This window comes from Rhinolophus hipposideros, assembly GCF_964194185.1.
Source record: "Rhinolophus hipposideros genome assembly, chromosome: 17".
Lineage (NCBI taxonomy): Eukaryota > Metazoa > Chordata > Mammalia > Chiroptera > Rhinolophidae > Rhinolophus > Rhinolophus hipposideros.
In genome coordinates this window covers 6,736,832-6,881,010 of record NC_138063.1, presented here as the reverse complement: position 1 = coordinate 6,881,010, position 144,179 = coordinate 6,736,832, and the positions used below count along the sequence as shown (strand labels likewise).

At 37.9% G+C, this 144,179-nt stretch overlaps 1 protein-coding gene and 1 pseudogene across 5 annotated transcripts; both read right to left on the bottom strand.

Annotated features, from left to right (window-relative positions):
- Positions 1–52,129: 52,129 nt before the first annotated feature.
- LOC308509743 (RNA transcription, translation and transport factor protein-like) lies at positions 52,130–95,491 on the bottom strand (annotated as a pseudogene). The gene is made up of 3 exons: positions 95,407–95,491; positions 92,094–92,152; positions 52,130–52,830 (listed from the first exon to the last, which is right to left on the bottom strand). The product of its transcript is annotated as an RNA transcription, translation and transport factor protein-like (transcript).
- TMX3 (thioredoxin related transmembrane protein 3) lies at positions 93,768–133,929 on the bottom strand. Of its 4 annotated transcripts, XR_013995251.1 has the most exons (17): positions 133,710–133,929; positions 132,619–132,673; positions 126,461–126,500; positions 125,140–125,263; positions 117,379–117,424; positions 115,990–116,070; positions 113,672–113,771; positions 112,947–113,024; positions 109,155–109,221; positions 108,073–108,171; positions 105,302–105,359; positions 105,064–105,117; positions 104,260–104,316; positions 100,306–100,435; positions 98,887–98,955; positions 95,163–97,419; positions 93,768–94,735 (listed from the first exon to the last, which is right to left on the bottom strand). XR_013995251.1 is itself a non-coding variant. In XM_081078266.1 (16 exons), exons 1-16 carry the CDS (start codon positions 133,753–133,755, stop codon positions 97,159–97,161), a joined length of 1,365 nt encoding a protein of 454 aa, XP_080934392.1. In that variant the 5' UTR covers positions 133,756–133,929; the 3' UTR covers positions 93,768–97,158. The 4 variants fall into 4 exon arrangements, 3 of the variants coding, with proteins under 3 accessions (XP_080934392.1, XP_080934393.1, XP_080934391.1); XM_081078266.1 differs by having other exon boundaries at positions 93,768–97,419; XM_081078267.1 differs by lacking the exon at positions 133,710–133,929 and adding an exon at positions 133,322–133,385 and having other exon boundaries at positions 93,768–97,419.
- Positions 133,930–144,179: the final 10,250 nt, after the last annotated feature.

Sequence of the window (144,179 nt, the reverse complement as noted above, 5' to 3'; positions counted from 1 at the left end):
ACAACTTCAACTCATTGTCACAAGTTCTCTTGTTTCATATTCGTATGTGCATTCTGAGCATATAGTTAGTTAAATGAAAAATAGCATGCCCTTATTAAACATGTAAAATGAAAAATCAAATTGAGGTCAAGAAATCTCCTCCTGTTCTTTTATAAAAAGTTTTAACATGGTGGGTCATTAAAATGCTGCACGGAGTGGTATGCTGGTTAATGTCTCTTTTTTTTTTGCATTTTTTTGTATCGCCTTCTCTCAGAGGAGGAGCTTATAGTCCACTAAGACTATTTACTTAATTATTGAAGCAATTATTCCTTGATTAAAAAGAAGGGGAGGAAAAGCAATTATCATTCAAGTATTAAGTGAGATGAAAGCTGAAAATGTGTTTTACTTTCTGGATTAGAGACTTAATATGATTATTTAACTAATTGCAGTTAACGAGGTTTGTTCTATATTATTACCCAAGACCAAATTAACAATAGAGTAATTTATAACAATAAAGTTTATATTAAGAGAGGTCATCACCTTCCAATATTCCAATATTTACTACGATTTCCATCCAGTGCCTGTATGATAAGTTTGGAACTTTTTGTTTCAAACAGAGCGACATAGAACAGAAGTGTTTTGTTACCTGCTGAGACATTACCACCATCTGGTAAGTTAGCAAGTTTTTCACTATCTGGAAAAGGCCGATATATATATGGAAATATTTTCTTTTCTAAAATAATTATGATCTAAAGCAATTCATTCAGGAATTGTATCTGTATAACACGCATCTGATGTTAATGGTGGAAATGGGTATTTCTGGCATTTTAAGTCTGGAGAAGCTAACGCAGAAATGCTAATGCAGAAATGCCTCCAGACCTTGCTCAGGGTCACAATGTAAATTTCAAACCCACAGTGTCATTCTGTTGCATATTGCACTCCTGGTTGTACCACTTTCTCATTAACCCCTCCTCCCCCCAAGAACACCACGACAGGAATTCTTAGAGCACACTGCTAGTTAGCTCCAGCTGTCTTCAGGCCACCAGCTCCCTGCTAGCTCCAAAGACACGCACGACACCTGTGGGGTCCCTCGTGGTGCACATGATCCTGGCCAACTCCCAGCGGTACCCACAGCCTCGCAGTTGTTTCAACCGCTTAGGAAGAACAGGCTGCACCGAGTTTGAATGGTCTGTAAGGTACGGATAACGGCTACCGTGGGGTTAATTTGCAGGCTCTCCCCAAAAAGCCCACCTTCTTCACACTGGGCTCCACTTTCCCACCCCAGATCACTTCTCCAGCCCACTGGCCTCCACTCTTTCTCCGGTGGGTTCCTGGGACTGCCCTGTGGGTACATTTTCTCTTCACCTGTCATTCTTTTGTCCTGTGATTTCTAATCTCTCAAAAATAACATGAAGGAACATGAAGCCAATTTCCTCACCGAGCTTGCTGCTAATTACGAAAGAGTCACACCTACATCTTTTGTTTAGTGTTTGAATTATTAATTATGTATTTATTTATCCCTTGACAATAACTAGAAGTAACAAAATTGATTTAAAAATATAATTCCACAACATCCCGACAAATCGGAAAAACCACATACGTGTTTTAGCAGATTATTCTTGCCCCTTCCCAAATTCAATACTTCTTTCCTTCTGTTTTATGTTTTTAACATCATTTTTTAAAATTGCACAAGCAGTTCTTGTTTATTGTAAATTGTCAAAAGTATAGGAATGCAGAAACTTGGAAAAGATGTGTTTCTATAATACAAACCCCTACATGTAATTGCCATTAACATTTTGAGGTTTAGCCTCCCAGGGATATTTCCACTCCCCACTGGTTTCTCTCCATGGTTGCGCCACTGAGCTGCTGCACACCCCCCAAGGCTGGCAGCTTTCAGGATATGTACCTACGCTTTATAGAGTCGCCTGGCTTTTCATCTATTCTCTCACAAATCTATTATTTATGGCAGAAACATTGCCTTCTTGCACAATATATCATGGCTCTCATAACACAGAGTCTTATTCTCCCAAATCCCCTCTATCTGCCATTGACGTCAAAAGTCAATTCTGATAGTCAAGGCTGAGCAATGATTCTTTCTCCATATTTTTAAGGTAACAACCCTAGACTGAGGTTAAAGTGTCAATAAAGACTTCCCCGGTACTATAGTGAGAGGACTTCAAAAGAAATATCATCTAGGCTTATGTCAAAGTAGAATATATATATATATATATATATATATATATGTAATCCCATATATATATATATTATATATATATATATATATATATATATATATATATATATATATGGGAACAGTGCATAACTATACATACTATGTCTATTTCATATATAGTTTTTTTTTTTTAACAAGAAAGACATTCCACTTGTTAAAAACACACCTGTCCATGTATTATGAACACACTTCAATGTCAGGAAATGTAAAATTATGCTTATTTTCCAATAGTCATGTGGTCTTCTATTGTTTGGACATATCAACTTTAAGTAATTATTCCCTTATTGATGAAAAATGCTATAGTGAACATCTCTACACATATATTACTGAATGTACCTGAAAGTAGAATTACTGGATCAAGGGTTAGTCATGTTTCAAATGTTATATTATTTTGCCAAATGCCATCCATAAAATAGCAAAACAATCAAGCCATTGTTATGCCTATTTCTAAAAATAGAATGTAAACATTCCTGCTTTATCAGACCATTCCAGCATACTGGTTTTATCATTCATTGAAAAATTCAACACAGAATTACTGATGTCACCAAAAAAATTCTCTTTGTAAAAAAAAATATTATTTCTTGTGAGTCTTTCTTTAAAAAAAGAATTATCTTTAATTAAAAGGTGACCATGAAAAAAAAAAAAAGGTGACCATGAAACAAAACATTTACAAATAAAAGTACTCTGTTTTTTAAAATGCTTTATCCTGAATGTTTTATAATGTGTTGATAAGGAAACTAATTTAAGGCCCTTTGAGTTAAGCAAAGAGCTTTGTTGATTGACTATTCAGATTAAGTCATATGTTTCAAGAAAGATTTTATATGACTATGCTTTTGTGTTACATCATGACTGGTGTTTCTGCTTTTTTTCAACTAAATATATAGAGATAAATATTATTAAAAATTAGTGGCAGCTTAAGTAAAGATCACTGATTTGGAAGAAAGACTTGAAATATTTGGATTGTTTGTTTGCAGTAGAGGGAGATGAAACAGATACAATAAAGAGACAGACAGAATATGACATAAAAAATGAAAATAGAGGTTAAGAGACTTGGAGGAAAAGAAAGTCAAATATTTATTAGAGCCCCATAGAAGAAGAGTTAGAATGGAATCGAATCGTATATGAATCTATAATAAAATTTAAATTTCCAAAATATCTAAAACATGAATCAACAGAGACAAGAAAAACAATATATCAGATATTTTTTAAAAAATCAATAGATAAAAATAAAAACACATCTAGATATATCACAATAAAACTCTACAATATCAAAGCCAAAGAACAGAACTAAAAAGCAGCCACAAAACAAATTATCACCTACAGTGACATAATTAGTCTAAAAACAGACTTTATGACATAAATATCATATAAAAATATCACTCAAAATATTTTAGAAAAAGACCATTATCCTTGAATTGTGTATTTGCCTAACAAATCTGACTTTTAGAAATGAGATGGATATAAAGGTACTTTCAGATAAATGCAAAAGTGATAGCGTTTGCCACCAATAGACATCCACTATAGGAACTTCTAATGAATATCCTTCAAGAAGAAGAAAAATGATCCCAGAACGAAGGTCTGAGATGCAAGAATAAATGAGGAACATAGAAAATGTTAAAGGTAACTTATATTTATATAAATATAAATAATTTATAATTTATATTACAAATAAATCTAAACAAATATTTTATAATAATAACAATAACAACAATGTCTTATTTGTGGGGTTAAATCATGCAGAATTAAAATACTGAATTACTCAACAGAATGAGAAGACAAGTCAGAGACTGGGAGAAAATATTTGCAAAAGACATTAGCTGATAAAGGACTAATACTAAAATGCAAAGAACTCTTATAATTCAACAATGAGAAAACAAACAACCCAATTTAAATAATGGGCTAAAGACCAGAAGAGAAGGTCTTCAGGTCTCAGCTAGGAAGATACACAAATGGGCTACAAATTCAAAGCACTGATAACACCAAATGCTGACAAGGATGTAGTCAGAGGAACTCTCATTCACTACTAGTGGGAATGTAAAATGGAAGAGACACTTTGGTAAACAGTTTGGCAGTTTCTTACAAAACTGAACATAATCTTATCATGGGATCCAGCAATCACACTCATTGATATTTACCAAAATGAGCTGAAAACTTAGATTCACATAAAACCCTGCACAGTAAAGTTTATAGCAGCTTTCTTTAGAATTGCTCATACTTGGCAGCAACAAAAGTGTCCTTCAGTAGGTGAGCAGACAAACGGTAGCACATCCAGGGAGTGGGATATTCTTTAGTGCTTAAAAGAAATGAGCTAGCAATTCATGAAAGGACATGAGGAACCGTAAGTGTATATCACTAAGAGAAAGAAGCCAATCTGAAAAGGCTATATGATTTCAACTATATAATAGTCTGATGTACTTCAATAGATTGCCAATCATTGAAATGTCACTACATCCAATTCTGGACAAAGTGTGGAGCAATGGAAACTTGAAAAAAGTACTAGGGGAGTTATAACTTACTCCAATCTTTTTTAGTATCTCTAAAAAGCAATAATGTTTGTTTTGTGTTTTTTTTTGAAGTAGATATATAATTGCAATGAACGTGTATACTATATTTTATATTCGTCTATGAAGTTATGTTTACTGGTGGTCTCTATTTCGGCATATGGATTTGATTTACTGTTTAGTGTCCTTTCATTTCAGCCTGAATGACTCCCTTTTGTAAGTCTTGTAGGACAGATCTGCTAGGAAAACACTAATTTGGGGGGGTTCTTTGATACTGTCTTATTTTTTTCCATTTTTGAAGGTCAGTTTTCTTGGTTATAAAATTCTTGTCTGAAAGTCTTTTTTATTTCAGCAATTTTAATATGTCATCCACTGTCTTGTGGCCTGCTATTAATCTAATTGAGAATCCTTAGTACATAAATAGTCATTTCTTTCTTTCCGCTATTAAGAGTATCTCTTTGGCTTTTTATAGCTTGATTATAATGTGTTTAGATATGCATTTTTTTTTCATTTATCCTACTTGGACTTCGTAAAGCTTATTAGATCTGTAGATTCACGTTTTTCATCAAATTTGATTATTTGTCAGCTTTAATTTCTAAAGATTCTTTCTGCTTCTTTCTCTCTCCTCTTATTATGCCTATGTCGATATGCTCTATGGTACCCCACTGGTCTCTGAGGCTCTGTTCGTTTTTTTTTTTCTTTTTTCTTCTTCCTGTTCTTCAGAATGGATAATCTAAATTGACTTATCTTCAGTTTCACTGATTCTTTCTTCTCCCTGCTAGAATATGCTTGTGATGTCCACTAGTGATTTTTTTTTTTTTTTAATTTCAGTACCTATGTTTTTCAACTTCGGAATTCCTATTTGGTTCTCTTTTTATAATATTTATCTATTGATAGTCTCTGTTTTAGAGAATCACACTCATAATTTCTTTTAGTTCCTTAGACATGGTTTTCTTTAGTTCTTTGAAACTAAAATAGCAGATTTTAAGTTATTGTCCAGTAAATCCAATGTCTGGGCTTCCTCTGGGACAGTTGCTAGTGACTGTTTTTCTCCCCTTCACATGGGACACAGTTTCCTGGTTTTGCATGTCATACTTCTTTTGTTCTTGTTGAAAACTAAACATGTTAAATAATATTATATGACAAACCTGGGAAGATCCTCTCCTGTGCCCTGGGTTTGCTGTTGCTAGTGATGTGTGTGTGGTTGCTGTTGGTTTTGTTAGTGATTTTCTGAAATAACTGTGGAAAGTCTGTATTCTTCATCATTTGTGGCCACTGAAATATCAGTTTGATTTGTTTGGCAATCTAATTATCAACAGTGATTTCTTTAAATGTCTGTAACTAATAAGTACCTGAATCTTTACCAAGGGGCTGTGTGTGTGTGTGTGTGTGTGTGTGTGTGTGTGTGTGTGTGTTGGGAACGTGCCTCTAACACTCAGCCAGGCAGCTGATACTCTGCCTTCCCTTTCACTTCCTCCCCATGCAAAGCCTCAGGGCAGCCAGAGACGAGAGTATGAGGCGCACACAAGTATTTCCTCAACGAGCACACAGTCTAGGGCAAGAGTATAGCCCTACACATATGTGTGGCCTAGATTCCCAGAACTATGTCAGAGGTTTACAAGGCCCATACAGTGATCTCACCCACAAGATTTTTCGTTTCAAACTTTTGGTTAGTTTATTATTTGTCCCAACTGTTATCCACTGCTCTAAGTAGCTCTGATGCAAGCAGTTGGTGCTGATGGCTTTTGACAAATGCCCCATGGGAAACGATTCCTCCCACTAGTAGATCTGAGTTAGGTCACGTAAAAAAGAGGGTTGCAAGTATGCTTCCAGGGAACATCCAACAGACCCAATAATGGCAATTTTCTGGGAATGGGGCCTTGAATTAGCTCCAAATCCATCCTGCCCCTTCCAGTGGAGGTCAGGCTGTTGAGTTTTACTCTAATTGTGGACTGTTGGTTTTCAAATCTACTCTGTATCTGGGGAGAAAGGGAAGGGTAGAGAGCAAGTTAAAAGATCAAAACACTCACTGTCTTACACTCCACTTTTTTTCTTAAATCAGTGCTCCCGAGATTCCTACAAGTCATTGGTTAATTTCCAGAGTTCTGAAAACAGCAGAGTGAGATATTTTTGCCAGTATTCTCAGTGATTTCGTGGAGGAGAGGATTTTCGGAGGTCCTCCATTCCTGCTGCTGCTACCACCAATGAGTTTTAAAAGAATGAAGCACATTCACGTTCTAAATGATCATTTCAGTGCTATGTGGTTATGGGTTACAGGGTACAACTAACTCTCCCTACCATATGCTTTATTTGAATAAACTTAATTGACTTATCTTAAACACTAATGTTTCTTTAAATAAACAAATGTCTATTAAAAAACACAAGATTTATGTTTCTCTCAAAGAGTTTATAGATACAGAGCAGTAAACAAAATGCTAACATTAAATCGCAGTGCCTCCTTGCCTAAGTAATATCTTTTGTTTTTTAGTTGATGTTAATTATCATGAAAAAATATAAACTACCTCTCTGCTAGCCTACTAAAATGACACTCAACCCTGGTTGTATATTACAATCCATACCAGTTACCTCACTTCTTCTGTTTCTTGCACAGCACTTAAGACAATCAATAAATATTTCAGTAATGTCAGTCTTCTCTCACATACACTAGAATATAAGTTCCACGAGGGAAGGAAAACTATCTGCTGTGTTCATAGTTACATTCCCAGCATCCCATTCATTCAGCCAGAGTACTGACATATAGTAGTACCTCAATAAAGGTGTGGCAAATGAACCAGTGAATGGCTACATGAATGAATAAGAGGATTGATTCTCTAAGCTAAAAATAAAAATTACTTAAGTGGAAATAATGGTGGTTGCCTGATTTAAAGAGAAAAGGAGCTACATAAATGCATTTATTATTAATATAAATTTCTTGTTTTCCTATCTAGCAAATGAACTGAAATTGTGAACGTTATTAGGTGTATAATTTTTATTGAGTTATGAAAATTAAATATCAGCTTTTAGGCAATGAAAACTCAGTATGAACTTACACTCTCCTGTTGATTTTCTGAAGGCTGAGGAGCGCTGGGCTACACTGATATAAGCAGACTGTTCTCATGAAGGGGCTATTAGTCTGGAGTATTCTCTTTGATCAGACATCCTTTGAAGTGTTGTGTGTGGTTCACTCCTAGACTTGTTCACTCCACTGTGCCTGTTTCCATCTACTGTGAGGAAAATCAGTAACACTACTTGTGAATTTTGGTCATAACATTTAAAAAAAAATAAGCTTGTGTTCTGAGATGGGTAATCATGATGATAAAAGAGTTAGACAACTTGTTATATGAGGAAAGGTTTAATTAAGTGAAATGTTCAGCTAGAACAGAAATGTCTCATGGAAAGAATTATTCACAAATGTTTGAAGGACTGTTATGGGGGAAAGGATGAATTGTATCCTGTGAGGTTCCAGGGAATAGAACTACCATGTTTCCCTGAAAATAAGCCAGACAATCAGCTCTACTGTGTATTTTGGAGCAAAAATTAACATAAGACCCAGTATTATATTATATTACATTGTATTATATTATATTATATTATATTATATTATATTATATTATATTATATTCCCAGTCTTATTTTACTATAAGAATGGGTCATATACTATACTATACTATACTATACTATACTATACTATACTATACTATACTATACTACTGGGTCTTATGTTAATTTTTGCTCCAAAAGATGCATTAGAGCTGATTGTCCGGCTAGGTCTTATTTTCGGGAAAACAGGGTGGGACCAATGTGTGGAAGTGAACCCAACTTTCGCAGAGTAAAACAAAAACTTTCTAACACTTTTTAAACTTCCTGAAATTGGAATTGGCTGCTGTGTAAAGACTGTCTCTAAAAATAATCAAGCAGAAATAAATACTGTAGAAAAAAATTCTGCTTTCAATGAGGGTCATTAGACTTGAAGATTTTAATGTAACTTGGAATTCTTAAATTCGATAAATCCTGAAACTTCATTTCATGTATCACTTTGAAAATAAAATTGGATATTGATTTTTTTCATATATTTGTGAACATGAAACATAGTCTTCATTATAAAAAGTTGTAAAATTGTACTCATGAGTTATTATGTAAACTTGTATAAAAACAGGGAACTCTTAAATGCATTTATTGTAAATTTGATTTGTTTCTATATAAAGTGGAGAAAAACAGTATATTGATAACTTAGGAAGTTAAAACTTTGAAATGTTTGCATCAGTATTTTGGCATGTAAAAAAGATACTTATCTCCAAACATATACTTGAACTTCTAATAATGTAATAATGTAAATATACCAGATTTAAAAAACTTTTCCTTTGTTGTATCTCTCATGAAACCACCAGTAAGAGTATTTTGACCCATGTCAGTAATTGATGATACCACCAGGTAGATGAAGATGGAACAACTTCAAACTGATACCTTTATGGTCTCACAAGTAAGTACCTCCTGAACTGCAATTGATAACGATAAAGGAATTAAGACAAAGAGAAGTGCTTTTAACCTTAGGTAGTTACTCCTAGAATAACCTGCATTTCACATTTATGTAAGTAATTTTTTCACAATAAAATAGTCTATATCAGAAAATTACACTTAAAGCATACACAGTAAAACCCATCTTTGTAACACGAGCAAGGATGAAACATCTAGGTGAGCTAAATTGTCTCACATCTAGAGAAAGTAGCAGAAGGACCACTCCTTGAGTTACCAACCCATAGAGAGAACCTTGTGTGTACAAAATGTCTTCACACGAACTGGAACTTGATGTAACATTTTTCAAACCTATGTGTCAGGCCTTGGCATCAGGAAAACAATACTCTTCCAGCCTATTTCTACTGTCACTAACTCTATCGACAAAAAGCTGTTTGAATTTACAAATACCCTGCAAGTGTAGCCCTGAAGGGCAGGAGATACTTGCTCCAACATTCTGCCAAGGGTGTCAGAGCACGAGCTGACCAAGTGAAAAGTGATCGAGTCAGTTTTAACTGCACACAGAACAGCAACATCCAATGTTGAGTCAGCCTTTCCCAGACACCAGAATTAAGACGAGAATCTGTACCCATGATGGAGAATGGGGTTCAGGGGAAGGAAGAAGGGGCACAGTCCTCAAAGGCACTGCTCTTATAGAAAGAGGAAATGGAATAAATTATGGTTCCTTATTTGGACAAGAAAAATGTGAAGAAAGAACAGGATTTTGAGCCAAAACAATCACAGGTAGCTGAGGTTAACAGTTGTTTAGAAACAGAAAGAGCAACTATTAAAAAATGAAACAAAACTGCCCAACTCCTAAGTAATTTATCACCTTTAGCTAGTCAGTCAGCCTCTCTGAGCTTTGGTGCCATCATTCATAAGTGTGTATAATAAATCTGCTGACGTACCTGATCAGATTGCCAGCCATTGAAACATCGTTACGGCCAATGCTGGACAAAGTATGGAGAAATGGAAAGTCACATAAAGTGCTGGTGGAGGTATAACTTGCTACAATCTTTTTTAGCATCTCTGAAAAGCAATAATGTTTATGTCTTTTGATGCAGACGTAACTGTAATGAATCTTCCTTACAAAAATAAAACATTTGCACAAAGATAAATATATCTATATAAATATAAATATAAATATATTTATATTTATCTTATATATTATATATAAGATAAATAATATATTATATATTATAAATATATATATTTATAATATATATTATAAATATATATATTTATCTTTGTCATTCCTCCATATGTGATATAATATATATGTATGTATTCCCATATATATAGGATACATATATAAAAACCAATGTTTATTATTCCACATATGCATGCACATACACATATATAAACATATACATACATATATGTATACACACAGATTTGGAAAGCTTTGAGACATATGTATAATATGTTATACTGCATATATATTTATTGCTATAATATATATCATATATATGTAGATCTTTGTTTATATTATATAGACAATAGCAAAGAAAAAGTGGCAATGTGTCAGATATAATCCCATTTCTATCGTTAATAATATTTAATATATGTGTATAATGTATAGAAGTGTGTGCATGTGTGTGTGGGTGTGTGTGTGTGTGTGTGTGTTTCATATACAGATGAAAGCAGAGGGCTACAAACCAAAGGATTATACCAGGAGAGCAGGACTAAAGGAAAGTCACTCCTCAGTGGCCTTTCCCCGCCTCCTTTTGTTCTACTGGCTGAAAACTCAGGTATTCACTTACCCAGCTGGCCTTGCCATTATATATGCCCATGCCATCAAGCTAGGCAACGAGACAAAGGGAAGTCAGCTAGAGGAAATCTGAGAAGTTTTTTGCCTTCTGAATACAAGTTGCAGAGGCCGCTGACGCTGCTTCCCCCTCCTTGCTTCCCTGCCTTAAACTTGGAAGGGTAGCAGAATAGGTCACCCCAAAACATGCCTCTTTGGCCTAAGAAGTATTTGAAAACCAGCAGACACAGGAGATGCTCTGGAAACAGTAATGTAGAACTTACCTTTCTGTAAGGGAAATTTAAATTTATAACAGAAAGCTCCATTTATAAGCATGTCATCCTTTCTGTCCCAGGGACAGTAGAATGACTGAATCACAAACATGGTCATCAATGGAGAAGCTCTTACTTAAGTCTGCACGACACACTCGGCTTCTCCTGGTCAACTCCCCACATCTTTCTTTCTCTCGTCTTCAGCTGAACATGGTATGTAAACCAGTGGTTTAGGTCACGCCGTGGAACCACTCAGTTCCCTGCTGGGTATCTCCTAGATACACATGAGGTATACATGTTCATAAACCTGTGTACTTTTATACTGTTAATCTGTCTTTTATTACAGGGGTTTCAGCCAAGAACTCAGAAGAGCAGACGGAAAATTGTTTTTTCCTCCCCTACAAACTCAACCATGATTCTTGGAGCTTCAGTAATCACATTGCAACCATGAGACACATCTCAGACAAAGTGCAGAGAAATGAGAAGACCAGCCACTGCTTACATAAAGGCTTCTGTTTATATAAGAAAACTATAATGTCATCTCTCATAGTTGGACTTCCTGTTATTTGCATTCCAAAGCATGCCTAACTGATAAAGGAGAGACTATTAACTGCCTTCATTGCTTAAATTGCTGTAATAAGCATGCATTATCATTGCAATTTTAAAATGACTTTTTAAAGCAGAAAAATTAAAGGTAAAAGAAAATGAGGCAATTAAAGACAGAAAACTGTAGCAAGATCTATCCTGTGTTGTTGTATTCTATGCACTGCACTTATTTCAAACTGAAATATATTTTATACTAGTTTATTTGTTTGTTATGCCCTAAATAACCCTGAGAAGTATTTAAGATATACTTCACTTATTCAGTAATCAATCATAAATCCTTTGCTAAATTACTGAAAAAGATATCAAGGTTAGTGTGAACAAAAACAGGTCTTTAATAAGTGTCCAGTATATCTAAAAGTGCTCTATAATTATTATTCTTTCAACAACTCTGAAAATCTTTTTTTAAATGTAAATATTAAAGCTATTCAAGAAACTTCACTACATAGATTTGGAAAACATTTTTCTCCCATCCGAAGGGTACATGACTCTACAGAATTATTATTTTTTATTTAAATTTGAGGCTATTGCCAATCAAATACTTATTACAATATCTGTTTAAAATGTTTAGACAATTGGGAAGGATAATCTTTCAGGGTCTATGTAAGAAATCAGAATAGGGCATTTAGCAAGAAACCGTAATAGTACAATGAGGGTAGATGGGGGTGGGAAAGTAGGGGAAGGAGAAGGATAAGGAATATCTGGAAAAATCACAAATACAGAAGCAGTTAGCACAGCCCCTAACAGCAGGGAAGAATGACAGAGTTAAAGGCAACAAAGGTTTGAGGTTGTTTGCAAAGATACTCAATGGGAATGGCAGGACGCAAAATGTGTCATTTCCATATCCAGCCTGCTTTTCGTTGGTATTACTGAGAACACTGTCACCGAGACCTGGAAGTCACACCTCCAAAATGTAACCGTCAATAAAGATAGCTCCCCTATCTGATCGTATTGACCAACCTCCCTTTTAATGTCCTCCAGTACTTTTCCAGCACTTTTTCTTTTTTAGCTAAACAAAACAAAACAAAAAAAAAAAAAAAAGAAAACCTTTGCTCAAGAGAATGTGTAGACTGTCCCATAAATAAAAGGAAAGTGTCAGAGATCATGGGAAAGCTGGGGTTCAGTCCAGCTCCCTCATCTCAGGGTTCTGAGATGAACACTGAAGGCATTTCAGGGGAGCTCCTGTGATTGACTCCATATGAAAGTGTGGACAAAAAGGGGTGCTGTAATAAGTGATAAATTCCTAACTGGGCAGGTCATGGTAGGTGGTCAACCCAGGCCTGTAACCTTTTGTGAAAGGATTTTTGAGCCAGCTCTGTCCATAGTTTCTGTGCTTCTAGGTTAAGACACCTTTGAAATGCCAGCTGTAATATCCCCTGGAAGCTGTAGCCACCGTCCAGAGAGCACAGACTCTTAACTATCCTGTAATAGGATCCCACCTTGCCTTCACCCACCTCATGTCATTTTCCTTACCTTCCCTCCTTAATTTCAAATATGGAAAAAGAAAACTGCAAAATTATTATTCTTGGAAACGTTTGAGATCTTGCTTCCTGCAACTGTCATCAGTTTTGGCCCAAACTCTTATAAAAACTCTCCAAAGTTTTGGCCATTCCTTACACTGACAAATGGCATGTATGAAAGGAGTTGTCAAACTCCACGTTCTCAGAGGCTGAGGAATGAGGACCCCCACCCACCAGTGGTGATAGTATAAATGCTACTTTTTTTCTGTCAGGCATTTCAAACCAGATCTTAAAGTGAATCATCTTTGGTCCACATCTGTTATGGACTGAATGTGTCCCCAAAACTCCTATGTTGAAGGCTCAGAACTTTGAATAGATGCTAATTCTGGAAAATATGGTTCCAGTTTAGTTAAGCTGACACAGGACCAATCTCAACCAACCAAGGTTGTATTAACCAGAAAACAAAAAATCCCCACTTATTCCTAAATACTCATAGTTAAATTACTGTATCTTCTCTAGTTGAGAAGCATTTGCCCCATCTGAAATGTTCACTGCAGCTGGTCCCAATAAACTATGTTCGGGAGAAGTTCAGATGCCCTATTCTAAAGCAGCAAACCACTTGATCAAGCTGCCTTAGATCTTTGCTGAAGTGGGCAAGTTATAAATAAATAAACATGCAAGCAGACAGACACATATATTTTCACTATACATTGATGGAAGCGTCCATTTCTTATTATTTCTTCATCTGGTGCTTGTGGAAGCTGGAGCATTTTTGTGAAAGTGCATCATTTATTTCAAAGCTAATCAAGAAAATTCCCAATTTGGCAGACTTTCAAAATGGTATGCATTTCAGGATAAATACAATCATTCTCACAACTACAAAAAAAATAAAAAAATTAAAATTAAAAAACCAACATACTCATAGTGCCTCGAGTTTGGCTTCACTCACATCTGCTTGTAAAATTTTTGCATCTTTTTGAGATTAATAATGGTATAGATACTAATTCTGTTTATAATGTTCTTAAAGTAATGAACAAAATAAGCTAAAAAGGATGAAATTTGGAGGAGAATTGAAGTTAAATAAAACAAATGGATTTCAAAATATTATTTAAACAGGGAAAAGTACTAGTAAATAAGTTATTGTGCATTGTGTTGTTTATGCAAATGTTATAACAACAACTGGGTGGTATCATATTAAATGAGTCCCTGGATTATTGCAGTGAAATTCAGGAGAAGGAAAAAACGGTAAAAGAGAGGCAAGTAGAAAGAAGAGAAAACCAATTTCAGATATGCCGAAATGGGACGTATGTGAAAATACTGTCTACAGGTGACATTCATTTTCCATGTCAAATTCTATGTGACTCTACTGATTATTCTCTCAGCCTTTTTCAGACTCATGTCTATCAATATGAAACATTTTTTCAATAAAGTGATTTTCCAACAGGTCATTATTTGCCCCCAAATAACATGCCATGTCAACAAACACAACAAATAAAAACAAACTATTAACAAAATACCGTTTGTGGTCACCAACACAGATATATATCAAATTTTTTAAGGAAAAGTTTTTTTTTTTCTTTTCTTTAAGCTTAAGTTCCTATTTCCACTTAAAAGACTCTTCAAGACATTTCTTTTCTTTATTGTATCCCTATGCTTGCACTACAGCGTAATGAACATATATGACATGGTTATACATTTCTCTTCCAGCTTCGTCAGGTAGCTAATAGATCAATGACATTAGTCAAAAGGAAAATGAGCAAAAAAAGCACATCACTTTTCTGAAACAAATAATTTTCTTTCCATTTTGAGGTAATTTTGTCTTGGCTGCTGCCTTTTAGTACTTAAGTATTGGAAAATAAAACACAGTCCTTTACATTTTAGAAAATGGATTGGGGTTGATTGGTGAAGGCTCCAGCAACAAACGAACTTGAGGTTTTACGTATTTAAATTAAATCTGGTAAGCTGTCTCACCTTCTCAAAGCATTTCCCTTCACCAGTACCAAGGGTGAGCCCTGCAGCCCCTTGAAGGCTCTGATGCTGAACTCAGAGTTTTTAAGAATCCCTGGCATTTGTGATGGCTTTCTTAGGCCCACTGTAACTGGCACCACATCCTTCTCTCTTCCTTGTGCCAGTGTCCTGATTTACTACACACATAATGAACTTTGACCAAAATCAAGTACAAATGCCAGCTCAGGGGAAGCTCCAGTTACCACTTAGTCTCCATGGCACTGCGTTGCTCTCATTAGTCCCAGATTTTTAAACCTACATGTAGATATACATGTAGATAAATTTCGATATGCTTGGACATTTCAGTTAAAGCACTACATATTATGTGAGCTGACAGGACTGAGCATATTCAAGACACTGCCTTGTGGAATAACCAGCTGAACTTAAGTTTACCCTAGCCTCAACTGATACACAATTTCCTAAGAAACTGGAATCTTTCCTAAGAGGAAGCATGGCTCTGATCAGATGTGCTTAGCTAGTTGAGGGGCCCCACCCTGCCCTCCCTGCTGAACCGGGATTCCCTGGAGACTGCACTGAGGTCTTGCTCTTGATCAGACTTTGGAGCAAGACTCACGTTGCCTTTCCTACTCTGGGTTCCAGTCAAATCTAGCTACCTCTGTGTACCCACTAAATAGACTGGAGCAGACTGTCTACATGCCAGACGTACTGCAGCAGCTAAAACTCAAAGAGCTTTGTCACGCCCTGTGCTCATGTTTTTGGTTTGGAGCACTGTGAGCTGCAATAATCTGCTCTTATCTGGGAAGGAATGTCCAACATGTCCCAAATCCACTGAACTCTTACAAACAGTACTGTGATGGCAGGACCCTGAATTGTCACAGGGTTTATTTCCTACCCTCTGTAGTGCGTGTATCAAGACCTCCAACACACAGGCCACTTCTTGCCCATCCAGTCTGATTACTCTAGTATGATAGCACTCATGTAAAGAACCAGTAAGACAGCTACAGAGTATCCAGATGGTCCAGGTGCCTTTGCACTATACTGTGAAAGAGGCAAGGAGATTTAACATAATCCTGTATGAAACGTATGCTGTTAAAGGCTTTCTCTCACCTGCATCATCCAGGTTCCCCATTTCAAGTTTCAAGGTCATGACCTTGGTGTAGGCACTTGACTGGGGCTGAGATTTCAATCTCTTCTACAGTTCCACTACCCACCCAATTATATACTAAACCTCCCTCATAATTAGACTCTGAGCTTCCCTCTGCTCTGCCTGTCCTCTGGCTGCAGGATATTAGGGTTTTATTAAATGTTATCAAAAGGTTATCTGGCTTTCACATTTTGCCTTGAACTGCCAATTAGTCACTCTGAGCTTGTCATTATCTTTCTCCAACAGAGTCAGTGAGCTCAGCAGCAGTCACACAATTCCACACCCTGAATTACCATTTTTGTGACACTTCTTCAGTGCCAGAGATATTGCAGCAGACAGGGCACCCACCCCAATCCCACTCCCCACCACCCACCCATCCTCCCACCCCTCACCCCCATGCCTTGGTTTCCCATTCAAGTTCATCACCTGTAAACCTTTTAACAACCTCACTGCCATGGCAACCCATGGGCGATGAACACTTCATCTCCCACCAGCCACAGGCTCCTTGTCCTGTCATGGGGAAGTAACCTCTCTCCATTTTCCTGGGTTTGAGGCAACTACCTAGGACCACTTTTGACATTACCTGTCTAAGACTGAGCTCGCAGAAAACAGTGAGATGGAGAACTGCAGACAGGTTTCCTGGGAGGCACTTTTCTGGAAAATACCAGTAATTAATTGAAAAGGGTCATATTGGGAAGAGGGAGAAACCAACTTGCAATGAGATCACAACCGAAGCCTGAGAAGCTCCTACAAGGGACTCAGGAACTGGGATGGCACTTCAGAATTACCCGAAACTGAAGCAGAGGGCCGACTCTTTCCTTTCCCATGTGAACAGTCACTGGCCACAGACCACACCTGGGAGAAGGCATGGGTGTGAGGGAGGTAGCTGGCTCCGGCCAAGGGTGATTCCTAGTGAGGGGCTCAGTACTGAGTAGTCAGCAGTTGAGGATGGACGCATCATCCCTACAGATGGGATGTGGACAGAGGCCCCAGATCCACTACTTTGCAGGGAAGGCTACAGTTAAAAAGAACATCCTGCAAGACTCTGAAACAAGAGCAGAGGATTTTGAGTTGTGGTTAGACCCTGCTGCTGAAATGTAACAAGGCTGACAGGCCTGGGAGGAGGCAGAATGACAGACATTCATGGGAACTTCTGCAGGTCTTCAAATTAAGAATTATGTATGGTCACAAACCATCAGATTCCTTTGTCGGGATGAATGACTAGCAGGACTGGAACAGGCATTTGTTTATATGAGACGCTGCCAAGATTCTGAAGTCAAATTTCTCATCATACATCAACAGGAAGGAGAAAAGACCTCTTTGTGTGTGTTGAGATTTTTACGAGCTCTTTTGTGAGCTGTAAAACACAGCAGTGTGTGATAGAGCTTGGAAAAATTGGGCCCAGGGGGATGGAAGCTGCTACTGGATTGATGGAGAGTGAAGCCTTGCACAGGCAACCTGGACTTCACAGGAGACCAGAGAGACGTACCGACTGCGCACTGTTAGGGAAGCTAATTCAGGAGGATGAAGAGAAGGAGGTCACATTGACTGTCTCGGAGAATAAATCCAAAGAGAAGAGCTGGATCCGGAGACCTCTGCTAAGAGTTGGAAGCCAGCATGGCAGCCGTGAGTCAGCTCCCTTAAAGCAACTCTCTGAGAAGTAGACAGAAGCAGGTCTCCCATGTTTTGTGTAAAAGCTTCCCAGAACGAGCTCTGGTAGAAAATTTCACCCATTCGTTACTTCCGACGTGAGTGACCCTATTATCTAAAGGATGGATGTAACCTTCTGGGTACTGGGACCCCGGCTATGTGAGAAATGCCTGACTCTTTCTGCTCCAGGGAAGACTACACAGAATCTCCAGCACGTAGGACTGGGGAATGTGGAAAGGAATGGAGTAATGAATACATCTTGGTGAGAATGGTTCAATGGTCTGGATCCAAGAGAGGAAAAGCTTGGAAAAAACAACCCCACATTTTGCAGAAGACCAAGTCCCTGATAAGAGGGGCTCAAACGGGCAAGAAGCACAGCCAATGACACTCCCTCATGTCCTGTGGGCATCAGAGACCCAGGGCTGAGTCCTGGCTGTGAGGAGAGAGAAGCGGTCAGGAATCCAGATTGGAGAGGCTGCCCACTTGCCTAGTTTCTTCTGGTGTCAGAGTGTTCAAACTGACAGAGTCATATTACTATGCCATTCTCCCAGACACACAGAAGCGGGATAGGGAACCCTTGCCTGACAAAATTGTGGGATGGAAGAGGGCCCTGAGGGGGAAAGCTACCGCTGCATCTGAGTCAGGTGACGCATGAAAGAAATCCTGTTAACAACCTGATGCCACACGGCGTCGGACCAAAAGTGCCGATTGGTCCTCGCCTCGCACACCAGCAGGCTCTGGAGAGGTTGTGTTGTACCATGGCTTTTTCCAAGTCTCTATTTCTCTTCAACTTTTAAAATCTATTTATTTCTTGAACTTTTGTTTGACTGATATTAAAGCCTCTCCATCCACGACTCCTCTGTCTTAGAGCCTGTTCATTATTTTCATCTATCTTCACCACATTTTGTATAAATTTCACTCTAATTCCTTCAAATTCACTTCTTGTCTCTTCAACTCAGTAAGAGTGCATCTTGTGTATTGAAAGATTTATTTATAGACAAAAATATTTTTCCTAGGAGTTCCATTTGGCTCTTCTCACGCGTAGTAATCATTTCTCACATCTGTTCTTTTCTTTAACCTCTTCAAGGATACTCGCCATTCTTAAAGCCATATTTAGATGACTTTACGTAGTTCATCTTTTCAGAGGAAATTACGTCAGGCACTTACTTCCTTATGTTAGTTTTCTTTATGTCCTTTGCAGCACATCTTAAATGTGTATTGTTTTTTGTTTGTTAATTCGTTTTTGTCTCCCTCTCTGCCTGCCTTTACTCCACCTGTCCGGCCTCCTCTGAAAATCTAACCCCAAGCCAGAAACAGTTCTTGGAGCCCCCACCCAGAAATAACATTTCAGATGTTACATATCCCTTAGCTGAGCTGGAGTGGCTGGGTTCACGTCCTGGGCTGAGGTATTTTTGCTTATATTTTCTGGCTGTATAAAATAATTAGTTTTATATTAGCCATAGCCCTAGAAAGCAACACATCTCAGATTTTTTCAGGTCCTTCCCCAGACCCAGTTCAATCCACCTAGCTCAGATCATTTAAGTAACCACAGTCCTGTAGGACTCTAAGCTCTCATGAATAAAAAGAAAAACGTACAAAGCAGTAATCGGAATGAAAGCTGCAGGCCTGATAGACTCCACCTCTAAAATACAGCAGCAGTGTCCATGATTCATTCAGCTAACTCAGCGGGCTACCAGAATGAGAGGCCTATGTGCCTTGGAAGATCAGGAATACATCAGGGCACCAAAATGTTTACTTTCTCAAATCTAATACAAATGATATTAATACAAAGAAAATTGTATTGAAAGACAGTCCACAGTGGAATCTGAGACATAAGCCTGACACTGTTCTAAGAGCCGATATAATTATGTCACCAGAGAGCAATGTGCTTAGCATGTCACTTCCGGTGTTCGCAGGTGAGCTGCTGTTGAGTACAGTAACCGTAATCCAGTTGGGCAGGCGTGATGGGGTTCACTGTCAGTCTAGAACACTGCATGCAAATAAGGTTGCAGTTTGAACACAAAGTCTTACAGTCAGAAAGAGGTAGCCTGGGATTTAAACAGTGCGCAATACCCCGCATAACCAATATAAAGCTTCAACAGTTACCAATGTGGAAACGTGTGTTTTATTCCCGCCTTTTTAAAGGTAGTTTAAAGGAGTTCTCATATCATTTCAATACTTGCTCCACTATGCATCTCTGAAAACTGCAGACATCTTCATACATAACCACAATATCATTTTCGCACCAAACAAAATGAAGAATTCCTTGGTATCTCCTAAAATTCTGCCCATAATTAATTTCCCCAATTATATATATATATATATATATATATATATATATATATATATATATATATATATGTATATATATATGTATATATATATATGTATATATATATGTATATATTATATAATATGGATTCAATATATATTACATATATTAAATCTATATTATATATTATATATAATTATATTAAATCTATATTATATGTTATGTATAAATATCTTCTAACATTATACATTCATCTCCCCCCATTCCAGCCTTTTCTGTGTGTGTGTGTGTGTGTGTGTGTGTGTGTGTGTGTACACATATCAAACCCACCTTCCTTATCAACTATTGACTTATCTATTTGGGCTCTCCATGTCCTTACTAAATCTTTGTCCACTGACTTATTTAGGTCTGTGAGAAGTGTGTCAACATCTACTGTTATTAGTGAGGTTCAATCTCTTTGTCTCTCTGTGCAACCCGTAACTTACGTTGTACGAATATGCAAGTGGCTGTTGTGTTATTTCATGAATACGTACTGACAGCTGATTTATCTTCAATGTGAATTGTATTCTGTAGTACTAAACTGTACTTCTTTGTCATATATGTTTTTTCACCCAAATTCTATCCTGTCATCAAGACTGTGATCTATATTCTTCTTTTTATTGGCATTTACGTGATATATATTTACCCATCCTTCTATTTACAACCTCGCTGAATTATTCTGTCTAGTATGTCTTTTATATATAGCATAGAATTGAATTTTGCTCTATTAGGCAAATTGAGACTTTTCTTTCAACAAATGATTTACATTCATTTGTATTTTTCATAGGGACTATATGTTCGGTCTTAGTTCTGTAAACTTTTTAAAATTTTATTTACTTGATGTTACGTAGTCTGTTATCTTGACTCATTCTTATTTACTATTTCTTTTAATAATTAGGACTTTTTTTTAATGTTTCCTTTGTCTCTGGTTAGTTATGTAATATCCTTAGACAGCCCTCTCTTTTGGTGCCATAATTTGATTTCCATGTTGAAGTTAGCCGGATACAATTCTTCCCCTACCCTTGTCTTCACCAACCCCACGTTTCAATTCTAATCCTTTGTATTATACTTGGTGTTACTCTCTGTGACACTTGACTGGTCAGTGTTATGATCATCCTGAAGCTTTTCTACTTTCCTCTGATTCTTCTTTTTCCCATTTTGATTATAGGAATATAATCATTACCTGTATCTTTTCATTCTAACCTCATTTTAAAATTTTAGTTCTACATTTACAGAGATTCAATGATAATTCCAGACCTAATGCTGAAAGTTTCCAATCATGCTGTAGTGGTCTGAAGTTTCTAGGAGGTTCCTTTGGAAAGGCTCCTTGAAACAACAGTCCCTCAACTTCACAGATGTGTGAATGTGTGATTATCCTATTTACATAGGAACAATGATTTAGCTGGATATAACTTGTTTTTGTCCCCATGTTGTTTCCTTGACATCTTTTATATATTGGTCGTTTTTTTCTCCCCGCTCTGGCATAAAATTAATTGAGCAAAGTATGAAAATTATCTGATTTTCCTTCCCTTCGATGTCTTGTCTGGATGTCCAAGGGATTTCTTTTCCCCTTTCTTTAAAGACAAATAGCTTTACAAGGACATATATCAATGCTGTTTTTTCTAATTGTATTTTTTCAGACACGGTATTCTCCGTCAATATGTAGATTTCAAATGTTGATTTTTTTTTTCTGGAATTTTTAAATAAACCGACAGTCCTATTTTCTGGTGTCTATCATTATCTGTTGGAATGTTATCATGTTTATTTTCTTGTGTTCCTAATAACAAATTGATACATGTGTATATCTTCTCTTTTGGTGGCCATCTTAAAGAGGCCAGTCTCCCAAGTGGATTACGAAGTGTGTGTTTATGGAGGGTAGGGATGTGCTAGGATAGAGCTTTTACTTGAAGGGAGGGGTGCCTTCTTATTGCCAGGTGAGGTGGAGATCCAGGCTCCCCAAGCGGTCTCCACAACACCCTGAGGAGGGGGCCTCGTTACCAGCTGGTGGTGATGAAAGTCCCAGCTCCTCAGTTGGCCTCCTTGCTGGGCATGTTAGAATACCTTTCAGCTTCATGAAAGTCAAAGTCTCCTTACTCGACTTTTACCACCATGAATGAAGTATGGTTACAGTTTTTTTTGTGTTCTTTGGCTGAAATAGAGTGGTATTGTTTCAAAGTTAGCCATCTTGCTATTTTGTTGATTTTCTGGTGATTTTTTTGACTAGAGAAAGCAAGTTTTTGTTTGTTTGTTTTTTCTTCCATCTGCTGACTTTCCATGGTTGCCAGCTTCTTCAGTTCCAAGTCTAGGAAATACTTGGCAAGAGGAAAATCCAGACCACCCATCACCATGTCGTTACTCAGGTTCTAGAGTTTCTATCTAGCCTGCCTTCTCTCCACATTTCCAAGTCTTCTTATGTTTCTGTTTTTGTTTTACATATAACACCCACTGTGTTGAGTTGTATTTAGGAGGACTAGGAAAAAATACAAGTACTGCATCTCCCCAGAGGCAGAATTCTCACATCATGTTAAATAATTTTTAAATAAACAATTAAACTATTTTTCTGGATAAAAATAATTACATTAGTTTAATTAATAAATGTCATAAGCTTCCATCATGTAGTCTCCTCAAGATGAAATGAACAGGCAAAAGAGAACTAGAAAAATAAATAAGTATCAACAAAAAGTCAACCAAGAAATGAATGGGGTAGAAGCAAGTGATACTGGGAATAGTTTTTGAACATATTTTATATACCCTCAATATTTTTCCAAGAATTTATTTTACATATGACTCAGTGTACTTTCCTATTCTTAAAGGCAATATGGGACAGTAGCCAAGAATGACAAAGGTAGTGAAACAAACAAACAAAGAAAAAGAAAAGTTTCTATTTAGGATCAGAGAGAATTTTGTGAGACACGGTGAAAATGTGGGAATTCACAGGCAAATACTGGAAGACAAATCCTCATCCATACACATTGTAGCAGGGCCATTTTGAAATGCCTCTTCTTAAAAAAAAAAAAAAAATATATATATATATATATATATATATGTATATATATATATATATATACACATATATATATATGTATGCCTCTTATTGAGTCTCCAAGGGACGCCTTCTGTCATAAAGCATACATGATTCCTGACTGTTTGAAAAGCTAAAGAAAATCAGTTTTGCTAAATTCTTTGTCTCGTCAATTCCTAATACCTATTACCAAGACTGAATTTAAATTTCAACAGTATTTTTTCTTCTTTGAATGCCTCTTCTATTCATTAGTTATTAAAATTGCCTTAAATACTAATAAAATATGTTATTATTATATTTACTAACAATTATTAAATTATTATTTATATATCTCTTGCTACCAAAATTGGTATTACCATATTTTCTTCAATTATTTAATGAGAAAATTGCTGGTGTAGTCAGGATATATTCATGTTTAGTATGAAATAAATGTTATATCTAACTTACTTTTTGATTCATTATGTATTTGTTGTTCTTAAAACTAAGTTTTTTCTCTTCTTTCTGCTCTCACTAAACACTTATTTTCCCCGTTAAATAAATAGGTATTTGCTCAATACAACTTATGTTATAAAATATTTCATACTTTCATGTAATTAAATGAAGATTTTATTTCCCAAAAAGAACAGAAATATCACTTGAAGCATAAAATAAAATATTCACTAATATACTCATAATCCATATAAACTTTTAGGAGAGAAGTAGAATATGTTATCAAGTGACAGGAAAATAAAACTGTTCTCAAGAATATAAAAGAAGAGAAAAAATTAATCAGTGGGTTACTTTCAAAGAAAAATATCCTAAAACCAATTTCAATATCTTTTTTTTCCTAAATAATAAATCCATTAAAACCTGCATTTGTGAGGATTTAATCAGGATCACAGAGATCAGTACATTGGTCTCTCTCTCTCTCTCTCTCTCTCTCTCACACACACACACACACTAAACCGACAAGGCAGAAATGATAGAATGCAATCTTAGAGGATTCACAAAATTCTAATATCGTTTTAAGACACGGGATTCTAAATTAAAATGTAACACAGGAAAAGAAGCCTTAGGCTTCTGTCAAAAGAAAAGCATAGGTTGGAATTTTCAGAGTTCTATAAAATCTACTGCTGATTTCTCAAGAGAAATTTGACCAAGTACATAGGGATTGTGTTTTAAGCTGATTCTATTGGCTTATTGTTCTTAATTATATCACCAAATCGAAAGCTACAACTGCTGCCCGTGGGCATGGAGAAACTGGGTAAAAGCCACTGGGATTATTGCAAGCTCAGAGGTGCACAGTGAGAATTGGATTCAAATCACTGAAGTGAACACTGCTTGCTGAAATTTCAAGGACCATTTTTTTTAACTTTTATTCTTATTCTCCTTATCATTCAACAGCAGTGCAAGACACATACATGCACATACACACACATCCTGGTTTTGATTTCAAAGTAAATCTATCACTAAGATTGGAAAATCAATTACTGGAGATGGGCTATTGTGTTTTAACAACCAATGCTAGGAGCCACTTGTATATGTATGTTCTATTGAAAAGTGAGTATAATGCTTCACTGTCTTCACTGTCAGCGATACTGACATAAGTAACTTGTGACGTCTGTAAATTATCCATTCTGTAGAAGCTAATAGAAAATGGATAGCTTCAATTAATTTAAAATACCACTACTATTGTTGTATGTTGTTAATAATGCTAAGAGTAAAAATCTCCTAGGCTTGGTATCCTAGTAACATAAAATATATAAACCATGGCATTTCTTTGAGAGTGGCAACAGTTAATCCTAGTGAAATCCATCAGTCTTATTAGGGGAAATTATTTTTCTCAATAGAAGCATATATATTGTGTAAAAACAAATCTTTGCTCTCCTGCTACATAGACATTTAAAATGCTAACAGTGTTTAAATTATAAATGCTTTTTTTCAGTTTCATAACTATTGTAAACTCTATTTTCCTTCATCTTTTTTGATTTTTCACCTTCTTTCATAGTTATTTCTCTGCATGTCTTATCACCATCATGAAGAAAAGCATTCTGAGGACAAGATACATATATGATATGTTTGTATTTAATGAATATGTAGCTAAGTAAATGTGTTGAATGAATGAATGAATGACATTTTAATCCATCACTGTATTTTCAAAGTGGTTTTATAGACACCATGTCACTTGACCCTCACAAAACCATCTCATTTGACCATTTCATCAATTCATATACCATGTTTCCCCAAAAATAAGACCTAACCAGAAAATAAGCCCTAGCATGATTTTTCAGAATGACATCCCCTGAACATAAGCCCTAATGCATCTTTTGGAGCAAAAATTAATATAAGACCCGGTCTTATTTTCAGGGAAACACGGTACTATCCAGTCTGTAGAGGAGGAGCCTAAGAAACAGAGTTTGCAAGAAGCCAGATCAGTAAAGGACTCGCTCAGACTAATATTTAAACCCATGGCCTTGTCGTCCCTCTGTCTTTAACACACCCATATATAAAGAAATAGCATAAGCCACTTTCTGTCATGGAATGGACAGCTAAGTCTGAAGCAAAATCATCACACTTCACTTGCCAAGCAGGAACTTGTCCTCTGCAGATAAGCAGTGGTCAGTCTGCCATGGCAGACAGAGCAAAAGCTTGTATTGTCAAACCAAATAAGTTACCTCTTTTTTATTTAATTCAATGGGGAGAATTAAACACAAGTCCTCAATAATGCCAGACAACAGTGAGTTTAAATTTGTTTCAACCAGCTGCTAGATGTGATGTGTGACTTAGGCTCAGTGAGTTAACCTCCCCAAACCTCAGTTTTCCCATCTACAAAATGTGTACAGTGATACTCATTTCTCAGGGTTGGTGTAATGGTGTCCCTCTCCATTTTTTAGTCCTCCCCAGACATTCATGTTTGGCTATTTTCTTTCATGCAGATACAGATCTTCTAGATGCCAAGAAGTCTACCATTAGTTGGGCAGAAGTGGAGATATTTACTAATGTCTCAGACTATTGACAAAGTGGGAGTTCAATTCAGAATTGAGGATAACGTAGGGTGTGAATACATGGCATTGCTGTAGATGATACCAGGGAACAACTATTGATAACATGTGAAGAACTCACAGGGCTTATTGTATGGGTATAGCACTGGGACACTCAAGGAGCAAAGGAACTTCCATTGAACACCTCATCCACATCCATCCTTTCTATTTCCTCCTAGAGAAAGGTCATGGTCATCTTTCTTTACTCTTCATTCTAAAACTTATAATATGAACTGCATGGTTTACTATCCTGTGAGCCATCCCTTTTGAGTTTCAAAGTTATCAATTAGATGTGAGACAATTAAGGGAAACCAAAACAAAATCCTTAACTGTTTCTTCCTCTTGGCCCTCTTGCTCTAAAAATCCCAATTCTTTCCAGGTTTTGTGGCCCCTCTTATTTACCAGGAAAGGTTCTTTTTTCGAACATTTTTAGGGTATTAGCCCAGTGTTTAACTCTTTTCTGGGTGCTTGCCTCTTCTCAGGGTCAGAAAATTGGGAAAATTTTTCAGATTAAAATTTAAGGTATTATGCACCTTATGCATAACGCATATAATGCACATTCAATATTTTTAAAATATCATCAATTAAAAAAAATCACAACATTTTGAGTGCTGCTGTGAGCCCAACGCCATGCGAGACGCTGGTAATACAATGACAACTAGAACTTCCTCCTCCCTTTTAGCGATTCAAAGTTAGGCTGCAGAGGCAGTTATGCATACAGACACTTAGCACAGTGTGCTTAGTATTCAAGGAGGGGTTTCCACACAAGAACGGTCAAGAATGGGTAGTGGAAGACATACGTGAAGTAGAAATATGTGACTCTTGAAGTAGAAGTTTAGTATTAACTGAGGCAAAGTGCATTGCAGATGAAGGAACTGGTTGGCCCCAAGTAACAGAGATGGGAAACAGAATGGCAAAGCTTACCAACAGTTATTCATGGGAGGGTGACTGAAAACAATAACTAGACATGTTTGCAACACTTTAGTTTGGGCCTTATCTGGTAGACAATAAGCAGCCATTACTGGATATTAAGCAGAGGACAGTAATGCTGTCTTTGCGAGGACTTCCTGTACACACACACACACACACACACACACACACACATTCTTGCAAATGTGCACGAGAATAGAGGCGCAAGAATGTTCACAGCAATAATATTTCAGAGTACAAAACAAATGAACTATAGGTACTCAGAGCAAGATAAGGTTTTTCTAATACAATGTCCTAAAATTTCATCTATAACAGTTTGATACTATTTATCAATAAACATCAAAGCAACTAAAACGAACAGCATATTTTTCAGGCATAACTACACATGTGAGGAAACTGTTCATTACTGCAGGGAATGATAAACATGTGACTGCACCCCTTGATTCAACAATCCCAAACAAAGTGACAGAAGTAGAAAACAGCAAGGCCGTCATTGTGGCATTGTTTCCAAAAGCAAACCACTGGAAAAAACTAAAATGTCCCTCAGTAGGGAAATGGTTGAATAAAATAGGGAACACTGATACAATTGAATGCCATGTAGCCTCAAACAGAAGAAAATATCTGTGTACTGACACAAAGTGATCTTTAGACTAGACTTTTTTATTCACGAAAACATTTACTATTATTCTTATCCTTATTTAAACCACTTTAAAAAGTGTAAAATGCTGTACGCTTTTAATGTCTACAACTCAAATGAATCTGGGGTAAGTATATACCCATGAAACCAACCCCACCATCAAGGACATAAACACTGAGTGAGAAAAATATCAAACAATAACTAAACATGCTTTAAACAAAGTCCAGAGCAGTGTTTATAATATTCGCAAAAATAAATACTGGAAGGAAAAGCGACAAACGAAAATGGCTCCCTAGAGGAGGAGAGGAGTATAGCAGAGGACAATCTAGAACCAAGAATTCTCCTGTGGACAGAGTTTTGTTTTGCAAAATATGAAAGTTTGATATTCATAGGTAATAAAATAAAATGTAAATGAAAAAATAAATCATGAAACATTGAAAAAAATCTGAAATGGATAAAACTAACTGCATATGAAGCTGATAAATCAACAACCCAGACAAAAATGTAATTTCAAGCGAATTTCGCAAACAGTGTTTTGCAGGTCCTTAGAGGAATATTGTCTAAGCACTAACAAAGCATCCAAACAATCTTAAAGTGAACTCAGAAGCCTAACTGTTAGTCATAATATTGGGTTTTTGTTTTTGTTTTTTTTTAAAGCACAGGCCAAAGTTGCTCTTGGAGGAGGAAGCCATTTGACGAGTCACACAACTCGCCTTACACCTCCTGTTTTACTGTGTACACATTGCATTTTATTTCACAAAGTTTCCATCTGGTTTGAAATTTTAAAATGTATTTTAATATTTAACCTTTGTTTCTAAATTATTGAATAAAGTTGACCTTCAAAAAGGTGAAATACTTTCAGTCTATGATTTTTAAACACCGAGGCACGTAACCATAACGGCATTGCTATGAGTCGGCTCAGTAAAGCATGAAACCCTCAGGAGTCCTTCGTAAAAATTTTCTGATGAATGATCTGTTCTCTGTGTGTAACCACTTTTTATGCCAAGGGACTAGACCAAAAGTGTGAAGATGAGCCTAGAAAGGAGAATTCCATTTATAATCTTATTACAAATGCTCCTTTGACAAACATATCCAATCTAGAACAAACAGCAACCTTGCTGTGTTGTTCTTTAGTGATTTTTTAATGTAACAAATCCTATATCCGAATACAATGTAAAAGAAATATGTTAAAATATATTAAAAAGATAAAAGAAATCCCATCACAAAGTCAGAATATTAGATTGAGGAGAGACTTCACAGCTTATATAGCACACGTATTTTAGACACCCCTGCCACAAAAAAGGTTGTAGAAAGGATATTGTTAAGTTCATAATTATACCTTGGGTCTGAGATACTTTGAGGACTATAAATTATTTCATTTGATCCTCATTCCCTTCTTATGAGTCTGTTTAGTGTGGAAACTGAGGTAAGAGGTTACCGACTGTCACACAGCAGAGCTGAAGACAGAACTGAAGCCCTTGCTTTCAGACCTTTGGGTTTCAGTGTCACCACGGATTCTGTCACTTAGAAAGTTCTACACGACTAATAGTGCAACTCAGTTTTACTCAGCTTTTAGTTGATTTTTGCCAATATCTTGAATTGTCTGTCTGCCTTATCTTGCTTTTTAATTAGAATCAATGTTTCCTTTGTAAGATTAAACATATTGAATACTGATATATCTATTATAACCTAAATATCATATTTATTGTAAAAATAATCCAATGTCTATTTTAAAATTTAAAATATGGGCTCTTAAACCTATGTAAATAATGTTTCTTCCCTCCAAACCTCAATAAATTCATTCTGTTAAAATTTATACATAAAATGTCTTATAGAATTCTGTTTAAAAACAGCACCCCTGACTTACACAGTATGCTGAATAATTTTCTACTAAAGACAAGACCTATTGTACTTCAGAATGAAGACATGTTCATAAAATGCACACACCGCCTCCAGGAGAGCAAAAATTTCCCACATCCACGTTTGGTGGGAAATTCTGCAAACAAGTCCCTGAGGTAATGCAAGACAGGAGAATTTGACTGAGAAATGCTTTAGAAACACACATCCATATTTGACAAGTATTTATACACTTAGTAAATAATTAAAGTGGAAAGGCTGACGGAAGGCCACGCAATGATTAGAATGCAAAGACTCTTCTTGTGGAAAGTGTCATATTTTTAAAATTCTGTTGGTTTGCTCATACCTACCAGCTAGCCTAGGACAGGGGGAGAAACCCACAACTCTCCACTGCAGTCATCTCTTTCGATACCCTTTGTAGAATCCATCAGTTATGCAGCTGAATGGATTTACAAGGTATTGCAAATGTTCTATCCTGGGACCACTACAAATCCTATTAAACGCAACCTGCTGTAGAGCTCGTAGACTCTTCTCTAAACTCCAGGCTACCATTTCATCAACATCATTTCTGCTTATTTCCCCAATGCCTTCTTCTGAACAACTCAAGAAAATCTTGTCACGTACTCCAAATCTTGCTTTTCATCAATGCTGTCAGCTTTAACTTCTCATTTGACTTACTTGAGTCGATCAGTTCAATTTAATTCAACTCATCACACATTAGTGAGTAGCTGTTATATAGCAGACATGCTGCGAGGTTTCAATGATAAAACTAGCACACAGGCACACATCTGTATCTGAAGTTCAGACATATGAAAACAAAAAAATGCTCCAACCACCCCTTTACACTTAGTGCACTGCCTCCTTTTTCCCGCCCTAACCTTCCTCTCTTGGAGGTACATAGGACAACAGGCTTCTACTACTAAATGTCCCAACTCTTATCCCCGTCATCCACCTGCCACATCCTCTGCTACTCCCTAACTATCTCATTTTATTACTCTTCAAGGGTGCAGGTAGCTTAGCATACTCTTCCTAAGATCAGATGGCAAGAAATGTATAGGGCTGTGTTTATTCGCAACGGGAGATAAGGAAACCAGAAATGAACGAATCGTTCCTCACTGACTCCACTGGCGAGTGAAGAAAAAGACCAGTGTCTTTGTCCTTCCATTTCTCTACTCCCATTCTGGGTTTCCTAAGAACAGCGTTCGTGTCTTCCTCCCTGTCTGCTGGATTGTGCTTATCCCAGGATACGTAGCCAGGAAAATGCCTAAGTGCAACATAATCCAATGCACCTCATCAAATCAAGCACGTCCAGATGCCAAGGCACTGAAGGCTGCTCTTCCAGTGGCAGCATCTGGTAACTTGGCGGACTCAACTGGCAGAACCATGTACATAAATATATTTCCCAAGGCATATTCATAAGTACACACATAAATACGTAAAGTTTGAATATATATATATAGATATAGATATAGATAGATAGATAGATAGATAGATAGATAGATATATGTATATATATACACACACACACACATATGCATATTTGTTTTTATCTCTTAGTTAGGCTCCCAGTAAAAGCACAGCCCAAGACAAGGACTTGGGTGAAGGTTGCGTAAAGGTAATATATTTGAGATAAGGGACTCCATTTGTCCATTTAAATATGGAAACAATCATCTGCCTCATATGTGGTTTTCAATAGGTGTTATACCTAAGATACAGTCATATAAAGAAGGCAATTAATGAATAGAGTCCAGCAAGGAAAAAGGATTATTATTTGTTTACAAATCAAAAGTAGTAATGGTAACATTAACAAATTTAGGGTCAGGATTGTGCTTAGAGTGACAGCATGTATTGACTGATTCTGTGGTATGATAGCCTATGAGCTTCTAAAGTCAGACATTAAACAAACAAAAAAAAAAACCCTAGAGTCTTCAAATCTCTTAGAAAACTGGTTGTGCGATTCTCCGGCTATATGGCTTTTGATATTGATGCATTTCTCTGAAATATTAGGGAACTTTACTAAGTGAGCTCTAAGTTTCTTTGTGGATCAACAGTTTTATGTTTTAGGTAGGAAAACTGGATTGAGTACTTTAAGGAATAAGTCGATAAATGACATTGGTCATTGAAAATTTTCTTTTCATAATCATAAAACCTTATTTTGGAAAGACAAAAATAATGTACATCTGCCTCTAACAGCGTGATAATCTCATTTTCAGTGGCATATAAGACAAAAGTTTATATAAATTTCATATCATCAACATTTTCCCAAAATGTTTAATGTTTTTCAAGTATCACCCTAAAATCCTTGGGGATCCTTTTATCACTTCCAAAGTACAATCCCTATAATATTTGTAGTCACAGGTTTTCAACTATTGCTTTATATCTCATTTTCACTTAAATCAATGTTGTCTTTCTATTAAGCATTGATATTTGGATTTATTTAAGCTGCTAATATAAGAGTATTTCTAATCTTACTTTTGCACACACCACAAAAGTACACAGTCGGTGTTTTTTTTCTCCTTCCCCAAAACCCATAGTCAAAAATCAAAGTGAAGGTTAATGTAAAGCTTTGAAAATGAGAAAGGTAAAACTTTTAGCCTATGGAAAAGTACAATTATATAATTTTGTATATGTACAGAGAACCTCTGTATTTGGTACATTGTAAACTGCCAAGGAATTAAAATTATTTTCTTTTTTCAAAGTAAATAAATATGAAAGATACATTTAAAATTAACAGAAAAATCAATACTACTTTTGGTACTATGTTTTAGATATTCAACACAAATTAGGAAGCTTTTAATGGTAAACTGTCCACTTAGCCCTTTCCACCTGAAGTTCCAATAGAGAATGGGGAGGAAAAATGAAGAGAAAAATCAATCACGATCATTATCAACACGTGGATACATTTTTCCATGGAAAACTACCCCCAAAACACCGGAAAACAATCAGACAGTTGTTTACTATGAGCAACTCATCTCAAGAAGACAGTCTCAATTTAGAGTCAAATTGGAGAAGCATTACTAAATCTTTAAATTTATCATCACTTCTTTTTGAATTTTAAAGAGGAAAACAACAAATAAAAAGGGAAACAGGAAGACTTGTGACCATGAGGCATAATAATGCATAACATATCAACTCAAACATATTCTGCAATGTTATTTAATGATGTTTTAGTTAATATCATAAATCAAATGCAATATATACAATAATTTAAAAAGCACATTCTGCCAAAATATTACTTTCATTGCTTTTTATTGTAAATAAGTAATCTAGGATTTGATCTGTTTTACATTATTAAAACACAAGTTAACTATATGCTAACTTTACAACCGAAGTACGTTCCTATGAGTCAGTATAGGCTATACGAATCATCCGCTGCTAAGGAGATAACAGCATTATATGATACATGGCAATAGAAACTAATGTACTCAGGAGAGACTACATAAGCAAATAATCTTTGACCAGGCTAAGAAACAAACATATCAGAATCTACAAATTGATGAAAACTTTCTAATTCATTCTATAAGATTCACCAAACTCTGGCACAAACCAAGCAATAGTGGCTCACGGGCACACACACACACACTACCTAGATAAATCTCATTTATACAGATGCAGAAATTCTAAATATAACAGTAACACATCAAATCCAGAAACATATTAAAAGAAAAATACATCAGGATTGAATAGGATAAGGTAAAATGCAAAGATGTCTTAAAGGTTTAAAAATTTATTATTGTAATTTACTATATTGGCCCCTTTTAAGAAAAAAAGTATGATATTCTCACTAAATGGTAAGACAACATTTGGTAAAGTTTAAAAAAAAATTCACAACTCAAAAAACAAATGTATTTCCTTAATTTGATAAAAGTTATATAGCAAAACCCCATTATAAACAATCATAGTTACAGAGGGAAATTAGAAAGTTTCATTAAAGTCAAGGAAACAAACAAACAAAAAAAACCCTAGAGTCTAGAATTCCAGCAAATGCAATAAGAATACAAAAAGAAATAAGAGATAAGCTACTAAAAAGCAATAATCCAAACTGGCATTGCTAGTAAATAATTTAATTGTCTACATAAAAATCCAAGAGAATCAACTAAGGTAGTCATGACAAATAATAGCATTCAGTAATGTGACTAGAAACAAAATCAACTGGCAAAAATAAATAATTATCCTGTATTTAATTAAAAACAATGAAAAGGAACTCTCAATTAACAACAGTAGATACGTTAAATTATACATAGGAATAAAAACAGACATACCCACGACCTTGATGAGAAAAATTATAAAACTTCATTGGAAAATGTAAAAACACTAAAAATAAGGACAGACATATAATGTTTGTGGATGAAAAGACCTGATGAATATTTCAACCATCTCTGAATTTACTCATTTAATGAAAACCTCCATTGAATTTTTAAAACACGACTTGACAAGATGATCCCAAATTTCACTTGAAAAAATAAATGAGAGCTATTTATTGTATTTTGTAAAAACTATGAGGAATGATTTGTCTTACCATTTGTTAAAATATACTCAAATGTTATTGAAAAAAGTGTGATATTAGTACAACAACAAATATATCAATGCCACAGAATTTAAAGTACAGAAACATACCCAAGGATATATGAAATTTTATTGTAGATAAAAGTGTTACTTCAAATAAGTAGACTTCAATAAAGGGATTGGGACAATTTAAATATATACACTAAAGGGAGGAATTGGCACTAACAGACCCAGGCCAGCATAATTCTCCTTTGGCCCCCTCCCTTCCTACATGCCCACCTTATTTTCTCTTTGTTTTTTCACTGATTTTATTTCTAAGCACTCAGATTTTAAAATATCTTAAGTCTTGTTTTTAATTTCGTAAGAAGGATCTTGTATTAGCCCAACAGTGGTTTTTAACCACTGTTGGGCTAACACTACAGAACAGAATAATTTCAAATAGTCAGTTTAGATTATATCTGTAGGAAAACTTAAAGATCATTCAATGCAAGTAACCCTCTTCTTTTACAGATGAGGAAACTGAGGCATAGCTCTTGGTAAAATGATTAATAATGAAAATTAACAACCATATAGTTTGCCTTAGGTACAGCAAACAGGTCTTTAGTATTGTGTGGGAAAAAGTAGAGCTTTTTGTTTTAAAGGAATTCACTCTGAACTAAAGACAATAAATGAGTGTTGTGGATTACGTGGAGTTACTAAAATAAAATACAACTTTTGACAGGAGACTTGTTAAACTGCACTGAAATTGAACATCTTGCCCCAGTTGGGCTTATTTAGTACAAAATACATTACTTATTTTTGAAACTGACTACTTGAAATTCTCCCTTAAAGTTCAACCAAGCAGACAGTTTTGCACAAGGAAGAATAAAGATACATGGATTATTAATGGGTGAAAGAGATGAACTCTGATGGGGGGTTCAGTTTCCATTTGGGAGGGCAAGGAAAAGATAGTTAAAACTATTTCCTTCACTGAAAATCAAAGTATTTCATTCAAGGGAAATGGCTTTGTATTAGAATGGTAAAGAAACAAAAGATGAGAGGTAATATGTGGCAGTAGGTTTGAATGAGAATAAAAATTTCTCAGCTGGAACCATTAGGGAAGTTTTCCTTCTCTCAAAGGTCTTTGAAATCTTGAACTTGAAAGAATAATATAAGTTACAGTTTTTCTTGTTTAAACTATTCATCTTTATCCACATACCATATTCAGGATACTCCAGTAATTAAGCCCATAGAGGTAATGCAATAAGAAATCAAAGATTATGCAGAAAATGATTTTGGGAACTGAATATTCTATCAGACACAGTTTACCCTATTTCTCCCATTCCAAAGTTGAAAAACTACATTACCTAGCATGGACACAGAAAAGAAGGTCTGTATCCTGCCCACTTCTCTACATATAGTTGAAGCCATATTGCAATATATAAAAAAAGAAACTGACAACTCTGGCTGTCTTTGCCACAGACCAATACATATTTTGATAATCCTGGTGCATTTGGGTACTGATCTCCCCCCAAGATATAGAAGAACCTTGCAATTTTAGTCTTTAAAATAATATAATACTAATTGCCATTAAACTGATGGCAAAAATGGGTTCTTCTAAAAATCGTTCAATGTGCTTTATCACAAATACCTATTTATTTGTTAGAAATTAACCCACCGAATTTCAAATATTAGGCTGGTGTAAAAATAATTGTGGTTTTTGCAATTATTAAACTTTTAACCAAAATTACTTTTGCACCAACCTAAAAGAATTTGAAGTCATTTATGTATAATAACCATTATAAAAACCCATATAGGATAACATTCTCACAGATATGTACATAAACAAGTGATACAGTAACATATAATTAAACTATGTACATTAATAATCAGTAGTTCAAGTAAGTGGGAAATCATTAGCACCTAACACCGGGATAAATAGCTTAGCTTTCCAGAGACTTGGAGTTTCTCTCTATCCAAGAAGGGGTTAGACTCTAAAAGAATTCTAAAGGATTCTAAAGAAATTTACGTCTAAATGACCACTGTCATTTGGAAAGTTACACAGCATCAAAATTACTGATTTATGAAAACTTGCCCACACTTCAGAAAATGTTTTAGTATCTCTTCTATCGATATATTTTTTTTTGTAATGCTGTAATTTTTCAGGAAGTTTTTCTTGATATGAGCATTCATGATCAAAGTATTTACTGAGTAAGTGCTCTGTTAGCCAAGAGTTTTAACAGATGCTGGGCTAAAGAAACCATTTTCTGTTCTCTAGGAGGAGCCTATATGGTGGGAGAATAAAAAAGGAATTCAGACACGTATAAACAGCTCGCTTGTAAACACAACACCCGATATCAGTGCAGTCAATCATTATTTTTCCATCTGTGATACCCAAGGGACTCAGCAGAATAATACGGAAGGAAGTTAGATTTTAATAAACATATATTTAAAAAAAAAACAGAAAATGATGTATTTTAAGAATAATACATTTAAAAATTATTGTAAATGATGAAGGTTGTTTAAATCTTCATCTTGTCCTTACGTTTAATTTAATTTGTTCTTTTTCCTCCTTTCAAAGTTGTAGAAAGGAATTTTCCCCTTATCAGATTTCTATACAACTTTATTACCTCTGATGACATTTTACATTGCTTCACATTATTAAGCCACTAAAATTAGTTTAAAACTCTTATATTTTAAGATGCCTCAGGAGACTAACTCAAAATTGTCTTGTGAAAACACAACAAAAAGAGCCTCATGCTTAACTTTTACACAATAAAGAATGACATTTCTGCATGGAGCTATGGAGCACATAAAGAACTAAATATAGGAGGTCAGACAATTAAGTTCACTAACTTTCCGCCGTGTAAGCTCGTTGTACTTTCTGAAGAGTATAGACAAAAATATCTCAACAGGTGTCACATAATGACCACTGGCTTTGAGGTAACTTGATGTTAGAAGGGAATATCATGATACAAGAAGGGTCATTTTTGGTTTAACCTTAGATTAATGCAAAAAGTTTATTCTCCACAAAAATACAAGGATAATGCTGATTGAATTAGGGTTTCATGTGCAAGTTATCATTAAGTTACAGAAACAGTCTCTTTTGTCTTTTTTAGTTTCTGTTGATGTAGGATCTAAAACCTGCTGCTTCATTTATGCACTTTTGACCTATGACTGTTTATTAACAGTTGTGATATCCCTTAATTAAACAAGATAAAATGTCATACTAATAGGAAGTAGGCTTTCTGTAGTCTCTGAAATAAGATTAAATGGGTTTAATCATTGTAATGCATATAATGTCACATAATCCTGTTGTGTTTTAGTATCTTCATATTTTCAGATTAATTAATTATTGGCAGAAACATCCTTTTGTCAGTCTATGAGCAGTTAAGTGAAGGAGTTAGGAAGCAATGATATTTATTCTCTCGATTTCTATTGATTTAGCCCTTTTCAAGCAGAAAGAATTTTTCTTTAGATATTAAAAAAGGGATTAATACACAAAAAAACACTGATGCTCTTTCTATAAATCCCCATGAAAGCAATAAAACAGAGTACATAAGCCACCTTGATTAAAGGAGATTCATATCACAGTTGTTGGGTTTTTGTTTTTTTCACCTTTGTCTTTTTGTGGGGATGCCATTTTCTGGATGCAAAATTTAGTCCTTATTTTCAAGAGGTTTCCAGTTAATTGAGGGGACCACTGCACATCAAATCTCTTTATTCTTTCCTGTTATATTACACTTAGGGAAATTTTTCAGTGGAGTGCTGGGGTTGGCTTGTACTGGCTCATAAGAGCCAATTGGTTAATTTTCAGACACTGTAGTTGAAATGGCCATTGTGAGAGTATTTACACCACAGAAATCATCAAACCTACAAATCAGAGTCTTTTTCCCCTCTCTGGTGGTGATTAAACATTTACCCGCCCTGCACTGGCCATAAGATACTTGCAAATAGGATTTTTATGACTTAGTGATAGAAGGAGAACTGACTGAGTGGTAAACACAAATGTGATATATAGGTGATGTATTACAGAATTGTACACCTGGAACCTATGGAACTTTACTAACCATTGTCAGCCCAATAAATTTAATTAAAGAAATACATATGGTGAATGTTTCCATTAAAAATAATTATTACAGTAAAAGACACATTTCCATCAATCCCCCTCAAAATACTCCCCCTTACTTCAAATACACTTATCCCATTGTTCTTGCCACTTTCTGAAGCAGTTCTGGAAGTCCTCTTTCATGAGTGTCTTTAGTTGTGCTGTCGTGGCTGCTTTGATGTCCTGAATCAATTCAAAACATTTTCTTTTCACGGTCACTTTGACTTTGGGGAAGAACCAGAAGTCACACAGTGCCAGATCCAGTGACTAAGGTTGATGAGGACACAGCGTGATGTTTTTATTTGACAGAAACTGCTCTACCAGAAAAGATGTGTGACAGGGAGCATTGTCATGATGGAAGATGAAGTAAATACACTCACGAAAGAGGACTTCCAGAACTGCCTCAGGAAATGGCAAGAACAATGGACAAGTGTGTTCCAGGCAAGGGGGAGTGTTTTGAGGGGGACTCATGGCAATGTGTCTTTCGCTGTAATAATTGTTTGAAATTTAAATATTCACTGTATTCTTTGATCACACCTCATGTACATATGCTGTGTAACTCAATCAATCCTGCATGTGAGACATTTCACCCAAGCACAGCCCTGGAGTAAGAATCAGCACAGACTCTAGCAGAGGGGCCTGCACTCAGGTGAGCAGCACCACTGTCACCCTATGGGCCACTTCCATCCCCACTAAAACATTCTTCCCTGGAGCTTCGTTACCCTACTGGTCAGCTTCCTACAGTGATCAAGAAAAACAAGTGACTCAAAGAACCCTACAATCAACTCAAAGGGTGATTTGTGCCAAAATTAAAGTAGGGTTATCTGTTAATCTAACAGTCAAAATCTTTTAACCTTGTTTCTGCGACAAAGATTCAATACAAATTATTCTTCTTAATGATGACAACAAGGACCTAGATTACCACCAAATATCTTCTAACTCTCCAAAGGAAGAAGAAATCAAGTTCAATGTCATTTTACTATTTTCTACATTTTATGTTTTTACAAATCACTTATCCATGGACAGCTTGATATATTTGAACTTCATTAATCACAGATAATTATTGGTTGCGTTGGATAAAGAAAAACTTATTCTTTTTTTAAAAAATGTGTTACTACCTAGAAAAATGAAGAGAATGGTGGTTTTCCCATCTTTTTTTTTTCTTACAATATGATGTGAGAATAATAAATTATGCTTGAGAATTCTTTAGTGTAGTACCGCTTTTTCAAAGGTTAATAGTTGTTTCTGCCAGGTAGTAGAGGTGATTGAATTGATGTCAACACTTTCCTAGTTCCTGGAAGAAAGTATAAACTAGTATAAACACACACATACACACACACACACCTCGGGAGCTGGTAATATGTGTTGCTTGTTAGGAAGTCTATTTTAGGAGAAGTTTACATAAAAAGTCAAGATTTATTTTCCTATCGGTTTGCTGTAGGAGTCACTTGCTTAACTTGGTTGTAAAACTGAAATAACGGCTACTAACTAATCTCAAAGGTTCTTAAAGCCCCAAGTTATAAATACTTATAAAGGCCTGGGGATCTATTACTACAAGAAAGAGATTACTTAGTATTATTTTGTTATGCAAGGTGTACTTTGTGAACAAAGAAATGTGATATTCATTATTATTTACTCACATAAAATTACAAGAGATTACAAAGAATCATTCTCTTATAACTGAAATTATAACTCTGCTTAAATAAATAGGATCACTGTAAAAAGAGTAGTTCCAGTTTGAATTCTGTTGTCATTTTTTACTGAGATAGAAAAATAGCAACTTCTGACATTTGTGAACTGATTTGACTCTCACAACTAAGCTACATTGAAAAGTATTTTAAATTAAGTATGTTTAAAATATCTAGAGATACAAAAGGAATAATCAAACCATACACAAAAGTAGGAGAAAATGAAATAAGAAAGAGAATTTGTTGGACCAAGTAGAAATCCTAAAACTACAGTAATTGAAACAAAAGGGTCAACAGATGGATTATACATAGACTAGACACAGTTAAAGAGAGAATTAGGGTCTAAAAAAGGTAGATCAAAAAAAATTACCAGAATGCCACACATAGATATATGAAAAGATATGAAAATTTTCAAAGATTAGAGAAACTCAAGATAGATCAAAAAGCTTCAATATTTAGCTAAGAGGAATCTCCAAAAGAAAGAATAGAGAGGATAAAATAGAGTCAGTATTTGGCTAAGAACCTTCCAGAATTGAACAAAGATATGACACCTCAAGTTGGAAAAAAATATATATATTATATCATTCAATTCTCACAATCATTTGAATTAAGGATTATTTATGGGGAAGAAAATAAGCACAGAGAAGATAACTGGTTTAGTCCTCTCAGTGACCAAGTGGTAGACCAGCCATGTTGATTCCTAAGCCCTGTCCCTTGCCTGTGAGCTTCTAAATCTTGGTCAGGTACATTGCCACATGCCCCACGGTGGTGCCTGAGCCTAATCTGAATACCCCTCACCTTCCTGACTATCTGCTTGCTATGATCACCTAGGTAGGTCAAATAAATTCCACAGACACCACATTTGAGAAGATGGACACCACTGAGCACTGAGCTGGGCAAATAAAAAGCCACCAGTGTAAATACAACCATTTTCTTACCTAGAAAAGGGTCCATTTGGGGAGAACCCTGAGGCAATGCTAGGATGCTGGAATTCGACTTTGTACATTGAGCATGAAATATTTTCCCACCGTGACATAAATTCCTTGAGCCAAGAGCATGTCTTATTCATCTTAATTTTGCTACAGCACCAATAAATGCACAGAAGAGATCCTTCTTCGTTGTGTGCTGTTAGAGAACTAGACTCTACAGAACACTCACATTTAGGGAATGGAAACAGAAAAGGGAATGGATTAAAACAAAAAAGAGTTCAAAGAGATAAAAGGATAATATTCCACGTTTCCCAAAAAATAAGACCTAACAGGAAAATAAGCAAGCCCTCACATGATTTTTCAGGATGACATCTGAACATAAGCCCTAATGCATCTTTTGGAGCAAACCTTAATATAAGACTCAGTCTTACTTTCGGGGATACATGTTAATATTAGGGAAGTTAGAAGAGAGTCTAAAAAAGAGTAAACAGTAATCAACGTCCAATGTCTCCAAGAGGAAAAAATTACCACAAATTTTTAAAAGACACTGGATGTGGTAACTGAGAGGTGAGTAGTGAACTCTAGAGAGTATATTTTCAATAGAGTATAAAGGAGAGAAACCAAGTACAACCTATAATCTCTGCCCTCTAGAAATTTAAAATCCAATTGGAAGGACAAGTTGTCATCAACTGTAAATGACCAATAAGAGTTATGAGTCACAACATTTTTAGAATTTCAGCATTCTGTTTTTGTTGCTTGATTGTGTAAAATCATCTCCACTGACTCACAAAAACAAACATTAAAAAATAACAATCTACTTTGGAGAATATTTTTAGATAGTCAAAGACAATCAACACTAGAAAGATGGAATACTGTGATTAAGCTCATAGTGTCTGTTCCAGTAACTACAACAGTCAACTTTAATCATTATATAATCTTCCTAGATTTGAAGGCTCAAAGTTTAGAATCTATTTATTCCTTTCGAAAGTAGAAATAACATTCTTAACAGTCACTTTAGACATAGTATTTTTCTCTCTTCAAGCTTAAGAAGTACATTTAAAAAGGAAAATGTTATTTGCTGGTTATTTTAGAAGTTTAGATTTTAGAGCACGTTTCCCTTAAAAAATATTTTTTTCTATAAGACTTATAGCAGAGTTATCTTTTCTATTTCTTTCTTCAAAAGGCACAGTCTTTGCTCGTGATGCTAGTAATCATACGTATTCCTTGAAAAATTAACATTGACTAGTTTTACCTATATATATGTAAATATAAGGTATAAATACAGGGTGTACATACGCCCACTATGCACGGCCCACACAGAGTAGGAAGGACTTACCTCCTGGGGCCTGAGGAGGAAAACTGTAAATAATCTGCTAACCTTTTCAACCCAGGCCAAGAAGAAGAGAAAGCGAAATAAGTATGTATAATTGGTATTAGTGAAGAAGATTCTAATTAATTTTTCAGCAAGACAAATGGGTTTCATCAGCAGAAGCTTCTTATAAATAAGACCTGTTTACACTCCCACATGCTTGCTACCTTCTTTGAAAATCAAAAGCTCTCACGAGAGGAGCAGCTGACAGCTACATTCAAGTCCAACAGAACCACAGAAAATAAATCACAGACACAGAGTATGGAACCTGCTTTTACAGAGAAAAATAATTGCAATCTAATCTATGCAAATATATCACTCGACCAACTTACTTTTTTCCGCAATTTTCACTTCCATCAATTAAGGCTTTTATTTTTATGTTATTATATTTTTTTTTCCTTTTTATACCAAAATTGTCATGTTTAATAGTAACTTGTGAGAATAAAAGCCTTCAGTCCTGTGTAGAATCCCCAGTGTTATTCTGATATAAAATTCTGGGTCAGAACCGCTTGTAAAAATTATTTAGAAACTAACAGTATTGCAAATAACTATATCATGAGTCAATCAATAGCTTGCTTTAAGTTAATTGTTGGATTCTCAAAACTTTACTTTCACATGTGAACAATGTGAATTAGATGTCCAGGGTTCTTCTTTCTCTGCAACTGCTTTCTTTTCATCTACATTTTAACAACATTTAATCATTTCCATGTGAAAAACAAAAAGACATCCTGAACCCTCCTGGCCCCACCAGGCATCAGTCCGTGTTTCCTACCCTTTCAACAGGTCTTGAGAAAGCTGCCTACCAGGTGGTTTTTACTTCTCATTCCTCAAGACATTGAAAATGGCCTCTGACCTCACAACGTCAGCATTTACAACATCCGTGGATGTTCCCTCAGGAGATATAAGGGTGCCAAGTGAAAAATTGAAACCTAAAACCCAGAAGGCCATGCAGTGAGTGTGTGCTAGCCACTGCATTCAGGGCAGCTACTCCTAGGAGCAGGGCCGAGGATTTGAGAGGCTGGGTCGGTGACAAAGGAACAAGTTTATAAGAAGACCTGCTCGTACAAACCACTATGATGCTTCTAATTGCTTTGACCATTTTTCCTCTCTCTGTCCCAGTTCACATTTTGTCTTAAGTTTGATGGAGTTATCCCGGCATTAGCAGAGGCCACTTAACTGAACTGCAGCCCCCCTAGAATGACACTTCTGTCTTTCTGTGTGTGTGTGTTTGCTGATATTGCAAGCACAGCAAGTTTTCCCAGAGAGACATACCTGTGCAAGACCTTTGATTTTTACTTCGGGAGACAGACAGACAGAAAATTCAAGCTATGGAGGAAGGGAGTCACAGGACAGGGTCAGAGGCTAAATCCCTTTAGGAAAGATGTGGACACACAGCTAACCACCTGACAAGGGTAGAAATAACAGAGAAGGGAAGCTCCATTTCAGTACACAAACAAGTCCTTCCACCAGGACTGAAGATAACTTGTTAATTTGAAATGTAAATCGACTTTGCCTGTGGATGATCTGTGACTCCCAGTAAATCCTTTTACACTTTGTTAGCCAGTTTCTACACATAAAATAAAGGAGTAATCAGATTAACTTTGATCTTCTAGGGATGTTGGAATGATAAATGAGGTAATATTTCAGAATGTGTGAAGAACTTCCTTAGAAGCAAATTATTATATTAATCCAAGGTAGAAATGTAATTACAAGAGGGGTGGCCTTCGTGTTATGAATTGACCTCAGAATGGTATCAAGGTGGTATAAAGAAGTTTGGCATTGTTGATGTGAAGTTAGTGAAACCCAAGGGGGATCAAAACACTTACCGGACAGCATTTTATTCATTAACTCACCTTACATGTATGTAGACATACATGTAGACGTAGATGTAAATGAACACACAGATTTATACATACATAGACAACTACTCTTAGGGATGTAGCATTGTGCTAGGTACATAAACAGGTATTGCAGGATATTTAAAAAAACAATTATTATTTGCTATAATTGGAAATAGTATTAGCAAAACAAGGCAATTATATGGTCTCGTGTGTGATTATTTATACTTTTCAGATACTTTGAACATAGATGTCAAATACATCATGGTTTTAAATCTTCTGCCCCAAAATGATATTCCTGTACTAGCAAATGCTTTGTTCCTGATTTAACAGATTAAATTTTCATCGGTGTAAGACTGACTGCATGGAAATAGAAATTTTCAGAATATTACAAGGTGTTTTTAAAGAATGTGCAGCAGCTTCCAGAATTGTTAAATAAATGGATTCAAGCAAACAGAAGCAAATATCATTGTAGAGTTTTTATTATGTGAAGCTGGCAGTCAACATTTTATGAAATTTGTGTCTGCTCTAAAAACCCTTACCAAAAGAAAAGCTATCAAAGTACAAAACATATCATTATTTAATTTCATGATGTCACTGTCAGATGCTACAATAAAAAAAATCTGTGTGTATTATATATGTTATATATATGTATTATATATCATATATATATAAATCTGTGTGTATATATATTATATATATAAAACTGTATACACATATATACTCGTATAAATGTATATACACATATATACATTTGGAAAGAGGAGGAAAGAGGGAGAAAGATATAAAGCAAATATGGCACAATATCAATAACTGTTACGTTTAAGTACAGAGTACATGGATAGCAATTGTACTGCTTTTCCAAAGTTTTGAAAATTTGCAAAAGGAGTTGGGTTAAAAATTCATGGCATCCTAGAACGATACATGGAGTATTGCTAGACTTTTGCACACAGTAATCATATAATTGTTAAAACGTTCACCTGTCATGAACTGGGAGGGCAAACATGTAGGAAAGAATGCACAGGAGAAAGTCCCCTGTGAGGGGTGGGAATAGTAAGTAAGAGGATGATGAACTTGGATGGCTGTTGCTGGGAGGGATACATGCTTTGGGAAAAGACAATGGAAGCCTGAAGTTAGCAATTAAAGCTCAAGGTGAATGTTGGATGGCTTGGATAGCAGTATTTGAGAACAGAAAAGGCTGAGGCCCAGGACTTAAATCTTAAGAGTAGTAGAACCAAAGAAAATGTTGGATTCTCAGCTCTGAAATGTCTTCTAGACCAAGGTCAGAACCATGAATGAGTGGCCGCTTGAGTAAGAGCCATGGCATCGATGTGGATACACTGGAAAAGCATGAATTCCCAGCTACCCATGAACCCTGCAGGCCTGTGCAACTGGCCACTGCTTGAGAACAGCTGGACTCTGCCTGGCAGGGAAATACATGGTCTTGTAAGGGCAAATACAAATGAAATAATACTAAGAGGCTTAATTTTCTCTTTTAAAATAAAAGAGAAAGAGGCTTCTCTCACTGCCTTTTCTTAGAGCACTGACTTCAGGAAACTTGTAAATTCTTTCTCTATCACTTTGAAATGTATGTAAATCGTTGTTGTTTTTTTCCGTTTGTTTGCCTGTTTTTTATTTTAAGTGTGTTTTTCCAGGACCCATCAGCTCCAAGTCAAGTAGTTGTTTCAATCTAGTTGTGGAGGGAGCAGCTCACAGTGGCCCATGTGGGGAATCGAACTGGCAACGTTGTTAAGAGCACCAGGCTCTAACCAACTGTGCTAACTGGCCACCCCCTGTAATGTTTTAAAAGCTAAATAAGCCCCTGGCTGGCTCTACAACCCAGTAAGGTCTCTCTTAAGAACCTGAAAACCATCTCTTTGAAACGTAGCCTTTAAGGAAAATAGCTCCCTTATCTCCCAGTCTCTGTGGGAGGGTAGAAGCCTAACTTCAGAGGCCCCTCACACCAAGTTGCCAAACTGCCTCTTGTCATAATACAAGAGGCTTACTTATCCTTTGGAAGAAGCCAGTTAGCAAACACAGATGGATCGCTCTAATTACCAGGTGAATCTGGGATGAACAGTGTGTGAGCAATGGTCTGTGAAGTCCTCTGACTTGAACTAGTGATTGTTTATCTTGAGAACATGTGTGTAATGGGTTGTATCTGCTTGGCTTTGTAAAATGGTGAGATTTCTTTCTGTCTTGGCAACCTGTTAATGGACTTCCTGTGATGCACATCTCATTCAATTATAATGCTTATTCAATAGTGAAATTGTTTCTTTCTCATCTACCTTTGTGGAGAGGTTTTCTGGGTTGGAAAGAAATTTGGGTTTTGACTGTATGTTTCCAACTCCATCCTCAGTTCAGCCCCTACCCTCTCCTGGGCACCAGGTCAATAACTGATAAGAGAACTGCTGGGTCTGCTGAGGGAGAGGCAGGGCACGACACCAGAGGAGCTGAAGGGCACGGCTGAGACGAACCACAGAAACATGCGTGGTCCTGGTGTAAGTGCGAGCATGGCGGGTCAACGGGAGAAGAACACAGAGTTGGGAAAAAGAATTTTTCAATCTGGCAGCATTCCCAGGAGATGGAATTTAACCCCCTGGTAGAAGTCTCAGGAGACTTTTCTAATATTACTGCTAGATGACACTTAGAATGAAGCTTAGAAAAAGTAATGGCCCATATTAAGTGTATTTAAAATGGTAGAACTATAGTGGCAAACTCTGATGGAATCAAAAGATTTGTTGAAGGGGACTTGCTAAATTGGTTCTGCTACGTGAGACACAAATACCTACCCAATGACCTTGCTTGTCATAAGGATCTGCCTGACACTCTCCCATTCAATGAAATAAGAAATGTTTATCTCAGTTTATCAGAGAAATAAGATATATATATCTACAGCATCACTAAGAAGTGGTGGCTATCTTCTATAGACCAGATGTCAGAGAGGACAGTAGGAGTGGCTCTTACAGAACTGGACTTCCTGATAGCAATGGAAACAATAGTATCCCAAGATAGAGGACAGGTGTCATCTCCATGAGTGCAATTATCATAATGAGTGGCCAAAATGATGTGGCAGCCACCTGCGTGCATGAGTTAATGAAGTAGTTAACAGAAAATGACCTTACAGGTATCAGAAAAGGATATAGTCCAATCGACACAATCAAGAGAATTAAAGAATGGATGATCAGGACGCCCAGAGCAACCATTCCTAGGGAAAGTCAAAAACCCTTGCCTAGTTTCTGGACATGAACCAATTTTCAAGTCTGGAATCTATTTCCTAAAGAAGAGGCTGGGTCTTCAGCAGGATGGACCCTGAAACACCATGGTAAGTGCATGAGGTAATGATTTCCTCAGTTCATTCCCAAAAAGACCTGTGGTCATTAACTTGGTAATTAACTGTATTTTCCTAAAAGGGAAATACTCATACATTTTGAGGTCTATTGGGCACAGAGTCTCAGTGGTTGATACCTGGGAACACAGAGCAGCATCACGTCCCTGTATGGGACATTAGGTGTTATATGTAGGCCAGGTAATAAATGATCTCCTGGAGCAGGTCCAATTCACATTGGGTCCACTAGAACCATGGACTCTAGTAGTGCATTAGACATATTTAGTATTGGGCAGAACTTTCATAGGGGCCCTTGGTTTGGTGAGGTAACATTTCTCACAGCGGGAAAGGCCAAGTGGGAGCCTTTGAAATCACTCTGCCGTCAGGTAATAAATACTTTTGGCTTTGTAGGACATACAGTCTCTTATCATAATCACTGGACTCTGCTTCTGTAGCACAAATCAGCCATAGGCAATACCTAAATAAATCAGTGTGGCTGTATTTCAATAAAACTTTGTTTACAAAAATAGACAGAGAGACAGATTTGGCCCACAGGTTATAGCATGCTGACCTGCAATCTAGATAATATTAAGAAACAACTCATTTACTGATAATTTATCATATGCCAGATATGATCAAATCTATATATTTACTGTTATATATTCCTTAATACAGCCATATAATTTACTATTGTCCTCATTTTTAAAATAAAGCCTTTTGTCATGTATAAAATAGAAAAATATTTAGATGTTCAGTAAGAAAGTAAACCAATAAAAAAATAGGCAAATGAGAAGCCTATGAATTCACAGAAGACAAAACTATCATCCATTAAACACATGAAGACACCCAATGAGATACCACCTTATAAGCACGTATGTAACAGAGCAGATTATATTCCTGTCTAACAATATGCACCTCTCCTCCTGGAAGAGATGTATGTATACTCCGCTGTGCCACTGGGGTCAGCTTGGTGTGTGACTTGAAATCGCGTGTGACTTGCAGAGTCTTCCCCTGCCGTCAGACGTGGCCATGTGAAGGGTGCCCTACCCTGAGGGAAAGTCACGTGTGATTAACCTGTTGACTTCAGGAGGGGTCACATGACTTGCTTTGAAAAAGGAAATGTGGACAAATGTGCCATGTGTCACTTGTGAGCAGAAGCTTTAGAAACCAGCTCACACTGCAATGTCCCTTGCCCTTCGCCACAAGACTGCCAATGTTCCAGACAGGAGTTCCTTTAGCCTGGAATAAAGCAGCCGCTGACTGAGACAGGCTTGCACTGTGCGGGGTGTGGGGAGACAGGACTTCTTCCGTACTTGCAGAGGTCCTGTAAATTGGCTGTGTCCACTCACAGGGTCTGGACTCAGGCCGGCTCCTTGTTCGGCTCATCACCTGGCCCAAACTGCTAAACCTGACTCTGCCTTCACTGCCGAATGTGTCAATTGTAGATAATGACAGTATTTTTAGAGGTAAGTTTGGAGGTTTATGTGAATGAACACCTGCAGCATATGCAGAACAGAGCTGAGGGCTCAGTAGTCAATACTCTCTCCGTGATTCATTTAACAGGGAAATCAGTATTCGTTATGCTAAAAAGCTGATTGGGGGTTAAAGAATGGACAGCTCCTGATAAAATGTGTTGCTCCTCTTTATTCCCGAACTTTCTCCTGCCATTATTTTGCATCAGGATATGTGTTCTGAGTATGAGATCCCAGAGGAACAAAGAATCCCTTGGCAGGCCCAGAGGAAGCTCTATTAGCATTTCCATCAAGCTTGGCAGATGGCCCCACAGAGGGTACAAGGATGGGAATATGTTAAAGGCCCGGAGATTGGAAAGAGTACTACGGAGAATGTCCACTAAAAAGAAAAAGGAGAGATAGGATTGTCTACAGGAAAGAATAAAAGAAATCTGAAAGTCCTAGTAATTTTATCTAATCTTTAAATCTTCCTGTAGAAAAAAGAGTCATTCTTTTTGACACCCAGTGAAGTTTGGTATTGTAATTACTCTGATATTTACATATGAAAAGCGTCTCATTAATTATATGCTGACTGTTCCACCTGTGTGAAAAAGATGATAAAACAAAAATGCGTCCGGAAGAACATACAACATTCATAAGCCATCTAAAGCTGCTCAGCCTCTAGAGAAGAGGTGGGAAAGGCTATGGATAAACTCAAAGTGTCTTGGAAGTCGCTGTATCATCGAGTGTTAGGACTTAAAGGGACCGCAGCATTCAGTTCAGTTCAACCAGCATTTCCTGTACATCTCCTGTGTGCCAGGCTCTGCTGGTTCCTGAGTGACTGCTGGCGGCTCAGAAGAACCTCAGCCCTCCTGGGGAACAGAGAACACAACAGCATAGTCCCAGGGCCAAAGGAGATGCAGTTGTAAAGGCAGTAAGCGGTACAGAAATACTCAAAGGAGGAAGTGACTAAGTCGGCCTTCTTGACGCAGGAGAAAAAAAAAACAAAAACCTTCAGAGAAGTATAAAATCTCATTGTTATAAATTCAAATGAAAAAGAAAAAAGAAGTGAATTAGCAAAGGTTACTCAGTACTCACTTAGCTGGTGTGAGTAGGATTTGAACTACAGATTTGTTTTTGTTGTATAGAAGTCTGAAGATTTTTCCTTTTTTTTTTTTTTTATGGTTTTGTTCAGCCCAGGGCCATATTTCTCAAAATGTAAATTTAAAATATTCCTATTTTTAAAATATCATCAGATCTGAAATTTCATTAGGTTAGAGAATTCTCTGTCAATGCAAGGATTAGAAAATTGTTTCAAAATCAAACCTGGGGAAATTCAAACTACATTAGCAGAATTAAATATCCAACGTGGAAAGTATACAGTACAGAATTATTTGGTAACTCACGTGTATTGAAATATCCCTAAGAGTCAGAAAAATGCCATGATTCTAAAATATTATCTCCTCAAAAGAAAGAGAAAAAAAATAACATAAATTTGTGAATTCCCTTTTGACACTAGGGATAAATTTAAATTATTTTTGATTTTATATAATTCTTTTGAACTGCTTAGGATTCTAGCAATTGACGAGATGGCCAAATCCCAACAACTAACAGAAAGATGGGTGTATTATGCAGGCTTCTCCTGAGAAACAGAACCAATAGGACACACGTATACAGAGCGATGTATTGAAATTAACTGGTACACGGCAGCATGGAAGCAGGAAGTCCCCATATCGGCAGTCCACATGCAGGAGGCCTGGGAGAGCTGATGGTGTCCTTCCAGCACAAGAGCCAGCAGGCTTACGCCCCAAGGAAAGCTGATGTTTCCCTTTGTGTCTGAAGACAGGACCCAAACAACCGCCCCAGCTCAAGGTGTCAGGCAGGAGGAATTTCCTCTCACCCAGGGCAGGACACCTGCTCTGGGGAGGGCAATCTGCTTTACTCAGTCTACCAATTCGAATGTCATTCTCGTCCAGACACATACTACATAATGTTTGATCAACTGTCTGGGCACCTTGTGACCCCCGTCAAAATGACACATGAAATTAACCATCGCCTGGTAAAGCTAGTTAACAACACGCTGATGAAGGAAGAGAGCCATGAAAACAGACAAGACAAAAATGTGTAAAGACAAAGTTGTATTTAGGTACTGGATTGGAAAAAAAAAATGTATAATTGCTCTCTAATGCAAACTAAAGGATATTTAATTAAAGGAAATTAATGAAAAATAATTGAACCTTGACAGCCTGAGCTTCCTGATTCCACCAAAGGATGATCAAATGGCTTGGGAGGCCGACTGTGCCTCACAGAGCACATGGCGTGTGTGCCTCTCCGTTTGGTTGGTAGGTGGCCTGCCCTCCTAGTCCAGGAGCATGAAGCTAAGGTACCCAACTTCCGCTGAGGCAGTGAACACGACCAGAAGACTAGTCACCAGTATCTTCACGGGCAGCTGGCTGTCTTCCTCAGTCACAAGTCAAGAAACGGTTTAAGTCCAACTATTTTCAGTCTCTTTCCTCCTGCGAGCCTCGCCTCCCGTGGGATGCTGCTACAGCTACCCTTGGAATGGCTGACATTCCCACAAGCAGTACAGAATCTGGCTTATCTGCAAAACTTTAGGTTGTGTCCTCACACCCTGGTTATTTTAACGAACAGCTCCCCTCATTCTTCCTGTTCTTGGTTGCAGTAGTTTCTTTTCACAGCAGTGCCTGACCTAATCCCCCACTCTGTTTTGCAACATTTTCCAGTACACTTGGACAGATTTCATTCTACCTAAAACGTAAAAGAAACGTGTGTATATGTCTGCAACTTTCAGTTGTTGTTCCAGTTGCTGTAACTATTAATGAGTCCTTACTAGTCATTATTCCATTTGTCTCCTAGGCATTATTCTGTGAGCATTACATTACCATCAATAAAAAAAAAAAAATATGTTCTTCCCCATTTTATTAAAAGAAAAGCCATGATCATAAATCTCTAGAACAAAATCAACTTTCTGAGATCCATCCCTCAAAAATGTGACAGTTGATTTGCAAACACATGCCGGAGCTTACACGGTTCCCAACTGTCCTAAGTAGGTGACAGGCTAAGATCCTAGGATGCTCGTCTTCCAGAACCTTCCCATCTGTGATGGTCAGTGACTTCGTGCACAGAGACTGTGGCTTCACTCACTCCTGTCTGTAATTCTCTGAGCTCTTCTATGTGCAGCAGACGCAGAATTCAAGCACCTTCATTAAGAACTGCATCTCCTGTGTCAAAACCAAGAACATGCTTGTCTAAAGTAACAGTCGAGCTCTCTTTGGTGATTTGCTGTAGTCCCGCATTCTGCATCAGGCACTCCTGGACCAAAATGTGAGTTCTAGTTCTCCTTAAGCATCGCCAGGTAATCAGCATGATGCTGAATCTGAAGGTCAGTCAAGGCCATGACACCAGCCTTCAAAGCAGGATTATTGACGTCCAGGTTGATCATCAGCTCTGCATTTTATTTAGCTGGATGGTCAGCATTTCTTGTATTGTCAGGTCTCAAGTCCTTGTATTTTTTTTGCATCATCTCCATATTCAAGTCTAACGTCTAACAGATAAACCAGGAAGCCAGTCAGTTGCTTTTTGTTGGTCTTGAATCTTGAATCAAAGAACTTGGGCCAGTCACTGCTGTGGCTGTTTCTTACGTTACCTCTGCCTTCAGCCTCGCAGTGTCTGATTTTCTGGTCTTCAAGCCAAACAATAAAGCTTCTAAATTCTGTTTTGTCTTTGTAGTTGATGCTGGCAGGGTTACGATGGTCAAGGGCAGCCAGCTTGTGTGGGAATAAAGTCTAGGCTCTCACTCTGGTCCCCAGGGCTTCAGCGAAAAGAGGAGACATGAGGACATGTGGGTGGCGCAGTGAGAGAGCGAAAAAACTACTTTCTACTTTCTAAATCAGAATATATTATAAGCCCAGCAGTTACTTAAATAAAAACATCAAACACTTGGATAGCATTCACTACATTAGTCACTGTTCTTAATGCTTTACATATATTAGTGTATTAAATTTTCACAACAGACCTATGAGTTAAGCACTATAACTACTTCCATTCCATAGATAAGGAAACTGAAGCCAGAGATTCATTTGCCCAAGTCCTGAAGCCAGTATGAGGGGGGACCAGGATTAGGACCCCAGAAGACTTATTCTAGAAACTGTATCTTTAGCCACCACACTGTACCACTTTTGACAGTCTGTCAAAAGGGAAAATAAGACTCCTATCTTCATTTGCACACTTGTAGCTCCTGAGATGCTAGAAATAATGACTTCTTGGTTTATACCCATTTTCTCCATGCCACCATCTAGCACTGTGTCAATTACAGTTGCCAACATCAGCAGACTGAGAAGAATGGAAATGTCTGGCTCCTCGGGGGAAAGGGGTTGGGGATTCTTCTCTAAAACACACATGATTTCTCTCTTGCCCCTGAGCATGTCTTTCCCCAAGACAGTATGAGAAGACAACCACCCTGATCCAAAGAATGTGTTTCCTGGTGCCTGCCCTTCTGGATGTCTTTACTGAATTTTCTCCCCCGCAAGTATCTATACTTGATCTCTTGACCTTGGTCCTCCTACTGCGCTCCCCTCAGGCTGAGATGCCAGAACATGTTTCTGTGATTGGCAAGCTTTCCTCTATCCTGAGGTACTTCGTATGCTCCATCTACTTTCCTGTAGCTGAAATCTCTGTAAGCCTGTAAACAGAGACAATCTGTTCTCTTAATCTGTTACTATTACTTCAGGATAGTAACAGTGGACTTATATCCTCCAGGTCTCCCAATGTCACAATGGAATGGAAACTACTGTTCCTAAAATAAAAAATCTACACCTCTGAGGCTTATGCCAACTAACTTCAACTACCCTACCCTCCCTTGTAATAATCTATCAATGAGTTCTTCTCAGTCATTAAAGTCTTCTGTTGTACGGCACATGCTTTGCTCTCCACCCTAACCCAAATTTCTTCAAGGGTGATCTAACATCATGGCCTCTTAATTCCTTGATGTTTTTCATCTTCAATGATTTCCTTTACTCTGTCTCAGCCCTATTAATTTGAGCCCTTGATATTTTTGATCACTTGAAATTTATTCTTACCCTATGCCATGAATGCAAACATCCCACTCTTGTCATCTTGCCCACCTAGCTTTCCAACTTGATTGCTTCAGTATTGTCAATGCAACTGTGTTTCAAGGACATCAAAACCTTCAGTTCATTGACTCCTCTATTTGTCTCCTGTTCATTAGTCCCCTTTTATCTTCACTTCCCTTTTCATTGCTCTCAGATTCCATACAGTATCAGTTAAGCATCATATAAGAATTACCGAAAATATATCCTAAACTTCCTTCCCTGTTGTCACAATTACCTGAAAAAACACAAACTCCAAATCCTTGCTAAAGAAAATGTGGCTGATGAACCAGAATAACTGTAATTACCTGGAGTTTCTTAGACAAGAAGGATGTCAGGCCTCACGCCAGATCTGAAGAATCAGAATCTCCATGTTAACAAGATCTCCAGGTAATTCATGGAGGAGACTCCTTGGTAAAACAAATTCCTGAGCCCTTACCATGTAGGTGTTCCTCGGTCTTTCAAAAATTAATCTCTCCACATGCATCCTAAGTCCCATTCTATCTTCTTTTCTAAAAAGCTACGAACTAGGAAGCATTCCACTTCAATCCCTCATCTTCTTTTGAATCTTCCCTTAATAATATAAGCATGATTTAGTCCAGATTTCTCAATTCTGGCTGCATACCACTATCATACAGAAACTCTCCAAAACCACTGATGTTCAGACCAACTCCAGACAATAAATCACAATTTCTGAAGATGAGACACAAATATAATTATTTTTTTAAAAAATTCTCTCCAGAAACAGTGAAAAGATCAGTGGTTGTCAAGGTTTGGGATATGTGGGAGTGGAGGGGAAGGACAGGTGGATGGGTGGAGCACAAAGGAGGTTTGTGAAAATATTCTCTATGATACTATGACTGACACACATCATGAGATATTTATTCAAATGCACAGAATGTACAACACCAAGAGTAAACTCTAATATAAACTACAGATTATGACGTGTCAAATGCAGGTTCATTAATTGCAACAAATGTCTCCCTCAGGTGGGAGCAGGGGAGATATATGGGAAATCTCTGTGCCTTCTTGACAGTTTTTCTGTGAACCTAAAACTGCCCTAAAAAATAAAATCCTAAAACAACTACAACAACAAAACTCTCAAGATAATTCTATTATGCAGCCAGGATTGAGAATCAATAGTCCAGTCTTTTTACTCTTAAAAAAAAACTCTTAGTAACACATAAATCCCTCTTCCCACCTTTACTGCTATCTTCCTGAAATAGACCCATTACCGATGATGGCCTGGGCTCTGGATTCCCTTAGAGCCTGTGACAAAGGCTAATGCATGAGCAATGTACTGAAAGAGTTTGATCCCAAGGAGCTGGAGGAAAGGACAAAGGGAGCAAAGCTGGAAAACAAGATGCCAACACAGGATGCATTATTAAGTTAACCACCTTAATGGGTGACTGGTTACTCACTTCTTTGGGACAATCTACAAAGCTATATAAAAAGCATTCTAAAATCTACTCATTGCTCGGTCCCACCTCTGGTGTCCTGTAAGGTTTCCCCTGTCTCATTCTACACGGCACGTTCTCATTAAACTGACTTTCTAGATACTAAAAGACAGCACTGCGTAGCCATTAAGAGTGTACACTTAGGAGTGAAAGTTCTAGCATTGGAATCCCCATTTCTCCACTTTTTAATAGTTATATATTAGTAACATCACTGTTACTCAGTTCCCTAACCTGAAATAGTCAGAGATAATAAGAGTATCTACCCTAAAGACTTTTTATGAGGATAAAAGTAAAATGCATAGAAGAGTGTCTGTTCTATAGTTAGCATGATATGTGTGCAATTAGTTTTGTGCAATTATTTCTAAGTTTTAAAATTCTACTTCTTCAAATCTTTAGAAGTTACCATAAACATAAGATACGTACATTAAATGTTTCTTCTTCCTAATAAGAGGTGCAAAGTGTTGACAGTTGTTTTAATTATTCACCCTAATCAGGTATTTTTCTGTTTATTTGATCCTGCAGTGTCCTTGAATTTGAATATTCCATCTTTTATTCTGTGGGCCACAAACATTCCATGTGGGGGATATGATATGGAGGGAACTTTTAAAATTTTTCACTTAGAAAAGCACATGCTGTCTTCTCTCTCTCTCTCTCTCTCTCTCTCTCTCTCTCTCTCTCTCTCTCTCTCTCTCTCTAACACACACACACCCTTCAATTTTGAACAAAAAGATTCAAACTCAAGCCTACCTTAGAATAGACAGAAGACATTTTGAACAGAATATGAAACTGAAAATTTAAACTAGACCTGACTAAATTTGAATAACCCAAAGAGACTGGGATGTGTTAGAATCTGCCCTAAGACGATATTAAGTGACGGGGAAAAGATGAATCCCTGGAACATAGGAATTATTTGAAATAGTGAAATAGAATCACCACCAATGCATTTAGCTCATGGAAATGTTACTCCAAAAAGAGCATGTGCCATCAGAACAAGATGGGAAACCCCAACACAAATAGGAGCAATAAGTAAGAAGAGGCAGTTCACAGAAGGAGAAATGCAAATGCTAACAAACATATGAAAAGATGTTAAAAACTCACTAATATCTAGAAATTGCCACTCAAACAACGAGGCCCTACTTTGTAAACCTTACCTTAGCAAACTAGAGAAAACAGGACAATATCAACCAATGGTGCCAATATGGGAGAAAGGTACATATTCTCAAGCACTTCTGCCGGGAGTTTAATAGGAACATCAATTCGAGACTATAATCTGATGATCAGAGTAAGTTGGTATGTATTTAACAATTTATATTCCAGAGAAATTCTTGGAGAGGTTCATGAGGAGACACGATGGGCCTGTTAATCGTAGCTTTGCATGCAGCACTATGAGGTTTGAGGCACTTGTCCATCTCTGGGGGAAAAGGCTAAGTCAATGGAAGAGGATGCCCAGTTTGGAATTCCCTGAGAATCAGAAGCCATGGACTAGATGAACCCAGTAACATGACCGGTCTTAGAATGATTTTAATGCGATCCTGATTGAAAACAAGAAACAAAATGAGGTCTGTATCACAATATTATATCATAATTACAAATACATACCCGTCAACATTGACATGAAGAAAACGTTAATACATACGAAAAAGACTCACAGAATAAGAACAAATGGGTATATGTATGTAGTTTGTACTTGGATAGGACAACTCAAATTGCAAAGAAACATTGAACTTAGTAGGTATATTATTGATGATATCATGGTTGTAATTTTGAAATTATATTTATGTATTATGTTATTAAACAAATGAATAATATACACATATTGTTGGGTGTGAGGGTTTTCTTTTCATTGGGGAAGAAGGAAGACATAACTGTAGAAGAGAAGATGGTGAGAAAGAACTTACTACTGAATTTAATTACAAGTATTAGTATGAACTCATACTTTCTAAAACATGTGTATTTTAGTTCTGTTCACAAAAATACTCTAGGAGCAATAAGATCCCAGTTGCCATGAACAAACCCATACCTTGGTGCCTGTTTCCATTACTCACCAAAAGAAACCAGGGTTCCTCAGAGTAATTCCAGATATGGGGCAGAGAAAATACAAGATGAATAAATGAAAGTACATGAACTTGTTGAACAGAAAGCCAGGAAACACTTGAAGACATAATAGGATCATATCAAAAACACAGAGGAGCCACCTGAAGAGATCTCACATTCCAAGTTTAGGTCAATTTGAACGTCAAGAAGAAAAATGATAGCAAGGGATTTTGACACATTGAATTAAAAAAAAATCAGTGGATCAAAAAGGAGGGGATAGAGAGGGAAAAAACTGTTCTTTACAGATGAATGCTAGGAATAATAGCTAAAAAAATTTATTTTGCAACTCCCAAAGTAAAAAGATAGAGAGACCGAGGGAATGACAGAGAGAAAAGAGGCAACATATTAATGATTGCAAATCTAAATTCTTCATTTTACTCATCTTTCAACATTTCTTTAGGTTTATAAATTTTATAAATTTTAAAAACATATACACAAAATGCTACCACATTTTTCAAGGACACATACAAATATAAGGATACAGCTCAAATACTGTATAATAATTATTTATGATTGGACAGGAATAAAGAAACAGGAAAAAGAGATTGTATTACATTTTAATTTGAAATGACAATAACACGTGAAGATTCCATTTTGCTAATGGAGAAAAGAAACAAAAATAACTAAAGAGAAAATTGAAATCATATTTCAAGATCAATCAAGCCACTAAAAAAAAAATGTGCTTCACTTTAACTCTTTCTTCTTTAACCTTTTATCTACTCTAAGCCCTATTTATAATTTTGGTACACAAAGTATCACAGAATAGTATTTTCTTTTGTGTGGGACCAGCAGTATAATACATATGTGCTCAGATACATAATTGCATAGTGAATGCCCCTTGTATTTTTAATATTTATAATGCAGAACTTCGGCAAGGGACTGTGAGCTGGAATGATCTGAGAAAGATCTTTATCAATTGGTATTATATTTTAAAAAATTATTTTACTCAGAGACGAAGAGAGAGGGAGAGAAAGAGATTTTGAAATCTTGCTATTATCTCCAACCTTTTAAGTTTTGCATTTCTTTCCAGAGTAAACATAATAGTTTGATGTAGTAATCACATGGATATTTGCATATAAAAAGCACATACTTACATTTTGACTGCGTAACTTGCCCCCAAAAGACCAAAAACATCAAAATAAACTAATACCACACCACCAGAGCAAGAAGACAAACAGTAGGACGTCAACATCAATAACAAAATACATTCCAGTAAGACATATGTTAGCATTTCTTAATTCTAATCTGAATAGATTGTTTTTTTCTTTTTCATGTAAAACAAAAGAATAAAAACCCTTTAAATGAAAAGTGTCTGCATATGTAAGTTGATTATAAGAAGAGATTTTTGTGGAACCTATACACTGTGTTATTACTACAATTGGGTTCCTTTGAGTTATAGGACTATAAAATTTAAGAAACAAACTTGAAGAGGCACTGAAAACAGAGGGCAGGAGGTGACAATCCCGTAAACTGTCTGAGCCAACACTCAATAATCTATCATCTTCACTTCTTAGGTCTCCTTGCTTGGAGTTCCCAGTCTCCAAAAGTCAGGCTTTGTCCACGAAAGAGACCCTAACTGAAATGGTGGTCTGTGGCTCTCAGCTAAGAAATACCAACTTCAATAGACTGAGCTCTCACCCAAGCTTGTTTTCACTAGGGTAAGTCATAGTTTGCTTCAGAAATCCATTGATCCTAAAGACCATAGCACTTAAGCTTCAGAAGTCCGGTTACACACGCACTGCATGTATTTAAAATTCTTAACACAACACCAAAACTGTAGGAGCCCTGGAGCCATAAAGCTTGGCTCTGTTAAATTACGTAATTAAACTAGGAGGCCATAAAACTGACTTGGCTGGAATGCCCTGACGCAGGTGTAAACGCAGGAAAAGCTAAGCCTGTAAATGCCTCAGGGTTACAAAATCGAAATGCTAAGGACAGCCAATCACAAACAGCCAATCTGGCTTCATAAACTCTAGCCCACCAGTAATGTCCTTACTTTGCTTCTGCCTTTTCTCTGTAAAAGTATGTTCCTTCCCAGTTCCTGTTGGCCAAACACTCCTAACCACTTCCAGTCTGGTGCTACCTGATTTGAATCGACTTTTGTGCAAATAAATTCTTACACTTCATAATATGCCTGTTTACCTCTAAACAGTTCTGCTGTCAGATGAGGGAACCGAAGGAGACCGCCAAACCACCACCACCACCACCACCACCACCACCACCAGGAGCAACAAGCAACCAGGTGTAGGTACCTGTTGAGGCCCCACCTCTTGCTGCTTTCTTCAGGCCTCTGGAGGTTGTGGGAAGTCCTTCTGGGATCCTGGACCCAGCTCTGCGGCTTCTGCGTTATGAGCTTTCAGACTTCCTTTGAGCGTACTTTTTTTATAAACTTGTCGTGCAGGGCGTCTGGCGGGGTCTAGCTCCCGCTCCCCACACAAGAACGCAGGACATGGTGAGGCCAAAAAGGAACACCCACGGAGCCATAAGTAGGGGAGTCATACTACTATATTATCGCTGGCGGCATCTGCCTCTCTGCAATCCACTCTTGCTAGTCCCCATTCTCTTCTGCTAGCGTAGCCACAGCCGTTATATTAGTGGCCAATGGCTCACTGGTTACAGCTGACGGCCAACTAGCCACAGCTGCTGGCCATCTGATCACAGTTAATGGCCATTTACTACCCGAGCCAGCACCTTTCTATGTGAGGCCGAGAGCCTGGAAACTGTTTTTTGGGGCTTTGTCCCCACAAGACTGGACCCGAAAACTGGGTGAGTTGAGTTAGGTTCGACTTAAAAATCTGATCTGGTCTGGCTCTTACACAGAAACTGGTTCAGTTCATGTCCAATTAGAAAGCAGTCCGGGTCGGGTCCTGAAGAGGGGGTCTGACTTGAAACTAACTTGCTATATTGAATTTCATTTGCTTTTAAGTTATGTGCAGCATGAGTTTGGTCCATCAAATTATGAAATTCATTTTTTCCAGGTAATGGAAAAATGTTAAGTAAATGACATTTTGGTCCACTGCATTACATTTGGTGTTCTGCCATAGGTAAGTGTGGAAAAAAGCAAAAATCTAAAATGTTTACATTTTTTAACTGTAAAATTGTTGTTTAATCTTTGTAATCTCCAAGGTTTTTTGTTTTTGTTTGAAAAAAAATTTTTAAGCTTGTGCTGCACAGATTAAGTTGGCTATTTTAAGATGATCAGCATTTCATATAGTGGACATTTAATGTAGCTAAATAACAATACTTTGAAAAATGGACTGAGGGGTTTGCCTACCAATTGAAATTTAACACACTAAATTTAATGGTAAAAGTTGAGATGTAATTAGCTCATAGCATAAATCTGTGAGAAAAACCTATCAATTCCACTCCATCCTTCCTCCTACCTCCAGTCCGGTTACATTGTGATCTCTCATTTTTATCTTCTTTGCAACTCCCCCCACTTGCCTACTACCATGCAAGATCCATATTTACTAAACTCCTCCATGAATCTTTCCAACCTTTCAGTCCTTCCTTTAATTAATTACTCCATCTGACCAACTCTGTTTTCATGGACTACCAGCCACCTGGTAATAGTAGAAAATCTCCTCTGCCTACAATGGGTGCCCTATATGTCTCCATCTACAAAATTAGAGAATTCTTGATTGTCCCGTGGAGCTCTGACAAGTGTAACATTTCATAAATGCTTTGTCAAGCTAAATGAGTTAATTTCACTCTCTAAAGCTTTGGAAGTACAGAGGTACGCCATGGGTTATTATCATAAGGACAACAGTTATTGTCTGTCACCACCACGCAGGTGGTCTTTCTCACGGAGCCCAGAGAGGGAAATCCACTCTCACCATCCTAGTCTAGACCTTCCTTATCACTTGCTCATTTTTCTGTAGTTTCCTCATTTCTCTGTCTCCAAGCTCATCATACTTTCGTTCGGCCTCAACACTGTTGTATTTTACTTCCTAAAGAATCTCTTTGCATATGCTAATCTTTAGCTCTAGAACTTCGTGCTTTATTATTACTCACAAAACACAATTCTAACTGTTGAATTAGATGTTCAAGACTCTCCCATGATCAAGTCACCAGTTACTTGCTAAACTATTTCTACCATTCTCCTACAAATAGTCTTCACGCTTCTGAACTGGACTTTTAGCAAACATTGAAACAATGTGATATATTTTCCGAGGCCCTCAAAATTTTACTGACTTAAATAACTATTCTCCTTAACTACAAATAATCTTCCTTTCAAACCGATTCTCACATTACAATGGAAGCTATAACTGCACCTTTTAGTGATGTTTCCTTTGTCCAACTCTTATACACTTATTGTCTTCCTTGTCATTTTGTTTTTAATAATGCTATCTCATAATACCAAATTTTGTAATATATGTATTGTCTCTTATGAGCTATAGGCTTGTTGAGGGTAGAAACTATTCCCAATAAACTTATGTCAATAGTGATAGAAAAATTAAGACATAGATTCAGACATAAATACAATGAAGGAATTTGAGGATTACATTCAAAATAACCAACCAATCAACTAACCAATATTTATTTACTGCCTACTTTGCTTTTGTAAGATGTTGGATTTCAGATATTTCTAAAAGGAAATAGAAAATAGTTATTTAAATAAAGGAAAAAGAAAATTAGAACTCCTTCTGAGACATTTCTTCAATGAAATTATCACACCAACTATCAGAGATGACTGTCAAGTGCTTGAAAATAAAATATTAAGGCTTGACTCTCAGGAGAGTATACCCATGTCAAAAATTTCAGTTGTCTTAATCTTAAATTTCATTTTACTTAATTTAAGTCCTTCAAATCTACCCTCATAGATATTCCCAAGACTCTGACTGGGAAGATCTTGCAGCTATTTCAGTGCATAAGGGATCTCCTTCCTTACCAAGTGGACTCTGTTATCCATGGAGGTAATGTGGTTTGGAGATGGGGAGGGTTTAACCCTAAGACAATCACTATCCTTTTGTAAAACTGTTGTCCAAATGTAACCATTGACAATGCTGTGAAGGTGAGCTCTATACAGGCGTGGTCAAGGGTAGAAGCATTGGTGGAAGATAGTAGGTGTTTTCCTCTAACAAGAAAGATTTAAGAAATTTGGAATTCAGAGTGTCTTCCCACTTTCTCCATCACATGACTTAGGTTCCCACCTTTAGCCAGGATCCTAAGGCCCTAATGCCCTGATCTGAGAGGTCAGATGATACTGTGCGTGAATTAGTACTGAAGCTCAGCAGTATTTCATAACTTCCCTTCAGCTACATGGGTGAAGGGACATTTTTGAAGCTAATCTAGAAGATTTTCCTCTTTTTGGGAAGTTCTAAAATCTCAGCTTGTCTTTTACTGTGTGTGCTCTTTCTAGGGCCATCAGAAGCAGCTAGCCACATTACAATGGTTATAATCATTACCATAACAAATAAGTGCTAGAGCCACATTGTCTTTCCATTTGTTGCCCTCCCCCTACTCTCTATCCCAAGCCATCAACAATGGTAATTTGAGTAATTATTGACACTACCACAGGACTTATGTTGACATAGTCTTGTGTTTCCTGGAAGTAAATTATACACATGCTAATGTTCATCAAATATCTGTGCAACCTAATCCCCAAATTCCACTTTGAGGTTCCCACCCTATCCATTTATGGTCATTAGATGTATCCATTATTTTCTCATTCAGGGTTCCAGCAGAAACTGTATGTCAACATAAAATTAGTGATTAACAACAGTTCAAGGCAGAGACTATAATCATAAAGGTGTAAAAAGGGTTAAGAGATAAGGTCAAGCACCCCAATGCTAGGAGCATGAGGAGCTGTCAGCCAGGATTGAATAGGCAAAGGGAGGAATAGGCAAACCCCTGCTGACTTCAGCAAGACCCACTTGAGTCGTCTTACAGGAGCCACACCCTTTGGCTGGGCAGTAACACAGCTGTAGGAATAAATACAATCATCCTTCTTTCCCAATGCACTTCAACTTCTGCCAGTGTCTACAGGAAACCTGGGGCAAGGGACTCTCATTAGTGTACTCCATAAAACCCAACCGTTTGCTTCACAGAGCAGGTCAGAGATGGTTGGATCGTAACTGCACAGGGAAAAGTCAGGAACGAATATACATCAAGACTTCAAGTAGATAAAAAAGGAACTTTAACATCCCCTTCCAATATAGCTTTTAAAAGTCATTTAGTTATACAATAGCAGACTAACAGCATTAGTATTTATGAAAGGGATTCTTGACCCAGGTAACTTCTGTGCTTGAAGAGAAATCCACAAGATCAAGGATTGCTTTCCAAATAAAATTACATTGAAGACTGGCTTCCACATTTAAGATTTCGGTAATTTCTGAAGCAAAATTTAGAATTGTGTGTTGTTTATATTTTAAAAATATAAACAACACCCTCATCAGTACATAAACCTTTGAAAGTGAATGATTGTCAGGTCCTTGATGTTTTGAGCGCCTGGATGCCATCAAGTTCACATTGGGGCCTCACCATGGCAGCACTGGAGCGCCCACCCGAGGAGCCCACCCTCTGAGGAAAGTCGAGAAGGGAAAAGTGATGTGATCAGAAGAGTAAACACCAGGGACAGTTTATTTCACATCTCTATGCCTGGGTGTATTCACCTGGGAATTGGAGTGATAAAAGCACCCACCAGAGAGTGTTGTGTGAATGATATGGGGATGAGAGCATCTGAGTTAGAAGAGAACCCAGGACATAACAAGTACTGCATGTGTTAATGATATTTATTACACACAGATGTAGTAGATTCGGGAGCAAACAAGTAGAGATCTATGATTAAAACTTAGATGGGATAAGGGTTGTGAACCAAATGGCAAAACACAGCAATAATATTTACTAAAGTGTATGCTCATTTCATTGAAAAACAGTAAATTTTATAAATGATATAAAGATATGTAGAAATGAAGTGAAACTGTATATTTCTAAAAGTTAAATAATAATAAGTCTAATGTCTACCTTAATTATTTAATGCAAACTCAGAACACATTAGTTAATGCTAATGACTGACAGAACATACAAATATTAAGAAAAAGTCAAAAGAAGAATGTTTAATACCATAACTGACAATACACAGAGAAGAGGTGTATTTAAAAGAAGTTGTGTAGCCTAAATATCTTAATCAGTAAAGAGTAAAGAAAAAAAATAAGGAATTTAATTTTTGTCTTAAAAAGTTAGAATTTAATTTTTGTCTTAAAAAGTTAGAAAAACAATGGAAGCAAAAACCCAGGCAAACTAGGAATAGGAAATCAATAAAAGTAAATCTGATGGAAACTGAAATATAAAAGAAAAGCTATTTGAAAAACTAAATAAATCTGAAATATTCTACTTTGTAAGGGTTAATAAATTAGATTAACCCCATGCAAACCTTACCGAGGCAAAAAGAGAGGGAGCATAAGTGACACCATCAGGAATGAAACAGGAATTGGAAGAGTAGAAATAGAAGAAATGGGGCGGAGTTAAAAGCAAATACTAGGTCTTTTATATAGTAGTGAATTTAAAATTTTAGAAAAGAATTATGATCTCTTAGCAAAACGCAAGTTACCAAAATAAAATTTAAAAAAAAAGTAGGAGAAGATGAATAAGCCATTAAACATGGACAAATTTCAGAAAGTTTTTAGAGCTTTGCCATTGCTAAAGGCACTAGGAACAAATGGATTCATAAATGAGTGTTTTTCTCTTTTAAAGAACAGATAATTCCAATATTGATTACAATATTTGAGGCCATGCATAAAACTAAAGACTCCTAATTTATTTTGTAAATATAACATATCCTAAACCTGACAAAAGTAATACCTAAAACTAATCTGACTTAAGAGTAGATATGCAGATATAGCAAATAAATATTAGCAAAAAGATCCAAGAAACCACAAAATACATTATGCATTGTTTATATGAGGTCTGCAAGATTTGTTCAATGTCAGAAATTGTTTAGCACATTTTACCCGAGCAATACATTAAAAAAGAAAAACCATATGATGATATAAATAGATGCTGAAAGCAACTTGATGAAAGTTCCATGGCTATTAATAAAAACTATATGTAGAACAGGAAACATTTCCTTGGGAAATTAATAGAATTCTCACAATATTTTGTTGCTAAAGAGACGTGGGTTTCATTAGATAATATAAACGTTGCTCCTGGAAGTAAAGACCCCTGGAGCTTTTAACTTTATTTCAATGTCACTTTAAAATATTAAAGATGGAGCATTAATTAAACATCTAGAAGTGAGGATTTAAATATTAACTTGCAGACAACCAAGAGTTGTACTTAATGGAGAATGAGAATCAACATCTCAGGATAGCTTGGGGGAGTTCACACTCTACAATTTATTTCGAGACGGCATTTTCCCCAAATAACTACGAGTTATTGCAGCCAGTTCTGAAAACTATAGTGCAAGAAGCAAAGTATTTTTAATGAAAATGTGTAGCTTTGAGTGTTTTTCCCTTCCCCATTTAGTATGCTGTAATACTAGATCTGGGGGGGAGCACGTGCCATGGTGACCGTTTATCATTAGAGAATGTTCCCCTGAATTGGACTAGAGGCATTGTATTTTGAATATAAACCATGGAATTAAAAAATAAAAACAAACGCACGCACATTTTAGAAACTTTGTTCCAGTTTGTTACTGTATATTCTGCTAATTAAAGAGAATCATGTATTCCTTTAATTGTGTCTTTGTACCTTGAAATCTGAAAAAAAAAGGAGGAAGTTGCTGTTGGTTGGTTATGTCAGTTTAAGATTTTTCTTGAAAACATATTGACTAAACTGTTTAGAAGATACTATATCTAAGGTCATTCTAACAAATTGACAGGTGAGTATCACCCTTCCCCATTCAAATAAAATGCAATATTTCAAAAAAAATGTAATGTGTAAAATAGAAACTTCCAAATTATATATGAACGATTAGCATTATCCACCTCAGTATGAAATCGCTGTCTGCCCCTGAAAACAACTACCCAATGCCACCAATCATATATTCACAGTGCCAATGAAATTAGATGTAGAATTATAAAAATCAGTCTTTCTTATTCACAACTTAAAGAAAAGATACAGGGAATTTTTTGGTTCTGTAATCATCATTTAACAACAATTATAATTTGAGAATTTATGCTCAACCCTGAGGATAAGGAACAGAAACACTGTCCCTTCCTTGGGGAAATCTGTCAATGGTAGGAAACAAACATAAAAATTAAAATTATGATGGGACAGGCAAAGAAGAGTGAGGTCCACAAGACAGAGGAACTGAAGTTTTCAGCATTCACCTGTTAAAACTAACAATTTCAATAAAGTTACAGGATATAAAGTCGACATAGAAAAATCCATTGCATTTCTAGGTACTAACAACAAACTAGTTTTTTTAAAAATTAAGAGAACAATCCCATTTATAATAGCATCAAAAAGGATAAAATACTTCGGAATAAATTTAACCAAGTAGGTAAAAGATCTATACACTGAAAACTAGTTAACGTTGATGAAAGAAAGTGATGGGCATGCAAATAAATGAAGAGTTATCTTGTGTTCATGGATTGGAAGAATTAATACTGTTAAAATGTCCACACTACCCAAAGCAATCTACAGATTCAATGCCATCCTATCAAAATTCCAATGGGATTTTTTGTTTAAATAGAAACAACTGGCCTAAAATCCACGTGGGACTAAAGAGACCCTGAAAAGCCAAAGTAATATTATCCATGAAGAACAAAGCTGGAGGCATCACAGTTCCTGATTTCAAAATATGTTACTAATCTACAGTAATCAAACAGTATGGCACTAATATAAAAGCAGGCATATGGACTGATGTAACAAAACAGAGAACCTAGAAATAAGTCCATATAGTTACAGTCAACTCATCTTTGATAAGAGTGTCAAGAATACATGACAGGGGAAGAATAGTCTCTTAAATGGCACTAGGAAAACTAAATATACACATACAAAAGAATGAATTGGAATTTTTTCTCACACCCCACAAAAAAATCAACTCAAATTTATTAAAGACTCAAACACAAGACTTGAAACTGTAAAACTACTAGAAGAAAACATATGGAAAAATTCTCTTGACATCGGTCTGGGCAATGATTTTTTGGAGATGACTCTAAAAGCACATATAACAAAATCAAAAATAGACAAGTGGACATCAAACTAAACAGTTTCTGCATGGCAAACAGAAAAATCAGAGTGAAGAGACAACTTTGGAATGGAAGACAATATCTGCAAACCATATATTTGATAAGGGGTTATATCTTATAAAAAGCAGCGAGTTGAATGGAGCTGGATGGGGGCTGGATGGTGGAGGTCATGGGGAGACACTGGTCAAAGGTTACCAAGTTTCAGTTATGCAGGATGAATAGTTGGGGAGATATCATGTACAGCATGGTGACTATAGTTGATAATACTGTACTGGATACTTGAAATTTACTGAGACAGTAGATCTTTAATATTCTCATCACAACAGCCAAAAAGTGAAAAAAAATGGTAACTCTCGTATGTGAGGTGATGAAAAAGTTAGCAAGATCATGGTAATCATTTCACAATGTATATGTGTATAAAAACATCACATTGTACATCTTAAGTATACACAATTTTGTCAGTTATACCTACAGAATGGTGGAAAGAGCTGGGGTATAAATTTATGTGTATGACTATTTAGAGTAGGGACACACTCAGCTGTGAGTCAAAGGAGCTGTCTCAGGAGGAATCATTTGGGACAAGAACAGAAAAGCAGAAAAGAGAATTAGAAAATGGGCATTTCAGGCAGAGAGCATTCATTCAAAGACCCAGCTAATGAGAGGGTGTGACTCTGCTGAAAATATTAATGATATAACAGAAACAGAAGAAGGGGAGAATGACAACCCAAATTAGAGCAGTGGCAATTGGTAAAGAGAAAAGACAACAGAATCTAGAGCTTCTTCAAAGATATGACTTGTAAGACTTTGGTACTGGTTGGCTGGTGGAAAGAAGCTGGGAGAAGTTTTCGTCGAAAATAACCTCAAAACTGGTTCAACAGCAGAGCTAGAGTGGTATAACAATGTCTCACATCGTATTGGGATATGCTTGTATTAATACTATAGAGTGACCTTGGACAAATGATCTAACACCTATGAGTCTATTTAATTGTTTAAAAAATGAGAACAATGATATCGACCTTTATGATATTTAGAGGCTTAAAGATAGTATGGTACAGAATCTAACATCTCAGCCTGGCATTTAGTGTTTGTTTATAAAATGACACATATTATGTAAATTAGCAGTCCTTAGGCTATAGCTTCAGCAGCATAACAAATCCCCTAAGGGCATGACCTGAAACTGCACAAATCACATCATCTCACATGCAGATTTTAGTCACATGGCCACACCAAGCTGCAAAGGAGCCTGGGAAAAGCAGTCTCTATCCTGAGCAGTTATCAACCCAATTACAAATTGGAGAGCCTATTAAAAGAGAAAAAGTGGAGAATGGACATTCAGGAACAAAAAGAAATCTCTGCTTTAAGGTGTTACTACTTAATGTGAAAAAGAAAGGAAGACAACAGACCAGCATAGAGATTGGTGACCACCAATCACATGAATGGCTTTTTTCTTTTTAAATTAAGTTTTCATGAAGATTCAGTTCCCTCATTCATTTGTTAAACAAATCTTAATGAATCTCAAATGTTCTATGTGGGAGTTGGAAGGTGGGAGAAGAGTGTAAGGAAGCAGAATATAAAGTATTATTTCTTGAGGACACGTTTATAGTCTAGGTGGGAGACACACAAGAAACCACTAGAAAATACTTTTTAGTCATAGGTGACCCAGTATTGATACTATTTTAGAATTTGGGTTCAGCATTCCCCCCCAAAAAAGTAACAACATATATCTATAAATGTAAAAAAATGATTACTTACAATGGACATTGTTGTAAGGCAGAGTACACAGTGTATTTCTAAGTTTGATCTGTTTAAAGAACACATACCACAGTGCTTTGCACAGCATGGGTTGTTTTTTGTTTTGTTTTTTGTTTTTTCAAATGCATTGATGATGACATTTGCCTCAGGCAACGTGTAAAAACCCAGACTTGCAAACTCGTGCTTTGGCTGTATTAGAGTAGCCTGCTGAGACCTCTTACCATTCTAAGGGTAAGATGTGCAATAGGATCCACCTATTTTGTTAACATAGAAGCAGGAAATTCTCTAGCACACTTATTCTTTCCTATTGTTAAGGAAATTTAAGAGGAATGATAAAAAAAAAAAATCCATCACTGAATTTCCAAATATTTTTACCTCAAGCAAATAAAATTGAATAGTAATTATACTGTATAAATTTCCTATTAATTTTGCTTCTCAGAGCCTTTGTCAAATAGGTATACAGGAAAGGAGGATGATTTATTCAAAAATGTGGTTATTAGTACAGGGAGAAGATCTCTAATTTACTTATATTCCAATGCCTCATTTAACTTGGGATTAACCCAATATTTATAATCAGCTGAAATTAGCAATGGCCTTTTGAAATGAAACTTATAATTACACAGAGACAAAAATCTGAAAGTTTAACAAATGTCCTACAGGATAATAATATATAAAGTAAACATACAGAATAAGTTGGTAATTATTTGAAGCAGAATATATCCAAATATAAATTAATTGGACTTTTCACAGGGGTGCTCTGTTAAAGGCAACTACCAGCAATTGAAACAGGTAGGTTTCTGTATTTCAGAGCAAGATCCATTTGTATTGCAGAAATTTTAAAAGACTAACACTGCAACTCAGATCATCTTACTTATTAGGAAAAATACATATCTGGTTTGGGAAGTTTGAATGGTCAAATACTTGGAAAAATACCTTCCCCGTCTGGTTACCTGCTAAATTTCCAGTGAGGACATACTCTTCATGGGCAGTCACATGGATGAAGAAATGCTTTACATGTTATGAAAAAGTATAAGACCTGAAACCATGTTAAATTAAAATTTACTAGCAATTTAAATATAGATCTAAAAGATTTCCTTGTAAACATTTGAGGCTTTCTAATATGTGTTGGTTTCCAGATAACACCCTAAGTGGATCCTTTCGTTGCCATTTTTTTCTTCTACCTACTAAAAATGACTGTCTATTGTACTACACCAGGGTCACAAATCCCCTGGTTTTAAAATGTACATACTATCACGTTTGTGGAAAAAACAGGAAAGTATTATGCACAAAAGAAATATCGAATACTCCAAATCCCAAAATGGTCAAATGTTATTTCTCTATTTACATAAATGGAATGCTATTTTCATCTCTAAGTCTTTTTTATATCCTTTTATGAAATACCCATTTTTTGTGTCTCCCTTTGTTGGTTTAGATAGAAAACGTCTAAGTGCACAGTGATTTACACAAAGAAAATTCTGCAATCCTCTTTGTAGTCTAAAACTTTTGATACTTAACCCCGACATAGAACCATCTCATTTAGTGTGTGGCCTGTGGTGATAACTAACGATTTAGGAATAGCCTTAGAGAGGAGATGAAAAGCTCCCAGCAGGGTTGTAAACTAGGGCAATAGCATCTAGAGATCGGTGCATACAATTGCTTTCTGATTCTGGTGATGATAAACCTACACAAGAGATTCCCCCATCATATAACCTTAGTCTACAAAACTCCCATATATTGCAACACTCCCATAACTGTAAGACATAGAAATTAAAGGGTCTGTGGTATACCTTCTAATTCTGATAAGTTGATACAGGCTTATTCTTTTCTTTGAAACAAAAATGCATGTGTTAATTTTTTTCTAAATGAATTCCCTAATATTTTGGAGGATATAATTTAATGGCAAAATTGATCACTCAAGCATTTTTATCATCCATAACATTTCACATATCTAGCAACTTTTAAAGCTTCTTTTTAACAGTCTTTAGAAATCTAGCTTTACAATCCATTAATTACATTTCCTTGTCTTTTTGCAACTGTGTCACTTTACACAATAAATAAAATAAAAAACATGCCTGCTTTAAAGTGAGAATTACAGGCAAAAATCAATATTAAAAATATGTTCAAGACCCTATCATCAATAATGATAATGTACTGTTAAGTTAAAAGCTATATTGATAGAAATACACACACACACATACAAACAATGGTATATTCATGTAATGGCTATTCCACAGCATTAAAAATTAAGTGACTACCGTGTGTCCCAAAAAATAAGACCTAGCAGGATAATCAGATCTAATGCTTCTTTTGGAGCAAAAATTAATATAAGTCCTAGTCTTATTTTCCTATAATATAAGAGCAGGTATAATTAATATAATTAATATAATATAATATAATACAATACAATATAATATAATACAATATAATACTATATTGTATAATATATTATAATATAATACGGGGTCTTATATTAATTTTTGCTCCAAAAGTCACATTAGACCTGATTATCCAGCTAGGTCTTATTTTCGGCGAAACAGGGTATGGCTTACAAAATAAGGACAGGTATTGCATCAAATAACTGAAAGTTCAGAGGGATGGGGAGCATCACAGCTTTCCTAATCCCTCAGTTCTGTCTTCCGTTCTTTGTGTTCTCCCAGCTCAGCCCTGCTTTGTGTGTTGGGTTCATCTTCTGGCAAATAACAGGGAAACTACGGCCATTAGGGGTGCACAGTTAAAAGGAATGATGTCCAAAGGAAGCAGAGAAAATATTGCTGGCAAGAAGGATGAGATTAACGTTCCTTATAAGTGGATTTCAACAAAGGTTTCAAGAAATGCTGCTGATAACTACGTATAAAGCACTCTGTTATTTTCCAGTCTATCTCATTTTGAAAACACAAACTAAACTTATTTTATGACTGACCAATGGAGCACTCTCTGAGGGGTGAACTACAGAAGCTTAGATCTGCCAGCATCCACCCTACCTAGAGCCAGGTACAGTCCCCAAACTGCATGGCACGGGAGGGTGATAGGAAGATTTCAGGAAGGAGGGCATCACGATGTCTACCACAGGCTCCTGACTCAGGAGAACTGTGATGGGAGCTGAAGTTACCTGAAGCAGAGTAATGTGCTGTGAAGTTAACACTAGATCAGTGTGGTCAGACCATAGGACGTGAGATCGAAAGTGTGAGAACAGGCATTAAAGAGAATTTTAAAGAGTTGGGACTTATCCTGAACCAAAGAGAAGCCACCGAAGATTTTAAAGCTGGATCTTAATAAGAAAAAGGAAGACAATTCTAGCTATAGTGTAAAAAAAATGTCCCCAGAAAGGAGTTCCACCTATTGAGCGGTGGTGGGATATGGAGAGAATGGGTGTGTCGGTGAAGAGATTTAAAGGGTTAAAAAAGATTCTTAGGATTTATGTAGTATAACTGGGGAAAATATTAGACATGATTTAGGAGGCAGGAATACCAGCTGAATTGAAGACGAGAAAAGGGAGCTAAAATTTGGAAATACTGTGTTCCTTTGCCTCTAGGATTTTAAAAGATGAATATGGAGTCTAAGGATTTGGAAAATAGTAAAATCCAGGAGGAAATGGGATTAACCTGAAAGATGATGAGGAGTGAGAGAATCAGAGAGGAAACCCTAAGGCATATCAGCACTTAAGGGGTGAGCAGAAACGAGGCACCTACGAAGACTGGAAAAGGTTAGCTCCACGTATGGGAGATGGGGTGTGACAGCAAAGAAGGGAGGAAAAAGAACATAAAACAAAGGTCAGGAAATGCTATCAGAAGTTTAACTAAGATAAATTGGAAAATCGCCTATTGGATTCAGAGAAAAGAGAGAGAGAGAGAGAGAGAGAGAGAGAGAAATAGAGAGATATCTTGGGAGAATATTTCCACTGAAGGTCCACATGACCAATTACTGCGGTGTGTTAAAAGGGTGCATTATCCAGTGAATAAATGTTCTCCATTTCCATAAACTCATCTGTGAGGTCTAGCTGTACAAAAACATACAGTTGAGGGAGGATTGTGTTTTCAAAGAGAAGAGACATGCAAATAACTTAGGGAAAGGTGACAGCATGTTTTGTAACCACTCAGTAGCCTAGACTATTCTAGCCAAGAGGCATTAAACACTCCTGAAGAAACGTGCCTTCAAACAGATCAAAATGAATTAGCCCTCAGATCTCCCTCCCTGTGTCGGTAGTCAATGGATGGAACCTACTGCATTTTCAGAGATCACACTTCCTCTCCATCCTGATTTTTCGCTCTGAAGAGGCCCAGATGCACAGTAAGGCTTGCACAGAAGCAGTGCCGGCCCTCCAGCAAGCACAGTAGGTAACCTCTGTGAAGGGGAAAACAGCCCCAGGCCAGCACAGCCCCTGTGGGCAGGACACTACCCAACAAAACACTAGCGGTTTGATCTCCCAGTCAGTCCTCCTTCCTCAGAAAAACTGCTTCATAAGTAACTACAAGGCGTCCTTCCCCTCAGGGACAGAAGATAACTCTGCACTGGGGAAGGAAACGACTGCCTTTCCTGGTTTCTTCGAAGACATGTGCATCGTTTCCGGTCTCTGTATTTCTATTAATAGATGGTCCTGGGCATCTTTAGGAATAGAACGTATAGCCAGTGTCCCTAGATGACTTAGACACACAATCCAGAAGCACAGCCAGTCCAAGAAAGCAGCTTCGAATGACCTTTAAATTCCTCTCTCCCTACTGAGTGCCACTGTCCCACCCACTTTTCAAGGCCTGTGAATCTGGCATGCAGATTACTACGTGATGTGTTCTCTAGTCATGCAGATGGATTATTCAAGCCACCTGGTCTACCTCCTTAGCCCCTTGCCTTTGCACATATAGTTATGGCAAGTCCTCTCTGTTCTCCTTCCCCAATCAACAGGTCCCCCTACCTATTTCATAATCTTTTCTCTGAACACTGCCCCTGGGGTCCTTCTGCTTCCTACATTCTTAATTCTTTACAGTGCATGTTTTTTATACCAACTTCATAAAAAGTTGGGAATCATATATAGCTTCCTGTTATAGTCCAGGCATTTATTCAACAAATATTTATTAAGGAGTTGCTAGGGGCCATATAGTGCATGTAAAAAGTTCTTGCCTTCTAGTGGGAGACATAAAAGAGCAATTACATAATTACTATTCAAATCCATATCTTTTGATCCTTAACAAGACATAGGACTGGAAGACAATATGTTGTAATAAGTAGAGCATGGATTTCCAAGTTAGATTCACCTATTTCAAGTCTCCACTCTGTAAAATAGGGTGACCCAATTAACTTATGTGAGGCTGTTTCTGCACTTGTGAAATGAAGCCATCACAATTTATTTCTTAGGCTTCTTGAGGATTAAATAATATAACAAAGGTTAAGTTTTCTTACACTGAATGTTGCTCATTAAACATGGACTGAACAGATGAATCTTTAGTTCTGTGTGAAATGATTAAAGGGGCATCTATGTATGAAAATATATATATAGTAGCTCCCCAAAACTAAAGAAAAAAAGTAAATTATTACTCCTTAAAACTAAAGAAAATACACAAAAATATGATCAAATAAAAATGTTTTGACAAAAAATAATGAAAAAAAGAATAGCTTTCATACTGTTATTTATTAAGTGCTTACCATGTGCACAGCACTGGGTGGGATGAGGAATTTAAAGATATCACCTCATGTACCTCTCAAAACCAATCTGTGCATAACCTTACTTTACAGATACTAAATTAAGGCTTAGAAAGGCTAGTAACAGGGCTAATAAGTATCAGCTGTTTACGTACACTTTACTACCCATAATACTGGCCACCATACTAGAAGCAATGAAAAAAAAAGATAGACTAATATGGTCATATCACTCAAAAATAGTGCAGCAAGAGGTTTTTTAACGTACACACAAGAATTTCCCCAAACAAAGCAGAACAAACTGCAGCAAGGTTGTGACACTAAATCATTAAATTTTTGTATCCTCTGTGCTTGGCTGACTTGGTACTCACTGAAAACTCAGTAAGTGTTCAATAAATAAAAGAGTAATGTTTTATATCTAATAAACATGCAATTCAAAGTAGTCTTCCATAATCTTAGGAAAGTCACTTGTATTTCAAGTATTAGAATACTGTTTGTTTCTCAAACTCTCAAGGGACAGTTTTACAATGTGTGTAATTTTTCTTTTCATTTGTGAAATTGAGGCATTCTCACCTACGAAAAGTGGATGTTTTTTCTGAAGATGATCAAAATCCATTCAAGGCTGAAGCTAGAAAAGAAAGAGTGTGAGGAGCTGAGTTCCACAAATGTACCATTGTTATGAGGTCATACAACAGATTCTCACTCTAAGTGGAATTCAAATAAAAGATTTATACCAAATACTCCTTGGCTATTATGCACATGGCCTCTCACTGCACTCAAGTGTTGGATAGATTAGATTGATGCAAAAAACATGCCACGGAAAGAGTGCAATTTACCTCCATCTTTATTTTCTTTCCCTGTGGAGGAAACGCATAATCAGCACCATGAGGAACCACTAGCAGAATCTATCTCAAGACGCCACCTTCATCTGTCATCGTGAGTTATAACACTTCACATGTGTAGAGTGATTTATAGCTATAACATATTCTGTAGTTAGTTAACTTCACAGTGCCTCGAAGGTACAGCTGTAGATATTTTCACTCCTTTTTTTTTTTTCCCTAAGCATTTCAAGGACGTTTCATTCACATACTGTTCTTGCCACACCACTCAAATCGTAGTACCTAAGTAACTGTCTGTGTGGGTTTTCACATTTTTTTTTTTTTGCCAAATTCTACTCACTTATATCCCATAGTCACGTTGTTTTCAGCTTAAGTTTCAAATATTACTACATCATGCATATTCAAACAGCCCCTTCCTCCACATGGAAGTCAAAACACACCACAATACCACCACCATACGAGAAGCAATGAAAACAAAAAGATAGACTAATATGGTTATATAACTCAAAAACTGAAAAATCTTCACATAGCAATCAACATCATAGGCAAAGTCAAAAAGATAGATGACAACTGGGAAAATCATTGGGCAACTTTATGTGATATCATGGGTTATAATACTTTGCATGTACACAGTGATTTATAGTTTTAACACCACCTAATTACATAATGACCACTCAAGTCAGTATCTTTTGACCCCCAACTAAACAGAGGACTCTGGAAGACAACATGTACTAAAGCAGTTAGTTAGAGACACCTAACTCAAGTCTCAACTCTTTGTGAAACAGGTAAGCCCATTAACTTTTCTGAGACTCAGTTTCTTCACTTATGAAATGAAGCCATTACTATCTATTCCTTAGAATTTAACATAAGTGCTATCACTTATATATGGAACCGAGGAGAGAAGAGAAGAGTAGAGAAGAGAAGAGAAGAGAAGAGAAGAGAAGAGAAGAGAAGAGAAGAGAAGAGAAGAGAAGAGAAGAGAAGAGAAGAGAAGAGAGAAAAGGAAGGGTCAAACTCACAGAAATAGAGTAGAAAAGTGGTTGCCAGGAAGTGAGGGTGGGACAAATAAGGAGAGGTTGGTAAAACGATACAGACTTTTGGTTGTAAGATGAATAAGTTCTGAGGATCTAATGTATAACATGGCACCACTACTTAGTACCACTGTATTGTATAATTAAAATTTCCTAAGAGAGTACAACTTAAGGGCTTTCACAAAAAACAAAAAAGAAAAGGTAAATATGTGAGTTGATAGATGTGTTAATTAAGTCAATGGGGGAAATCTGTCACAATGTTTATGTATACCAAATCATCACATTGTACGTGTTAAATATCTTACAGTTTTATCAGTTATATCTCCATAAAGCTGAAAAAGTAAACAAACAAACAAATAAATAAATTCAAGTGTCAGAACGAATGATGATGGTAGGGATTAAAAAATATCAAAGATGTTAGGATGTATGAGTTGTTATTACTACTTCTACTACCGCTAATATACTGCTAGCACATAACCTAGTTGGCCATCACTGGAGGTTGCCAGGTTCCTATGTCATGACTGACGATTGACAGGGCATCCAATTGCAATTTTCTTTACCTATATTTTGTGGCCAAGGGACAAAGTAAATTCATATTATATTCCTTCCCATGAGAAAGAAAAACTGGGGACCCATGGTAAAATCCCATTAGAATTTTCTCTTGTGTTATTTGGAACATAAAGCAGAAAGCACCTCTCATCAGAGACATGCAAACCAACAACAGAATCAAGTTGATTCCTAAACAAAGGGGATTGAAACAAACAATTTGCAGATTTTACTTACTCTTAGTGCCTACATGCAATTGTGCTTCAAGAAAGTGCATAAATACCATGTTTAAGAGCAGAGTTATAACCTGCTAGTGCTGCGCTCCACCAAGAAGGATAAATAATTCCATGGCCGTGTCAAAAGTTTCACGTCCTATTCAGAGGTTACTCCCCAAACCCCTCTAATGGTAGCCTGGCTGGACATTCATATGTTGAAATCCTAACCCCCAGGACCTCAGAATGTGACAGTGTTTGGAGATAAGGTCTTTGCTGAGGTAATTAAGATGACGTTACTAGCATGAACACTAATCCAGTATGACTGGTGTCCTTATAAGAACAGGAAGATTTGGACAAAAGTACAGACAGAAGGAAGATGATTTGAAGACACAGAAAACGTGGCCATCTATAAGCCAGGGAGAGAGGCCTGGAAGAGATCCTTTCCTCATGGTCTCGGAGGGAACCAACCCAGCTGACACCTCGATGTCAGACTTCTGCCTCCAGGACTGGGAGAAAACACATTTCTGTTGTTTAAGACCCCCAGTCTGTGTTACTTTCTTATGGCAGCCCCAGCAGACTAATACAAGTGCTAACCCACATTTCAGTCCAAATGGCAGTTTCCTAACAGTCATGATTAATGCCTGGACCCTGGTTTGGGACAGTATCCACTTAAAAGACAAAAACAGATATGCATGCAAGAATAATAAGGTGTGGGGAAGTTAAGTAACCGTCAAGGGTAAATATAGATGTGGAAACACAGAGAGAAACCATTTAATGACAAAACCACGTTATGGACCTTTTCTGTTCATGTAGCTATAAATTCCCTAGAAACTTCAGGAGACTATTGCTATCTTCATTAAAAAAGAGTTAGTTGCTGCATACATCAATAGGACTCTAGCCCATGCCATTTTGAAACACAAAGCTCAACACACTGTAACTAAAATTAAATGGCACACACACACACACACACACACACACACACACACACACTCGTAATTGCCCTTAAATCTATTATTCATTCCAGAAGTTTTCAGTTGAGATTGGAGTGAGTCAACCAACGTTTATAATAGAATGCACTAGAGCTGTGTGCCTTTCCCCAGTAGAAGAGCATATATTAGGAAAAAGCAATTGTCTGATGATGTGTGGGACACGAGCAGATCTATTTGTATTCTGCCCTTTGAAAATAGTCCTTGTATATACATATTTTTGTATTATACAACTCAAGGGCTGGTGATTACTTCTTTAAAGGAACTGCTAACCATTTCAGGAAATTGTTGAATATCTGAAAATGATTTCAGAGTGTGAAAACATTTTATACACTTTGCAAATCAAATGCATTCACCTGGAAGGGACCAGCTTATTTTGCATGTTTTTAATACTTAAGAGTTAGACAGTTTAATCTTTGGTTTCTTGGAGATGGTACAGGTGCAATTACATTGATACACCTCAGTAAGTGTCCTCCCTTAAGTTAATGTGAGTTTTCAAGTTTGCCTCATGACATTTTCTGCTGATGGCAAAATAGTAAGAAAATGAATGGGTCTTTTCCCACGTTTTTTTTTTTTTTTTCCCCTGCTTTCAGTCACACCTAGAGTTAATGGACATAAAAAGTTCACTCGGAATTGATCCAAAAAGGAAAAAAAGTGGGAACAGTAAAACTGCAAGCAATAATCTCTAACAAATTTGGGCTTGAAGCCAGTTTTAGAGTAATGTCCTAATTAGTTCATTTTGCTGACAAGGGAAAACGGACAGGCACACATAGTTCTACTGCTTCTGGAGAGCAGCACCTGGTAACCTAGTGGACCTCATCAAATCCTGAGATAGGACCTTGGGTCTGGACCATACTAATCTATACGTTACATTAGTTAAAAATGCACAGTTCTAGTGGGTATTTGAGAAATCCCTGTACCTGCCCCTCATTTTGCTGTGAACCTAAAATTGCTATAAAAAGTTGTCTTAATAAATTGTATTTTTAAATACGCAGTTCTACTTTACAAGAGACACTGTTAAGATTGAAAGTAAATGTCATAGACTGGGAGAAAATATTTGCAAAACACATATATCATAAAGGACTGGTATCTAAAATACACACAAAAACATTTTTTAATTCAACAATAAGAAAACAAGCAACCCGATTTTAAAATGAACAAAATATTTGAACAGATACCTCACCAAAGGAAATACACAGATGGCAAATAAGCATATTGAAAGATGTCCGATACCGTATGTTATTAGGAAATTATAAAATAAAACAATCATGAAATGCCACAACACATCTTTTAGAATGGCTACAATCCAAAACATTGACACCAAATGCTGGTGAGGATGTGGAGCAACAGGAACACTCACTCATTGATGGTGGGAATGCAACATGGTGCAGCCACTTTGGAAGAGTTTGATAGTTTCTTGCAGAACTAAATATGTTCTTATCATGATCTAGCACTTGTGCTTCTTGATATTTACCCAAATTGTTTCAAAACTTATGTCCACACAAAAACTGCAGCAACTTTATTTTTACAGCAACTTTATTTGTAATTGCCACAATTTGAAAGCAACTTCAAGTGAATGGATAAGCAAGTCTTTGTCATCTAGACAATTGGATATTATTCAGCAATAAAAAGAAATGAAAAGAACATGGAGGGGCCCTAAATTGCTACGTGAAAGAAGCCAATCTGAAAAGACTACTACATACTGTATAATTCCAACTATATGACATTCTGGGAAAGGTAAATCTACGGAGATTGTAAAAAAACATTAAAAATAAAAAAATCAGTGGTTGCCAAGGCTTCAGGGAAAGAGAGGGAGGAATGAATAGGTTGATCAAAGGATTTTTAGGGCAGTGAAACTACTCCGCATGGTTCAGCAATGGTGGTTACATATTATTATACCTTAGTCAAAACCCATACAGTGCACAACACAGAGTGCACCCGAATGTAAACAGTGGACATAATAATGTATCAATATTGGCTTATTAATTGTCATAAACATGCTACACTCACACAAGATGTTAATAATGGGGAAAAGTTGATTGGGGTGGTGGTAGAGAAGAGTTATATACAGACTCTTCACTTCTGTTCAATTTTTCTGTAAATCTAAAACGCCAAAAGTATATTGAAATTTAAAAAACTACACAGGATTATATATATAATCTGAAATATAGTAAATACTGTTAAGTCCCCCCACTTACCATTAAGAGGTAAAACAAAATGATACGAAAGCAGCAGGCAAATGGATTAGAAAACAAGAGTGAGAAGGAATCACTGAGTAGGTGGCATAGAAACTGGACAAAGTGTTTAAACAAATTAGTTACAAAGGGTTAGATAATTTCAAGGACTAAGACGGAAAAGGTTAATGGGATAAACTTTATTTAGTGACTATGTAATTCTTTAAATCCATGAGTGCATTTATATCTTTGTTTATAATTGTGGACTATATTTTTTATTATTAATGTTATTTTTTGATTCAGTTTGGGGATTAGCGATATGCTGAGAAAATCTCTACCTTTTTCTATCATCTGGAAGACTAACTAACATTGGAAATTAACCTTATTTGAAAAGTTTGATAGAACTTTCCCTTTAAGTTAGCTGAGCCAATATCCACAATTACAGATCAAACTAGAATACTTCTTAACTAGCTTCTATCATTTTTGACCCCTAAGCTTGACATACTTTATCCTATTTGTGATACTTTGTATTTTTTCAGAAATTATCCATTTGATCTAAATATAGGTAATTCCAAATATATCAGTATAATACTCAAGATACAATTCTCTATTTTTTTCAAATAGCCATATATTTAATTTAATATATTTCTCTTTCCAAGATCATTAGAAGAATCAAAAAGAACAATTAAGCAAAAATCTGCCATGAAAGGAAAAATATTAAACAAGAAAATGTAACAAATAGAGAATATCAAGTAAATACCAATAAGACTAATGGTGATCGTCACTAACGTAATAAATGTAAAAGCATCAAATTAGCACATCAAGTAACATAGATTATCAAACAGGGTTAAAATATTCACTTACATTCTCTTTACAAGTGATGCATGAAATTGGGACATAATTATTGATATATTGAAATATAAAAATATCCTGAGTTTTAACTAATAATTTCTGTACAATAGCAGAGATTTATTTTTAGGGGAAACAAACTTAGGATCATTTACTAGTTTGATCACAGAATAAATATGCTGTGTGTATATAAGGTATGTCAGCAGGAGGTGAGTTGGAAAAGGCTATTCCGTGCCTAACGTCCTTTTCATCAAATCTGCAGAATTATGGTAATATGCAAATGTGACTGTTGCAGAATGCTGATCGCATGTAAATGTTGAAACCTTGCTCCTACCTGGTCTCTTTCCCTAAACCTTATCAGTGAGCTTCCATCCCTCAGACCGATGGCAATGACTCAGGACCAGTGGTCATTTACCCTCTTCTGGATGCTTGCTCTGTAGTCTGCGTGTGGCCCCTCAACTCCATATGTTGAAATCCTAAAGCTCCATGTAACGGTATTAGGAGGTGGGGCCTTTGGGAGGTGGTTAGGTCATGAGGGTGGAGACACTGTAAATGGGACCGTGTTTCCGGAAAACAAGACCTAGCCGGACCATCAGCTCTAATGCGTTTTTTGGAGCAAAAATTAATAGAAGACCCGGTATTATATTATATTATACCAGGTCTTATATTAAAATAATTATTATTTATATTAACTTTTATAATTATATTAATTTTTATATTAATTTTTGCTCCAAAAGATGTATTAGAGCTGATGGTCCAGCTAGGGCTTATTTTCAGGGAAACACGGGACTAGTGTCCTTCTAAAAGAGGCTCTGGAAAAATGTCCAGCCATAGCCAGGTTCCTCAAGAGCGTCAACCTTGTGAGGACACAGCGAGAGGGGCACTCAATCATGCTGACACTCTGGGCTCAGACTTCCAGCCTCCAGACCTGAGAGCTAGAAACTTCTGTCTATAAACCACTCAGTCTGGGATTTTGGCATAGCAGCTGAAAAGGACTGACAGGTGGCAATACAATGGGGGAGCAAAGGGCTGGGGGACAGAAGGAGAGGCTATGCTACTACATCAGGACCAAAAGCCTGCAGTCTGTTGGCCTTCCCCCACCCCCTCCCACTGGCTGCACCATCCTCACCCCCACAAAAGGTCACAGAGGCTGCCTGTCCCACCGTCATGGACAGCCTCCAGGCTGCTTCCTGGTGACCTTTTCTCTCACAGTAGCCCCTTGATTTTCATTTTAGCAGTTTTCACTTAGCTGACCATGAGGTAAGGAGAAGGCAGCACAGCATGGGGTTTGTGCCCGAATCTGCCCCTCCAGAGATGGCCCCATTTTTTTTTGTTCACTTTCAATTTAAATCATTTGGGCAATGCAATAGTTCTAAAATGTGATCCACATGACTCACTGTTCTTTACTCCCCGTGCTACCCCGAATCTTTTCAGTTTTAAGCATGATACTCAATTTGAAGCAGCAGTGGTTCCCCAATTTTCATTGTGGAGGGAGTGAGGGGCCGTTTCTGGTTGGGAAGGATGGGGCGAGCAGCTGGGGCAGCTCAGGAATTTATCTGGACTCTGTGGTCATCGTGTAGATCTGTCGATGAAGCTGAGAGCCAGATCCAGCTATAAATTTCCTGCTTGTTGGGTTCTCAACACCCTCTCTCATGGTGTTTCCTTTTGGTTCTTTTCCAAAAATGCAGTGAACAATATAAAAACTTTTATCTGTCAAACCGCGAAGATGCTATCATCCTTCCCCATTCGTTTGTTTGTATTGTTTTTAATGCTTGCACGGAGTAAGTGAGAGTACAGTCTTGTCAAACGGAAGAGAGGAGTTGCCTTTAAAAGACAATGAAGTATAATTGACATATAACACTGTATAAGTTAAAGGCCGACAACTTGTTGACTTGATATGTTTATATGTGGAATACGAATACCTCCATAGCGCTAGCAGACACCACTAGAACATAGCACAGTTACTCCTTTTTTTGTAGTAGGAAAAATTTAGATCTCGTCTATTAGCAACTCTCAAGTTCTTAATACAGTATTATCGTCTGTGTCGTCACTGTGTTGTGCACTAACTCTCCAGAGCATATTTCTCTACCAGTTCCAAGTTCACACCCATGACTATCTCCCCGATTCTCCCACCTTCCAATCCCTGGTCACCACCATTCTATTCTCTGTTTTTATATGTTCAGATCTTTCAGATCGCACATGTAAGTAATATCAGGAATTGTCTTCCTTAACTGCTTTTGATGTTACCCATTTGGTTCTCAGTAGAAAGCCCTGAGCTGGTTGGAGAGCTGGGGAAGAACGGTGAAGGAGGGCCACCGCTGGTTTGCTCATGCATAATGAATTCATAACCTTAAACAGAGCTTGTCATCCATAGGTCAGCACACCAGGCGTTAATATCCTTCCATTGATTCTGCCTACTCTTTCCAGAGGATCTGAGCAGAGCTACCATTTTATTTAAGAAATATAGCTCAGCATGGCTTGGAGATAATAAACTTCACTGGGGAGCCCAGGGAGTTGATTTGTCCCTGGAAACCTGCTCTTTCAAAGTCTTGCCATGTTTTAAAATGGAGAGTCACAGAGTTGGTACTTTTTCCTTCAGATAAAATCTTTCTCTAAATAACCACCCGATAATATGTGGTTAGAATTGACTGACAGGATATAATGAGAACGTGTGTGTACTCAACCACTGGACTTTTTTTTTTTTTTTTTTTTTGTCTTACGGAAGGAATATAAAACTAAATAATTCATGTCACAGTACTGACTCCCACACTATTGATTATAATCGTCATCATGATCTCGCTGCCCCTCCGGCCATCCCCACAGGTTATTACTTACAGATTGTGGTATTATTTGCTGCCATGATTCCACTTTTAAAAATAAGTGTAAACAACAGGAGGGAATTTTTAGCACACCAGAGAGTTCCTTTCCTCTTGAAAACAACATAAGCTACAACTCTGGTTTTTAATTAATCAGATGCCAAGAGCTGATCCTAAAATTTCAAGTAGTATCAAAATGAGTGGTAAATAGTAAGACTGAAATAATTACACAGAGCAAGGGGGAAAGTTATTAGACTGAATTTCTTTAAGATTGAAGACCAATGACAAAGTAATCAAATATTGATTATTTTCATTGACAAAAAGTAAAATTAAATAATATATTTATTAATTGGACTGTAAGATAACAACAATCTGTTTTACAATAAAATCAGGATCATGGATATATAGAGATATGAAATAGAGCAAGCTATAAAAATTACTTATCATTTATTAGCAATTAGGAGATTATACTTAAAGATTGAGATGTTACCTTGAAGAGTTTTGTTTTCCTCTTCAGAAGGGTGAGGAAATTCTATTTATCCTATTTAAATAGGCAGGTTAATCACAAACTGTGCAACATGCCAGCAGACCAATCTGCAGAGGGGTTACGGGGAAATAACACTATTATGTCACACAGCAAAAAAGATCCTCTGTGCTCTGTACAAAAGGGGTACTGGGGACCCTTCCTACTTAAAAGAAAAAAAAAAGTTTAGTTTTAATAAGCTGTTTGACTCTAAGTCAAACAAGCAACAGAATATTAACACTTTATAAGTCCAGATTTTCTTGGAGCTGGGTCCACAGTTCGTAAATGTAAGCATCTCACAATTTATTCTAATCTTTGTGACAAACATTTTCTCCCCCTCAAAATTATCCATAAGGTACGATTTCAGCAATGTCAACTACAGGTGGGTTAAAGAAGAGTGCTGAAACAGGACCCTGACAACAACAAGCCCAAAGGAGTTCTTGAGCCCCCGTCCATGCTCCCGGAGCGTGGGCAGAGGTGTAGGTTGTACTGGCGTCTGGTGTCTGTACTTCCACAGCTGAAGATGCACTTTACAGTCTTAGGTACCTTCCACTGTAATTTTCCCACATACGTGTCTCCCAGCTCAAGAATGAGAGGGACCCCTAATGTCTACATTTTTATTTTTATTTTAGTTTCCAGACATAGCATTTAGTGTACAGTGGACAAGGAATACGGAGTAGTTGAACTGAATTCTGTTCAAACAACCCACTTATTCATAGTATAGGTTTTAAATAACTGGAATTATCTATTTTTTTTCTGTGCATTATCATAGGCATAGCCAGAAAACACACCCACATCCACTCTTTGTAGCACTCTGAATTTAAGTATCTAGCCAAGTTTGGTCTCTTTTATAGAATGAAATCCATTTTCTATGGCTTCACAGGTTACTCTCACCTCCCAGCCCAATAATTTAGCATTCCTAAAGCACTTTGGGTTTGCTAAGTGCTTTACAATCTTTATTCTCTGCACTGTCATGATCATATTTTGGTTGAGGAACCGTATTTAAATGGACTTTCTTACCTCTTGGTTGCTTCTACACATCACTAAGGAGGAGAAAGAAGGGATGGGGTGGGGTGTCCTTGTACAATATAATTTGAGAGTTTTATTCAGAGTATTAATATTTCAACCAAGAGGAAAACTTCGGAATAAATAGTCTAATGTGGAGTAAATCACCCTCCCTTTCCTATAATTTACACTTACTGTTATTCAAGTGAAACTGCTGAGCCTTCTGCAGGGCACCCAACTTTCTAAAGCCAACTTTCTGCTGAAACAGAATGGTCAGTAAATCACTGACCTGCTGATGATTTTTCAGGTTCTATGACGTTTTTGTCTTCTTTTATATCACTCATGGACTCTGGGTCCCTTGAGATAATCATATTTCAACTTCAGCTAAAGAAAGGATAAAAACCTGGGTATAGTGAGTGTACGTTTAGATGTTTCTGGGCTTTCAATACAGTATACTGTTTCAGAAATACATCAGCTATGAATCATGTTACCTTTAGCATTTTTCAGCATCATTTGCTTACATATACCCAGATTATATATCAATATATCTCAGGAATTCAGAAGCAGTAAAAGGCACAATATTACATGTCGAAACTACAAATCAACAAGCAGTATCGATTGTTGTTTGTACAATACAGTATTATTCACCATTACACTCAACATAAACCCTTCAGACTGTGCACACTAACTCACTTAACACCTGCCACACATCAATTCGTCACCTGCCTTAATTCTAGGATCTCGGATTTCTTTCCCTTTCATCAATGCTCACGTACAGCTCAACAATCATTTTGTAACCTTCACTTCAAGAACCTACCCCAACTATTGTAATCCACAGATTGCTTCAGGAGTATGCAATGAAAAAGCAGTTTGAGTCCTGGTGCAAGGGTTTTCCACTCCTGTGACACGTCACATCCTTCCTTTCACTTAGCCTAAATGCCTTGTTTGTAAAAGCGGATGATCAGTATCCCTATTTCTCAAGTATACAATTATTTTAAGATAAAGTAATTAAAGTAATTATCAAAAGTATAATATGCACATTGTTTTCAAATTTCCACAGGGTACTATTACACTTGGTCTACGCATATCATCTAGCAGTTGAATAGCACACAGTTTCCTATTTGTCTTACCTCCTGGAAGAGATACAAGCTTTGGGAAGCTGAACAATATGCACAGTAGTTTTATTGTGTTCTGCACAGCATGGTCATAGACCCGACCCAGTAAAATCTGCTTATAGATGGATGGGTTCCCTCTCTTATTCATTCCACTAGATGACTAAATAGATTAACAAATGAATTCAACTTGATGGATCTCACTTGACATTTCATTACCTCCTTTCTTCCAAAGTGATTAAGGCATTTGTTAAGAGTTTCTTTCTGGAACAATAGATTGGAGGAGTAAATAAACAAAACAGGCATACTCTTTTGTGATGGGAATGAAACCCTGTTGTAGGATAAAGTAGTGATAACACTGTTGAAGAGAAGATTGCATACACTGAGTAAAAACAAAAGTAGGAGTCAGCAGAGGAAAGGAAACAGAGGAATTTCAAAACGGTCTGCCTAGGACAACTCCAAGTCCTTGCTACACTGAGACCAATTGGGAAGCTGTGGGAAAGCCATGAGTTTAGGTGACCATCACATTCTGGCTTTGTGATCTTACACAGCTGGGTTAAACTCTGATTACAAGTTTCTTAATCTGTAAAACAAGGCATAATAACACCTGGTTCATAAGAGTAGGGTATTGTTTTCAGCAATTGTTAATTTTATCAAAAAGCAAGCTCTCTTATAGGTTCCTTAACTTTGGTGAATTTCTTCCAACACATTAGTCTTCGGAGGAGTGAACTAGAATGACCAAATCTGAGCAGGAAATTAATACAATTATCAGATACTCAGGGTCTTGATTTTTCTTCATGATTATCTGAAAGAGGAGATGATTTATGAATCAGACTGGATTTTTTTCTTTTTAATTAGTCATACTCTTATATATACTAAGTGACAGTAAGTCAGACAATATTTAAATATTTTACTGAAAATTGTAATCAAGTGTAATTATTTACCAAATTGAATGAAAAAGGTGAAACTTCAACCTATACTCATGACTTTTAAACATGTTTGTTCATTATTAATAGAAGGAAACTTTTTAATGTTTCCCTGAACCAGTTTTGTTCAAACCTTTCCTGTGCGTCTATGATATGAAGCTTTTCACTGCACATAAAGCCATTCTGCATCTATGTTATTTGAGATATAATACTTCCCAAAATCCATGTATATTGCTGTTGTAATACATTTTACTTAAAGCCACAAATGTGTATTTCCAGCATATTTGGTATTAAACAAAGCTGTGGGTTTCAAGAGTATCATACTGAAACAAGAATTTAGTATAACGATTATTTTTTCCACCAACACTTATTCTGAAACTTTTCAAACCTACATAAAAGTTGCAAGAATAGTACAATTGATGATTCTATTGAAGGGTACATAATGCCTACCTGTCCTCTACTTTGAATTTCCAGCTGATCACATTCAGTCTTATTTACTTTACCAATTTGACCCTCTAAATCTATACAATAAGAAGTCTTTATGGTATGTTTTTCTTTAAAAAAAAAAAACTGGAACACATAAAACTGATTAAAAGCAGAATGATCGGGGACAAACCCGTGGTACCTTCCTTTCCCTTTCTAATGGGCATCACTCCACTGGAGACTGGGAATTTCGGTTCTCCTCATTTTCTTCTTATTATTCTACAATCTGAAGTTATACAATCCAGTTTCCTAGGGAAGAAACTGCTTTTGATCACAAACGTCCAATGATCTAGAAACAAACTCCACCTGATTACTACAAGATGGTGGAGCAGAAACATCCCCCTGCAGAACTTTGGATATTCCTGGGCTTTTTAACTTCCATTATCTTGGTACACATTTTATACTCGGGACCCGTTACTGGTCCCATAAAATCGTGTTTTACATTAGATAGTGTAGAAGAAAGAACCAAAACTGTGGATGTACTTTTGTATTTTACGTTTCATTTTCTACACAAATAACTCATAAGGATGAAGCTGGAAGCTGGAAGCTGGAAACTTGGCGGCTCCCGCCTCCCTGGAGCTCCCCCATCATGCCTGTCCCAACAGCAAATGCTGATTTCCATCACCAAGCCACTGATCATCTCTGGAGGAAGGATGGTAGAACGAGAAGAGAGGCAAATCATCCCAGCTGGACATAACCTACTTTCTTGTTTACAAGAATAAAAACCACTTTTTTGAAGCCGAGGCCAAGGGGTCAGGATGGGGCTATTGAAGCATATCATGTTCTTGTACCGTATTTGACCTCTGAAGGCTCACAGGGAAATCACAAAAAATCCAACTTCTCTCAAAGGCAACGGCACTTTTACTCCTCCTAATCATCAATTAAACCATCGATTCACAAGCTGAAGTCCACATCAGAATCAACTGGGGAAGGTTGTTTTCTCTGTTTTGGCTTCAAGCAGAAGTTCAACCAACATAAACCAGATTTTCTAGGGTTTATGTATATTTTTATAAATTATCTAAGGTGATCGAGACACTTGTAAATTCTGATAAGCACCGCTGCTTCAGAATCCATGACTATAAATATACCAATTTTCACAAGAAAGGCTGACAAGTTCAGATTGGCATTTGCCGAAGAGCTAGTAATTTATTTTTCCATAGAATTTGAGGGATGGAGAATATTTGTTTACCTAAAAGTTTCCAGAGTTCTTGACCTCTACTCTTATTTTCAATGACTATATGGATTTTAAGATTTTAGATCTTATGCTAAACAGGATAAAAAGATTCCATATTACAACAAAATATTTCCAAAGTTTTTGACTCTTTTGTTACTTACCTTTCTTATTGCTTAATCATTAAGCATTTACTTTTAGAGCATGCATTTAAAATCTTTAATTAAAATGTATGCTTTTGAATTTTTAACAATCAGAAAACTTCACCTCTTAACACGGTAGTGATAAGCATGTCATTGTATAAATATGATATATCCAGTTACTCAATCATTTATTCTACATTTATCAAATGCATGCTTCATGCCAAGGATGTTTTAGGAACTGGGAATACAGCCTTGAAAGAAAAGTCTCCGACCCTCAGAGCTTACATTTAGTGTGTATTTGAAGGGAGAAGCAGACAGTAAACAATACATGATTTTATAAAAAAGTGCTTATAAAAAATAAAGCACCAGAAAAGGGGTTCGGGAGAGCAGGTGGCAAGGCGTAATTTATATAGAATGATTAATAAAGGTGTGTGTGAGGAGGCGACCTAAAGTATGGAGAGAGCGGGCTTTCCACACACATTCCCCTTTCTAAACCCATATTACAACTGAACCTACCTTATCGATGCAGTTCCCAGATGCCCTTTAGAGACATACGAAACTTTGAAGAAAAAGTTTATTACTTATAGGGCTTGGAACCTACAAGGCGTGCCAGGGGCACACAGCAAGTTCATGGGTAGAGAGCTTGGGTGGGCCTGGGGTTCTACTTTTAATGGGATCCAGAGAGGGGGCCTAGGGTTTCACGGGCTCACTCTTTATTGGTGCATTGAGAACATAAGCACAGGAATTTAAAGCACGGGAAGCTAAAGACACAAGTGGCCCAAATGGTCAGTTATTGAAATCAACTGAGCTCTCTCAAACGAAGGAACCCCTGTGGGGGGAGAAGCCCTGGCTCCTTACCTAGCCCTGTGGCTGGCACTGCGTTTACTTGCGATAGTCTTTCTTGAAGTGGATGCCTTTTTGAAATGGAAGCATCTTTGAAGTGTACTCCTCAGCAATCAAAGCTTAAGTCAGACACTTGCATTACGAAAATCAAAGCCAACAGTCAGGGCTCGCACACAACTGCTCACTTGTTTTTGGTGATGATGGCGCAAACACTGAGCTGGCAGGCCTATAAAAGTACAGCCAGACAATTCCAGGAGCAGGCTAGACACCGCCCTCTCCCACCTCCCCCTATCCCCTGGTCCCCCCTCGGTCTCCGGAAATGCACCCTATGATGTTCGCGCAGGGACAGAATCACCTGAAGACACCATTTGTCAGAACAGATCCCCATGGTTAAGGGCGCTGACTGCAAAGAGGAGATACAGGAATTGAACACAGATTAGTTACAGATTGCTTTTGTGTGTGTAACCGCAAAATATGAACTGTCACTGGATAACCCATTAAAATCTAATCATTTGTTGTATTTTTGACTGGATTCTATACTGGGTATAGAACATCTAGTGATAGCATCACACATACGTTCAGAAACCAGTGTATCAAACGGGCTTTGATGGAAGAAAACCATTGTTACATAAATCCATAAGTAACCATAGTGATGAAGACAGTGACGCTTTTATGTGAAAAATTGGGAAGAGTAAAAAAAAAAAATTTCTGTATCTCCTACATTTCAATTTCACTTAACTGCTTCATCCACCCAACTAAAATTTAACATATCAAAGCTGGCGAAAGTGTTGTTTGGACTTTTTTGTTGGAAAGGGGACTGTTATAAACATGGGCGGAGGGTAGCTTTAATGCTTCCATTCACCACCTCACAGAATTTTGGTCTCCGAAGGAAATTTAATACCAATGGGCTGTCGGCTTACATTTAACCAGTTCCAACGTCTGAACCTCCCAGGACACCCATTCTACCTCTGGAGATTCTCTTACCTTGAACTGTGTTGCATTTCTGTTATCCACTCACACGACTGGCACAGGTGCAGACATGCTGAGTAAATCTGACTCCTCCATATATTAGGTTGGTGAAAAAGTAATTTCGGTTTAAAAGGTTAAAAATAATTGCAAAAACTGCAATTACTGTCGCACCAACCTAATATTTGAAGAAAGTTGATGTGTTCTCTGTTGCCCCAGTCTTTTACCCTGAGTCCCAAAGATCCCAAAGATGTAATAGAAACCATTTTATGTCGAACAACAGATTCTATGAGAAAGGAAAAGATGAAAAACAGAAAAGTAGAAGACTTGCAATTGAGTATTTTAAGTAAAAACTGAATGTCAGTTACAGTAGCTCAGAAAGTCCATGAGGACCAAGGCTATGACTGCCTTTTACGGCTGTACCCTCTGAGGTACAAAGAAGACATTTAATATACACTTATTGTAAAAATAAACAGCAAGAAAGTAATTGCCGGTTTTCCACTAGTTGTTTAAAACACCTTTCAGTTTACACAAATGGGTTTAGAGAAAAGTTGAGGACTTATGTTATCAGGAAGGGTCCTTGGAAAATCAAATAATTTCCTATGTATATTCAATATCCACTGATATTCTAAATGTGAGTCTCAATCACATTTATATCTATCTAAGCGATTCACACACAACACGAATAATCCTACTGGATACTTCTGAAGTATATCCCCTTAAGCTTATTCATTTTCAATAAAAGTACAAAATGCTAACGATTTTCAGAGATGTTAATCAAACTAAATATTTGTAAGTGTAATTTTAATGTTAAAGAAATAACTTTTTCACTTCTAGCCAAAACATTAGAACTAAAATGATAGAGGCCAAGCAAATGTAAACATATTAGGATTTTACATTCTAAATGCCTTGGCTTCTTTGTGCTAAACAGTGATATAAATTGTAAATGAAGTGAGGAAAAATAATTAATTGGATAAATAAATATCAGTTAATTTTGGAGCTGTGACTAAGTGCCAGTCATGCTAAAATATGCATCATGAGCAACTCATTGAATCTTCCTAATTCAATGAAATGGGTGCCCTCGTCCTAATTATAAACACAGGAGCAGAGAAGTGAAGAGTCGTCCCAAGTTTACACAGGTGAGAGAGGAGCATGGACTAGGTCCACACACGCAGCGCAGGGCAGCCTCTCAGCCGGGGCAGGGGCCCCTGGCAAACTCCCGGGGAATCCAAACACAGCCGACCGCGCTTTGTCTCCCTTATGCTTTGTCTCCCTTATCGGAATAGGCGACTCTAACCAGCCAGTCTGGACACGTCCACAAGTTGGGTGGGACCAACGTTTGGGCTGTTACTCTTGTGCCAGAGCCATTCTCAATAAGAGAGATGCCCATAGTACAAAAATATGAAACATAAATTTAAAAATGAACATTTATGTCAAGTCGTGCTTTTTTTATCATCTACTCTCACCCTTTGATGTTATTTTTAAAGGGACAATTGTGAGGCTTGAGAGTCCCCTTTCACAGTGGGACAGTGAAAGTGAAGAGTGGTTGTGCTGTGTCCACGTTCACAATTTAGCAGTTGCTCAAGGACTCAAATCCAATTGTTCTAACTTTCAACTCTGTAATTCATTTTTTAAAATGATCAGGTTTTACAAATACAAAATATATCAAACCTATAAATCTCGTTTCTTTATATGTAATATAAAGGGAGAAGATTAGAATGAATGTTTCAAGTCTATGTAAACTCTAAAATTCTGATTCTATAATTCTGAACAATAAAATTGTTTGTACTGTCAGTCCAAATAAAATTGTGGACAGTCAGTCTTAGCTGTCCTCTTTGCTTGTAGAGAATTATTCATGTCACAAAAACCCAAAGGATAAATAGTAAAAATAAACAATTACATGTTTTCAATTAATTTATTTTAGAAAAACAGGTTTACAATTGGTGCCTTAAGGCAGGTATCAGGTTTCAACTACTAATACAGACTTTCAAAAAACCTTCATAGATTAGTCCAAAGTAGAAAATTATTGTTTGCCCACTCTTGGACTCAGACACAATCAGAAAAAAAATAGGTATTTATAAAAATAAAATGGCAAACCTAACCCCATCAATTAACCGATAGCCTTAACATCCCCGTTTTATTTGAACAATTTTTGCGTAATAAGAATAGCTGAGTGATTTTTTCCTGCCCTACCTCCCTATTATATTGAAGCAATAAAATATTTAAATCACTTTTTGTAAAACCCAAACCAAAAAAAGCCCTGAAATAGAACACAAGAAACAACAAAAATCCACTAAACAAAACAACAACATAGCTAATCGGTTAACTACTCATACAGACCCTTCCTTCAACCTCTAGATATTTGGCTTTTAATGTTACTTCTAAATCAGACACCAGGAAACACTATGTGTGAAAAAGAAAATGAAAAGTCCAGGTCTAATTCTCCTCAAATATGTCTCAGAAGGCAGTAGCTAGAGAAATACTAAAGTATACAATGAAATGAAGAGGACTGAAAGTAACAATGGGGCACACAGCTTAAGGATAAGCACTGTCTCTTTCTGAAACATCTTTGAATATTGTCTGCACACCAGCTTCAGCAGCAGCAAGCACCTGGGATTTTGAATTTTAGATTTAGAAGTTGAACTTTATTGCAACTAAAAGTGAAGGCAAAAAACTCTAATAGACTGAAGGATATTTCTTCTTTTGATAGGTAATCAGAGTAAGATTTATCATTTAATTAGGATGGTCTCTGTTCTTCCACGAGATTCGTTCAGAAATCTACATTTATTTTGAATTATTACTTTTCTGGAAATGAAAGTAGCATTCTTAGTAATCTCTGATACCATGTTTCCCTGAAAATAAGACCTAGCTGGACAATCAGCTCTAATGCATCTTTTGGAGCAAAAACTAATGCAGGACCCGGTCTTATAGTAAAATAAGACCGGGTCTTATATTAGTTTTTGCTCCAAAAGATGCATTAGAGCTGATTGTCCAGCTAGGTCTTATTTTCAGGGAAACAGGGTATATCACACTAAAGGGAAAAACACACAATGAGCAAAAAATTTTTAATTTGTTGTGTGAAGACTCTGACACTATCCTAGAGACAAGTAAAAAAGGAAAATTTTAATACAAAAAGATCAAATTATTCACTTATAAACCATTTACACATTTTGTTTTTCCACTAGCTACACTTTGAAAACATAAATGGAATACGAGGCAACAGTATAGAGTTGTTAAAAAGGTAACAGAGACTAAGGCATTAGCTTATAGACAAAAAACAAGTCTCTGAAGATTGCTGGACTTGTGTTTGTTGATACATACTGAGCTCTTACTCTTTTTTGATTGTTCCCTGTTGAGGTCATTCATTTGTAGGTGATACTTGAGGAAAGGTAAAAAAAACATGCAGATGACGGACACCTAAGAGTGATTAATATGAAGAAAAGAGCAATGCCACTTTCTACAATTTCCTCCTGTCACTGGGAATGGCTAAGCTTTGACCTCCTTACTAGACAGAGACCCAAGTTCGCCATCCGTTCTTACCTTGGCTGTTCACGGCTTCACCACCGGGGACAGGGACAGTAATCTTCCAAAAGAATCCCTCACTACTCTTTGGAGAGGAATCCATTTTTTAAATCAACACCACTTATCTCCAATTTCCATTTAAGAACATTCCATTCTAATATTTCCTGAAATTCCCTGTGACTGCATATGTGCTTCATTATTAAAAATAATAACGAGGTGCCAAACATCAAGAACAAGTAATTATTATGTAGTAATAAAGTACATGGATACAATTAAACACATCACTAAGTCCTTAGTTCTTAGGATACAGAGTTTCAGTTTCGTTGTGATCAGCATGACATCAGAAACGACCAAACACTGCCCTTGGGGACCTAAACCCTAAACAACTTCAGTATCAGGACCATGAATTACAATTTTAAAGTGATTACAAACATTTCTAAATGTTTAATAATATACTTAATATTGGACAACTCAATCACTCCGTGAATAATCACCCAAACAGTCACTTAATAAAAATCCTAAACTTAGCTAAAACAAAGGCCTTGAAAATAATCTACAATAAACATACTAAACTGTTACTTTAAAAAAATACCAATGTTTTTACATTACTTGCAATAGAACGCCTACATTATTTCATTATGGAGAGAAGATGAGAGGTCACTGGATGATATGGCAGACAGAGTTGAGAGGATGGAGAAGGTAACTGGCTGACCTCTTAAATCAATAGACGTGAATTTTGTTGACAGGCTGATTATGTCACTCATCACTCATCAGGAACACAGACATGCCCATAAATCATGAAACAGACACATGTCAATATATTTTATATGTATATAGGTATCTGTGTATGCATGTACACAGACACACCCATACTGGGTAAGTTACCGTGACATAAACATATGATCTCTATTACTCTTTACAAAGCAGCAAGAGCTTCTTAACAAAGGAAATTTTTAGAAGAAATCCCAAAACAGAAAGAGAGAAAAAAAGTAGGCTGTTCAGGCTACAACAGGGTAGGAGTGACAGATCCTTTCCTCAGTGACAGCTGAGACAATGCTGAGAGCTTTCCCAGGCCTGCTTTGGAATCACTGCTCCAAGTAAACACAGTTTACGTTGCAAAGATTAAACACAACACTGCTTTTTTTGACATTCTACAGGCTAATAGGAAAATTTTACAATGCAACTAAGTATAAAGTTAAAAAGTAACAACATTTCCTCTCCTTTAAAAATAATAAAATAAAATCGCTATGCTATATAAAACCAAATTATTTTTAATCTCATAATCTTAAATTGACCTGTGGAAAAAGTTATTAGTCTTCTTCAAAGTGCCTGAATTTTAAAGACTTAATTTTGTCCATATAAATCTTATCCAACATGTAAGAGGAGAACGGATGGCAGGAGGTGGAGGTATTACTTTTCTCTATCACACATGAATCTTCTACCTGACTGACCAATTTAAATACTCTGCCCACAAATCTTAGTTCTGCAACCGACAATTCAGATAGAGAAACATGCAATAGAATCGGTCTGCTGTAACATCTAACGTATGAGGCAAACTTTGAGGGAGTGATGTGTGTTTGTTTTAGTTAGACATTTCCTCTCTTTGCTCCGAACATGTCTCTACTTACAGAGAGACTACTTTAATCCATGCGGTTTATATTAGCAAAATACAAACAGCATGTTCTCTTCTGTAAAGACCATGATTAAATGTCAATAAATAGACTCTGTAATAATCTGAAGTCCTATCAAATGTCCTGCACTGGTCAAGTCTCAGTCTGTCTTCTTCTCTAACACGTCTTTGGCTTCTTGCACAGCAGGCATGAGCGAGTCTCCAGTCCTTGGCTCCTGCTGTTCTCTGCTGCCTTCCGGGGCTTCCTGGCTTTCGATTTCACTTCTGGACATTTCGTATCGTTCCTCTATGTAACCTCCATCTGCGTCCGCTGTGTAGATGCCATAGCACATGATACTGATGACACCCAGTGGTAGACCAAAGAGAAAGCAGCCCATCAGTGGGGAGCTCTTGAATATAGACTGTGGAGAGAGAATCACAGCTCAGTTCCCCTCAAGTGTACCGCACGGAAAAAGCATGCCTGAATCCAAAACCACCAGCATGTCCTCCTTTGGCTGCCATCTCAGCTGCCTTTAGTTTTAATGAATCGATGTCAGTGTCTCTGCAGTTACCACGTTACAGATAACTGCAGGAAAGAGATTTTATGGATGTGCGTGTAACCAGCTGTTGGCAGCAGAAAAAGGCACTCTGTCACCTTTTCCACACGTTTCTTTGTCTCACACGAACCACAAAGGTCTCTGAGATGGCTGCGATGTGCCCAGCAGCCCTGGAGCTGTGTCCTGGGCAGTAGGAGTCTGACTGCTGAGAAGGCTGCTTATTTACCTGGAGAAGGTACACACCCCTATCTTCACAGGACATTTCAAATAGTTTTTACTTATCTGCTTAGTAGAAAAGCCACATTAAATTAATTTCCCTCAATTTATATATTGTCACCTCAGCTCCCAGAAAAATAAAAGCAACTTTACTGAACAGGTTTTTCAACTATAATCTATTCTGTGGGTTGTGACCCTAACTCTTGAGAACCCCAGAGACAAATTCACAAGAGAGCAAGGTGACTGTGGATTCAGATACAGAAGAATGCTCACAAAATAAAGGCGCTTTCCGGCGGAAGTTTAACAAGAGTAGGAGTCAGGCCGGTCCCAGTGTGGCGAGAGCATAGCAAGAGGAGTACGCGGCATTCAAACAGAGCCTTCTGGTGAGCAGCACCACAAGGGAGCGGAAGTGACCAGGGGCTAGTGACACACACTGCGTGGCTGCTGACTGATGGAGCGGACACAGGGCCAGAGGAAGCTGTAGCAGCACGGGACATACGTGCTGGGACCAGCCCATGTCGGCGTCGGCAGGAAAATAGGGGAAGGTCATTGATGCACCGAATGACACATGGGATAAGCCTGGTGCTCTGAGAATTCATTTCTAACCAAGAGGAGCCATGCAGCTGTCACCTGATTACTGCTGTTAGTCAGAGGGAATGAAAATACAGGGAAGGCTGCAGAGAGACCAGGAGAACTAAGCCTATGGCTCAAACAAATTCAGGACTGCTTCTGCTGTCAAGGGGACTGAGCGCTGGAGGTGGGGTAGTAGGAGAGATTTCTGCGAGCTCTAAGCAAGAACGGGTCAGAGCCAAGACTGAAAAGGGCAGGACAAGGAAAGAGACTCTGAAAAACACTAAGTCATGCTGTCAAGTTAAGTGACTGAATTCCCGTTAAGTCACCATCATAAAGAAGTGAATAACTAGAGAAACATTTCCTATCTGAATATAATTTCTTAAATGTAAATACATACTAGTTCTTACTTACCTTGCAAATTAAAAAGATGCATTTTTACTTAACCCTTTGAAATTCCACATTTTACCTTAGTTAGACATACAGGACCTAGGTACCCATACCGTCTCAATTGTCAATGACATTAAACAAACTGTCACAACTCACCACAATAGTAGATTTGGCATCAAACACTATTCTTTTCAATCTCTGCAAAATGCTATCACCTCCTTGGGCCTTCAATTAAATAGGAAAAGACAATTAAATTGCTATTCGAGTATTATTACTTCATTTTTCTGTTACATCATCTTACAAAAGCACCCTAGAGAGCCACGTGGGAAGTATGTCCCATTTCCTGCGTCCCACCTCCCGGCTGCCCTGTGTGAACTCGGGCTCTCCTCTGAAAAGAGCCTGCTCCCTCCCTCCCACCAAGGCCAACACCACCACCCAAGGCCAGGCCTGCCCACCTTTTGCGTTTAGCTGAGATTTGCTGCAGGACCTTGGCTACTGTGTAGGGAGAGTTTCCCTAAGGATGAAGCTCAGCTAGAGATAGTGAGTGCTGAGACAGAAAGATCCCTGATGAAAAGCGACCAAGCTCCTGGCATCCAGCCACCCCTGAAGTCAGCCTCATTCCTTGAATTTCTAAGCCATATAACCCAGGAAGACCTCTTAGTGGTTAAACGGTTTGAGATGGGCTTCACTAACTTACAAACAGGCAGGTTCTCACTCACACAGGGTTTATTTTGACAACTGTGAAATTCCTACTGTGTGATTAACAGTGTTGCAGAGCAGAAATACTTGTCACTCTGAGCCTACTTTCATATAAAGTCTGTGTGAAGCTGAAACGAAACTCTCACAAATAATTAAACTTCATGAAAGCACAGAAGACTCGTATTTTCCTTTCTATGTTATTCTACTCTAGCGAGATAAGATGCACGCTGCCTGTGACTTATTGAAGTGATTCCGTGACCCTCTAACATGGGTTGCAACCCAGTCTGAAAACACTGCAGTTAAGATTTACAGAAAAATAAAAAAGTTAAGACCACCTGTTCATACTTTCTAAGAAATATTTGATAGGCTCTGGAACTCTCCACTGGGGCTCTGATTTTCAATACATTTCCTTGTTTCTTAAGAAACTGTGGTCTTATTCACAGGTTTTCTTAGAAACCCAATCTGAGTTACCTAACCCAGCTGTGCCCTGGAATCCAGGAAAGTCCCAAGAGCCAGAAAAGTTCACTATGGTTGGGCTAGCTCTGCGCACCGCAGACCCTGGAATCCCGACACCCAGACTCTGCTGCCGGCAGCACATTCCGATCACTGCGGGATGTGATCAAAACAAAAACACCCCCAAATAACCCCCTATTTGGGGGGACATTGCCACCCATTAGCAGCATCTCCCACAAAAGAACCCGCTATGTCCGGCCGAATGGGACTCTCTCGACAATGTGAGAGAAGGTGGGGAGGGGAGGCCTGGCCCCTCCCCCGGTGATGGCTGACTCCCCCCTCCAGAATCAGAAGAAAAGACTAAAACGCCTTTGTCCTCCATCTCCTCCCATCATCCCTTCCAAATGGAAGCGTATGACTTACTTCTACTGTGCCATCCAGAATGTTATTAATGAACTGGACCATGTCTTCAGCATTCTTAATCTGTCTGTCTAGTAAAAAGTACTGTTGGTTGGAAGTATTAAGTACAACTACAGTTGGGACTTTCAATTCACTGAAAATGGAAAAAGAAATCAAAACTCACATTAAACACAGAGATAACAAATATTCTGATATGTATTTATATCATATTTAAGTAATTATCATTACAAAAGGAAGGAGCTATATTAATAGCTTTGCCTCCTTTTGCCTACATTGAAGAACATTTCAAATTGTGCATCCACTGAGCAATAATTAAATTAAGATTATGTGAAAAACATTCTAATACACAATATATCAGACAACTGAGTGTTCACGATTAAACTTAAGGATAAAAATTAATATGTACAAAGTATCAATCTCTGGGCAATATTATTCCTTGCCACACATTTAATTTAAATACCATCACTGCTAATCAGACACAACCCAGACACCAGCCATCCCACTGAAATGGCACTCCGGTAACCAGCAGGTCTCTGGAGTCACACTACTTGTTTTCAAATCTGGGGCTTTCCCATCATTTAGTTTCTTAAGTTTAATGTTTTTCATTTGTAAATGAATAAAGGTGTGTGTGTGGGGAAGAACCTATCTTGTTATAAAAATCACAGGAAAAAATTCCAGTTCAACATTCAGCACAGCATTTTGGAACACGTTCAGTGAGGACCTCGCTAACTTCTCTAACTCCCACTATCCCACTTCTACGCCCCACTCCGTCCTGGGAAAGTACTGCAGCGACACACCAGAGAGCAATCCAGCCTGCAGATGGAAAACTAGCATAACCAGTACGTCTCATTTCATTGAAATAATTTCACTTTTCTTCTTTCCAAGACAGGTTTTTGCATAACCATAAAAGGATGGAGCTTAATTCCGTATGTCATGTGCACATCAGCTTGTGGTTATCTGCATGTCTACGTACATGAAAGTATTATGCAAAGGTATAAAACTCCGCAGTAGAAACAGTTCACACCACTAATTAGCACCATGCAAGTAACAGTCCAGTGAACTGCTCGGTTGCTCGTAATTCTCTCTCCTCCCCAAAATGTGCTCATGTGACCCCACGTTGGGGTGCAGCCATGTGACTTGGTCAACAGAAGTGAGGAGGCAGAGGCCTGAAATGTACTTGCATGGCTGGGCTTCCCATCTTGGGTTTCACAACTGCTACTCTTCCAGGAAAATACCTTTTCAGGGTCAAGGACACAAAGACCTGGGGAGCAGACCTGAAGGGAACCAGCAGGATGGAGCCGCATCTAGCTGTGGCCTGCCAAGATCGGCCATGCCCACACAAGTGACAGAAGGAGTGGCTGCTGTTTGAAGCCACTGGGTATCAGGGTGCTTTACCACCCAGTATTACTACTATTAGGCAATGGTTACCTGTGTAATTTAAAAAAAAAATCTTAGCTTCATTTTTGTTCATAACCTAACAGGCAATCTTTTGACTGAAAGCAGTTTTGTTATCACAATGCCTGAGTAGCAAAAAAAACCCCAGTTTTTATGGAATGGATTAGAATCGGGCCTTCCTGTGAAAATACTTCTTTGAAAAAGTTAAATACACAGTTAAACTAGAAACTATTTGCTTTGAAATAATTCAATTTGAATAACGATGGAAAATAACATCTGATCCTATTCCCTCTTAATTATACTCACTAAACCCAATACAAAATACTTTAACAGACCAAAGGTCTGATAGCACCCTATTTTGAGAAAAAACAAAACATATAGTCAATGCCGCAATGTACTTGTTTTATGTAATATCATACATTTGCCCTAAGTTACAAATATTTTAGGCATCAATACCTACTAAATTCCACTAATATCTGTCACTCTAAATGCTACTGCCAGTAACAGCTTTTGGAGCAAGACAAGATCTGGATTTGAGGACTGGGTCTCTTTAACTTACTTGTTGGGCATTCTTTGGCATATAACTCCCTTGAGTATCTTCTAAGAAATCTGAATTTCCTCGTCTACATAAAATGTACGTAGTAATAGTGCTTACACCTCACTGAGTTGCTGTGAAAGTTAGGAACAAGGACCTCTTAGTCCAGTGTTGGTCACAAGATAAGTGCTCAGTGAGGACTTTCAATTATTCTAGAACCATCACTACGTAAAAATGCCTTCCCTCTTCTCTCAAAAACAAAACAAACCAAAACACACAGTAAGAACACCACTACCACAATAAACCCACCCAAATGATAAGGGGTTGTTGGTGGAGATTACTATTGTTCTCTGATTCAAAACTTCTATCTCACAATTCACATTGGAAATACTTGTGCGGGAAGGTCTATCCATCTCTAGATATTCTGAATAACATTCTGGATCAAGCAGTTGTTTATTGGACCCAAACTGCTTTGGTCTCTTGCAAACTCTGTTTAAATCATGGTTTTCCACTTGGTTTTGAGTATTAAAAAGTCAGGGCCAAATTTTTCAAGTACCTTTAATAATTGTACAGATCCTTCATTACGTTTTTTTTGGTCTTGATTTCTTTATTACATATTTTATACCTGGTACTTTATATCTCTGGTACATCAAATAAGAATGATAGGGGTTAAAAAATGGAATATAAATGAAGAAAGGCAATGCCACTTTATAACTTCAGGCTTTTAACTGAAAATGCTGACTGTCACTTTGAGTTTTTAAGTTTGGTTTCATTGCCCCACTGTTCTGACTTGGAAAATGAAGGCTCTAACCGCACACACTGCAACAATGAACGACGGCACCTGCTATCCCCACGTTACCCCACGTTACTGAGCAAAGCTCACGAGCAGTGGTGCAAGCAACACAGTGGTGCTGACGCAGCGGCCCTGGATGGATGCCGCTGGACAAGCGCATCCGTCTCTCGTGAACATACCCCATCTTTGCACCAGGGGCTATGTGAAAGCTCCAGCACTCTCCTAACCCCGCTTTGCTCCCACCTCTTGTGTTTGCGCTTATGCGCTGCCTGAAATAACCTCTCTCCATTTTCCATTCAGCTAACTTCTCATCCTTTTGAAATTCTCTTAATCACTGATTCCTCAAGTAAGCATTTCTGAGCCCTTCCACCTTAGTGTGCATTGGGGTTGGGGGGTGAAAGTCTCTCTAGAAAGTCTTTCCAGAATCCTCTACTACACAGACCTTTTCGCACAGTTTTGTGATGATCACGTCTTACCCAGCGGACTGTAAGCTTCTGAAGACAGGGACTCTAATTTCCTCAGTTTTTGCATCAACAGTGTCACACACAGTATATAACATACACGGTCGGACAGTTAAATTCGCGATTTTCTACCATGCACTCACATGGTGGCATGTTCACAAATTTAATTGTCCAACACGTACAGTAAATACTCACTAAATAGAGCGAGCTCTTATTTGAAATTTATTAATTCAATATAGGTATAGCAAATGTTTTCTATTTTCTAGTATCTTAAACTTTCAGAAGTGACAAATCAGATCTTTACATTATAAACAGAACAGATGAAATTATTGTAAAATTGTATATTTTCCCCATAAAGTTATTTTAGTCTGTTAAAATAAATTTATTCTAGAATAAGAAGTAATACTTGAATACTAAAAACTTTCTACTTCAGTTACATTTGTTCATTAAAAGTGGTCTTAAAGTAAGGTGTATACTAAACAGAAATGACAAAATTTTCAAGTTTTTGAATGATGTCTTCTTTTCAAAATACTATAAATTATTAACATTCGATTGGGTGACACATTTTTTAGTACAGAACAATATGAAAATTTCATTTTTTTCAAATATACATGTAAAAAGTGAAGTAAAATATTTAATGGGAGAACATCTGTATCAACATACATCAAATGTTTGCCCTTTCAGCTATTAGTCCTTCTGTTTCTCAGAAACAGAAATTTAAAAATTGATAGAATTGATAGCAAAATTATTTCGTCATTTAGCACTTTACTTACTCCATCAGCAAGGTATTTATATAGTCATTTCCATCCATATGTCCAAACTGAAAATCCCTAACCAACAACAACAAAACAAACCAAAAAAAGAGAGAAGGCAATATTAAATACAAAAAAGAAGAAATTAACTTGGTAAGCTTGTAAACATATAAATCACGTATAATTAATGTAGAAAGGTGTTGAATTCTACAGGCTTTCGAGACACAAACATACATAAGTAAAATTAAACAAAGTTTAAGACATTTCTACTTCGTTTAAAATGCAGGGCAACATAAGCTTGTCTAACTAAAATACATTTAAGAAAAATTGCCCACTTACTCTAAAACAGGACTACTCAGAAGATGCCCCTACTATGCAATAGGAGAAATAGATCCATCATTAGAAGACTCAGAACAAAAAGGGAATAATTAAATAATATAACAAATTTATATTAACTGTCTGTTATGGCAGCAACAAACAGAATGATTTAGCACACAACAAAATTGTCACTTCTTTTTATATTTGTTAATCTTTTAATTCCTGTTACAATCACCATTTGTCTGACTCGTGATTGCTCGTTTAACCTCTCAAAGTATATGTGCATATTTTCTTACCACAAACTTATCCCAAATCCTATCAAGGAGCAGGTATAATACAAATTATAAAGTTTTTTTTTTTTTTTTTTTTACTTGTAGCAACAAATTTCAAATCCAGACAATTCATATTTCTGTATTCATCTCGGAAAGTATGAAATGCTACTTTTGGTTCACTATATTATAAAACGCAGCTCAAGATAAAGGTGTCATCCCGAATGCAAGCACCTACCTGTGGAACTGGCCTCTATAATCTCGAGCAACTTCCTGAATAACTGACTTTAATCTGTAGAAGAACAAATATAGGACTACTTCATTTCTTCACTTGAAAAATCTATAATAATTCAATTATAATGTCTGCTGCCTTATCTAATACCACAGGAAAAGATACTATGCTAAGTTTATCTGAAGCCATGTAAAGTCTGAACTAGGTGATACTTGAAGCTTAAAACAATTTCAAGGTACTATACCTGGTATGTTCGATTGATGTATTTTTCTCATCAATAACTGCAATAGCCACAAGCTTTCCTGAAATGAAGAATGACATATCTAAGGTCAATAACCCTCATATGCAAACTTTTCAGCTATTACTGAAGCCGTGAATTGGGAATTAGTAAATAATGTTTCTAGAATTTAATTCCAATTACCCTACACATTATACTCAGTGAATCGGTGACTTAGTCGGCCCCAAATGGTAAGTTCCCCACCACCTCGTTCTCAAAATGTAACCAACAGTAAATGTTTAACAATTCATATACACAAGTTGTATTTTTCAACATAACCCACAAAATGATTAAAATAAGTATTTGTCAAAAGCTTAAAACCATAAGAAATAAGTTGATAAAAGAAGTTCACTCTTAAGTACTACAACTCTGAAAGAATGGTATCAAACAAGGACTTTCACACTACCGCTCCCTCCAGGACCGAGGGTCACTAACTTGCCAGTAATAACCCAGAAACAATGGATTTGGGTTTATTTATCCCTGTACAGAATGTGAATCGTATTTGTCTCTGATATGCTCTAGGAAGGCAGCGTGCGAGCACTGGAGTCAGGCAACCAGACCCTGCGATCCAGCGGGGCCCATTACGTTCTCGGCCAGAGAGAAGAGGAGTGAAGCATCGGCATTTGTTAGCTGTGTGATTTATCTTCAGTAAACTTCAACTTAACCCTGGAAACTAGTACTTCAAAGTTAACGGGAGATTGAATGAGATTATACGCAGGAAAAAATTGGGATGGTTTCTGGCTCAGAGTAGGTATTTGAATGTAGGGTTAAATCAGTGAGCTACACCCACATCTAATTCCATACTGCTCACGTGCCTTTAAATGCCATACAATCTTGACTCTTTTTAACCCTCAGCTGAAAACACTAATTCACAATGACTATTTACCCTCTTGAAATGTTATCTCATTTACTATTCAGTGCTTGTTTTTGCTGTGCTTCTTTACTTCTCAAGAGCTTCTTGAGTTTTTTTCCAAACTGCCTACCATCCACAGAGCATCTCACAGGCCAGCGCAGGCTGTTTCTCACACGTCAATTTCACGACTCCTGCGCACCAAGCACCATGCCCAACCTCGGGACGTTCACGAAGGACACGGTGACAAGCACTCACAGACACAGCTCTGGATTGGACAGCACAGCCCAGAGGAAAGACAATCACGCAAACAGGTGCAAGGTAAACGACTGGAAGAGTTCTGAAGGAAAGGAGCATGGTGTTTTTATAAGAGTATTACAGCGGAAACTGAGGTAGCTTGAGGGGGTCCATGAAAGACTTTCCTAAGAAAGCAATATTTGGTCTGACGCTAATCATGAACATAGATTAACCACACAATTTCAGGCAAAGAACAGGATGCATGAAGGTGCTTTGGTGCAAGATGCAAAGCCTCTTTAAGAACTGAAGAGTCAGTGTGACTGGAGAAGGGAGAGGGTGGGGAAGACTAGAGTGAAACGAGACTGCAGATTTGGGCAGGAGTCGCAAGGGGCGGGGACCAGAATTTCTGGGGAGACACTAAGTGTCTGAAGCAGCCGGGAGCCAGGAGTCAGTTGCATTGCTTGTATATGTGGCCACGTGAAATGAGGAACAGCGCGATACCTAACAAGGACGATTAAGGCGCACCCGCAAAGGAACACTGACTGCCACAGCCAACTTCTTTCCAAATCAACCTGGGAGAAGAACCTATACGAACAGAGCCAATTTTAATTACCTTGCAGCCATGCTTCTCCTATGATCACAATAACTGAAAGCAAAATGACTACTCCCACATCTCCCCTCTTGCCCTTCACAGGCCTGAAAGGACCAGAAGGTACACCCACAACTCAGCTTCCAGTCCTGAGCTAATACCTGCCTCCCTCTGTAAGGAAGGATAAGCAAAGACAGAAACACCACCAGCCACAGAACGTTAAACATGCAGGCTCAAGAACTAGAATAAATATTATCCTAAGAGTTACAAAATAACAGGAGAACCATTCGAACATTTCTAATTTGTATTCTTAATCAGACTGGAGTGCAGAAAATCAGGAAATGAAAACTAATGACCATTACTTCTCAAACAAAAAAAAACTGAGCCTTGAGTCAAGTTTTCCCATTCTTTTAATCTAAAACTATGCTTCCATCCTACTTATCACAAAGATGTGAATAGAAACGAATGTGGTAACAATAACCATGATTTCTTATTTGTAATCCACTATAAATTTATGAAACACATCCTCCTAAAACCTTTATGGTTAGCTTCCTATAAGTTTTGTAGTTTTCATGTATTTGAGACCACAGGTTATCTTCTTATAGCTTTCTTTTTTGCATTTGTATTTATATTTGCTTTGCCTGTCACTTTCAACCGTGTAGCTTTAAGTAACCATGCCAATTTGATACCCATATTTTCCTCACAAGTAAAAGCAGGCTGGAAGGTTGTGAGAGTTCTATTCAACTCTTATTACACAAAATCAGCTTCCTGAGTATAGCTTCCTGGTTGTTTTATTCCCTCATTTCCTTGTTCTCCAGGCTCTATTTTCTTGTCTCTCTCACTTCTATTAGCAAGCCCTCTCTGGCCAATCTTTGATTCACACACAAAGCTATGTTCTTTATAAAATTTATCCGTATTCTCATAAAACAGAACTGGCATTCAGGTCTAAAGAAGAAATGAAATTATGTAACAGCTTAAAATTCATTTCCTACAGAATCATATTTAAGTAATCAATTAAGGAAAAATTCAGTAGAGTGATGGAGAGTTGTGTATGTTTGTTACCGGTGTCTCCAAGTTCGTACAGGAGGAAGCCATCCATAGTCAGATAATTCTGAAACCTCTCCCTGTTAATCCAAGGTGACAGATCACCGTCTTCATACTCTTAAAAACAAAGTTGGTAAATTATGGTGTAAATATGCGATTACAATGTTTCTAATGTCTATTCTAGCAGTATGCATAAAATGTTGGACTCAGGATCATAATCTTAAATTCATAAATTTTATTTATAGGAACCTATTCTAAACCCTCCAATGTACAAAAGCATTACTGCACAGAGCCATTCTTCACTGTGTGTTTGCCGATGGCCCTGAGGGATCTCAGGGCACCATGTGGGAATTATGGGAGTAGGTATTTGACAATGCCAAGGAATTCCTGTTAATTTTGTTAAGTGTTAACAAGTCCACATTTTTAAGAGGTGCACAATGAAGCACAAAGTGATGAAATGCCACCGGGATTTGCTTTAAAATAATTCAACAAAGAAAAAAAAAAACTTCTGAAAGATCTCGGTAATGGTCTAAGCTGTGTGAGTGGGTATGTAGGTAGGGACTTATTATTTGAGCATCCTCGTTACTATGATGCATGTAATATGTAAGAAATATATTTTAAAAATAGACCAAGTATTTGCTTTGATGAAGAAATGCTGAATAGCAGGTGTGTGGTTACTTCTGTCTAGCGGGGAGAGAAGGAGCTTAGGGCAGAATACACCAGGGTGCCATCACTATTGAAGATGTTTTATTTCTTCACCTTTTTGTGAGTCTGAAATGTTTTATCATTTTTAAAAATTAATTTTGAATATTTTAAAGTAATGTATAGAAACTGCATAGGATTCACTTCTCAAAAAGGGAGATGACCTGACCGAAAAAACAAAACAAAACAAAACAAAACAAAAAACAGAACCCAGAACGAAGAACGCTAAGTGGAAAAAGTAAAGTTGAAGGGTAAGAAAAATGCATCAATCATTCAACTAATGAGAACTATAGGCAGCACCTGCATTTACTAAATCTTTCATTCACATTTAAGTCCTATAATAGACACAGCATCTTAATTTAAAAATGTTTTATAGGATCTGAAACTTTGGAACTTACCATCATAAACAAAGTAAGTTTCATCTTTGAAAACAAGCACAGCGGGCATTTCTTTCAGTGTCACATACTGCGAAAATCAGACGTGTAAATAACTTTATTTAAAAAAATTTCCATTGGTAGCTATGATTTCAAAAATAATAAAGGTGGCAAGAAAAAAACAAATAAGAATGACAAAACTGTTACAGTTAAAAAGAGCACAGTCAATCCCAAGTTCATCCACTTTGTCATCCCCTGGCACAGGGCCCTATTTTCTATGGAGAAAACCATGGAATAGCCTTCGAGTTGCTAAGACCTAAAAACATCACGGGAAGTAAAGGGTGAGAGGCACTCTGAGGTGGCAGAGGAGCAGCACGTGAGGTACAGTCAGCACAGGTGGGTCCGAGTCCTTCCCCCCACTCCAGGGCTATGTCAGGAGTCCATCACTTTACCTGGGGTGTCAGCTTCCCCCTCTGAATATCAAGGACACTGAGCCCCCACCTCACCAGGGATGCAGGAGTTAGATCTGCTCACAGATGTGAGAGGAGGCCTAAACTGTGAACTGCTTCATAAATGTAAACTTACAATGCTATTTGATAATAAGGGATTCAGTTAGAATCCCTTCAGGATTCAGCTGCTTCCTACACCTGTATTGTAATTTTATCAAAATAGTAAAATTATTGTAAAGAAATCAGTATTAGAGCAAAAGAGATATAATTTGGGTAAGCCACAGAGAGTTATCACGAGTGTGGCAATCCTGAAAGTAACAACAAATAAACAGTTCAGTAGCTAACTAATAAAATAACAGTAAGAATAAAAACAGCAGTCCTGGAAAGAGTATAAAGGGGAGGAAACATATGTCCGGTAATGTAGAAAGATCTGGTATATTACTAGTAAAAAATGGTACAGCGCCATGAAAAGAACTATTTTAGAGGCAGTGGTCAAGCATAGGTAAGGCTCTGTCATCAAGCAGGCCTCTATCCACCTTCTCTTAGGAACTCGACCCCAAAGGCGCTTTGCAAGTATCTCTTATGTTCAGCCTCACTCTCCTCAAAGATATCCCTGAGCGGGCCACACCATCACATTAAAGAGCTGAAACTTTGCTGCCATCCATTTCCACGTATTTTGAATCCCTCCTCTTTCCTTGTGGTCCTTTAAACTCACTCTCTTATATTACAGTTATTTGTCTACATGACAAACTTCTCCGTTCATCGTTAAGTATCCTGAAGTCAGAAACTGTCTTACTTCATCTTCATATTCCCTTATTCCATTTATTGAGGTTTTTATACATACTAGTTGGAAAGCTAAGGAAGCTTTGCATAACCACACATTAAAATTCAAAATCTAGGGATAATATAAAATCATGGCTTTTGTCCTTATTTGAGAATTCTCTAAGGGAGTAAAAATCCTCACATTATTCTGAAATAACTATTACCCCACAGAAGACTTTTGCAACCACATACTCAGAATTAAAAAAGAGATGACAAATATTGATATTTGCAGGAATAATTAAAGAATGTGAAATAAACTAGGTAAGAAGGCTATTAATAAAAAATTTAAAAAACCAACAACCTGATAGCCCAGAAGTGTGCCCATGTAGCGACACTGTCTGTGCCCACCCAGATGTTACAGGTCCCAGAGATTTGGATCTCAGACATCCTGTCCTCACATGAGGACGGAGAAGGAGTCAGGGTCGAGAGTGCAGCAAGCCCTCTGAGGCATGTCAGGTGAAACTGCCTGGAGAGCTTCACGGATGAGCGTCCAGTAGGAATTCTCATTTCTAATACTAAAACGTGGTCCATTGCACTTACGAGACAAAAGTGTATTGAAAGTTCTAGTCTATTCTAAACCACTACATCACATTAAGATATCCTAAGACATCCCAAAATACTGCTTCTTCAACTTTTGAGGCACCTGTTTTAGAATCTGATGGCAAGTATGGCTAATTTTCCAGCCTATCTTCCCCCCTATCCCCTTCAAGTAAAAGCATATACATAAAACACTGCAAAATAACTTGAGACCGAACTACATAAACCCAAATGAGTTCAAAGTGGCCAGAAATTGTCTGGTGTTCCCCAAGGAGTTGAAAACCATTTTAGTATATATTTATAAGATAAACATCTATGTACATATTATAGGAAGCATTAAACACATACTCTAGATAATGTACTGTGTTTCCCCGAAAATAACACCTAGCTGGACCATCAGCTCTAATGCGTCTTTCGGAGCAAAAATTAATATAAGACCTGCTTTTATGTAATTTAACATAAGACCGGGTCTTATATTAATTTTTACTCCAAATGACGCATTGGAGCTAATGATCCGGCTAGGTCTTATTTTCGGGGAAACACAGTAATCTTTTTAAATATTAAAAAAAATGTTAAACAAAAAAGCAAATGTGTAATACGGTATACCTTTGTGGAAAAACTATTTTGATTTTTTTATAACTTATACTGATTAAAAACAAAAAGGACACTGATTCATTTCATGTTTCAGCTACTGCCAAATTTCTCAGGTCCCCATCTCCGAAACACTTTTCTGAAGAGAAGCCTATACTTGTGGCGTTCAATTCCTTACCTGCATTCTCTCAAAGGCCACCGATGAAGCCGTCCCCTTGCCTGAAACCGTTTTTCTTAAAACCACTGTCATCCACCTGGACAGATATCATGGCTGCTTTCCTGTCCTTTTCACAGTCACTCTGCACAAGCCTCGGTCACTGGCCACTCCGATTTTAAACTGCTTTTGATCTTGGCTTGTCACTCATCGTGTTTTCCCACTTAATGGCTCTTGTTTCTCCTTTTTCTTTGTTGTCTTTAGGTCCTGGGCCCTCTTATTTCCTTAACACTTGTATCCCATGATTAGGAAGTTTACTGATACAGCCTTAATGCCAGAACCCTAAATCCGACTGTGCACCTCACACGTGTATCTGGCTGTCTAACACACCAAATCCAATTAAAACGAACAATGCAAAACTCTTGATCACGTCCCCATCCCCCAACCTGCTCCTTCTGCAATATCCCCAAGATCATAAAAACACTATCTACCAGTTGTTCTAAACAACCACCTAAGCGTCATCCCTGATTCCTTCCTTTTCCTCCAGATAAGCTCAAATAATTCTATTTCCAAAACAACAATTCTTTCTCTTTTCCCCCTTCTCTTACTAATCTCCAAGCCCCGATTTCCTATATTATTTCAAAAGTTCAACGGACTTCTGTGGATCTCCTTTCATCCTTATTCAATTCGTTGTGCACCTGTTCACAACTACCCGGAACAGTCAGACCTGCGGGGCCTCTGCTGCCTCCCGCTTCCCTTCTCCCTGCACTGCAGCCAGCCGGGGCTACTGCTCTGCCCCTCGACATGCCAGGCGTGCCCTCATCTTGGTCACCTGCAGCATCGGTTCCGTTTCTTGTGGACTCTGGCCTCTATGTGGCTCCTTCACGTCACATAAGTCCCAGTCAAACACACATTTTCTTCTCAGACACACATTTCCTGATCACAAATCTAGAGCAGCCATTCCACCTCTCAATGTCCCCTCCTGTCACAGGGCTCCTTTATTTTTCTCATAGCAGTTACGATCCCCTTTATAATTTGGTTACGGAGAACCACTATCTCAGTCTGAAGACCCAACAGAAGACCTCACTTCCAACACCAGCATTTAGTCGCCCCCTCCACCCATGAGAATGTAAGCTCCATCTATCAGATCCTGTGCACGCTTCGCCATCGCTGGGGACTTAATACACAGCGCACGGCACAGGATTAGAGGGTAAAAAGCGGTGTTATGAAATTAAGTGATGGAAATCCAATTGTAAATATTACCTCAGGAACCACTTCTTCTGAGGCAGAAAAAAAGTATGTATATACAATTAGTTCTGAAGCCGCATCTATGTATTTCTCCTGTGAAAATACAAACAAAAAAGGCAACTTACATATTAAGATCAAAATTCATTACTCTTTAAACATTCAGAGTAAGTAGTATCATCAAAATTTTCCTCCTTAAGTCCGTTAATGTGGGAAGATGGGATATAAGCAAATGAAATAAATTGTTTCTAAGGTAAAAAACCATTGTAACTAAGTGCTTTCATCCTCTAAATAAAGTTCTTTAAATATAACATAAGCTGAATTTATGTTTAGTATTTTGATTTGATGATTATAGGAAGAGATATGTGTATGTATACACACATATATAAAATAATTTAATACAACTATCTTTTGCCTTTAAAAATTTTACACTCAAAAACTGTGCAGTCTCAAAGACTCAAAATGCTAAAAAGCAACATAAAATGTAAACCACCAAGTCAATAATAGAAGAAATACTACGGCAGGTGACATCTACCTACTTTTTACTCACTTCGGTTTCATGAAGGCAAACACCATAGAGGATAAAATATAAACTACTGATGTTATAAAAAGACTTAGATTGAACTGAAGTATTTCCAATAAGTGTGAAGTATTTTGAGTCTCTGGTGAAGTTCTGATTATACAGAACATTAAATTACAACATGTCTATGTTTTCAGATTAAAAACATAAAATCACTAAATACCTTCAAAGGTGACTCTCCACCTACATAAACGAAAAATACACGATGTCTTTTCTGCACATGTTCAAACATTTGCTGACTTGGAAGTGGCCGAATTAGAGCTCTGTGTGAAAGTAACACAAACATAACGATGTGAATATACGTAACACTATGGAACGGTTCGCGTAAAGTGGTGAATTTTGTGTTATGTGTATTTTACCCCAATTAAAACCAAACCAAACCCCCAAAAAGAAAGCAACACAAACAAAAAACAAACTTGCATTTGAACTAAGGATAGTGCACAATTTACTCCTATTTACATGATAGCTTATTATGTCTAAAGCTATAAAGTTTAAATGTTATATTAACTGCATTTTGAGTATATCACCCAATTCACATAAATCTAATAAAACTGTAGCCCATGACCACTATTATATCCATATAATAAAAATATAGCACCTATCATTTAACGTCAGTTTAAAAACTAAGTTTCAAAAATATCCGTTTAAAGAGTATGATCATAGCCAATATTTTGATAGGCAAAAGCATTTAATTAGAGTCCTCAGCAAAAACAAAACAATTCCCATGAGAATTATTCTTTCTTCTTTTTAAAAAATCATTCACACAAACACACTATGAAGTACTATCCCAGGGGTTTATACTATGTTACAAATATTTATGTCTTACTCTGTCCACTTAAATGTTTTAAAATACCCTATAGAGGTTAAAATCTAAAATGTTTCGTAAGTATGTTATTCCTTTCAGGAAAAATAAAATGGAAAATGGTAGTCATAATAGTACCTAAGAAACTGATAAAAAGAAAACAGTGCAAAGATTTTATTACATACGCATATTTCAAACCCAAATAGACTCAGAAATGAATTAACACCAACGGTCATTACAAAACGTATCATTTACAAAACACTGTTAAAAAAACTAAGAGGCAGTGTTCTTCTAAACATGGCCTATACTTATAAGATTTTTACTCCACCAAATTTGCAAAAGGAACAAAACTTATTTTGCAAAGGCAAACATATTTTCAAAATGCATAATTCTTCAGATGCATTGCATCACTCTACTCTAGGTCCTATTTTACTTTAGTAATTAACTGGTAAGTGATGCAACTCCAGAACTGACTCTTGAAATTTCATTTGCAAAAGAGTCAACCCTAATTACATCATGGGAAGCCCTTCTAAGCTTAAACTAAACCTCACTACAAATTGCCAAAACATAAAGACTAATCTAAATCGTGGAGGAATAAAGTACATGCTACCAGCAATCACAAAATATAATATCTCTAAATGTATTCATTCACAAAGTAAACAGAGAAAATGAAATATGCAACCAATGAGAAAATACAGTAAAAGTTATAAGCTTCGCAAACGCTAATATATAAAGATCATTCCTAATTCTGTGCCTTTTCTGAAAAATAATTTAAGTCAGATGGTATCATGCCACTCAAGAAATCCATTCCACTGTTTCAATTTACCTTAAAGCTACTGAAAACTATCAACAGAATATATCCTGTCACACTCATAAAAAAGTGTATATACTTTCAAAGTCAATACAGGTTAACCTATCTTGAATGAATGTTGTCTTCAAAAAGTTGTACATAATCACTTTAATAATTATAAACACCAACTTTCTTTATACCTGAGCAATAGGCAGCTTAAAACAACAAAATTACTGCATTCAAACCAACAGGAAATGTTTATGGAAGAATTTCAGTTCCTTATCAGTAAAACTTCAGAGATCTATAACTCAAATAGATCTCTGGGTTCTAATTATGTCACATTATAAGCAAAATACGCAATAATACCTCACAGTTGGCATGAAGCAGCATGAGACAGATCAGGGAGAGTATTTTAGCTGCATCTAGTATCAAACAAGCTAGGGATTAGAAGCCCAAGTCTATTCAGAATAATAACATTGTGGGGTTTCTCTTAAAACTCTGAAATTAGGTAACAATAAAAACAAACTGCTGTAAACCAGGGGGTACAAAAGCAGAACTATAAAAAAATAAAAATTAAGATTCACCAAGTTGTTAGAAGTAATCATATTTTGAAAATGTATTAAAAATTGGGGGAAAAATTCTTCTATACACTGAAAAAATTTAAATATGAGGTTAACGAATATATAATAAAAATGACAGACCCTTTTGTTTTTTTAAAGGATCTCTTTACATACGCTACATAACCCTATCTTTTCTCATAAATAAACAGACACATTTTATTTAGGTTAAGTCCCTAAAAATATGTGTGTTCAATAATGGTTTACTAAAATACATTTAATTTCCAAATACTAACATCATGTAGTAGAGGCCTTTTCTAGTAAAAACTCACCCAGATACCCTGTGAGCAAACTCAATAATATCGTCTTTAGTTCGTGGTCCTCTATAATTATAGGCCAAGTCCCCCTTTAATCTTAAAAAGAAAAGAAAAAAGAAAAAAGCTTGGATTATTTCAACTGTGTTTAATAGTTAATGCTAATCACTCTCTCCTATTCCATAAAGTCACAATATATAAAACAGTTAATGCAGAGGTGTTTTAGAAGGAGTATAACCACATAAAATAGACACTGGCTTCAGGAGACCAGAGACCCAAACATACAAAGGAAAAGGCTGTATTTTATTAAAATCACATGATACTATTTTACTCTGTACTCAATAGTTGTATCTATGTCTTCTAAATAATGAATAATCTACACATGCATGGTCAAAACATTATAATTCTCACTATCTTTTAAAAAGTAAGAAAAGGACAGGGAATGGAAATTATTTTGGTAGAGGTAAAACAAGTTTTAAGCAATACAACAAGCAGTAACTTGATAGATGCTCCAAGATTACAGAGTAAAACAAAGCATAAAAACACCCCTTCTGGAAAATTAGATAATTTTCCAAAAGTCTGCCAATGAATTGTATCCAAATGAGATTAAAAAAAAAAATTGTAAAAGCACAATAGAACATCTACAATTAAACAGAAAGGACAGGATAATGTACTTATAACACAAGAAAGTAAAAGGTTTAGCAAACATTTTTAAAAAGTGGGGGAAATTGGGAGGGGAGGTCAACACAAAATCCAAGAAATAAAGAATCAAAATTACTCAAATTTTGAAATTTGAGATTTTAAAATACTGAAAAACTCACTTCATTTAGAAATAAGTTTCAAAATAATTTAACTCTCCACATTACCAAAACAAGGACACGGATGAAACTCCTGAGAAAATTCAGTAAAGTCACTATAAAATAAGCCCTGTAGAATTACCCCACTATTTCTTCCCACTTAGACACTATTAGACTTGATCAACACCTCCACAATAGAATTAACATTCACAAATCTGATTCTATTTGTTGCTTTCATCTCAAATGCAATGTCTATTGTAATTACGGAAAAGCACAACTTGTTAGGAGACAGGATTCACATGGCAAAGCAGAACACACTCTTGAGCTCACAGGTAAAAAGCGTTTTATCACTTGCGACTGTATCCCTTGTCCTGCACAGTTAGTACTCAGACACGTTCAGTGAATTAGCCGTGAACAACACATTTACCTAAACAAAGAAAAGCATAAAAAAAGATGCAGTCCCTGTCTTTTGATCAGATACTGCACCTAGAAAGAACTGCTGATCTCAAATCTTCAATCCTCCAAGGAAGCTACTAGAAATTAATGTAATACAACGTAAGTAGAGTGAACTAATAAAAATATACATATAAACATACAACACTCAACTTACAGCTTAATTGTTGGATAACCTCGAACTCCAAACTCTGAAGCAATGCCTTGATAAGAAAAAGAATAAATAATTCTAAATTTTTTTAAAAAATGAGAAACTAGGTAATAAATGAGCCTTTTACTTAGAAAATATATAGATATATTTATACAAACTCATATATTTTGTTTTTAAGTCTAAAAAGAATATAAACTCACACACAAAAAAGAAAAGAAATGACATTCTCATACAAAATATAGTATTACTTAATAGTATTAACTTATGGCCCGCATGAAATGCTATGACAAAATAACTAATAAGTGCCAAAAGAATAGTTAAAATTTTATCTCTAAAATACCTATTTTATAAGATATTCTTGTTAAAAAATATATACACATATATAAAGTCTCACTTCTCATTTGACTTCATTTCCAGGACAAATAGGCCCATCTCTCCCTTTAATGTTTTGAGTCTTAAAAGAACTGCATTGTATTTTAATTTTAAAAACATAAACCATATCTGCAAATTTATTTAATTTCTATAGTCAATATATGATCTAAAAGCAACTTTACTTGTTTTAGAAGTTTCTGCTTTTGTGATAACCTAGAATAATTCCAATTGTCACAAAGTTTATTCTGAAATCCTTAGTTAAAATGAGACAACAGCTGCTACAATGGCATGTTTTTGAGGGAAAGAAACAGTAACAAAAAACAAGCAAATGATAGAGAATCGGGACTTTATGAATTATAGAAATCACAATAGCAAATTAATACTGTATCACTTTACAGATTCAAGGCAATTAGAACAGGAAAGAAAAAATAAAATGTTCTCAGTTAATAGACAATATACAATATAGTTACACAATTATACTTGCACATGTAAAGTATACTATATTTACTCACATGAGCTCTCCCTATGTTAATTTTATTCATTTCGAGGATATTTTCTTATCACAGTATAGTATAAGAAAACTACTTCTATATATATGGGTTCTGGTTTATCAATCGCTTTAATAGTCATTAATCTTTGGGTTCAAATCACTCCCCACCAACACACAAGAAATAAGTGAATTTGTGGCAAAATAATATCCCCAAATCTCTCTGCCTTCCTTTGTCAACTCCAGAGTTTCTCCTTAAACATATGGAGAGAGGTGACTGGAAAGTGATCAATGCTGGCTTTTATGAGAGGTTAACAAAAATGAGAACTCAGGTTCTAAAGATCTAAGCCCTGACTCTTCAGAGACCAATTGCCTAATTTGTGCCCATCCCTAATTTAGAACTGAATTCTGTCAAGTATATTCTAACTGAAGACTGCTGTTATTGAGATTGCCTTCAAAGAAATTATTCGGGGGGAGACTGTGAATAAAGTATGTTATTAATGCTTTCCATTCCAAATTAAGGAGGCAGATAAATAAATACAAGTCCTCATTACCTTCAACTGAAACTCCCTGGAAACTGCTAACACATAAACACTAACAACTCACTGGAGAGGAAGGTATATCCACTAGTAATTCCTTATATAATTCAGCATAAAATTTCCTGATACAAAAACAAAATTGGCAAATCGATGAGACAATACAGTGGTGGTATTTTACAGCTTGATGTTGTATTTCTCATAAGAGGCTTCAGAGAGAAACTTAACCACATCACTTAATAAGCACACTTTGACCCTGTCACTTAATTTCCTCAGTTTCCGCAAGTACCTATATGATGAGATGGAGACCACCACCCACTCTGGAGTCCCTTGGTTCCTTCAGCATTAACCTTCATTCCTGACAGAATTTCCATTGACAGTGATTCCTAAAACTTCAAACTTAGGATTACCTAGAGGAAAATGGCTGTATAATTAAAAAAAAAAAAAAAAAAATAGCAGAGAAGCAAAGTGTGAGTTGTGGATCCGGGTTAGGACCCTAACTTCTCCATTTATCACCTGTGCAGTCTGCTTAAGGTTCTTCACTGCTGATCGTGCTTCCCCTTCAGAGGACGCCTCTCATCTTGTAGGGCGATGGCTGGGGTTGTAAAATAAGAAAACCTGTGAAAAAGAATCTAGCAGAGAATCTGCTCACGTGCAAGGTCCATTTCCTGCCTATTCTTGATCCTGATCTCAGTGCTGAGTAATTACCTGCTGATGCGTCAACGTGCAGGTAATAGTAATAAGAATCAGCACATGTAGGATAGCTTATACTGTCTTTAATACACCTTCAACTACGCCTGAAAACAATTTTGTGAGAGGGAAAAGGTGCTAATGTCATGTTTTAGATAACGATGGAATACTTAGGAAGATCTGGTAACTTGGGGGCAAGCATTCATTAGGTAGCAAGGCTGAGACTGAAACTCAAGTCTGAGTTTAATGTTTTTCTTTCTTTTTTCATATTAGAGAATGGTTTGTATAGAAAGCTGGGAACCATTTCTTTACAAACGGAAATTCATTTTGTAAAATAAATAACCTCCCCTGAAGTTTTGTAATTTTAAATGTTCGTAAGCTGAGGTTAAACACGAAGCCCCCATCTCATTTGTTTTCTCCCTGAAATGACAACATGACGGTAGAGACAGGCTTGCAGGTGAACCATGGTGACCTTGGACTCTGGGCCTAGTTCTGTTTCTGCCTCTAACTGCGGTTTCTGAAATTACTCCAAGTCATTTCACCACTAATTATCTTCTGCCATTTCCTCTATACACTGGGAGGGTGGAAGGAGTAAGGCAGCGAACTCAATCTGAAGTCCTTTTCAGCACAAGAATACGATTTTTCTTAGCATTTAGCATCACTATGTGTCTGACATGAAAAGAGAAAAGCTATAGCAGTGGTTCTCAACTAAGGACGATTTTGCCTTCCAGGAGCCACTGGGCAATGTCTGGGGTCAGTTTTGGTTGTGTCCCCAAGGAGAAGCCTGCTACTGGCATCTAGTGGGCAGAGGCCAGGGGTGCTGTTAAATATCCCACAGTGCACAGGAATCCCTTCTCGCCCCAAAGGAAGAATTATCTGGCCCTAAATGTCAGTCATGCCAAGTTTGAGCAACCCTCAAGTGTAGTCACTGACCAAAACTAACGTGCAAATATAATCTGTGAACAAGGAATCAGAATAAGAATGTTATTGGGCAAATGCCATTGCAAGTTAATACATCAAAGAGAGAGAGAGATAAAATATGATCTTTACATAAAACCATGTCACACTTAGGTTGAGGAATAAACAGAATTGCAGTGGTTTCATAATACAAATCAATACATCATTACAGCTAACATCATATTTTAACTTCTGAATGAGACCATGTTAGCACTCATTTTGAAGGGGTATGTACAAAAAGAGAAGCTAAAATACATACCTGAATTTAAACTGGACATTATACACTTCTTTAATGTTATTTGGTTATAGTATTATTAAACTCATGCATCAAGAAATTTCTGGTACAATTCCAAACCCACTGGGCAGGATAATCACAATAGTTCCTATTTCTCTAGTTAAGAATTCTGTGCAGAGATTTGTTGGACTGAGTGTGATGGCATTTGCTTCCTATCACTACAATTATAGGATTGCAAAATAAGCTACCCTCAAATACTCTCTAAGAGATGTTCTACACTTGATCACTGAATAATCCTATCCCATCCCAAACCAAAGTCATATAAATAATTATTATTCATCAAAATAATACATTACTTTGTGATTCTCTAACTTCAGCACACAGCAGAATCACCTGAAGTCCATGTGAAAATATAGATTCTCCCCATATGACCCAATCTCAGAAATTTTCATTTGGTAAGTCTGGTGTGGGCCTTTGGAATCTGAATTTATATGAGCACCCAAGTAATTCTAAAGCAGCAGGTGTGTAGACTAAAGTCTGAGAAATACCGATTCTGTGATGCCTGAAAAGTGACCTATGGGGACGGAAGCGATGTCTATGGAACAGCCGAGCCTTCAGTAAAGTCAGACAAGGAACAATGCTGGCAGCAGGCTTGAAAAAGAAATTCAGTCTCTTTACCTGTTCGATTCCGAGTTCTACTCAAATACCTCTTCTGGAGTTGTCTTGAAGTATCTAAGGAACCTTGAAGAATTACATGCCAAAAATCTATCGGTCGTCTTAGACTAGTTTCTGTATACTTATCAACTTGTGGTAAAGACCAAGACGACAAAAAGACCAAGACGTCAGTGACGGATGCATTTCCCACTTTGTTATATAATCAGGAAGGTCTTTTTTGAATCTGCAGCACATAAAAGACCTTCCTGATTATATAACAAAGTGGGAAATGCATCCGTCACTGACATCAAATACCCTATAACACCAGACAATGTACTTATGGTCACTGGCTACTGTCCCCACTGGAACACCCATTCCACGAGAGTAGAAACTAATGTCTCACCAATGCCACGAGGTTCCCTGGCACATGGGAAGCACTCACTGAATATGTGATGAATAACTAACTGGGTTTCCAATCAACTATGTACCACTCAAGTAGTCACTTGAGTGGTCACCTTACATGCAGGCTGGCAGAGGGGGAGAGAAGCGTTCCTATTCTACATCCACGGAGTAAAGGGTGGGAAGTGTGTCGCACCTGCTTGGCAGAGGGTGGTCTCGCAGACAGCAGTTCCACTTTCCCATTACCTAATGCCAGATGGTTTGCTTGACATGTGTTACATTTATGCATTTCATACACTGGAACCTCTACAGAGGTTTTCTTCTACTATGAATTCAACACAATGCTAAGTAAACAAGACACAAAATCACTATCATGACATCACAGGCAAAATTTAAACCTCTTAATGGTTTATGAAAACGAAATGAAAAAAAGGTCCCATCATAAAGTATGTAAAAGGCTATATGAAGTCTTAAGATCTATTAACAATATCGCTTTTCAATCACAACATTTAAAATACTTTCTTCTCCAAGCTAGTCAGTCTGCTTTTTATACCCCCACATTCCCTTGTACAGTATTACTCCAGTGAATGATTCAAGTGATCGCAAGAATGCTCCATGTCTAAGACTCTATCGTACTTGTTGGTTTGTTCATCGTTCTCCCTCTGTTAGACTGTAAGCATTTCCAGGACAAAAAAGATTTGTTTTGATTCTTCTGTAATCTGCAGAGACTAGTACAGAGACTAGTACAGTTAGCAAGTAAATACTGAGTGACTATGAATGAATGACAATATGAATGAATATATATGTATACACTTGTCAGCATATCTGCCTAGACACAATAATTTACTTTCACAAGCAACAGTTGAAAAGAATTTCTCAAACATTGTTAAAATCTTATTTCAAGAAACATCAATTCAAGCATATTATTCTCTTTCTCTACAATAACTTCCTGCCATTGATCACTTCACTTCTCCAAGTTTCAACAATTCACTTCTGACTCAGTAATTCCAGCTCTAATATCCGTTACACTCTAGTTCCCTATTCCCAAACATCAATAAAGCAAAATACCAATTCAAAACAGCTGCTAACATGAAAACGCACACAAAATTAACTATTCTTTTCCATATAAACCAGTGGTAGTGTAGTTCAGTAACTACACTAAGAATCTTGTACTATTATTTTCAATTGTTCATTTTTATATCACAGAGCTAATCTATCATATCTGTGATTTCACTCTTGAAAAGTCTGTTAGCTTTACTGTTTCCTCTTGGCTCCACCGCCAACCACCCCCATGTGGGCTTCCAGCATCCCCCACCCAGATGTACATAAGGTCAACTTAATGATCTTCTTGTCTCTAGCTGCTCTTCTTTCCATCCTACATATTGCTGCCAAAAACATTTTTGCAAACCATGTGCCTTGTCATAAAAGTATACTACTTCTCAATCGATAACTGATAAAAACCAAAACAGCTCTTCCCGTAAGCAGCCTGAGGTGACCTCCGCAAATGGTTCGCTATTCGCTTAACGCAGAGAACCCCACAAAATCATGTAAATCGAGAGGTTCAAATCTACATGTTTATTTTAAGAACACTCTTGAAACTGCCCTGGCCATCAAGGGTATGCATATCCAAAAAGCCACCAAGTGTCTAAAGGATGTCACGTTACAGGTGTGTCATTCCGTCGTTACCGTGGTGGAGTTGGGAGGTGTGCCCAGCTGAACAGTGGGGTTGGATGCAGGGTCGGTGGCCCAAAAAGAGTGCAGAAGTTTTACTGCACACACTTAAAAATGCAGAGTGATGCTGAACCTACAGGTCTAGGTGTAGACTCTCTGGTCACTGAGCACAGCCCGGTGAACACAGCTCCCAGCATGCTTTGCAGCACTTACAGAGCTCACGGGCGGGTTAACCCATGCCTGAGCGCCCCCTGCCACACTGAGAGCGTCCTCACTGACAAACAGCGCAATGTGCCTAAACCAGAAGAGGAGGCTGCCACAGAAGTAAAACATCTCTTCTCCCAGAAGGAACTGAAGAAACAGAAACTTGTGGCCCGGGAGTAAACTCAGCATCAAATAAATGCTAATAAAAGTAAAACAAATAAACAAACAACTAAAACACTTTGTCCGACCTCAGAAGCCCTTAAAATATGGCACTATCCCTTTTCCCCTTACATGTATAAACCATTGTGTTGTGCCAGGGGTTTTGGAAATAATGCAATGCCCACAACTTAGAGGATTATCACCCTTCTATTTTCAGACGAGGAACCTGAAATTACGATCGGTTAAGCACTTCTTCAAAGCCACAAAAATAGGACATGGCAGAGCTGGGATTAAAACATAGGTCTGTCTTGTTCCAAAGTTGTACCCAGAGCACAACACTGATTTCCTAAAACGAAACATGGCATACTTCCACTTACTTCGTTAAAGAAAAAGGGAATCTACGTTTATTGAACACTACAAGGGACTTTACATACACTGTCATTAAAATCCCCAAACAACCAATAAAAGAGGCATTACACTAAATATTTATCAACATGCAGACTAAAGCTTAGACATGTTAAGACGCTTTCCATGTGCTACACAGCAAAAGTAGCGGACAGAGCCAGGATCTGAATCTAGGCTGGCTTTCTGAAGCCATGCTCTTTCCAAATTGCTATGGTACCTCAGACTTCTCTAAACTTAATTTTGTCTTTTCCCAAATCCTTTAACACAGGTGTTCATAAACTTTTTCTGTAAAGGGTCATAAAGTAAATACTTGAGGCTTTGTGGGGCATACAGCATATGTTATACTATTCGACTGTCACAGGAACATAAAAAAAGCCACAGACAATAGCGGACAGATGAGCACCACTGTCTTCCAAAACAGCTGTTTACAGAAACGGGAAGTGAGCCAATTTCCTCCATGGCTGCAGTTTGCCAGCCTCTGCTTTAAGACATTCTGTTCTCTGGTACATATTTATTAAGCTAATTTCCAACACTATGACTTTGCTTTCATATCCTCTCTAGTGCGTACACTTTCCTGACCTTCACTTGTATTTATCCTGAACTCAATACGTCCTTCAAATTCCCACTTCCTCCTCTACCATGCCACCTCCGACTACTCAGACAGACGACAGACGCTCATTCTTAATTCACACACAACATCAATGGCTTAATACTGAATTTGGTGTAGTTGTCTCAGGTCACTGATTATCAAAAGTGGGCTCCAAACAGGAACAATGGCTTGTCCATCTCTGTTCGACATCAGATTAGCATATACTGGGCATTACACATTCAGTGGTTAAATTCATTTAACTCATAAAACATGCAGTCTTAAATTAAGATAACTTTAATGTTATGTGAGCAAAGAACATATTTCATCCTCCTACCTTGAATGCTGTTTCACATAATTAAAACATTTTCATTATGAGAACAGTGAAATAATCAATCGAGTAAATGCTTACTAGAATAGGAAGTAGCGTCCATCTTTCCAACTTTAACTGGAGAACCGATGCTTTTCATCTCAAGACCAACTTCATTCCAAATCGGTTCCAGTTTTTTACAATGACCACACCATGGTGCATAAAACTTGTTAAAAAAAAAAAAAAAAAAGACAACCACTAAACCATTGTGCTACTGTGGATATTAATTTTAATTTTTAAAGAATCTCTGATTAAATGATTTGATAATAACCTGTTTTAGACAAAAAAAAATCCAAATATAATTTTCAAAGTGGTTACATAATAAAACACACACGTAAACCTAGATAGGTTAACTCTTAGTATTGACACTACTCTAAGTTCGTTTTAAATGACTACTGCTATCTATTTAAAATACACATATGACTTACAATAAAAACATCTTTGCTTCCTAGTGAGTGTGTTCATATTATATATAAAATGAGAACACTAAACACACATACACACCCCGTAAGTGTTAATGACAAACATCAATCTATTTCCACCACAAAAACGTCAACAAAGTAGGTAACTGTGCTGCTTTAAGCGTCGCCACCGGTTAAGACATGGAGACCATGAAGATGACTGGCCCGGCAGAGGGGCAAGGCAGGCTGATTAAACTAAAACCACAATTCTTCCTTCTTCAGAATCACCAGGTGGTTGGGTGGGAATTAGGTTCCTCCAGTTAGATGGTGTAACAAGCTGCTTGGTGTAGTTTCATGAAATAAGATTTACCTATTTTTTTTTAACATTACACTATGGAAATATTCAAATATGTGCACAAAGAAAGAATGAAACAATGGGCCCTCCTGCCCCACTGCCTGGCTTCAATAATCATCAACATGGCATTGTTATTTCATCCCTTTTGCTGCCACTATTTTTTTTTTTTTTTACTGAGGCACGTTAAAACGAATCCAAAATATTGTAAGGTTTAAATACATCCCAAACTTGAAAGTGAGGAAAGGAAGCTGAAAATTTGACTTTGTTCACGATGAAACATGATTGACTGCCAAGTAATATCACTATACACAATCTCTTGGACAATATGAAAAAACGAGGGTAAATTCTGTAATAAAATCATACTATAATTTCCTTCAGATATAAACTACTAGTCGACCTCATTATGATTTCAACAAAAACAGATTTCTTTCCAGGAACCATAAGGCTCTGAGGTTCATTTTTAATATAAAAACCCAAACAGTACTACCCAAGAAAACACACTGAGTAATATATGTAAGTACTAACTGTGTGCACATGGGTGGAGAACAGAAAATAACACTTAAAATGGTAGGGGTGCTTAATTAGTACACAAAATTTACATACTCACATCTACAAGCCAAATGTCATCTTTTCGATTGTCTTTAAACCTAAAAAACAAAAACAAAGAGACAAATCTTTGTTATGCCTCCACTTTACAATTGAATAGTACAGTACTGGTGCAGATAATTCGTGGTAAACATGGAAGCATGGAACAAACTCATTCAACCAATTTTTATGTAAAAATGTTACTCAATGACCTCTATGTATCTTATCCACTGAACATCTCATTAATAGCAGGAGAGAACTGATAAAGCAACAAAGCAGGACTGCACTGGAGGAAATACAGACGGGTGGATGCCCTAGGCCCTCTCCTCCATTTACACGTGTGTGTATCACAGCTCACACAGGTCGCCTGCGGCTGCTTTCCTCACAAAGCTCTGCTTGTCTTTGGTTGCCCTTGTTGGCATCTGGGAACTTGCATTTCAGTTCCTGATAGTGGTGGCTCGTTGGTCTTACACGGTGCAAACAACGTGGTTTTGTGAGAACAGCTATTTTCCTTCTGGGGGCCTGAACTTTTGGTACTGGTAGGCAGAGGGGTGCTTATGTGACCAATCCCCAATAAAAACCCCTGGGCACTGAGTCTCTGATGAGCTTCTTTGGTTCACATGTGGTCACGACTCCGGAGGGAGGAATGAAGCACAGCCTGTAATTGGCCCTACAGCCTTCCTTCCCTTTGTTGACTGTGCTGTGTTTTTTCACTGTAATTAATCGTGTGACCCCGACCTTAGCTGAGTCCTGTGAGTGCTCCTAGTCAATCTCTGAACCTGGGGGGACTTTTGGGGACCCTGACACCATACCCAGCAGTTTCCTACAGCACTGTTCTAATCATGTAACTCTTACCCTTACTCCAGAATGCCTTCCTAAATTCCTCACAGCCAGAAACAATCTCTCCACATCATCTTTGTTCTATTCGATTCTTATCAGCTTCCACAGGTTGTCTTTATTCATATAGTATCCAAACATAAATATGCTAATCGAGGAAACAAGTGTATTAGTTCCATCTCCTAGTGTCTTGTATGACAAACGTTCTCTATGGTGGTATTTTAATGAGGTTCTTAAACCTATAGTTTGGGAGAGCACATCCCCCATATCTGAGCTCTTAGGTCCAAAGGAGCTCTCATCATCCATCTGCGAAAGCCTGTTCTGTACCACGGGCCAGAATAGCACTTAATCCCCCAGGTTGGTGAATCCTAATCCTTTTGTGGTTTAGGAAAACGTTGTTTTATATGCTGATATCCACCCTATGGAGCGACCCAGGAAGTTGCATGGTTACCTTAAGCAAACTTGTGTCCCAGGGTTCTCTAACTGATGGTCATTATTCTTGAGGACCTTATAGGCGAAACCCAAGTTCTGCACCCAGAGATAAACGGAGTACGTTGCTGTTTCCCACTCCCTGAAGTTTGGCAGCCATCCTCTTCTCCCATTGATTGGAGTCTCTGGGAAGGTGATGGGTAAGGAAGTCCCTTACCGGGTTCACCACGGAGACGCAAGTGTCAACAATAGTAAAAGGGCACAGAATTGAAAGAAGCAAGCAGACACCTTGGTCAAACATGCAGCACTAATGAAAAGTACCCACTGGGGAACTGCTGCTCTGAGACCCCAGAATGCTGTCCTGAGGTGTGCAATCCAGGCTGGGGTAATCGTGTCCCCTCCCATCTGCTGATTAAACCTGCCCTTTACTTGTTCATTGAAATGCTCGACCACCCTGGCAGGTTAGGGGTGATATGGGGCACGGAGAATCCACTGTGTGCCCCATGAGTAGGCCCACTGATGTGTTGCTTGAGCCACAAATCCAAGGTTTTAGCAGATGCAGTGTTCTCAGGGGACCTGACAGGAAACAGTGTTCCTATAGGGCCTGGGCAGTGTGGCCTGATTCAGTGGAATGCATGGGGGTGGCCAGGCCAAACCTGGAGAAAGTGTAGACTGCAATCAGGATCCAGAGGACACTGTGGACGGGAAGAGGGGCCCACGGTGTTGGATTGCTGTGAAAGCCCTGGCCCATTCACTTGAAGTAACCTGTCCAGCCTTATGTTCAGCCTTATCCAGCCTTATGTCCAGCCTTATGTTCAGCCTTATCCAGGGTCTGATGAGCGGGATAGCTTTTCATGCTACTTTGGTGTCTTCTCACAAGTGTCAGCCCATGCACGCCAGCCCCATCTGGGATGGTGTCTGAATGTCCGTGGGCCATTTTCTCATGGATCTGGGAGGCAGTTAACTGCATATCTGCCTGCTCTGAAGAACAATTCAGCTTCCACGTTCAACTGACAAACACGGTGCGCTCTTTGGTTCTGTTTCTCTGCCAGAATAGGGGCCTTTCTGGTGTGCATCACGTAGGTAACAAAACTATTAGGGGCAGAAACAATGTCTATCCAAATGTCTCATCTGCATAGGGAGTCCTATTTATATGCCACACAACCAAATGGCCAAGCCACTGGCCACAGCGCCAAGAGTCAGTGAAAATCTAGCAATGCTTATGTGCTGGGGCTGGACTAAGGTGGGAGCACGGCCGGGCAGATAATCGCACAGCCTCCCACCATGCATGAAGCTGCCCGCTGTGCGAAGGTCCTCTACCATTTTGGAGGACAGGTCTCTGTCAGGTTGCATGGGGACCACACCTAATTCCATTCCAGTACAAGTTCACCAGGACCCACCAGGGGTAATCCAGAAAGTCTCTATTTCTGGGTCCCCATAGGGCCAGAGGAGGCTCCTGCGGTGTTATTCCTTGCAGGTGGAGGGGCTCCGATGAGATCTTCTCATGGATTTGTAAGACTCCAGCTAGGAACCGTATGTGCCATTTCCACTTCACTACAGATTCCGGAGCTGACCATATTCAGCAACACGACTGGAATTTCTTCTTATGAATTTACTACTGCACTTGTCCAGCAAGGCCCAATGAGAGGCCAGTAAGTACCTCTCAAAGGGTGTTTATGTTTCAGCCCATTTGGGGAGCTCATGAGCTCATGCTGGCCTGTAGTACTGTCCTTCTGCCACACGCTCCCATCAGTGAACTGAGAGGTTGCTGCAACGTGTAACTCAAATGGCAGATGTGGGTGCATGGGGTCCAGAAAACGGAGGCCTGCTGGCGGGCCTCTGGAGTATCCTGTTCATTGAGGTCCCACTCAAAGGCAGTGGCCTTTCTGATAACCTGGTAGATGGGTACCATCAAGATCTCCAATGTGACAGCATCAGTGACAGCTGAACAGGCTCAACAATCCCTGGACCTCTTTTCTGTTTTGGGGTCAGAAAGGGCCAAAAGTTTGGTAATGATCTCTTCGGGATGAGATGCTGCACTGCTTCCCAGATGATGCCCAGGAATTTCAGTTGTGTACCAGGTCCTTATTCCTCGTTTGTGGTAACGACCCAGCCATGTTGCTACCCAAGTCTGCAGTGTCGCCATGGCGTCCAGTCTTTGTTTTGCATTGCCCTCATCTAGGCCCTCTAGGAAGTTGTCATCAACACAGTGGAATGCCAGTGCTCCTTCGAGGAGCAGGACTTTTTCCCAATCACGAGCTACCCATCGACAGCAGACAGGTGGGGAATTTTAGGGTAGCCTTGCAGACGGACATTAAAAGAGTGCTGGAATCCATTACACATGAAGGCAATTGATTCTGATCAGCCTAGTGGAGAGCGATGCTGGAAAAGGCACTTGTGATATCAACAGCTAAAGACCAAGCTCCCTCTACAAGCCTCTTCCTGATGTCAGATGCTCCCAGAGGCAAGAGCAGCACCATGGTACTGAGGCACTTATCATTAACAGCGGGTCTCCCAGCACCTGAGGTTTATGCACCAGCCAGACGGAGCTGTTGAATGGAGAGTCTCCAGAGATCTCTGGCTTCCTTCAGTTCAGAGGTCAGGAGTTATTTCTTTACTCGCCAGGCAGCCGATATTATTTTTGGGAGACAATGTCAGTAAGGGCTGGCAGTTGGGTACGTTCAGTCTTCCATATGCTCCACTAAGATGGCCCTAAGTGTACCACTTCCCACTGAGGCTTGGGGCCAGAGGTAAGTGGGAGTGCACACAGATAATGCATATACCCCAAGAATACCTTCTGCACTGGGGGGCCTGAACGTACTCACCCAGGACCAGGCAGGGGCAAGGGCGATGGGAGTGGTCACCAGACTCATGACCCAAGAGTACTGTGTGTATCCGCCTCATCCCGGTAGCACGGTTGTAGGAATCACACTCATCTGTGCACTGATAGCCACAAGGCCCAAGAAGTGCAATTCTCTCCACCACCTCAGTGAACTCTGACCTTGGCGTAGGCTCTCTAGCCCCACCAGGGGACAGAGGGGCCTCACCCTAACAACTGCCAAGGTCTGGGCAATTGTTGCAGGGCTCTTTGACTCATCTCCAGACTCACTGGGCAGGATGGTGGGACAGTACCTGTAATAGCCACAGGTGCTGTCATCATGCTGACCCTTGTGGGACCAGCCATCACTCCCCTCATGGCTTGGAATCTGGCCGTGAGATCTGCAGTGAGGAGCCTCCCAATCTCCTGCTTTGAGACTCTGTTACTGAGGAACCAGACCTGGAGATCTTTTCTGAAAGGCTTTCCCCTGGGTCACCCAGAAGAGGGTGCCGGTTCCAACTCTTCTGTCACTCTTTCTGCTGCTCCATCTTTGCTAGCTTGTGGTGGCTGCTTTTTCCATGACTGGAAATTTGTCCGTTAAGACTTGGACTGTGTCACAGACCAACTGAACCGATTTCCAGAGGACACTTAACTGGGTCTGGTAACAAGCAGAGCAAGGACACACCTAGAAATTGGAGTCTGGTTACCAATCTCATTATCCACTGTTCTTAATCCCTCACTGCAGACCCAAGGGATCACCAGGATGGCTTGTGGGGCCTCTCTACAGCCTCTGGGAATGCGGGCCAGGCCCGCTTTTCAGTGAGGGGAGACACATGGTAGGGAGCCAAATCTGTCCCTCTCCAGAACCCCCAGCTGACGAAGGGGAGGGTCTTTGGGGTCTGTACCTGCTCATCTCTCCTTCCTCCTCCACAAACTCACTGCTCAGAGGGCATTCTCATGGAGGCAGTCTACAGTGATGCAGTTTAAGGAGATTACCACCCTGGTAACAACGGCTCCCCTCGGAACCTGAACATTGCTGTAAACAACCTGCCAGTACTCCGTAACCCCCACAGCATGGCTGGTGAAAGGCCCATGGGCCCCTAGGCTTTCTGCTCTCCACAGCCGTGCTGTTTTCCACCAACCACCCAGCTGCTACCCCAGTTCTGTGGTGGAGACGTCGTCAACTAACTAGGACCGCAAGCCAAACTGAAAGTGATGACCCAGGCTGTGTTCACTTACTGCACCAAGCCACACCAAGACGCAAAAAAGGTGCCAGCTCCTCAGCGTCCATTTTTCCAAGTGGAACATCACCAAGCAAGAGTCAGGCGGGTCAGCACAGAGGAGCTCATCTCATTGCTGAGGAGCTCTAGGCCAAAGGCTTCTTCCTCGGCCTCTCTGTGGACTCGTGGGCAGAGACACTGTATCTGCCCAGGACAAAAGGACAGGAGTGGAAAGGCATGGAGTCCAAGTGGAGTAAAGTGCTTCAGCCAAGCCCCTAAGTAAGCAGGTCTCAGCAGAGGTGCCTGGGAAATGCCTTAGGTGAGTCCCCCAAAACCCCACAAGGCAACTGGGCTAGGAATAAAGACCCGTGTAGGAGCATGGCTGGCCCAGGAGGGCCAGGTCTATGACTACAACTCCGTGTGTCCCGAGCCTGGTGTGGGAGGCTAGCTGCCCCTGTGAGGGCTGCCAGGGGAAGCCCTGTAACTGCCTCAGAGATCACATACAGGGTTTGAGGCTGGAGCAGGACTCCGCACATGCTATACGCACACCTTGTGATTAATGCTGTGGTACCACGAAAGACGTTTCTAGCATAGTTCCCGAAGTCCAGCACCCACTTAGTGGTGACTAATGCAGGGAAAAAAACAACAAACACAAGGCAAAACAATATAGAAAAGTTTGCCAGTTTTTTAGGTCTCATACCTTAGTACAATTCTTTTGCGCACAACCCCATTCTGTACATACGTAGCAGTTCGGGCGACTCCAGAACACAATTAGTGCTGTATGAGCACTGGTCATTACGGCCTGTGTTAAAAGCTTAGAATCATGCAAATACTCAGAGTTGGAAGAAGATACTATTTACAAAGCTATGTACTCACGATTCATCTAAATCTTCCACAAATCCTTTACAGAACGCCATATCAAGTAAAAAAACTGAAAAAGACAAAATGTAAACGATAAATGCCGAGTTACCATTTGACTTACACTACATGCTTCGTCACCTATAAAATGCTTGTATTTCGTGTTGTTTTTTGGTTTGTTTTTACAACCTACCAAAAAAAAAAAAATTCATCGTTGAACCATCGCGGGGCAAAGTGATGCAAAAACAAAGAGATCATGTGTTTAACAAGCACTTGCGCCTCATGCAGCCACAGTGAGACAGGCAAGTGAAGCTTGTAAATGCAAGGCACGGAGGTTGTTTTAAAACACACTTTCACTCTCCTGGCATTTTTCCTTTTTACCATTCCGTGTGTTTTTTTTTTTTGGAGTATAGACAGAAGTCATTCTTCTGTATGTCTCCCTTTGCTCTAGCAGCAATGGTCTCTGCAGTATAAACTCCAAATGCCACTCAAACTACTATCAGTTCCCCCCCAAAACGTACACAAACAGGATGGCGCTCCCCCTGTAACGCTCGTTGCCCAACAGCGTCTGGCGCGTGGTGGGGACCGAACGGTTGCTGCGGAAGGAAGTGAGCGCCCCCCCGAGAGAGCCGGGTCCCGGTCCGCCCGGAGGCTGAGACAGGCCCCCCCCCACACACACACAGGTCACTTGTCGCCCCGCGTAACCCCGACGACCCAGCACCTTCTGTCCCCGGCCGTCCCTGTTAGCCCCTGGGTGGGTGAAAATCCTCCGGGCGCCACGAGGCCGGGAGCCCAGCGCCCACGCACGGCGTGGCTCCGAGCGGGACGGCCGGGGCGGCGTCCTCCCCGCCCGCAGCGCGGTCAGCGCTCCCGACGTCCCGGCAGCGCCGCGGCTGCACGCGAGCGGGGGCCAGCCGCGTCGTGTCCCCGCCGGCACGCAGGCGTCGGGGCAGGACCCCAGCCGTCGGCTCCGTCAGGAGGAGCCTGACCGCGAGGACGCATCTCCGCCACACGGCAGCCCCCCGCTTTCGGCCAGAGACCCCCCCAGGCCCGACCGCACCCGGGGAAGGCGCCCGCGCCCACCCACCCCGGCCCCGCGCGGGCGTCACCTGTGGCGCACAGCCGCACGGCGGCCCCGCGTTTCCGCGGAGCCATGGTCGCCGCAGGCCAGCTGCGAGCGGACTCTGCGGAGCAGAGAGAAAGACGCCCGCGGCCGCCGCGGCACTCACGGAACGGGAAGCGGCGCGCGCAGGAAGCTCGGCGCTGAGGGCGGGGCGGGGCGGGCCCGGCTCCCCGAGCGCCCGCCGGCCTCAGCCTCTGAGCATGCGCGGAGCCACAGCGCGTGCGCACAACGGAAGCGCATGCTCAGTCGCCTTCTAATAAAAGCGGTTGCTCTCCCGGCGGCCTCTGGGAGCGTGGGAAATCTAGCGTGCGGTCGCTGTCACGTGAGAGCGGAGCGGCGTCTGTGGCTTGGGGGCGTTTCCAGGAAGTTAAATACCCGCCAAACTTGAAAAAGGAAGTACAGTCCGACAGCACCGTGGGAGGTTGAGTTCTGCTAGGTAGTCCCCTTGCTCACGTCCAGGGTGCAACCAGATTCCTGAAGAGGTGGATGTCAGCCGTGGTTAGAACGCATGCGAAGGCCGTGCTGTGTGACCCTCCATATATTTCAAAAACGCCTGTGGAACCGTCTTTGACTTAGTTTGCAAAATGGGAGACCTACCTCATAGCACAAAGCTCTGTCAATACATTTTTTGCCGACTAACCGAGTCCCTTTTTTAAAAATTGTCTTTCAAACCTGAAAAAAAAATGACTTTGATCATAGGATATACTTTTGGATGATTTGTTCCTCTGTTTTCTTTTTGAGATGAATCCTATAAGATATTTATGTCGCCATCTTTTTCTGCATAACAAAGATGATTTCTAAAAGCGATGTAGTTTTATATGATGGTTCCTGCAGCAGTCACTGCACTTAATTTATGTCACATTTTTATAGAACATAAAATGCCAGAAGATTTCAGTGAAGTCAGTTATTGGATGTGTGTGATGACAACAGAAATCGATTGTGATGTCAGCCCCATTCACCTTAGGTTCAAAATTCCAACAGGCAAAGATCTCATAAACACTGCTATTTCCAATGACTATAAAACTAAATTACCTGATTGAGGAGAAGCCCTTTTATGCATCTACAACGTAGTAGCCAATGCAGACCTTCAGATTCAAATACATTTTTCAAATCGAGTATCTAGTTTATTCTGAGTTTAACATTCATAAATATTAATATTTAGTCCTCCAAAAGTTCTCAAAGTAGGAAATATTATAAATGAGTGTCCAGGAGCTCAGAAAAGATGATTTGCTTAATAACGAAACATGGAGTTGCTATTTGATACGAAGTCTCAGACTACACTGCCTCTCAGGGTTTCTTTCTGCCCTAGAATGGTCTCCATCCCTCTAACCTGTCTTTTTCAGTCATCCTATTTTGGCTAACAGTGCAAAGGTTTGACCAGTCACTTTCCTGGGAGTTATGCTGGGTACTTCCCAACTTAATATTTTCCGTATCCAACAGGTCACCGCATCTTGCTACTTTTGTCACTTAAATATCTCTTGCATCTTCTCCCGTTTCTCCATCTCCATTATCCCAAGGTCAGGTTCTAGTTTTTTCTTGCTTCGATAATTGAGCTAACCTCCTAATTTGGGCTCCTAGCCTCTACTTTCACCTCCTTCCAAGTCATCCTGTGCATTGATTGCTAGACAAGTATTTGTATTTTTGTATCCAAATAGATGATGACTTCAAAGATTAACACTGCTCCCTGGAATACAGAATAGAATCATAGATGTGTACTATGTGCAAGTACTTTCTTAATCTGTTTTCTCCAACTTCTCTCCCATTAGTCCCACCTTCCCCAAACTATGCACACGAGTGACAGTGCAGTTTTTATCCCATGTACCGTGTGTAACATAATCTTCATCATAAGTTAAATTGAATGTTATTAGCAAAAACGTCCTATGTTGCACTTTCTTTTAAAAAGGCTTTACTTTTTAAACAGCACTTTTAGGTTCCCAGCAAAATTGAAAGGAAAGTACAAAGATATCCCCCCAAAAAGAAGTAGACTAAAAAAATATTCATTCTCATTTAATTTCAAAACTCTCTGTCTCCCACATTTAAAATTATATATATATATATATTTAGCATTTGCATCACAGCTTAAAGTAGCCTGTGGAGGAAAACAGAAACCACTCTTGATCTGGATCTGTGCTTTCCAATAATGTAACCACTAAGCCACTCATGGCTGTTGCACAATTGAAATGTGACAAGTGTGATGGAGTAACTCAATATCTACCTTTAGTGCTTAATTTTAATAAGTTTAAAACTGATACTTGATTTAGTTATTGGAAAACTTTTAAGTATGGCTGGGAAAACCTGGTTATGTGAATCTACTTTTTCAACTGTAAATTTTATGAAATCTAAATACTGAATAATCAGAAATTTTAGAGTGTGAAATTATATGTACTATAAATGTAAAATATATATTGGATTTTGAAGATAGTATAAAAAAGAATGTAAAACTACTCAATATTTTATATTGATTATGTGGAAACTATAGTATTTTAGCTATGGGTTCATCAAATATATAAACATTAATTTCAACATTTTTTTTTCAATGGGACTACTAGAAAACTTAAATACTATATGGCTTGCATTACATTTCCATTGCACGCTACTGACCTAGACAATCTCAAAATGATCAAACAAAACAAGCTTTTCAAAGGTTTTGTACAGAAAACAGGCTAAATTTGTGTATGCTAAAATGTGTATTTAGTAAGTTCATATTACAATATAGAATATTTTTAATTGATGAAACATTTGTGTTTTTCCTGCTCATTTGTCTACAGCAGTGATGAATTTCCTTGAGATTTATAATGTTCTGTATTAAATGCTACAAGTATTTAAAAAAAAACACCTTTCAATGAGCTACATATTAAACATATATATATGCCTTATGTATAATACATACACATCCTCACCAAAAGATATGTATGAGCATGCGTGTTTGTAATTGTGAAAAACTAAACAACTCAAGTGTCTAATAGTAAAATGGACAAGTTGTGCTGCATTCGTACAGAATACTGTATACTGCACAGTATATAGCAGAATACTATATGGCAGTGAGGATGAATGAACTTCCATGTAGGGAACTACATGGAGGCATATCAGGAACAAAATTGTTGAGCAAAAGAAGTGAGAAACCAAAGAAAATTGTTCACTGTATGTTCTATGCTCAAAAACAGGCAAATTAATTAATGGTATAAAGTCAAGGATACAGGTAATGTTTTATTTTTTGAGCTAAGTGTTAGTTACACATTTGTGAAAATGCACTGAGCTCTGCCCTTACACTTTGTGTATTTTTCTGTGTATAGATTCTAACAAAACTTTAAAAGTAGGACTAAAGCTATGTACGTTTTTGTTTTGTTTTGTTTGGTTTGGTTTTTTATCTTTAAGGAAGGATGATGATTATACAGTGTTAAGCAGTGCTTCTCAAATTGTACTAAGCATCAGTTACCTGGAGAACCTGGTAGAACAGTTTCTGACCACTCCTTGCAGCATCTGAGTCAGTACGTCTGGATTTGCATTTCGCAGAAGTGCCCAGGCGATGCTGTTACTTCTGGCCTGCAGGCCTCATTTAGTGGTGCTAAGGGAAAATAAATCCAGAAAATACCAGTCATTTTTAGATTGCTATGTATAAAATACATGAGGTTAAAAAAAATCTAGAAAAAAGACTCAAGTTTTTACAGTTATTTCTTAATAGTATGTAATGGTTTTATTGTTAATTTTAAATGACAATACACATTTTTAAATGTCTGTTTCAATTTGTAACATGCTCAATATTGTTAGGTATAACCCACATCAAAAAAAAAAAAGAAAAGAAAAGAAAAGAAAAAAGAAAGGTCACTGAAGTCCTCAATATATTTTTGAGAATGTACAGAGGTCCAGAGACAAAAAATTTGAAAACAAAGTGGACACTTATAGAACACAACAAGCAGGGAATGTATATCTTCTCTAGCACTCATGGAAAAGGTAAAATAAAATCATATACATAGGAAATCATAAAGTAAATCTCAACAGATTGAAAAAATGTAGTATTGTCAATATATTCTCTGACCACAACACAATAAATCTATAACAAAAGATAAAAGTATGACCCAAATCAGGAAATTTAAAAACACTTATCAATAACATCTTTGTATAAAAATAATAATTGAAACTAAAACATACATAGAACTAAACAAGAAAGAAAATATGCCCATTAAAATTGTAGCATGCAACAAAATCTGTTCATTCAGAGAAATTTATAGACATAAATGCTTTTTTATTTTAGAATAAAAAAGACTATTGGTGAGCTAAATTTTATCTTTAGGAAGAGAAATAACAAAGAAGAAAGGAAGGCATGAAAGGTTAACAGGGACATTCATTTTATTTTATTGTGCCAGAAACTATGCATAGTTTCTGTTCTATGCATAGAAAACATAACATTGGACAAAATGGACCCTAGTGGTTTATTAGAGTTATCACATATGTGGCATATGTATAGTTAGGCCGTGTTCTAAATGCTTTGCATACATTAACTCATTGAGAGAGAGAGAGAGAGAGAGAGTAAAAGAAGATAAAATAGAGAGATTCAAAGAAGTCTCAAAGTGTGTTTCTTGAACTAACTAATAAAATGGAAAATTTTTTTGTTATAGTGAATTCAGAAATAGAGTGCGAGTATGTGGGAGATAATGAAGAAGTGAGGAAACATCTGAAGCATCCAGAAATCACTAGGACACCTTCTGAGAAGCAGTCTGAATCACCTTTCAGCACCAGAGGTGTGGAAGCCAGTTTATTATTGGACCAGTTCAGGTAAGATAGCTCCCGCACCTCCCCCATTCTCCCTCTCTGCTACATACCAACCCTTGAAGAGGCCAGCGCCGGTTAGCTAACTGGGAAGGCAAAAATAGAGAAGGGTAAATCAACACCCCTTACCCCACTGCAGGATTCTAGCCTAAAACAGTCTCTAGGAGGGGAAGGAGAAAATTTTTCAATGGTAAATCTAGTTCAGAGTTTTGATTAATGCTAGGACGAGATGTGCCAATTATTAATTAGACTGTGTTTACAACTTGTAGTTAGTTAGAACTATCTATCACTCAAATTGGGCTTGTTAGAATTTCATATTGGGTTGGGAGAAAAAATTCCACTCTGAAAAATATTTAATGAATGATGGGAGGACAATTGGTTATATTTTGATTATGTTGACATCATTACCTATTCAATATATTAGTCACATTAATAAAACTAGGACCAAAAGAAGGACACAGGTATAGACAACAGAGGTTAAAAAAATAAATAACGTTATCACAACATACATGAAAAATTAAAACCGACAAGTTATAAAAATATAGCTTACCAAGATTGGTTCAAGTACTAGAAAGATAATTGGATAGCCATTAAAGAAGTTGAATCAGAAGTTTGACATTGTTTCATAAAGAAATTGTGCTATCTAACTTTTATTGAAAAAAAATGTTACAGTCTTCAGAGAATATAAAAATGGGAAACACTCTCCAATTTGTTCAGTAAGGCTAGTGTAAAGCTGGTAACAAAACCAGAGGAGGCACATGTGAGAAAGGAATTATACAGGTCAGTTCATTCATGAACAAAAGTAGGAACAATTCCAAATAGAATAGTACCAAATCAGATATACTGTAGCAATGCACCAAAAAAGATAAAATTGTTTTGTTTTTTTTTTTCCAGAAAAGCAAGCATGGTTTAACATTAGGAGGAAGAAAATTGATGTAAATTTTCCACAGTAAAAGGTAAGAGATGAAAAATATGTAATCATTTAGATAAATGTGATAAAAGAATTTGATTCAGGCCAACTCCCTATCAATCATAACAGTAAACTAGAAATGGAAGGACAATTCCTCATGATGTGCTAAGCAGGTTAATTTCCAGAAGTTCTGGAATTAGCCTGAGCTGTTTTGCTAAAGCTTCTGCATTTCACTGAGCTCTGGTCCCAACACCAGAAACATGCTAGTTAATAACATTACTTTTGTAACAACCATGGATCCGGGAAGCTTTGGGGTGGTTTTACTGATTTTGTAGCAGTAATATGCATATGTGACTAGCAAAATATTAAAAAAACCCAGTGATATTCTTGGACTACCTAGCTCTAAGGTGTTCTACGCACATGTACGTGGTTCCTGATCCAAAAGATACAGTGCGTGCAGGCATGACTTGTGACCTGCATAGAAGGTACAGGTAGGAGCTCACACCAGGTCTCCCCTAGGCCCGTTGCTGTGAGCCATCTTTTGACAGTGATCCTAATCCTACTTCATCACTGTTGTTATATGGTTTCCTTTTTCCCCAATAAGCTGGAGATCTGTATTGTTATTTGGGGTCCCAACAGTCTTCTTTCTTTAGCAGTTGAACCCTGTTTTAGTAGGTTGGAGTTAGAGATGAGATTGCTAAGAAGACTTCTGGCTCATGTTTTGCTAAAAATACAGCTTAGGCATTATTGAGAAAGAAAAAGGATGATTCTGATAAAGGGGATGAAAATGAACTGTTGATGCAGACGCAGTTGTTAAGCCACACTTGATTTGAAGTAGCATAGGCTTTGAAATCAGTTACTAATAAGACTTTCTATTGCAACCTAGAAATGGTAGAACCTGAACACCAGGAACCAGCAAAATTAGAAACAAGTGCAAACTCATGGCAGGTTGGCTAAATCAGTTTCTTAATTGCTGCTTTCAGTGTTAGCAAAAGTGAAAGTTCAGAATTGTCCTTTTGAACTTCATCCTCTCTGGCTGACAAATGGAGCTCCAACCAAAGGAACATGGGCACTCATAACTTTTGATGGGTCAGCCTAGCCTCTGAGCCCCGCTCTAGCTAAGAAGATAATTCAAGTGGGACATCTTGATGATAAATGGCTGGAATCAGTAAGGGATCATTCAACGATGAAAGAGCCATTTTGTAGATTGTCACAGTCATTTCCTGATGACTCCTGTTAAAATGGCTCCTGAGAATTTTAGATCAAGTAGCAGGATCTCTGGCTTTGAACACCATTGAATTAAGGGAGATGTTTGCACTCAGCCTGGATACTCTGTAGGCTGCCATTTTTGTGGGGATAGTTCAAAGAAAAATCATTGCTGACTGGAATGAATTAAGATGGACATTGTGGGGACAAAGCCCCAGAAAGCAGTTTCCAGGCTCTCGGCCTCACATAGAAAGGTGCTGGCTCGGGTAGTAAATGGCCATCAACTGTGATCAGATGGCCATCAGCTGTGGCTAGTTGGCTGTCAGCTGTAACCCGTAAGCCATTGGCCACTAATATAACTACTGTGGCTACGCTAGCAAGAAGGTGGTGGCTGGCAAGCGTGGACCGCTGTTAGGGCGGCGGGTTGCAGATTATGTAGATCCTGCTTCCTGTGTCTCCAGCCCAGCCGCCAGCGAGAATATATTGGTTTGACACCCCTATCTATGGCTTCGTGGGTGTTCCTTTTTGGCCTAGCCATATCCTGCGTTCTTATGTGGGGAGCGGGAGCAGAGACCCCGCCAGACGCCCGCACGACAGACATTCATACTAGGGAAGCTGATTGGTCTGCTCCTCCCTTGTCATTTAAATGTCGGTATCTCCCGAAGCTGCAGAAATACTGCTGATGCTGACAGGACTGGACTGGCTTAGATGACCATGAAATGAGCTCCTATGGCATGGGATGGGATGGCCCTCACCCAGGTTATGATAAAAGGAGCCCCACCACCATGGACACCACTGTGATTTTGCTCGCAGGACCTCAAAGGATGTAAAAAGAGGTAGGTTGAGATCTTTTATCCCAGCTTCCTCCTGTGAGACTTCAAGATAATACAAAGATGAGGGTTTTACAAAAGAAAGGAAATCAAAACAAGAAAACAGCAGGACTTACCTGTGTGTAAGCCTTTAAATGATCAATTTAAAATGGCATTAAAAAGGGGGAACTTGGCAGAAACCTTGATAGAATGTTATGGAAGGCTAAGCAAATATACTGCCTCTGCTTAGACTTTCCAAGATATTAAAGTATCAAAGCAGATATGGTTGTCTTGTCCGAGATTAGACGGATTTCAGATAGAGAAAGTCTGTTAGGAGCCTACAGCATAGAGTTCCAAGTATTAAACCACTTTTAATACTGGGGAATGATGCCAGTTTTCTACTTACTGTAGCTTCAAACAACAGAAATCTATTATTTTACATCTTTAGAATTCCAATGACCACACGTGGTCATAGAGGAAGAGTGTTATGTGAAGGACAGGGTCTCCTGACCAAATCCCTGTAGGAGAACCAAGGCCTTTTACAAATGTGCAGGTGTAATGACCTGCAAATTTTAGTCACCTCAATAGAAGAGCATTGCCTAGGCCTGCTAATGGGCCCCTTGGGGTGATAGAATTAGTTTAGGGGAACTACTACTGTTAAAGGAATAAAAATGGACTTATCCTTAAAAGTTGAAATATATGATTTAAAAGAGGATGCTGTGGGGATGTCTCCTTTACCTGAATGTATAATTGGAGTGGATGTAACGATTGGTTAAAACTTTCCCCTTCTACTGAGTAAAATGAGAAAAATTACTTGTAGGTCTGTCCAAAAGCCAGTACTAATTGGATATGAATAACGGGAGCTACTCAAGCCTACTGGAATAGTTAATGTGAAGCACTATCGCTTGCTTAGGGCCACACAAAATTACTGCCCCAATTAAGGATGTGTTGGATGCAGATGTGAGAGTGCCCAGACGCTCGTCCGTAACCCGATGCCAGGGAGCAGGCTGATGGAGCATGGGGGCTGACCCTGGGCTGCAGTGGGCGCCATTAAACAGTCACCCTAATGCTTGTCCAGATTTTTCAGCTGCTCAATAGATTATTTCCATGAGCTAAAGGTGACTGGCTTTCTTTAGCTGACTTAAGTAGTGCCCTTTTTTTCAATAAGTGTTGCTAGGGAGAGTCAACAGCCATGTGCATTCATGTGGAATGGCTCCCGATATACATTTGCCTCAAGGACATTTGAACTTGCCCGGTGTTGTCACAACTTACTGAGGCAGAGCCAGTGTAAAGCAGCTGCACAGCATTCTAGCGCACTGTAGTGATGGCGTTGTGATTATTTCTGAAGCTGAGAATCAAGCTAAAAGTGACTGTACTGTGATGATAAATCATATGGCTGAGCGAGGATGGTTAATGAGCCCTGAAAACATCCAGGACCTTGCATTGACTATGAAATTTGGGAGGATTGTCGGGCTGGTGTGTCTTGTGATACACTGCAGACCACCAGGAATAAAATGTTCTTGCTCCCTACCCCGCAGATTAAAGAGTCCTAATGAGTAATAGGTCTGTTGGGCCTTTGGAGAAATCGTATCCTCTGTTTAAGGATACTATTGGGCCCAATGCATTCAAACAACCTGGAAAAGGTCATACTTGAATGGAAGCCTGAACAAGCCTTGTTGGAACTCAGAGGCTGTAGCCCAAGCTATCCCATCTGGACGATATGTTGCAGTTATGGGCTGAATTGGGCCCCTCCAAATCCATATGTCGAAGACCTAACTCCTAATGTGATGGTATTTGGAGGCGAGGCCTTTGGGAAAGTAATTAGGCTTAGAGGTCATGGGGTGGAGTGGGGACCCCCACAATGAGATTAGTGTCCTTATAAGAAGGGGAAGAGACAGGATAGCTCTCTTCGCTCCCCCATGTAAGAATACAGCCAGAAGGAGTTGTCTGCAAACCGGGAGGACCTCACTGACGTACCATTCTACTTTCATTTTGTACATGGTTGTGAAACATTGCAATTCTCACTGTCGATGTGAGTAAAATTTATGTGTATGAATACAGTTCACCTAAGTTTCTCTTAGATGTTTTAATACTAAATATAAAACCTAAGATTTCATCTTAAAAAATTCCTTAATTGTGTATTTCACATGAGATGCAAGGCTGTCATTATAATAGGTCAGATTCTCTCACCCATTACAAATATAACACTACAAAAATCTTAATGCTCTATTTTCCTTTTCATAAAAATATATTTACTTTTAAGTCTCCCTAGGGTTGAAAGATGCAAAGCCAGTTATGGAAGTCAGTTAATATTCCAGTTAATTAGGTTATGCACTTCCAGAGGGTTAGACCAGGAGAATAACTTAGATTCTAGTCTGTGACCCTGAAGAAACACTTTGGACCTTACTCTTAGTTATTATGCCAGTTTGTTCATAATTTCAACAGAGGAGTGACTCACTCGTGATAATTCTGTCTGCTTGTAGAAGTCTGCAGCTCCCCTGAGGATAAGCTGGTTCGAACATTTAGATCGGTAAATGTCTTTCGCCTGAACTTTAAAGACTTTTAAACATGAATACAATATTGTACTCATTCATATACTTAAAACCATGCAAATCTTTCTGATTTTAATGATAGCAGATTGAATTTGGATGTCACATATCTTCAGCTGACAGGAAGCCACACTTATGAGGCTATTCCCCTGAGTCAGAAAATATTTTTAAAATGATATATTTAATACCTACCAGATTCTGTATCATTCATCATG

Bases quoted from the DNA above. Each gene is read 5' to 3' on its own strand.
- TMX3 (XM_081078265.1), bottom strand. From the start codon at position 132,440: ATGAGACCTAAAAAACTGGCAAACTTTTCTATATTGTTTTGCCTTGTG. The intron at 113,025-113,671 runs GTATTTAGTGAT...GTATTTTCACAG, and splicing joins GTGGAGAGTCACCTTTGAAG to GAGAAATACATAGATGCGGC. The intron at 104,317-105,063 runs GTAGGTGCTTGC...GTTGTTGGTTAG, and splicing joins TATAGAGGCCAGTTCCACAG to GGATTTTCAGTTTGGACATA.